This window comes from Melozone crissalis, unplaced genomic scaffold (genome assembly GCF_028551555.1).
Source record: "Melozone crissalis strain CALT ecotype California unplaced genomic scaffold, PUWL_Pcris_2 ptg000029l_1, whole genome shotgun sequence".
In the NCBI taxonomy this organism is placed as follows: domain Eukaryota; kingdom Metazoa; phylum Chordata; class Aves; order Passeriformes; family Passerellidae; genus Melozone; species Melozone crissalis.
Window position 1 is genome coordinate 19,234,114 of NW_026535807.1, and position 142,406 is coordinate 19,376,519.

At 47.9% G+C, this 142,406-nt stretch overlaps 3 protein-coding genes across 4 annotated transcripts; all 3 read right to left on the minus strand.

Annotated features, from left to right (window-relative positions):
• Positions 1–28,758: 28,758 nt before the first annotated feature.
• Positions 28,759–29,355, minus strand: LOC128939980 (platelet glycoprotein IX-like). The gene has a single exon (XM_054281300.1). It carries the CDS (start codon positions 29,353–29,355, stop codon positions 28,759–28,761), a length of 597 nt encoding a protein of 198 aa, XP_054137275.1.
• A 22,953-nt stretch (positions 29,356–52,308) lies between these two features.
• Positions 52,309–90,325, minus strand: LOC128939845 (EF-hand and coiled-coil domain-containing protein 1-like). Of its 2 annotated transcripts, none has more exons than XM_054281054.1 (8): positions 89,658–90,325; positions 87,978–88,384; positions 62,882–63,069; positions 60,610–60,745; positions 58,707–58,866; positions 56,076–56,234; positions 54,586–54,655; positions 52,309–52,509 (listed from the first exon to the last, which is right to left on the minus strand). In XM_054281054.1, the coding sequence occupies exons 1-8, from the start codon at positions 90,291–90,293 to the stop codon at positions 52,376–52,378; spliced, it is 1,890 nt and encodes a 629-aa protein (XP_054137029.1). In that variant the 5' UTR covers positions 90,294–90,325; the 3' UTR covers positions 52,309–52,375. The 2 variants fall into 2 exon arrangements, with proteins under 2 accessions (XP_054137029.1, XP_054137028.1); XM_054281053.1 differs by having other exon boundaries at positions 60,610–60,748.
• A 1,617-nt stretch (positions 90,326–91,942) lies between these two features.
• On the minus strand, positions 91,943–92,952 carry LOC128939965 (uncharacterized). Its single transcript, XM_054281223.1, has 2 exons — positions 92,797–92,952; positions 91,943–92,265 (listed from the first exon to the last, which is right to left on the minus strand). The coding sequence occupies exons 1-2, from the start codon at positions 92,883–92,885 to the stop codon at positions 92,022–92,024; spliced, it is 333 nt and encodes a 110-aa protein (XP_054137198.1). The 5' UTR covers positions 92,886–92,952; the 3' UTR covers positions 91,943–92,021.
• Between the last annotated feature and the right edge of the window lie 49,454 nt (positions 92,953–142,406).

A 142,406-nucleotide genomic window follows, 5' to 3' on the forward strand; every position in this document is an offset into this window, starting at 1 on the left:
TGATTACACTTGAACAATAATTACTCTGTTAGGGAAGGGTTGCTGGTAGCCTACCTTCACCAAGCTCAAACATCCATAACTTGTGCTCTAACAGCGTTTCCAAATGACGCAAGTCAGGATCCCAGTCTAGAAAGGAGCACAGATGGGAACCGTTCCATGCTGTGCTGGGATCCCCTTCTACAGGGAATCCAGCACTGGAAGGGAGTCAGGTAATGCTGCGTGCCAGGAGTGCCAAGCAGCAGAGAGGGCAGCTCAAGCCTCAGCAGGGCTCAGGCCCAGAGGCACAGCAATTACCTCCTGTGCCTGTGCCTGGCATCACCTCCCTTCCTGCAGCAGAGGCTGCCAATGAGCCCCTGCTTCCTCCGGGAAACTGCGCCTTCAGCACAGCCTCTCCTTCCATCTCTGCAGAATGGAAAAGGGACAGCTGGATCAGGTGGTGCTGTTCCACAATGGGAAGGTGACATCTTCAGGAGGCAGTGCTTGTCCACGTAATGGATAAGATTCAGAAGAAAGATCAGGTTACTGGGGCTGCTCCAGGGCCCTCCCTCCTCCAAAGAGCTGCCCCTCCAGATTGCTCAGAGACCGGGAAATCGCAGGGGATCTCAGGCCCGTGGTGCAGTTTGGGCTGCCTGTGAACGGATGCCAAATGCCTTTGTGCAGAGGCTGGGGAGAAGCTGCAGCCAGGCCAGGCTGGCAAACAGCCCTGCAGGGCGTGGAAGCAGCAGCGGGGCAGCGAGGCTGCCATGGATCCCTTCCTGCTGTGCCGGGCACGGCGTGTCCAGATTTGCAGCCAAAGCCCCTGGCTGCTGAGCCCCAGGACAAGGCTGAGGGAATGCACCCACCACGGTGCCTCTCCAGGTCATTCAGGATCCTGGCCAGGTCTTTGGATGCCTCTAGGGTCTTTTTGTCTCCTCCAGGCTTGTGCCTCCCTCTTGGAGCACCTTAAGAGAAGTGTTTGCATGTCAGATGAAATGATTCCACAGATGCAGGGCTCAGCCCGTGGGGTCAGCAGGATCACACTACTCACCCCTGGGATGAGAGCTGGGCTTGTGAGCTGCCACCAGGAAAGGAGCCTGAAAAGTCCTCCCTGCAGACACTCCTGTAACCCAACAGCCACAGAAGCTTCTGTCACCTGGTTCCTGCCAGGTTGTCAATGATTATCCTCTGAGGGGAGCATTGACAACATACCTGCAGCAGGCTTAAGAGGCTGAAAATCCTCCTGGAGCCATGGTGGTGGTGAAGATTTCCTAGCAAGCTCATCTAGAGGGAAACAAACACCCAAAACCATTTCCATGGTGTCCTGGGATCCCCCCTCTGCCTTTGGGACCTGGGCACTGCAAGTTGGTCGGGTAAGGCTGTGGGGGCCAGATGTCAATGGACAAGGCCAAAGCTGCACAGGGGCCTGCGGAGCTCTGGGCTGGCTCCTGGTCACTCTCCACCCTCTTTGCAGGCCCTGTGACACATCCCAGAGAGGAAACTGGGCCAGCCCAGGGCCCTGGGGGCTCTCTCCCTCCCCCAGAGGAAACCCTCCCTAAAGGCCTGGGGAAAACCATCCCCAGCGCTTCCTGGGGAGCAGGGAGCGCTGTCCCGGGAAAGGGGAGCCAGGCTGCCGGCTCACCTGCTCGCCGCGCTTGCAGCGGAGCAGCCTGGGCAGCCCTGGCAGGCAGGGCCACGGCCAGGAGGAGCAGGAGGAAGAGGCGCAGAGCAAGGGCCATGCTGCCTTGCCCTCTGCCAGTCCCACAGCTCTTGCTGCCACCGCTGTCCCAATGTCAGCACCACTGCTGCCACCGCCGCTGCTGCTGCCGCAACAGTTGTGCTCAAGCACTGACTGCTCGCTCCTTGTGCTGCTGTGCAACCACGGGGCTCTGGCACCTCTGTGACCTCAGAGCCTGCTGTGACCTCATGGCTGGGGCAGGATTTTGTTAGAATGGATCTCAAGAGATGCCCTTCCAGCGAGGAGAGGATGTCCCTCCTGGTACCTATTTGCAATGTCATTTTGTTTTTCACAGGAAGTGAGTTATAAATCATTGGACAAGTGAGGCTTTTCATGGTTCTACATACAACAGCAATGCCAAATCCAAAATTCCACTCATGTTAGTGATTCCCACTATTGCAGGCAGCAGCAGCCCTGCCATGCTGACACCAACTCCCTACTGCGTACTGTGCTGCCCTTTGGCCCGTATTTAAAAAGTGAAGAACTTGTTGCCAAAGCTTACAAAAATAATGCAACACAGGACATCATGGTAACTGCATGGTTCAGGGAACACCTAAACCCCATGCACATCTTATGGGTGTCTCAGTCACCCTAAAATCCCCCTGTGTGCCTCACAAGAGACCCCCAAGCCCTGCTCAATTTACAGCTGTCCCTCAGCCCCTGCACACCTTTGGAAACACATTAAATTCCCTGCACAACTTCTTGGTGTCCCCAGTCCCCTGCACAGCACAGAGGTGACCCAAAGCCCCTGCGTGCCTTTAGAGAAACCCAAACATAACACTCAGGGAGCAGCACCAGTGCTGAGCCATCTTCTCTGTGTGTGTGTTCACCATGTGTCCCTGGGTGAACAGATGAGGCCTGGGGGGCAAATCCCCACTCTGCTCATAAGAGATCCGGGGCTGCCACAGGCGCAGTGTCTGTCGGGCTCTGAGCTCATTCCTCAGGCTATGAAGGACTTCCTTCAGAGTCCAGCCTCTTTCCATTGTTCTCAAGGCAAGCACCTCCCGATGGCTTCCCTCTTTCCCTGGGCATGCCACTGGAGGAGGCCCAGGCCCAGCTGATGCCAGGGAAGGAAATGTGCCCTCAGCCCAGGGACGCTCAGCATGGGCTCCCCCAGCCCTGGGGGCCCCGCCGCTGGTCACAGCAGCCCCTGCCTGGCTCCTGCCTGCCTACACCGTGGGCATCCACGGCTGCTCCTGGCCATGGAGCTCAGCCTGTGCTGCTGCCCGGTGGGCTTTGCTGCTGCTGCCACCCGGACACTGGGCTGGCAGCTCCATCTCTTTATTGCAAGAGAAGAGCTCATTTGGGAAGTGCTGCAGTGCCCGATTTCTTCAGCCCGACTAGCTGCCAACACCAACACCCAGAGTGGGCCGCCCCCAGAAAGCTGTCAACTCTGGGGTTTGGCTGTAGGGCACAGCTGCTTTACAGCACAGGTGGACTGCGCTGGGGTAGGGACAAGGAACAGGGAGAGCTCTTCTCTATGTTCCCTGCCAACTCAGCGATAGAAAGACACTGAATTAATGCCATACACCCATTTCCAAACTGGGGAGGTCCCTGGGGAGGATACAGTCTTTAGCCAATTGGGAGAAACTGAGGGTGGAACACAAGGCGGGGAATACATTGTTTAAACCAATAGGGGATTACAGGGGAGGAGGACAACTTAAACAAAGCAATAGGATTTCAAAGGATACCAAATGGATAGGGAAGTTTCTAGAGAAAGGGGCAGGCTTGGGCAGGGATTGACATTGGATGGGAGCAAGAACAGGGAACAAAAGGGCAGGTCTTTGGGAAGATGGACAACTAGGGAAAAACCAACAATACAGGGGGGAATCGAGCAAGTCATTGGCAATAAAATATGGTATAACAATACCAAATAAGGAGGTGTCATAAAACTGACTACTAGGGCCGAATTACAATCAAAAACATGCACCGCAACAGGGAAGCTCTCAGTCAGGGCTCTGTTGAGCGCTTCCAAATCCTTTCCAGCATCAACAGAAGGTCAAACTTGCCCTTATCCCAAGCAAACAGAGTGTTCCCCAACAGCAAGCCATTCTGAGGTCCTCTGAGAAATGTGTATTTTATGATTGGCTTTTTGCAAATATAGCAGCCACAGGACACCGAAATCTTTCACAGAGAAAGAATTTATTGCTCTCCTATCAGAAGAAACTAACTTCTTCCTGCCTCGCTCAGCCCTCAGGAAGCTGGTTAGGATCAAGAGGGAGAAGTTGACGATGACCAGACAGAATCCTGTGTTTGAATGGAATTATATGCATCATGTATGAGATGCATGAATATGCAACAGGTTATTGTTTTTAAGGGTTAATCCTCCGTTCAAGTGTGTCCTTTTTTGGGCTAATGCTGCTCAGAAAATAGGTACCCAGATTTCTGTATCTCTTTTTTTCTATTGTCTCTGATTTTCCCAATCGAAATTGTCCAAAATTTTTATCACTCTAATGATATTGCTATTTTTATAAACATTTTATTATTAATAAAATTTTACAAACAAGCTATTGCCGTTTTTCACACCTCTTCTGAGAATCAGGAACACGTGTGGTGGGGCCAGCTGCACCTGTGGGAGCAATGGGGAGCGTCAGCCCGTGCTGTGCTGCGCTGCTGAGCTGGCAGCACGGTGGATGCGGGCAGGACGTTCTCCGTTTCCCCCAGAGCTGGGGCCTGCGGGCACCTTGCCGCCCCTTGGCACAGGCTGTGCCACCCAACAAAGCCCAGCAGGCCAGGAGGAGAGCCCGGGGCCAGCGCAGCTGCTTGGGCAGTGGCTGCTTGGAGGGACACGGGCCAAAGCCATCCCTGAGCAGCCACTGCCAGCCCTGAAAGCTCAGAAATGCTGTGAGGACACAGTGAATTTACTGCATTCTCTGCAGTAGCAACCATTCATTCCCACTGGGGATGTAGAACAATCACCAAAATTGCTCATGAAAATCAAGTTGACTTGAGTTATGGCTTGGTGGGCACATTGTTCCAAGAGAAATTTTCCAAGATATTTCAACATTTTGTATTTACAATGCAGGCGTGGTGTTTGATGTGGGAGAGTTCCTTTTGTGGTACAGCCTTTCCCTGGTCAGGTTTTGGTTAAGAGAATGTTTAAGCAGTTGGACAAAGCAGTTATGGGAGGCAAAGTGCACAGTTTGTTTCTTTCCCCTTTCACAGAATTCACAGAAGTGTCAGAACAACCTGGTTGGGGGCACCTTCAAGTTCATCGAGTCCAACCCAGCCCCAACACCCCAACTATAGCCTGGCACCCAGTGCCACATCCAGGCTTTGTTAAACACACCCAGGGATGGTGACTCCATCACCTCTCTGGCCATTCCAGAACTTTATCACCTTTCTGTAAAAACTTTTTCCAGATATCCAACCTGTATTTCCCTTGGTGCAGATTGAGGCTGTGTGCTCTGGTTCTGTCAGTGCTGCCTGGAGAAAGAGCCTGTGGAAACCCAGGAAATTCATCTGGTTGTCCTGAAGGACTCAAGACTCTGTCAGGGGGCTCAGAGACCTTGGCACAGAGCCCAAGACCCCTGTGGCTTTGGAAAAAACAATTATCAACCTTGTATGAAGAATTGCAGCCCACAAAAGTTTAAGTAGAAGGATAGTGAATTTATCACAGAGTGGAAAAATAGATTTTTTCTGGTTTTAGAATGGGGATTCTTAAAGGGGGCAAGATGGAGGGATCTGGGCTTGTCCAGCCTTTCTCCTTCTTCTCCTTGGCCTCCATCTTCTGCTGTGATGGTGGCACTTTTGGATTGGTTTAGAGTAGAAGCTCACAGTCTAACATAGGTGATAGGTATTGGGAAGTAACTGTAAGTATTGTATACATAGTTTTTAGAATAAAGACATAATACCATGTTGGGGCAGGCAGAGTGCCTCTGAGTGTCCTGCTGAGCAGACCTCAACAGGTCAGAAGAAAGAATTTTATAGATAAGATAAAATAAACAACCTTGAGACTGACAACTGAAGCGTTCCGACTCCTTCCTTGAGCACCGGGCTGGGAAAAGGGACTTTCTAACACATCTCAGGGTCACTCTGGGCAGCGAGAGCCCCTGAGAAGAGCCCAGCCCCAGCTGAGCACAGGCACCTTTCAGGAGCTGTGCAGCGTGATGAGGGCAGCCCTGAGCATCCTTTTCTCCAGGCTCAGCACCCCCAGCTCCCTCCGGGGTTCCTCACAGGGTTTGTGTTCCCAGCCCCTCTCCAGCCTCGTTGTCCCCTCTGGATGTGCTCAGTGTCCCAAGGTCCTTCCCAAACGGAGGGGCCGGAGCTGGGCACAGCACTCAGGGTGTGCCCTCAGCAGTGCCCAGGGCAGGGGCAGAACGACCTCCCTGCTCCTGCTGGCCTCACCATTCCTGATCCAGGCCAGGAGCCATTGGCCTCCTTGGCCACCAGGGCACTCTGCTGCCTCATGTCCAGCCTGCTGTCACCAGTACCTGCTGGGAAGGATGAAAGTGGGACAAGAAAGTCTCACAGATATGTCTGTGCTTGGCAGGAAGCAAGTTTTGATATAGGAGAAAAGAATTGCTGAGCCAGTCTTACTGGATAGCCAAGGAAGCAAAGGGTGTGTGAGTTAGAAGGGGTTTTAGGACTTAGAGGAAAGGATAAAGCGACCTCAAACAAGAAGATGTTTTTACCAAGCAGGAAGACAGCACAGGCAAACAAGCGTGCCAATGTTACAAATAGAAAAAAGGTCACTGAAATTTCCACTGCAAGAAAACTGGAAAACAACTTCTAACTTAAACTGTAATGTATTAGCTTTTGTTGATCGGAGAATAGTAGCATGATTATGGTAATTTTAGTAGTTATGTCAGGCTAGAGATAAAAGTTATGGTATAGATTGGTTCTGCTGTATGAAGATGCTCAGCAAAGAAAAGTGTGTAATGCATTGTAACCAAAACCAAAGGGTCTCCAGGCCTGGCTGCAGCTGGAGCTGACAGCTGTGGGCACAGCTCTGTCACCCACAACCCTGGACTGCTGTAAACTCTTGGATGGAATAAACTGCATTTTGTATACAAGGAACTGCATTTTGGATGTAATAAACTGCATTTTGGATCTAATAAATGGCAATTTTGTGAGTCCTTGAAGTCCCACATCCCTTTTTTTGGCTCTTAGAAGTATCCCCAAGTTCCTTTTTAGCTCCTGAACACACAGATCAGGCTCATTTCATCATTTCCAGGCATTTTCCCTCTTTACACCTCTGCTATGTTCCTGGGTGTTATGAACAAAAATTCAGTTGATTTTTTTCTGTGAGAAAAAAGTTACCACTACTGCTGGGCTGCTGCCTGTATTATGGTAATTACGGGTCGTTGTTGTTAATGGTTTTTTTTGTTCAGTGAAAGCCCTGGCTGGGGCGAGGTAATGGCCCTTCTCCGAGACAGTAACGGGTTGTGACCTTCCCGAACAGTGAGGAGAAGAGACCTGGAGGGGGGGGTTATGCAAAGTGACTCCAGGACCAGCATGCTGTGGGGCACGACGGCTCCAAACGTACTGGGAAAACCCCAAAAACAACGAGCCAAATAAGAGTTGAGAGACTGGAGTGATGTCTGGACGTGAGGAGGCGAGTGCTGAGCCTGCAGAGATGCTGAACACCCTCGGAGTCCCTCTCGCCCTGACCACGGGAGACGGTGCCGGGAAAAGTAACATCGGATGGGATCACCATGCCCTAAAAGCTCCCACGAGGATGTGATTCCCCAGCTCTGCCTCTAATGGACAGAGCTGTGCTTATCCTCCTCCTCTGAGTTGCCCTGGGAGAGACGACGGGAGATTGCAGCCCCGCCGACCTGCCCAATCCTGAGCTGATCACTTTTAATAAAGGCATTAAAAAGGAGAAGAAGTCTTCTGGCCTTGTTTATTTCACTGGGAATGTCAGAGAGCTGCACACAACAAAAGCTGGTACTTGTTGGCCTTTTTAGCAAATGAAGCCAAGCAGGGATCTGATTACTAAAAATGAGCAGAAAGAAAGGAAAACCTGGGTTGGGTCCCCGGAAAATGCCAGCTATAAGAGATTTATTGCTTTGATGCTTAAAAATATTATGATGTTACTTTGGTTGGTATTATGCTGGCTTGGTGCACATGCGTAACCCAAAAGTGAATCAAAAGACATCGAAGAAGAAGAGAGCCTTCATCCAAAGGCGAACCCCAAAAAGGGGTGCGACCACCAAAACGAGTGGTGGAGCATGCATGGTAAAGGTGGTGATGAGGGCGGAGGTAGAAGTGTGATGAATCGAAAATGGGAGGAGATGGCATTGACATATGGCATAGAAGGGGAGCATCTTCACTTGGTAAGCTTGTTCGTGAGGTGGCAAGGGTCCAAGAAGCATGCACCCCTACCCTGCGGTTATCTTTTGCTTATGCACTATTATTGGAACCAAATGATCCCTCATTTTTAATCAAATTATATTGTCAATATTTCAAGTGTATCCAATTTTATATATTTTCTAAACTATTCAATTAAAATTGCTGCTACTGTTATGAACAAAAATTCTGTTAATTTTTTTGTGAGAAAAGGTTACAAAAATCAGCTGAGATCACTGTTACTGCGGAAGTTCTGCTTGTTTTGTTATTGTAATCACGGGTCATTCTGTCTAATTGCTGCTTTTGTATTAGCAGAGCCTTGCCCTAGGCCAAGTTGTACTTTTCCCCAGAATGGCGAAGAGACCTGAGAGGGTGAGGGGGGCTATGCAAAGTGACTCCAAGGACCAGCATGCTGTGTGTGACCACTGCTCCAAACATACTGAGAAAACCCCAAAAACAACGAGCCACCTAAGAGCTGAGAGATTGCAGTGATGTCTGGACGTGAGGAGCGGAGTGCTGGGCCAGCAGAGATGCGGAACACCTTCGGAGTCCCTCTCACCGTGAGCACGGGAGTCGTCCCTGATGCTGAGTGCCGGCTAAGAGAGCTGGCAGCAGTGACATCGGAAGGGGTCACCATGTCCTTAAAGGTTCCCACGAGGACCGGACCCCCAGCTCTGCCCCTAATGGGCAAAGCTGTGCATATCTTCCTCCTCTGAGTTGCCCTGGGAGAGGCGATGGGAAGCTGCAGACCCGTCCGAGCTGCCCAATCCTGAGCTGCTCACTTATAATAAAGGCATTAAAAAGGAGAATAAGTCTCCTTGCCCTGTTTATTTCAGCTGGGGCACTCGTCCTGGATAGCCACGCCGAAAGAGGGTACCAGGACTGGCCATTTTGGACCTCCAGGACAGCTGGCTACCAGGACCAGAGGGATCGGCTCAGGAGCAGCGATGCAGAGGAGCACCGGAGCACCGGACTGGTGAGAAATCCCGTGGCGGGAGTGGGAGACAAGCGCATGTGTGTATGAGTGAGATGAGGGCTGGCAGCCAGACCCTTGACCTGAGAGTGGACCCCTCAGTACCGCGTTTCCAAACTTTCACGAGAAAGCCGGCCGGGAACAGGGGAAAGCGAGTGGAATTAGTGTGAGTGAGTCGTCTCCTAAGGGGGGAAAAAAAAGGGCCCCCTCTCCCCCCACCCCGGGCGTGCGGAGGGAATAGTTGTATGAGTGCCACGCACCCAAAGTAAGTCCTGACAGAGGGAAGTCAGGCAGATTGTAAGTCCCGAGAAGGATTCGAGTAAGAATTGTAAGTCCCGAGAAGGATTCGGGTAAGATTTTTAAGTCCCGAGAAGGATTCGCGTAAGCTCAAGCCCTGCAGGCAAAGTAAGTCCTGACAAAGGAGTCAGGCACAAACCCTAGCGAAGGAGGTTGCGATTTGCATTTAAGTCCTGATACGGTGAAGCCTAAGAATTGGCAGGTTAGGCAAACTAAAAATCAGGCAGTTGTTTTTCCTGACTGAGGGAGTCAGGCACGACCCGGACTCTTCGGCCGAGGCTTCGTGTGTTCAAGTCCCAATAGATGTAAGACCTGACGTTAGGAAAGGTGGGCAATCAAGAGATCGGGCAGTTGTTTCAGTATAAAGTCCTGAGCATCAGGCAGAAATTTGAAGTTCGGTGGAGGAGACTGAAGCTCCTCAAACAAGGTTTTTTTTGAAATTACTGGTCAGTAGAGGCACCTTTGGCACTTTTTATTATTGAGACATGTAAAATGGGAGGGTGTAATAGTAAAAAGACCGGCAAGAGACTGAGGGATATACATCCCAATAATCCCTTAGGAGAACTGTTAGAGAAATAGGATTCTATAGAGGCCATGGAGGGATTAGATAAAGTGAAAACGATCCATTATTGTGTAGAAGTCTGGCCAGAATTAGAGGTCCAAGGAGGATGGCCTTGGTGTGGGACAAAGGATAAGTGGATGTGCCAACAACTGAGTCATTATCGGATAGCTCAAGGAGATACTGATCCTGAGCAATTATTGTATGTAGCTTGCTGGGTAAAGAGCGCTGTTGAGGATGAAGGGGTGCGAATTTGTAAGGTACAGAGGAAGAAAGGGGGGAATGAAGGAGGGGATGATAGGACTGGTAAAAGATGGGACCCCCTGGATTATTTGCCTCCTTCTGCCCCTCCACCTTATAATCCTCTTCTTCAAGCACCTCAAAGGGCAGGTCCGGTTCTTTCCCCAGCTGCCATCTCATTACCACCTGCTCAAACTCCTCCTTCTACCTCTTCAGCTTCCCCTATGATAAACCCAATATCTCCCCCAGTAACCACTCCCTCACCACCTTCAGCTCCTCCAGTTCTTTCTGCATCACCACAAGTGCCTACTCCACCTGCTGCATTCTCCACCCCTTCTCCAGCTCCACTTAATATCCACTCAGGCTCTTCTCCCCCTACAATTGCTGTCCCTTTACCTCCTCCTAGTTGGGACACAAATGCATCCTTGCACAGTAAACAGCTATCAGCAAATACACCTGCTGATGGGCAGAACGTTCAGGGTAACCCAGATATCCCTTGAAGTAGTTTGGCATCTGAAGATGGGCCGTACTGTAGCACCAGATCCAAGACCTCCAAGGCGGCGAGACTGTTTCCCCTCAGAGAGGTTCCTATGGGAGGAGTAGCGGGAGGTGTTGGCTTTGTGAATGCTCCCCTAACTGCTTCTGAGGTGAGAGGATTCAAGAAAGAGTTGGGGCATTTAGTTGAGGACCCAGTGGGCATAGCCAACCAAGTGGATCAATTTCTAGGTCCAAATATCTACAGCTGGGGGGAGATGAATTCCATCCTGAGTATATTATTTTCCCCAGAAGAGGTCCAGATGATAAGGGCGGCTGGCATAAGAATATGGGAGAAAGATAACAGTCCAGGACCCCAGGTGCCAACAGGTGAACAGAAATTGCCACTAATGGATCCCAGCTGGAACCCTAACCAGGAGGAGGGGAGGAAGACCATGAGGGAATATAGGTCTTTGATAATATGGGGGATGCATGTAAGGAGAGACGAAGAAAAAGCAAAGACCAAGGCTAGGATCATGGTTGCTGTAGCTAGAGAAAGTGCAGGGTGGGCGGGCCCACCACCAGGAGCAGGCAAGGATAGACCCTCTTGTACTGTCAGGTGCAAGAGGGATGGAGAGACCTCAAGTCCCTTTGAGAGAACGACATTGCTCTTACTGTGGAAAGGCAGCACACGTCAGGAGGTTTTGTAGAAAGCTCAGTCTCGATGAGGCAATAGCCAGGGAACAAGATAATTTAGGGAAGATCCTTAAAGGTGACGATTAGAGAGTCAGGGGCTTTACACTTTAGGGGACCCGATGCAACATCTAGAAGAGACCTTGGTAAACTTTGAGGTGGGACCCCTAAATGAAGAATTACAATTTTTGAGTAGATACAGGAGCAGATAAGTCCTGTCTCAACAAAGTACTAAAAAGTATAGTATAGTGAAAAAACATCTGAAGTGAGTCAAAAACAGCTAGGTAGAAAGGATATCCAATAGCACCAAAACTGGCCAGTAAGACTAAATTTGTAATAAGTGATGTGAAAGTAAAAGGTTCCTTATTGTTGTCTTGTTGAGTGTGTGAGAGTGAGTCACAAGCAAAGTCAGCCTCAACTTCCCGGGCAGGTGGGAAGGGGGCAGTGGAAGTGTGTGTGTGTATGACCTGCAATACCAGGATACTATTCCCCGGGCAGGTGGGGGCTGTGACCAAAGTGTGTGTGTGTGTGTGACCTGCAAACGAGACTAGTGCTCCTCAGGTGTGTGAGGGAGCCGTAGCTGTAAGAGCGTGAGTGACACGCAGACAGCCTCACAGGTGAATGTGCACCAGAGGCAACCAGAGTCAGGGCCCTTCCAAGAGGCCCAGGGATACTGAGACCTGTGGGCCAACCCCAAGGTGAGGGGAGCCACAGTGATTTTGTAGCAATAATGATCCAGTTTGTGTCTTGAGGGTGTGAAGGAACGTGTGAAAGTGACTGAGAAATAAAAGAGAGTGAATATAGACAAATTAGAATAGAGGAAATGTAGATTGTGCATTATAAGTTTTACCACATCTCCTTAGAGGGAAGTGTATTGTGTAGAAGAATGGTGTGAGAAAAAAAAATTAAGTGTAAGGGGTTGAAAGAAAAGTAGTATTTAAGCTGTAAGTGAAAGTAAGAAACAGAAGCAAGAGATAAATAGATAAGATCTTGAAAAATAGAACAGAAAACCAGTGAATTAAATACACAGAAAAATAGGAGAATAAAAGCACTCTGGGAGTTAAGTTAGCTAACAGAAATACAACTCCTTGCAAAATGCAGAGTATGTAGAAGTTGATGAGAGAAACATACAAGCTATGGAAAAAGAGAAATTAACCAATAACATTAAGCAGAGAAACAGAGTTTTGATAAAATCATAAAATAGCAGACCATTAATGCCTGTGTTTGAAAGCCCGTTCCAGGTGCTCCTAATCACCAATTCAGCTGTGCGGACCAAAGAAAAAGGTTGGACTCATGTTACAAGAATAAAAGGGCCAGTCTCACCCCCAGGTACGGGACCAGATCCAACATCAGCTTCTCCCTCTGGCATTGGACCAGAGTCTACACCACTCTCACCCCTGGGCACTGGACAAGATTCATCTGCTTCACAAGTTAATTCACTGAGTACACTGTGATAAAAGGACCAAAGGATTTAAAGTTGACTCTCAGAAGGAAGAGTCAAAAAGACTGAACTGTATGGGAAAAATTGGTATCAGAGTTCTAACATTGCTTAAAATGTTTCAAGACTGTTCTGTGTAAAGTATGTTGGTAAAAAGTTTAAGACTGTAAATGATTAATTCTGGTTAAGCTCCCCAATTTAGTTCTAAAGACTCCAGGGTAATTCTCTACAGAGCACTCCCCCGGGGGAAATCAAAATTGGTAGGGAACAGACCAAGAGAGGTTTAACCAGAGAAATCAGGTAGAAGGGACTCTAAAGAGCTTGGAAGCTTCTTCTCAATAAAGTTCCCCAAGAGGCAAGGCCGGGTGGGCAGGCTGTGCAAGATGACCCATACCGGACTCTTGGGAAGGGTAGTACTGATGGCTCTGATGGCTGGTGGTGCTCTGAGAAGCCCAGCTGAGCCATGCTGTGAGTGCTACCGACCCCTCTGAGGAGGAAGTGAGCTCCTTGTCGAGAGTCCACATCAGTTCTGACCCTGATCGTTTTAACCCCTCCCAATTGGTCCTTTATCAGAAAAATAAGAGAGTGTATTGGAGAGCATACAATACTGCCACTTTTAGGCAGCCACTCCTAGGAGAGTGCCCTATAGGGGAAGCCTGGCTGTGCTTTGAATGTGATGCTGCAGAAACAAGCTCAGTAGATCTAGTAAAAAGAAAAGAAATGGTAAAAAGGTAAGAAAAATGGTTTGTAACAAGTATTTAGCAGTAAAATATGCAGCTACCCAGTGCATCCCAAGAGATCCAAACAAATTAGAGTCTGTTGAGAAAAAAGAAAGAGACAAGTGTACTCACCATGAAGTTTATGAATGTGATGAGTGTACTGAAAAAGAGATAAACCCCTTTTGGAAAATGAAAGAACTGTGTAAATGTTGGGAATGCCCAACAGAAGCTGAAAACACATTTCAGGGGAGCTCTAAACCCCTAGGTTTGATCTCTGATACCACAGCACACACCAAACTGTCAGGAGACTGGTCTGGCAGCTGCACCGCTAGAATGATAAAAGCAATTTTCTTCTTGTTGCCCAAAGAAACTGGATCAAGTTTAGGAGTTCCTATATATAATGATTTGGGAGAAATTAAACAGAATAAGCAAAGTGAAATAGAAATTAAGGAGATTCAAAATTATAAAAGACAAGTTCAGACCCCAATATCTACGTTAAACAAAGTCATCAGGCTCCAGGCAGTATTAAAAATAAAGAATGCAATTATTAGGAACATTTCAAATGAAATAAAAAGATTAGCATGTGTAAATAATCAAGAACAAACTCCTACACTTGATTCCAGTTGGTGGGAGAACCTGGAGATTTTCAAAAAGGATGTATGGGAAAAGGCAGTTTTTCTCACTGTGTGTATACTTGGAGGATTGCTATTTTTACTATGCTTATTTATCTGTTTCAGTAAAATAGTATTTGCCATGCAGACCAACCTAAAGAAACCAAGGAAAGTAACAAGGTTAAGTAACAGTGTTACCAAAGTGCTCAAGAAATTTATAGTCTATTGGAAAAATTAAATATGAAATCCATGAGCCCAAAATTGTAAGTTGATGCAAGCTTAAAATTCAAGCTCGATCAAAGAGAGGGGACTGTTAAGAACAAAAATTCTGTTAATTTTTTTGTGTGAAAAGGTTACAAAAATCAGCTGAGATCACTGTTGCTGCGGAAGTTCTGCTTGTTTTGTTATTGTAATCACGGGTCATTCTGTCTAATTGCTGCTTTTGTATTAGCAGAGTCTTGCCCTAGGCCAAGTTGTACTTTTCCCCAGAATGGCGAAGAGACCTGAGAGGGTGAGGGGGGCTATGCAAAGTGACTCCAAGCCCCAGCATGCTGTGTGTGACCACTGCTCCAAACATACTGAGAAAACCCCAAAAACAACGAGCCACCTAAGAGCTGAGAGATTGCAGTGATGTCTGGACGTGAGGAGCGGAGTGCTGGGCCAGCAGAGATGCGGAACACCTTCGGAGTCCCTCTCACCGTGAGCACGGGAGTCGTCCCTGACGCCGAGAGCCGGCTAAGAGAGCTGACAGCAGTGATATTGGAAGGGATCACCACGTCCGTAAGGCTCCCCCGAGGACCGGACCCCCAGCTCTGCCCCTAATGGGCAAAGCTGTGCATATCCTGCTCCTCTGAGTGGCCCTGGGAGAGACGACGGGAAGTGGCAGACCCATTGAGCTGCCCAATCCTGAGCTGCTCACTTATAATAAAGGCGTTAAAAGGAGAGAAAGTCTCCTTGTCCTGTTTATTTCACTACCTCTAATATTGTTTGGTTTTTCTGATGATGGGATAATTGGGCAAACATAACAATGAGCACCAAGCCTTTATTTCTGCCAGCTCAGGGATGCTGGGGGGGGATCTTTGCACCATCAGGCCGAAGTACAAGGCTCTGGATCCTCCAAAGGAACAGAGCCAGCCCCCTTGAGTGGGAGAAGGTGCGGCCTAAGTTGCAGCCCCGGGTGCCTCCTGTGGGCCCGGGCACGGCCCTGGCTGTAAATGTGTTGGGCTGCAGCACAGGGCGAGGGCGGAGCTCAGCAGCCTCATCAGAGCCCACGGCCGCGGCCCTTTCCTGCTGGGGCCTGAACCTGGCCCGGCCTGGCCCGGTCTGAGCAGCCCGGCCTGGCCCCAGGGGATGGGCTCTGCCCGCCCGCTGTGCCTGCAGGCCGGGCCCAAGGCTTTGCAAGAGGCTTTCTCCCAGCTTTGCAAAACCTCGGCCAAATGACCCTTTGCTGTGCTGAGAAGAGTAAAGAACCCCCTGAAATGTAACCCCACTGCACACCTCATGAGGGATGCCTGCACACCTTAGGAGTGGCCATCAATACTCCTTTGTGATTCATGACTGTCCCCAGCATACCTCAGCATGCACCCCAAAATATCCATGTGTGCCTCATGAGGGATCTCTGCACCCCTCAGCAGGGACCCCAAAATATCACTTTGTGTCTCATGGGGTACAGACCCAGATGATGCCAGGGAAGGAAATGTGCCCTCAGCCCAGGGATGCTCAGCATGGGCTCCCCCAGCCTTTGGGGCCCCGCCGCTGGTCACAGCAGCCCCTGCCTGGCTCCTGCCTGCCCACACCATGGGCATCCACGGCTGCTCCTGGCCATTTAGCTCGGCCTGTGCTGCTGCTGGGTGGGCTTTGCACATGCTACCACCTGGACAGAGCTGTGACTACTCAATTATTTATTGAAATATAAAATGCGGGCCAAGCTCTGCCGTGGCAGACAGGGACTGGCCAACTTCAGTTCTGGTTGGGGAACAGGACCAGGGGGCTCGGGGGCAGAGGGTCTCGTTTGGGAGGGGTGGGTTTTGGGTAGGGTTCATGACGGTGCTGGAACCATGGTAGGGCAGATAGGGGCAGACGTACAGATTTGGGATAACAGGTAGCGAGCACTCTGCCTGAGGTTTTAGGCTCCTCTTCTCTAGATGAACAGGAGCACCTGTGGAGAGAGGAGGTGGCTGAGGCCCCAGCTGCCAGTGGCACACAGGGAGCCTCCTGCACAGCAGGGCCCAGAGCTGGCAAGGCTCCCCAGCACGGCTGGAGCTGCTGGCACAGCTTGGCCCAGCTGCACAGCTGCCCCTCAAGGCCCCGGCGAGCAGGGCACGGCTCTGGGCAGGCTCCCTGGCCAGGAGTGGGCCCCAGAGCGCCTCTGCCTTTCAAGGGCAATCTCGTCCCTGCTCTTTCTCCTCCCCACCTTGCTCTGCCTCTGCTCTCTGCCCCAGGGGCTGCTCTTGGCCAGGCAGCCTCAGTGGGAGCCAGCACTGGCTGCAGCCCCAGCGGGCCCACCAGGACAAGGCCCAGCCATTAGGAGGCCAATGAAAGCACTGGGCAGCAGCAGAACCCTCAGCAGAGTTTTTTGGACAACCATGGACTGGCCACAACTCCACTGCAGCCACACTGGGAATGTTCCCTGCCTATGAGCAGCCTTTTAAGGAAGCTATTTGAGGTAGAGAATCACAAAACACTCACGATTTTCTCTTCCAGTAATACCAGATCGCTACACAGCAAATCAACAGGAAAAGTGCTACACCAGCCACAATGGCCATCAACTTGATCAAACAAGGTGTTCCCCAGCAGAAAACACTTCTCCAGGTGTTGTCAGTACGTGTTGAGCTGCTAGCTGCATCTGTGGGAGCAATGGAGAGTGTGAGCCCGTACTGTGCTGCACTGCTGAGCTGGCAGCACAGTGGATACGGCCAGGATGTTCTCACTCCCTGTTTCCCCCTGAGCTGGGGCCTGTAGGCACCTTGCTGCCCCTTGGCACACGACTGCTCAGTACCCGAACCCCTGAGTCTGCATGCCATAATTCCTCTGTTCTGTGCCCTTCTGCTCCAGACAATACTTGCCAAAGACATGGATAAGGACAATGACAATGCCCAGGGTATTGGATCTGCTCCAGGGCCCTCCCTCCTGCAAACAGCTGCCTCTCTGCATCTACCCAGACACCGGGAAATTGCAGGGGATCTATGGCCCGTGGCGCAGTTTGGGCTGCCTGTCAGCTGATGCCCAATGCCTTCCTGCAGAGGCTGGGGAGAAGCTGCAGCCAGGCCAGGATGGCAAACAGCCCTGCAGGGCGTGGAAGCAGCAGCGGGGCAGCGAGGCTGCCATGGTTCCCTTCCCGCTGTGCCGGGCACGGCATGTCCAGATGTGCAGCCAAAGCCTCCGGCTGCTGAGCTGCAGGACAAGGCTGAGGGAATGCACCCACCACGCTGGCTGTGCACATCACTCCGTTTTTGTTCTGGATGTTGAGATTCCGTCAGTGACTCACTCGCTCCTCCAGGTTTGCTCTTCCTTCTCCGGGGATCTTAAGAGAAATGTTTCCATTTCCCATGAATGGATCCCACAGAAGCAGGGCTCAGCCTGTGGGGTCAGCAGGGACACACTACTCACCCCTGCGATGGGAGCTGGGCTTGTGAGCAGCAACCAGGAAAGGAGCCTGAAAAGTCCTCCCTGCAGACACCCCTGTAACACAACAGGCACAGAAGCTTCTGCCATCTCTGCTGATCTGCACGGACATCACTGAGCCGCAGGAGCGGTGAGGGGATCTCGCAGGGCGAGGGCACACACGTGCATGGCTCTGTCCTGGCACCTGCAGCGATGCCACCCTGGCCGAACTTTGGGCTCTGAGCTGGCAGCTCTCCCAGGGGAAAGGCCTTGACCTACCCTCACCATGTCCCTTTGTCCCAGTAATCAGCATGGGTTGGGAATCCAGATCATCGTCATCATCAGGATCATCTTCATCATCAGGTTCATCTACAAAGAAAGGCAGGACAGAACGGCTCCTGTGACACTGCTGAAGATTCTCCTTCAGGCCCGAGTGGCAGTGAGGGCACCTGGGTGATTGGTGCCCACCAAGGCACTCCCTCAGCTCTGCCTTCTACTGAGGAGCAGGGCCAGGGGGACCTCGTGCCTGCAGTGGCCCCACACTGGGATGGAAGGAGCCCCTTGCGGAGCAGTCGGGGCAGAAAGGACTCCCTGGAGCTGCTGCAGCTCCAAACCCAGCCCCAGGCAAGGCCAGGGCTTGGCAGTGGCAGCAGGAGCAGCTCAGGCTCCCTGGGGCCGCCAAAGGAGCTGAGAAAGGCTCAGCCCTGGGGAACAGCCCTGGGCCCGGCCCCTTCCCTCTCTGCTCTTCTCCATGGCTGCACAGAGCACACAGAAGGACACACTGGCATTGCACACGGGAGGGAGATGGACAGATAAATGATCCTTCCTCCCACTGACAGCGATCATGTGGGATCACTGTTGGGAACAATAGCAGCAATTTCAAGGCCAGGATTTCCAGAATCAATCAAACTTCAGAGGATCTTAAGGGAAATGACACAGGAATATTACTCTAGAGAATGATTACACTTGGACAACGATGACTCTGTTAGGGAAGGGTTGCTGGTAGCCTACCTTCACCAAGGTCCAACATTTTTAAGCCATGCTTTACCAGCGTTCCCAAATCATGCAAGTCACGATCCCAGTCTAAAAAGGAGCACAAATGGGAACCATTCCATGCTGTGCTGGGATCCCTTTCTATAGGGAAGCCAGCACTGGAAGGGGGTCAGGTAATGCTGTGTGCCAGGAGTGCCAAGCAGCAGAGAGGGCAGCTCAAGCCTCAGCCCGGCTCAGGCCCAGAGGCACAGCAATTACCTCCTGTGGCTGTGCCTGGCATCGCCTCCCTTCCTGCAGCAGAGGCTGCCAATGAGCCCCTGCTTCCTCCGGGAAACTGCGCCTTCAGCTCAGCCTCTCCTTCCATCTCTGCAGAAAGGAAAAGGGACAACTGGATCAGGTGGGGCTGTTCCACAATGGGAAGGTGACATCTTCAGGAGGCAATGCTTGTCCAAGTAATGGATAAGATGCAGAAGAAAGATCAGTTTATTGGGGCTGCTGCAGGGTCCTCCCTCCTCCAAAGAGCTGCCCCTCCAGATGTGCTAAGAGACTGGGAAATTGCAGGGGATCTATGGCCCATGGTGCAGTTTGGGCTGCCTGTCAGCAGATGCCAAATGCCTTCCTGCAGAGGCTGGGGAGAAGCTGCAGCCAGGCCAGGCTGGCAAACAGCCCTGCAGGGCGTGGAAGCAGCAGCGGGGCAGCGAGGCTGCCATGGATCCCTTCCTGCTGTGCCGGGCACGGCGTGTCCTGATGTGCAGCCAAAGCCCCCGGCTGCTGAGCCCCAGGACAAGGCTGAGGGAATGCACCCACCACGGCGTCTCTCCAGGTCACTCAGGATCCTGGCCAGGTCTTTGGATGCCTCTAGGGTCTTTTTGTCTCCTCCAGGCTTGTGCCTCCCTCTTGGAGGACCTTAAGAGAAGTGTTTGCATGTCAGATGAAATGATTCCACAGATGCAGGGCTCAGCCCGTGGGGTCAGCAGGGACACACTACTCACCCCTGCGATGGGAGCTGGGCTTGTGGGCAGCAACCCGGAAAGGAGCCTGAAAAGTCCTCCCTGCAGAGACTCCTGTAACCCAACAGCCACAGAAGCTTCTGTCACCTGGTTCCTGCCAGGTTGTCAATGATTATCCTCTGAGGGGAACATTGACAACATACCTGCAGCAGGCTTAAGAGGCTGAAAATCCTCATGGAGCCAAGAAGCTGGAGAAACCTTCCTAGCAAGCTCATCTAGAGGGAAGCAAACACCCAAACCCATTTCCATGGTTTCCTGGGATCCCCCTCTACACTTGGGACCTGGGCAGTGCAAGGGGGTTCGGTAAGGCCATGCAAGCCAGATGTGAATGGACAAGGCCAAAGCTGCACAGGGGCCTGGGGAGCTCTGGGCTGGCTCCTGGTCACTCTCCACCCTCTTTGCAGGCCCTGTGACACATCCCTGGAGAGGAAACTGGGCCAGCCCAGGGCCCTGGGGGCTCTCTCCCTCCCCCAGAGGAAACCCTCCCTTAAAGGCCTGGGGAAAACCATCCCCAGCGCTTCCTGGGGAGCCGGGAGCGCTGTCCCAGGAAAGGGGAGCCAGGCTGCCGGCTCACCTGCTCCCCGCGCTTGCAGCGGAGCAGCCTGGGCAGCCCTGGCAGGCAGGGCCACGGCCAGGAGGAGCAGGAGGAAGAGGCGCAGAGCAAGGGCCATGCTGCCTTGCCCTCTGCCAGTCCCGCAGCTCTTGCTGCCACCGCTGTCCTGACACCGCTGTCCCAATGTCAGCACCACTGCTGCCACCGCCGCTGCTGCTGCCGCAACAGTTGTGCTCAAGCACTGACTGCTCGCTCCTTGTGCTGCTGTGCAACCACGGGGCTCTGGCACCTCTGTGACCTCAGAGCCTGCTGTGACCTCATGGCTGGGGCAGGATTTCCTTGGAATGGATCTCCAGCGGTGCCCTTCCAGTGAGGAGAGGATGTCCCTCCTGGTACCTATTTACAATCTAGGTTTTCTTTAAAAGAAGAGTGATATATGATATTGGAGAAGTGAGACTTTTCGTGGTTCTTCATAGAACTGCAACGTCAAGTCCAAAATTCAACTCACGTTTTTATGGCTTGGTTGGCACATTGTTCCGAGAGAAATTTTCCAAGAAATGGCAACATTTTGTTTTTATAATGCAGGCATGGTGTTTGATGTAGGAATGCTCCTTTTGTGGTACAGCCTTTCCCTGGTCAAATTTTGGTTAAGAGAATGTTTAAGCAGTTGGAAAAAGCAGTTATGGGAGGCAAATGCACAGTTTGTGTCTTTCCATTGCCCATTTCACAGAATTCTGAGAATGCTCAGAATGACGAGGTTTGAAGAGACCTTCAAAGTCATCGAGTCCAACCCATCCCCAGCACCCCAACTATAGCCTGGCAACCAGTGCCACATCCAGGCTTTGTTAAACACACCCAGGGATGGGGACTCCACCACCTCTCTGGGCAGCCATTCCAGAACTTTTATCATCTTTCTGTAAAAACTTTTTCCAGATATCCAACCTGTATTTCCCTTGGTGCAGATTGAGGCTGTGTCCTCTGGTTCTGTCAGTGCTGCCTGGAGAAAGAGCCTGTGGAAACCCAGGAAATTCATCTGGTTGCCCTGGAGGACTCAAGACTCTGTCAGGGGGCTCAGAGACCTTGGCACAGAGCCCAAGACCCCTGTGGCTTTGGAAAAAACAATTATCAACCTTGTATGAAGAATTGCAGCCCACAAAAGTTTAAGTAGAAGGATAGTGAATTTATCCCAGAGTGGAAAAATAGATTTTTGCTGGTTTTAGAATGGGGATTCTAAAAGGGGGCAAGATGGAGGAATCTGGGCTTGTCCAGCCTTTCTCCTTCTCCTTGGCCTCCATCTTCTGCTGTGATGGTGGCACTTTTGGATTGGTTTAGAGTAGAAACTCCCTGTCTAACACAGCTGATAGGTATTGAGAACTAATTGTAAATATTGTACACATACTTTTTAGAATAAAGACATAATACCATGTTGGGGCAGGCAGAGTGCCTCTGAGTGTCCTGCTGAGCAGACCTCAGCAGGTCAGAAGAAAGAATTTTATAGATAAGATACAATAAACAACCTTGAGACTGACAACTGAAGCGTTCCGACTCCTTCCTTGAGCACCGGGCTGGGAAAAGGGACTTTCTAACACATCTCAGGGTCACTCTGGGCAGCGAGAGCCCCTGAGAAGAGCCCAGCCCCAGCTGAGCACAGGCACCTTTCAGGAGCTGTGCAGCGTGATGAGGGCAGCCCTGAGCATCCTTTTCTCCAGGCTCAGCACCCCCAGCTCCCTCCGGGGTTCCTCACAGGGTTTGTGTTCCCAGCCCCTCTCCAGCCTCGTTGTCCCCTCTGGATGTGCTCAGTGTCCCAAGGTCCTTCCCAAACGGAGGGGCCGGAGCTGGGCACAGCACTCAGGGTGTGCCCTCAGCAGTGCCCAGGGCAGGGGCAGAACGACCTCCCTGCTCCTGCTGGCCTCACCATTCCTGATCCAGGCCAGGAGCCATTGGCCTCCTTGGCCACCAGGGCACTCTGCTGCCTCATGTCCAGCCTGCTGTCACCAGTACCTGCTGGGAAGGATGAAAGTGGGACAAGAAAGTCTCACAGATATGTCTGTGCTTGGCAGGAAGCAAGTTTTGATATAGGAGAAAAGAATTGCTGAGCCAGTCTTACTGGATAACCAAGGAAGCAAAGGGTGTGTGAGTTAGAAGGGGTTTTTATGGCTTAGACCAAAGGATAAACCAACCTCAAACAAGATATTTTACCAAGCAGAAGGATAGCACAGGCAAACAAGTCAGCAAATATTGCAAGTAGAAAAAAGGTCTCTGAATTTTCCACTGCAAAAAAACTGAAAAACAACTTCTAGCTTAAACTGTAATGTACTGAATTTTAGTGATTGGAGAACATTAACATGAATATGGTAATTATAGTAGTTATGTTAGGCTAGAGATAAAAGTTAAAGTATAGATTGGTTCTTCTGTATGAAGATGCTCAGCAAAGAAAAGTGTGTAATGCATTGTAACCAAAACCAAAGGCTCTCCAGGCCTGGCTGCAGCTGGAGCTGACAGCTGTGGGCACAGCTCTGTCACCCACAACCCTGGAATGCTGTAACCTCTTGGATGGAATAAACTGCATTTTGGATCGAATAAACTGCATTCTGGAGAGCCCCTGGAGTCTCACATCCCTCACTTCAGCTCTTACAAGCACCCCCAGGTCCCTTTGTGCCTGAGCACTGTCCAGCCACACCGTCCCTTCAGGATGTAATTGCTGCTGGTTTAGTTTTTGTCTTTCCCTAATCCAGCTTTTGATAAGTGCACCTGAACATTAAATTACTGGGTTTTGAAGTGTACTTGCAAACTCAAGATAATCAAGAATACCCTCAGTTCTAAATGCTCTGCTGTCGTGGGGGAGCTTTAGGTGTTGTAGCCCATGCCAGACCGTCCTCTGCTTTGCCCTGCTGCTGATGGCAGAAGGCTGTAAAGGTCGATTTTATTTGGATGTTTCAGGTTCCAGAGTCCTTCTCCGTGGCCATAAGAGGGAATCTATAAATCCTTGTCAAAAAATAAATTATTTGTTAGGATGTATAGCCCTTCTGACCCGTAAAGAGGAGACAAGAGAGATGATTCAAGGAGAAAAGCGAGGCTGCAATCCATCCCTCCTGACACTCCCTTCTCTAGGGGTCAAGGTCATTTAAGAAAAGGCCTCATTTGAATTTTTCCCCTTGGACTAAGATGAATGCTCTGTATTTCTGTAGCCCTATTCCTTAATAGTATTCTGAGGGAAGAGGTTTCAGTCCACTTTTCCCAGGCAATGTTCTGATGCAGAACAGCACCGTTCAATTTTAATAACTCTGCATTGCTAGAGAACTGGATGGATGCTGGTCAGACAAGCCAAGCCAAATGAAATCTGAGCAAAATTCTAAACTCTAACATTTCTTTTGGCTGAAATGAAGATGCCAGGTCAGGCAGTGGCTGTGACATCACTGGGATGGACATTGGGGAAGGCACTGGAGAGGCCACATCAGGAGCAAAGTGCCCCTGGGAAAGAGCTCAATATAAATATAAATAACAGCCCTGTGGCCATTATACAACTGGAGCAATTTGTTGTCACACACCCATTATTGAGTGCAATCTGAATTTCAGTGGTCCAATCTAATGGCAAAATATTTACGTGGGTTCCAGCCACAGAGCTGCAGCACTTTGGGAAATGGTTTTGTGCTCTGGATAGAAAAGGCATTAAGATAAATAAACTTAGCATTGCTAAGTATTACAGTAAACTTAGCACCTTCAAAGGAGTCATTAGGTAGGAATTGTTAATATTTCATCTGTTGGCAATGAAACTAAAGTTGTGTAATTCAGGTATAAATCATAACATGCAAGTGTGTGGGCCTTAAGAATCCAGGAAGAATTGAGGTTTTATGAAGCCTCAAATTCTATTTTAATAATTCCCCAAACAGTGCATTTAAACGTAAATCAGCATGAGAATAAATATGTATTGGCTAATTAATTTAGAACACAAGAGTGGCAGCACATACCAGCCAAGAGTCTGTTTCACTGCATTTGGTGTGTGTTTTGTGCATTGAATTAGTGTTTAGTTCTTACAGTTTGTTTTCTAGTTCAAAAATAGAAGAAATTTCCTGCTCACCTGAGGGAATCCCTATTTTTTTCTTGTCCTATTAGGCTAGGAAAAGTCTTGGTTTTCTGCTGTTTGAAACCTTTTCTTGGGTGAGTTTTTCTCTTTTTATTGGACAAGTTATTCTAGTAGTTTTTAATGCTGCCAGTGCAAGCAAAAGGTGTGCAAATAAAATGAAAAATTACTGTCATTATGTGACATCTCTCTTATGGCTTAGCTGGGGTTGAACTGAACAGAAAGAAATATTTTACTTTGAATTACTAATTTTCTGTGTAGGTAAATTCTTTGGAAGGGAGCACTAAATCTGAATCCTTCAATTCCCAGCCACTTAACCAAGTGATAAATACAGAACAAGCTGGTTAACTTTGGAATGCATTTTGTTCCTGAGAGCAGAGCTGTGCTTGGTCTCTCGTCTGAATTTAGTGAGAATTGATTTTACCGAGGTTGCTGAGCAAACCTTAGGACAGGTTTACAGTCAAAATCCTCTCAGGTTAGATGAGTGTGAGCCCATGGAGATGTGTAAATTCAAATCCACTTCCTACACTCACTGACATGTAAGAGGAGAGAGAACAGAAAAATGCCACATATCCACCCGATGGAGCTGCTGGGAAAGGCTGGGCTGATTCTCAAAGCATGGGTGAAACAAAAAGCTGTTTTCAGATTTCTTCCTGAAAAAGAAAAGCTGTTAAGTGCACTTAGATCTCATTAGTCATTTAACCTTCACTTGCAGGAAGTGGGATTTGAAACACATGAGAAATGCGTGTTCTTAAAATACCAACATCCTTAGGGCATGGGACAGGGCAGAAATCATGCAAATTCAGTGACCCCACACCAGTGGCAGGTATGTTATAGTGAAAATATTGCAATTTTACTCTGAATAAGCATCTCTTCTAAAATAACAAGCATGCGCTTTTGCTCCTCTGTGCAAGCAGCTGCTCCTCCTGGGCAGGAGGGCTCGAGCTGGCTGCATTCCCCAAGCCATGGCACCTCCTGCACTGTCCAGGTGCCCAGCCCTCCCTGGCACTGCCACCTCGATTGGAGCTGCTGGCAGTTGCCACTGCCCTGTGCAGGCAGGAGGAAGGTATTTCCTACTAAAAATAAAAATAAAAATAAAAATAAAAATAAAAATAAAAATAAAAATAAAATATATTAGAAAAAAGCAGGCATATCAAGTGTCCATGGCAATGCCACTGTTTTTCCCACTTGCTCAGCTCCACCCTTGGCACCTTTTGGGCTGCTCCTCCCCAGTCTCCCCTGCTCCTGCTGTGCTCTCCCAGGAGCTCCAGTGGCCCCAGCAGCTGCTGCTGCAGCTTTCTTTCTGGATTTGGAAATCTTTCTGTCCCATAAACAAGCAGAAGTGCTTCAATTCTTTCAGTTCTGGTGCAGAAAAGAGTGTTTGTAGAGCTGGGCTGGTTTATTCCATTGGGCAGAGTTGGGATGTTTTAATTTATTGGGCAGAGCTGGGCTGTTTTATTCCATAGAGCAGAGCTGGGCTGGTTTATTTCACTGAATAAACCCAGAGCAGAGCCACTTTTATATCACTGGGCAGAGCTGGGATGTTTTATTCCATGGGGCAGAGCCACTTTTATCCCATTGGGCAGAGCTGGGCTGTTTTATTTAACTGGGCAGAGCTTGGCTGGTTTATTCCATGGGGCAGAGCTGGGATATTTTATTTCATTGGGCAGAGCCACTTTTATTCCATAGAAGTTTTATTATATTGGGCAGAGTTGGGCTCTTTTATTCCATTGGCTGGGCTGTTTTATTTCATGGGGCAGAGCTGGGCTGGTTTATTCCATTAGGCAGAGCCACTTTTATTCCATTGGGCAGAGCTGGGATGTTTTATTCCATTGGCTGGGCTGTTTTATTCCACTGGGCAGAGCTGGGATGTTTTATTTCACTCGGCAGAGCCTCTTTAATTCCATTGTGCAGAGCTGGGGCTGTTTTATTCAGCCTGCTCTGAGCTGAGGCAGGGTGGTTCTTAGGGAATGAGCTACCCTGTGTTCCAGGGAGCTCCAGAGCTGGCTGTTAGCACATTAAAAATCGTATTAATAATAATAACCACGTTCTGTCAGGATGGTGGCCCTGTAGCACAAAGGAGAGCAGTGTTTTGTGATGATGGAGCCTTGCAAACTGCCCTGGTGCATGAGCTCAAACCTGGAATAAGCTCTAACTAAAGCCTGGCAGAAGGCAAGCAAGTTCAGCTTGAGCAATGCTGTTTGCTCCAGTGGTAACAAAATATAGAGAATTTATAGGTAAAAAGGTGATTCACATACTGTGCTATTTAATAAATGAAACCTGCAAATATTCCTCAATTAAATACCTTAATTGAGTTTCAGTCTGCACAGAATTGCTGTTCATCCAGAATTGCTGTTCACACAAACCTTCTCTGTGTGCTACTGTGAGGTTTTGGTCAATAATGCTGACTCTGATGACTTGTCCTGCCCACTGTGGAAGCAAACCTCATTTTATTTTATTTTATTTTATTTTATTTTATTTTATTTTATTTTATTTTATTTTATTTTAATTTATTTTATTTTATTTTATTTTAATCATCCCAGCAGTCACACCTGTGTTCCCAGACTGTGCCAGCAGATACAGCCACCACCAGTTTGCCCCTTGCAGGCAGGATGCAGTGACAGTTTCTGGAGTGTCCCAAACCCATTTTGGGAGTGCTGCCTGCGTGTTTCATTTTGATAGCTGACATTGTTAGCAGCTGTGGTGTTATTTATGCAGTTTGATGGAGTTTGTGGCTAAGCATGACACAGTGGCCCTGCCAGATAAACACTGAATGTTGCTTTTGACCCTCAGTTAGTTCCAGCTGTCCCCTTTGCAGGGGGTTTTTTTCCCAGAAAAACCCCAGATGGATGAAAAGTTATAAATGCAACGCTGTTTTGGTAGAATGTGAACTACTGCCATGGAAGAGATTCCCTCCTCTTTCCTCTTATAAGGACAGAAAACTTCTCTCAATTATTTTTTTCCTGTGCATCCTGTGTATTCTGTGCACCTTATTTGATGTGTTGCTTGGTATAAGCAGAAATGTTAAGGACAGAAAACTTCTCTTAATAATTTTTTTTCCTGTATTCTGTGCATCTTATTTGATGTGTTGGTTGGTGTAAGCAGAAATGTTCACTGATTGCTCATTTTAAAAATATTTGTACTATTGAAGCCATGTGGTAAAGCAGTTAACTATTCCATGCATATCTAGTTTATAGGCACAGTAATAAGAGAGTGATAAGCTTTTAGTGTGAATGATTTATTTCATTTTGGGGAAACAAAAAATGTCATGTAGGAAATTCCATGAGAGATGGCAGAGTGCATTTCTTCTGTAATATTCTGCATTTGTACAGAATGGTGGTTGTCTTTTAAAACACTGAAAAGCTCAGTCCAGGGGAAATATTCTAAAATTATGTCCAAAGGACAAGTTCTGGAAATATCTTAGAAATTTAATCAGAAATATTTAAAAAGAAATTTGATCTCATGAAAGAGATCAAATTTGGGTCAATATGAATGTTCAATAAGCATCCATTATTTCAGTTTCACACAGAATACTTTATCATTGTTCACACTCCAGGAAATGCCATAAGATTTAAAATTATTTTGCTGATTATATTGTCATTCCCAGTCCATCGTTAACTGTATTCAATCAGGGATGCATTCAGTGTCTGCTCTGTGTAATCTGGGTGCTTTTGAAGCTCCTGAACCTGAGGAAGAGGGGTGAGTTTTTCTGCACACAGGAATGGTCCTGCCAAGCCCCCTGGGACACCGAGAGATGCTGATGGGCTGTAAACTCCCAGTGGGAAAAGATTGTTAAAATAGTACAATTGGTGTTCATCTCCATTTATTAACAAGTGCAGGGGTGCAAATCTTTTTTCTATAAGAACTGAGAATTCAGTGGGAAAATGGAAAGTTAAATGATTTTTAAAACTGTGGAATCTGCACATGAGCAGATGGCGGCAGGGTGGAAGTTTGTGACGGTGTTCACAGGGATTCTTGGATGAGGGAAGAGATGAGGATCTGACTCCATGTTTCAGAAGGCTGATTTATTATTTTATGATATATATTACATTGAAACTATACTAAAAGAATAGAAGAAAAGGTTTCATCAGAAGGCTAGCTAAGCTAAGAATAGAAAGGAATGATAACAAAGGTTTGTGGCTCAGACAAAGAGCCCGACCCAGCTGACTGTGATTGGCCATTAATTAGAAACAACCACATGAGACCAATCACAGATGCACCTGTTGCATGCCACAGCAGCAGATAACCATTGTTTACATTTTGTTCCTGAGGCCTCCCAGCTTCTCAGGAGGAAAAATCCTAAGGAAAGGATTTTTCCTGAAAGATGTCTGCAACAGAAGTTGTCTGTCCAAACTTCACCAAGCTTCTTTTTGGACAAAAATTAAATCCAGCTCTCCTGAGAACCCAAACTTTGGGCTTTCTTAGCACTGACTATTCAAACCAGTGCTGCCAGTGCACATTTGTTGTGGAGGAGTTTGGAGTTTCTTTCCCAGGGCAGGGAAGAGCTCACAGTAGCTTGTGGGTTTTGGGGATGCTCCTCCTCAGCCGCCGGCTCCCGAGGCGGAGCTGGCACACCAGCTTTTTGGAGAACTTCAGAGCCCACGCCACTAGAAGGAGGGTAATTACTGCCCCAGCAATTAAAATGAGGTCTCTCCAGAAGAACTGGAGACACTTGGTCGGGAGAAGCCTGGTGCAGACACCCAGGTCATTCCCAGTCAGCTGCCCCAGGGGCTTCATCCTGAGCGGAGCGGGGCTGGCGCAGCGCAGCCGGGCGAGCACGGGCGCGGAGAAATCCTGCAGCCACAGCTTCGGGTACAGGATGTGACAGTCACAGTGCCAGGGGTTGTCCCACAGCCGCAGCTCCTGCAGGTGGCCCAGGCTGTCCAGGGCCCCGGCGGGGATGGAGGCCAGGCTGTTGTTGTGCAGGTGCAGGATGCGGGTCAGGCGGGGCAGGGCGGGCAGGGCGCGCAGCCCCCGAGAGCTGCAGTCCACCCCTGTCCCCCAGGGCTCCCCCAGGGACCAGCAGCTGCACTGGGATGGACAATCCTCCCCCAGCACCGTGGGGAGCAGCAGGGCACAGCCCAGCACGGACAGCAGCTCCATCTCCAGCTGCACAAACAACAAGAAGTGAGGTTTATTAGTGCGGTTCCACAGCGGTTATTGCTCGCCCAGGTTTAGGTTTCTGGAATAAAATCTTTGTGGAAGAGGTTTTACAGTGACGTCTGTGAGTCATCGAGAAAAGTTTGACAAGAGGATCCATGTTTACCCCTGAAAGAATTCCCTACCAAGGTTGGTGACATAGAAACCAAGAAAGAAAGAAGGGTAAATAAGTGAAATCTGCAACTGCTTATTCCAAGAAGCACTTTGCTTGTCTCTCCTGACCAGTGAGTGAAGTGTGAACTTATGAGCTTTGTAAGAATGTAGAACAAGCATGCATGCTAGAATAAAAACAGTGTTTGAAGCCTTCTGGAAACAGAGTGTGTTGCTTTGTATTCTCTCTGTCTCAACTATGACAAATGTTTAGCTTTCTGTATGTCCCACAGAATCACTCTCCCCAACTTCAGCACAAACACTGAAGACAGAGCACAGTTCTTCCCTTTCCTCTCTGGTTCATTGTTTTCCCTTCATAATTGTACAAAAAATATTATTGATCGAAATTCTGGGCCAGAACGTCACCAGGAGTTGACGGGGAAAACCAGTTTAGTTTTAGGCAAAGGTTTCTATTCTGCTTTTATATTATCATAGATCTAGAGTTAAAATTGTGTGTTTAAACCAGTTTTCAAACTGAAACTTAAGGGATTGAATAATTGTAAATGTCTGAAAATCTTCTTTCTTTCTGAAGCTGAAATACTCATCTTACCCATCTCCTGTGTATTTGTCAGTGAGTTGACAAATACTCTGTGGTTCCTCTTTGTGTCCTGTGCCACCTATTGCTTATTTTTTTCTCCCACATGTTCCTCTGTAACTGCCCAGACTTAACTCTGCTCTTGACAGTCATCATTTACCTTCTGTATTGTGCTTCTACCCACCTCCCCACCCCCAGTTTTTTTTTGCTAGGATGGTTCATTAACCAATTTTTGACATTGGTACATACACTACATTTTGTTTTGTTCACCCTTAAAGCCTACTGCAGCTGTTAAGATAAACTGAAATCTAGGACTGGGTATTCTGAGTATCTTTGCTCTGAACCCAGATACTCATCTGTGATTTTTCAAGAAATCTACCAGAGCTCTTTTTCCCAAAGTAAAAGGACAGACTATGACAGCTGGCTAAAAGAAGTTAATTGTTATTTATGGAAAAGATGCTCTCTTCTGATTAAATATAGAAGCAGCAAGAAACCCAAACTCAAAGAGAAACCAGAACTGGGTCAGAAATGCAGAAGGGAGAGCTGGGGAGGTGCTGGCTGACACTTACCCTGTCTGGCCCCTGTCCCTGTGCTGCAGTGGGGCTGGCAGGGCAGGCTGAGTGCTCAGAGTCCCAGGGAAGTGTGGCAGGGCAGCTTTTCCTGTGCAGGATGGGGCAGCAGCCCAGAGCTGCTATTTATGGTTGTGTTGTGGCATCAAGTGCTTGGGGTGGGTCTGGTGCTTGCTGCAGGCAAGAGGAAATGCTTTGGGATTCTTTTTTGTTCCTAATGTATTTTTCCTACTGCATCTGACAGGATCTGGAAAAACTCATCTGAAATTTGTGGGTTTTTTTTATCTCCAGAAAATCTCCAGGTATAAAAGTAATTTTGGGCCTGAGCTGCTGAGACACACAAGCCCCAGCAGATGAGGGGGGTGAAGTTTGCCTGTGAAATTGAGTTTTTCTGTATTAGTCAGCCAGGTTTGTTTAATATCTGCCTTTTCACCATTTAATAAAACTTATAAAAGGACACCATAACATCAAAATAACCATGGTAGGCAGGTGACATCATTAAGGGATAGAGAAAGACAGGAACAGAGAAAGGAAATATTAATGACATGGAATTGAAAGAGATGAAATTGTGTTGAAGTCACCCAAAATATAGTGTTTATTTTGGTAACTCATGTTCAAAAATGATAACTCAAACTACTGAAAGGAAGGTTTCTGAAATAGCTGTGTGTATTTCCCTGCAAAGCCAGTAAATTAGGGTCATACAAGTTTGTAATATGCATGTATCTGTTCATCTGAACACAGAATGCCATGTCTGTGTGAAAGGAAAGAAAACACAGGATTTACTTTTCAATTTCATTGTGTGTGCAAAGTTTTGGATGTGAGTTTTCCTTTGCTTTAGGTACCAGCCATGAGCACACAAGAATTCTGATGGCAGCTGGCACTTGGAAACCCAGCTGGTTGTGGGTCTGCTGTTCCAGTCAGGCCAGTTCTGGGCAGTGTTGGTTTGGGGACAGGCTTGGAGCTCTGTTCTGCTTTTGGAAACGAGGCCCAGGTGAGGTTTTCATGCTGCAGATGTGCAGCAGACCTGTGGTTTTGAGCTGTCCTTTCTTTATAACTGGCTGCTCCTGGGAGGAAAGGTAATTTCTGGTGTATAAATTATCCTGGCAGCAATTCTTCATGTCTAATTTTTACTTATTTTTAAAGGACTTTTCTTCATTAGGTCTAATGAGTTACCAGGAGCTGGAACTTCGTTAAGAACTTCCTTAAGAAAATGCTTTACTGTGTATCTCTGCTCTTTGGCATTTGAAAAGACAATTCAGACAGTGCCAGGGGGAAAAGACAAAAACACTTCAAAGCCTGTTAGAATTTTGATCTTTTCAATGAGATGAGGAGATGATTCCTCCTGTGCTGAGGTGAGCAGTTCATCACTCCTGTCAGGTGGGGATGGCCGTGGGTGCACTGCTCATGGTGCTTCCATCCTCAGGTGCTTCCCCTGCCTCTGGGGAGCACATCCATGGATGTCTGTGTGCCCTGTGCCTGCACAGCCTGTGCCTCTGTGCTTCCCCTGCCTCTGGGGAGCACATCCATGATTCCATGAATGTCTGTGTGCTCCCTGCCTCTGGGGAGCACATCCATGATTCCATGGATGTCTGTGTGCCCTGTGCCTGCACAGCCTGTGCCTCTGTGCTTCCCCTGCCTCTGGGGAGCACATCTATGATTCCATGAATGTCTGTGCTTCCCCTGCCTCTGGGGAGCACATCCATGATTCCATGGATGTCTGTGTGCCCTGTGCCTGCACAGCCTGTGCCTCTGTGCTTCCCCTGCCTCTGGGGAGCACATCCATGATTCCATGAATGTCTGTGTGCTCCCTGCCTCTGGGGAGCACATCCATGATTCCATGGATGTCTGTGTGCCCTATGCCTGCTCAGCCTGTGCCTCTGCACCTTCAGGAGTGCTGCCACAGGATCAAAACCTTCCTGTCTCACAGTGAAATCAAATGCTGTGTTCTTCTGCACAGACAGCATCTAGATGCCTGGACTCCACACTCCCATTCTGTGCTGTCCTGTCCTGGATTGTCAAGCAAATTGTATTTTATTTACCACCTGTAAGGCAGTTGTCTTGTGTTCAGTGGGCAGTTTCCCTTATCTCTCCCACAACTGGGGAGACACCTGCTGATAACAGCTACTGAATGTCACTGCATGGCTGATAAGAACTACAGCATCCCATGGGGATATGTGAGCCCAGAGGGAGGAGCCAAGCATTGCTACCTGGATATAATCTGGAGATTCTGCAACACCAGCACAGCTTCCCCACTGGATTTCCCAGAGGAACAGCAGCTGCCTCTGCCCCTGGATCTTCAGAGGAAGAGACTGCACCTTTCTACAGGATTCCTGCTCCAACAGAACCACACCTGACACTGCAGGAGGACTGCAGCCAAATTTCCAATTGGACTGCTACCAACACCCTGACGCACAGGATGTCAGGTTGTGTTCTGACTCTGTCAGTGTTGTTTTAGTTTACTGCATTGCTTATCCTTTTATTTTCTTCCCTATTAAAGAACTGCTATTTCCTGCTCCCATATTTTTGCCTGAGAGCCCCTTAATTTAAAATTTATAACAATTATAACAATTCTGAAGGTGGGGGGTTACATTTCAGGGGAGGCTCCTGCCTTCCTTAGCAGACTCCTGTCTTTCCAAACCAAGATATATTCTCAGTTAGTCCTGTGTTCCTCCAGGTGTCCTGGGGGTGGCAGAGGTGCCCAGATGTGCCCAGCTGTTCCTGCTGAGTCCCCAGCCCTGTCTCCTGGCTAGTGCTCCAGCTCCCTGAGGAGCTCAGGGTGTGCAGGGAGTGGCTGCCAGAAGCACCAGGCATTTGCATTTCTGATTTTAGGGCTTTTTGTAGGCCGAATGAGGATTCTTCATTTAAGAGGATTTATTAAGAGCCAATTTGGAAAAAAAAAAAAGTTATAATCTGCTATAATCTTGTTAGGGTATGAAAGTAAATTTTTTTTCCACAGAGAGAATCCATGTGAAGTTTTTGTGAGCGAGAGAGGCTCTGTCTCCTCTCAGTGGAGAGGGATTTCTGGACACCCTCATGTCCCAGACAACCCCTCTCTCCTCACCGCTCCCTTGAAGCCCTTTTCTCTGGATCAGCTCTCCCTGGAGGCCTTGGCTCCTGCAGTGAGCTCTGTGGGGCTGTGTGTGATCATCCAGGGAGTAAAAGGGCTGAGGGAGATTACTGCTCTCCTCCTGCTTCAGAATAAAAGCTGCAAGCTGGAGATAAATGAGCAGATCAAACGTGTGACCTGCTGGGAGCAAACTCAGCCACAAGATGCCATTATCTTTTCTAGTCCCTTTTAAGGAGTTCCAGGTGTTTATTGCTGACAGTGACCTCTTCTTGACCAAGGAAGGCAGAAGTTTTCTCAAGCACTGTTTCCATTCCCAGAGCTGAAAAAAGTGCCCACCTCACACTGCTAATGCACAGCTTCTCATTTAAAATCCCTCACCTTGATTAATTCTGCTCTTCTGTACTTTCAAATAGGTTTTGGTGAGAGCAGACAAACCAAAATAGATTTTTGTAATTGGATGTGAGTCACTGGTAATTAATGAATTCTACAAATAAGCAAGAAGGATTAAAAAAAAATCAATCACAAAATTCATTCTCACATCAAGGAATATTGCTGGCAGAAATGAATTAAAGAAAAACTGTGGTTTCTCTCAATGCAGGAGCTATTATTGCCTGAAGGCCAAAATATTCCTCCTACCTCCTTCACTCTGCAGAACTGGCTGCCAAAGCCTTCTGAATGTTTCCATATAGGAGGGCTCAGAGTTTCCTCCTGTCCACATTTTTTTCCTGCTGCACATTTATTGTGGTTTTGCTGATGGGTTTTGCCTTGTCAGATCCAAAATCTCATTTCCTCAGATTATTCCACAGGCAGATAAAGTCTTGTCATTTAGGAAATTCTTCTCCTAAATGGTACTCCCCCCATTTTATCAAGAAATTCTCTCTCCTCCCGCCGGTTCTCATCGAGAACCTCCCTCTTTGCTGTTTTCCTCATTCACAATTTCACCGGTAATTTCTTATTTTCCCACTAGATGTCGTCCAAGTTATTTTGTTCTCAAATTCTGAGCATCCCCCCCAGTCGGCCCTTTAGCTATAATTTCTCAGTTCAAAAGAATTGCCTGAAAGAACGAAATATTGTGTTCTTTTTAGGATATTCTTTTCCATTATCTCCAAGATACAAATAAATCCAAGGTACAAAATGCGTGTATTAAGTGATTTGTCTACATCAGAGGGCTAAAAGCACATGTTTGTGTTTTGTGGAACTCGGGGGGTTTTGAGCCTGTTAATGAAAATATTCATGGTCAATTTGAATTTGCACAGCCCTGGGCTGGGCAAGCTGGAGGCTCTGTGCCCCTCTCTGCCTTGCTTGCTTGGCTCTAATGAAAAGCAGATCTTTCTCTAGCTCTTTATGCACAGTCACTGTCATTAAAAATACAATGCAGTGTTCCAGGCAGGCACAACACCACACTGCATTTATGGGAATGTTTTATTTAGGATTGGGATTGGGCTGTCAGAGCAGATCTCCGGCTCTCTATTTTCCGTGTGTGCCTTTATATTAAATTAAATGGCAATATTCCCTCTGGAAATCCCTGGGTTTTGTGCGAATGGAGGTTCAGTGCTTGGACCAGACTAAAGAGAGTCCAAAGCAACCCCTCCTGTCCTGGAATAAATGGTTGCATGTGGTGTCCTCAGTTCCAGATGATTTCACTGCTCTGTTCCAGCTGTTTGGGCCATTGGTTGCTGAATTCCCAGTGTGACAGAGAGCTATCCATTAATGTGCCTTGTTCCAGCACTCTGCTAGCTCTTCAGGCAAGCCTGATAAAGGTGTTTAAGCACCTTTACCAATTTATTGCATAACAGCTGGAGTAGGGCTGGGAAATGCATGAGATTGTTCAGCACTCTGAGTGTTGTGGTGTGTCCTTGTTTGAGGAGAGTGGTGACACAATCAGCTCAGTCATCAGCTAAACTGTCCTGGTTTGAAAGGACAGGTGTCTGCTAAGGAAGGCAGGAACCTCCCTTGGAATGGAAAATGTAAACCCCCTCCCTCTGAATTATTATAATTTTGAAATTAAAAGGCTTTCAGGTAAAAATATGGGAATAGGAATAACAGTTCTTTACTAGGAAAACTAAAAATTCAAATGTAATAGTACATTAAAAAAACCCAAAACCCACTGCCAGAGTCAGACCGTGCCCTGTCCCCTGTGTGTCAGGGCGGTGTCCCAGCCCCATCCCAGGGGGGCTCAGCCCTCCTGCAGTGCCAGCTGTGGCTCTGCTGCAGCAGGGATCCTGCACAAGGGGGGAGTTTTCCTCTGCAGCTCCAGGGCTGCTGCAGATGGGCCTGGGCTCCCTCTGGCAATGCAGGGCAGCAGAAAGCTGCTCCTCTGGGAATGCAGGGGGCAAAGGCTGCTGGGGTGCTCCTAATCTCTGATTCCATCTGGTTTGGAATGCTTGGCTCCTCCCCTGGGCGGAGCTTCTCCCCATGGGATGATGGAATTTCATCAGCCCCGCAGGGACACTCACTGGCCCATTAACAGAAAATGTCTCCTGGAAGGAGGATGGGTTTGTGGGAGAGATAAAGAAAACTGCCCAATGAACAGAAGATGCCTGCCCCACCTCTGACAGATGGCAATAGAATAAACACCCCCAGCCATATCTTGGAAACGTTTTCCAACCTAAGACACTAAACCCTGTTATTTTCTACTTGTAGAAGGCAGGGCATTGAACTCTATGGCCACACTGAGCAGTTGTTCTTGGTGAGATCAATTAGATATTAATTAGTGTATGATATAAAACACTGCATTGGGAAGGTCCCGGTCATGAGTTTGCCGTGGCAACTCACTGTGGAATTTCACTCACTGTCCATAACTGATAAAATGGTTATTTTTATTATGTCCTTTACAAAGCTATGGCTTCCTGGGTTTTGAAATAAACCAGTCAGCTCTTGGTACATATCCAGTCATGAATTACTTTTCCCCAGTGAGAGCAGCTCTAGTCCCAGTGTTGCTGCCCCACTCTGACTGTGGGCTCACCCCTGCAGATGTGCCCAGCTGTTTGCTGTGCAAGGAACTGCAGGGGAGTTTGCCCAGACTCCTGAGCACTCGTGGAGAGCCCCAGAAAGTCACTGCAGACAGATCTGACCCGGTTCTGCTGAATTCCTGCTGCCAGCAGCTGGGTTGGTGGGAATGTTTCACCCAGGAGGAGATGTCAGAGTGCAGAGCTGTCCTGGGCTTGGGAGCCCTGAGCAATCCCCAGCTCTGCAACCACAGTGTTTGCTGCAGGATGTGAGATAATTTTATTGCCAACCCCCATTTCCAGTTCTAGCATTGCATCCCTAAACCCTGATATTTGCATTTCAAAGCCATGTAGAATATTTAATTTATTTTTTTTAATGGGCTTGATCTTTTGAGCCATAAGAGTCCACATTTTGCAAGTCCTGCTCCTTCAGGTCCTTCAGGCTGTAGGTTGCTAATGAAAGCTGATCAAGTGCCTTGGGTTCTGAAAGAAATCCTTTATATAGTGTGACCTGTGATAAAATCTCAAGAGCTGAAAATGCTGCTGTGCTAATCCTATTATTTCCTATCACGGAATGCTGATACACAAACAATTTGGAGAGTCAGTTTGATCAAGCTGGCAGCTGAATTAATCACATGGTCACTTATAGCAGGGTATAAATAAGCAGCAGTTCCTCTGAGGAGAGCTGTACATTCATTAAAAGATGCTGCAAGCCTCTTCCTGCAGTATGTAATTATCTCTTTGCCCTCATTTGGTGTCTCCAGCCCAGTGTTGATGATGCATCCAGTGAAACTTCCTACAGTTAATGGAGCAGGTTGGAGGTTATTTACAATTTATTTCCTCATCAGTTTTGATAAATCCTGGTGGTTTGATGCTGTCCTGCAGTACCACTGGTGGTGCCATCCCCCCCATGCTGACAGGCACAGCTCAGCCACAGCTCCTCTGCCTCTCATGGGGAAACAGAGCCTGGAATGGTGTGGAGAGCCTGGTTCAAACATGCTTAAAGAAAGAGGCCATGAAAGTATACAGCTGATGGAAAAGTAAAAGGCAGCTGTAAAGCAGCAGTTCCCAGGCTTGATTTTGTAAATAACTAGGTTCTCAGGCACATTTTTTATAAACAACAGGATTCTCAGACAGTTTTCTCATAACAGATAAACATTCTGTCCTTGGCTGCTCTGGGAACAGATATGAAGGTTTTGAGAACTTTTCATATCACGGTGAGAACACAAATCTTGGTTTCAATAAACAAACCACAGGTATTGTAAACAAAAGGAGGGGTTAGAGTTTTCTCTGTAACCTATCGTGAGCTCGGATTTTGCAATATGCATGAAGTTAATTAACACTGTTATAAAAAGTGATTGATTGGTTCAATAAATTGGAGTCGATGCTCATCAATCGGATGGTTGTCTCCCTTCACTTCAATAGAATGGGAGCAGAGCTCCCTGTGCTCTCTCAGCAGCACCTCTGAAATCCCTCAGGGTTTGCCTTGTGCCTTGGCTGTTTGTGCACCTGCATCTGCTCCAGCTAAAGAGCACTGCTCAGGTTCTGTGGCTACAGAGGATCTGCCTGCTTTACTCTATTTTTTTCTTCCTTTTTGTTTGTTTGTTTGTTTGTTTGTTTGTTTTGTGGGGGTTTTTGTTTGTTTGTTTGTTTTGGGTGGTTTTTTTTTAATGAGGAGTCATCCCATGAACTGCTCTGAATTATGAGGTGTCCTCAGCTGAAAGGATGAGGCAAGAGAAATCCCTGGGATTCCCATAAGTGCTGCTCACTGCCCCCTTCAGTGGCACTGGATGCTGTTTTAAGGCCCTTTCATTGTGATCTAAGCATGTTTGTGAGAGCAGAGTGCTTGGCCTGAGGTTTGGGTTCCATGCTTTGCTTTTTGCCTTTACTCACCATCTCCATTCTTTGGGATGTTCCAGTTTGTTTCCTAGTGAACACAATTCTTTTTCCCTTTCCTGCCCTTCAAACTCTGCAGCATTCCTGATGAATCTCTGTGAATAAAGCTCAGTTTAGAGCAGAGTATTCCCAGAGCACAGAGCCAGTTCCCTGTGCTGCCTCCATTTCCAGCACTGCGCAGCTGAACAGAGCTTTTAGAAACCTCAGCTTCTGCTCAGTTTGCAGGTCTGGCACATGGGAAAAACACACCCAAATCCCATCAATTCTTCCTTAAGCTTGCTCTGAAATTCAGCAGGATGAAAAAGAGTGTTCCACTGTGAATGGAGCTGTGCTGGGGGGTTTCACTGGCACAGGGGCTGTTTGAGGTGCTCATTTTGGGGATGTTTCTGCCATTAAACTGAGCACAGCTCTCTGAGCACGAGTGTGTTTGGCACTGCACTTTTGAAGTAGGTATAAATCTTGTGGTCTCTGGTATTTCACCCACCAGACTGCTGAAATAAGTGCACAGAATATGAGCAGCAAGAACATGATCTGTCTGAAAAGCAAACAAATTTAACTCTCCCCAACACTTTGATTTTGGCAATACCTCTGCCAAAAAAAAAACACCCAAAAACCAACCTAAGTTTATCACCCATCTCTTCAGGCAAAAAATCTGTGTCAAGGGCTTATTCCCTTTTTCTGTTTTAAACCATTGGTGCTGATGTTCCAAGTCTCAAACAAGTTCCTTTCAACTCCTTAAATATCTCACATAATATTGGTTTCAGGCTAGAGGTGGTTCTTCTTTATGTGTAAGCAGCCAGGTAAAAAACAAAGGAAATAAAGATAAAAATAATTTCCAGGTCCTGGGGTAAAACTGGAGAAAGGAGGAGGAAAATTCGGCCTGGAAGAGAATAATACCAAATTATTCTGACACAATAACCCTGCAATGCAGACGGTGGGCAAAGAAGGAAAACTCTGATCAGATTGTGCTAGCAGGGGAAATAGAAGTGTGTGCTTACTTCTGTCATCTAAATATTCTCAGGGATCTTTTGTGGATCTGTAGTTCTGTGTTATTTTTTCATTGCAAACCAGATCATTTGGGTGAGAAATACAAGACCCTTCCCCTGCACCTCTTTTTTCCCCCATTACTTTCTTAGTGACCAAAGACTTTGACAATTTTGGTGTTTCTTGGTGCCTTACATTGTGCCTGGCTGAGTTTACTTGGCTTTTCCTTTTTGTTCAAGGCACTTAAGAACCACATTCCCAAAGAACACCCACATTGTTGATGCTTTTTTCCAAAGCCATTTTCAGTAAAGTAGCAGAGAAAGTGGGGGGGTTTAGTCCCTTTTGCTGCTTTGGAGGTGTAGAATATAAATTCTCAAATGTTTCAGCATAGGGATGCTTGTACTGGCATTGGATGACATCTCTCTCAAAAATTATTCAGAACACTCTTTACAAAAAGAAAAACTTTCATGTTTAAAATGAGAAATTCCTACCAGCCTTAATTTGCAGGAAATTCTGCCTGACCTCCCTTTCAACTCAAGGTCAGCTTAAGCTCTCTCTGGGTGAGAATATAATAGAAAAAAAATTATATATACAAGTATATGTAAGTATATATAACACTGACTGTGCTTCCTTTGGTTAGAAAGCCAAACTAAAGATTTTGAATCTTTCAGTAACCCTGTGGAAAGTTTCTTAGGTTGATTTTAAATTACAGCTTGTCTGCTACTTTTTTTTTTTTACTATATATATGTTAATATATAAGAATCTATCCAACTTTCTTTGGATCAGAACTGCTGGAGATTTGCATTTATTAAATGAGGTCAAGGTCACTGTTGTTACTGGGAAAGTGCATTTAAAGCAAAAAGGAAATACTAAACATTAGCAATTTTTAAATGATTGTAGCATTTATTATAATTCTGTAGGTATGGAGTTTTTGATGAGAAGGAAAAACCTGTGTAAATAAATTGCATTTCTTTATGGATAGCTACTTTAAGGATGTTTACTGTGCTTTAACCCTGAAGCACCCCATGTAAACCATAGGTAAAAGGAAATCTAAACCAGATTGGCAGTGATGAGTGACAGGTGGAAGCATCTAAAATATCTGAAATAATAGGGGGATCATTTTTACCATCTGATTATTTCAGATTTGAGTTGTTTGATCTGATATAGATCACTTATTCTTTATTCCAAAGCAGCTTTAAAGCTGAGGTGGCCCCATAGGTCAGGGTTTCACCCAGGATGTGGCAGCACTGGCTTTAATTCCATCCAATGCAGTTACTGATGCAGAGTGGAGCAGCTGCAGTGGGGAAGGCTGAAGAGAGCCAGGATGTGAGCAGGGCAGGGCAGGGAATTTGGGATGGGATGGGAGGCCAGAGTCCCTCCTCAGTGCTGCCCAATGTTCCCCTCTGTTGGGTAAGATGAAACAGGAAAGCCTTACAAATACGATTGTCTGGCAAAAGATTTTGAGACTATAGAAACTATAAGCGAGATTGAAATGAAAGCAAGCTTCCCTTAGTTACTGAACAACTGAAAAACAATGGGGTGGCCAGCTGAAGGTGATCCCCTTTTGATGGAACAACACCCTCTGCCTGCAGGCAGGCCCAAGGGTCAGAGCAGACCCTACAGCTTGGCAGAAGGGCCCAAAGAGGAGTTTTAGGGTTTAAAATGTAACACAGTATGGTAATGTAATGATTCTTATAGGCTGTATGGAAATGCTATAGGATTTGTATCTTGTACTAGATTGGTAAGTGAGAATTAGAAAATTCAACACAGAAGATGATTTATGGTATTGGAACGGGAACTTCGCACTTCTTACCTCTTGTCTCTTAGCTCTTGCCTTTTACGCTCTTACCCCTTTTACTCTCTTACCCTCTTACTCTCTCACCCTCTCATCCTCTCTCCCCCTCCCTTCTCTCGGGCCTGCTCTGAGCTGTGGCTGCAGCTCCCAGCAGGGCCCTGCACCCAGGCCCTTTGCAATAAACCCCAAATCCCAGCAGGGCCCTGCACCCAGGCCCTTTGCAATGAACCCCAAATCCCAGCAGGGCCCTGCACCCAGGCCCTTTGCAATGAACCCCAGATCCCAGCAGGGCCCTGCACCCAGGCCCTTTGCAATGAACCCCAGATCCCAGCAGGGCCCTGCACCCAGGCCCTTTGCAATGAACCCCAAATCCCAGCAGGGCCCTGCACCCAGGCCCTTTGCAATGAACCCCAAATCCCAGCAGGGCCCTGCACCCAGGCCCTTTGCAATGAACCCCAAATCCCAGCAGGGCCCTGCACCCAGGCCCTTTGCAATAAACCCCAAATCCCAGCAGGGCCCTGCACCCAGGCCCTTTGCAATGAACCCCAAATCCCAGCAGGGCCCTGCACCCAGGCCCTTTGCAATAAACCACAGATTCCATGACCTGGCTGCAGAGATCTCTGCTCTCCGTCCATGGACTGTCCTACCCCCCGACACTCCTACACCCCTCCTGGGTGAGCCCCAGGCCCTGGGCTGCAGAGCTCCTGGAGCAATTTACAGCAACAAAACAAACTCCACTTTGATTAATTGCACTTTTTTCTGGCCAAAGGGTTTCACTGCAGGAAAATTCCTGTTCTGCTTGCCAAGTTTGTCCCTGCTCCAGCTGTGAGGGGGGATTGATGCATCTCTGCTCTCCTGTGCCCCCAGGACCTGCCCTGCCAGGTCCTTGGCACTGTCCAGAGCCACAGCCCAGGCTCTTACAAACCCAGCACTGCTCTTCTTCTCTCTGCTGCTGCTGCTTTCCTTGGTCTCCATTTCTCCTCTCAAATCAACAAAAATAGCTTCAATAGCAAAAAAAAAAAAAAAAAAAAAAAAAAAAAAAAAAAAAAAAATATATATATATATATATATATATATATATATTTACCTGTGTTAGTGCACCTCCAACACAGGTAAATAACTCTTGCTTTTATCCCTCAGAACCACAGCCAGGCTGCATTTTGGGGGTGCCAGGTGCAAGGGACAGTGTGGCTGGGCTGCCCTGCTCCCACCCTGTCCCTGGTGCCCCCTGTGCCCCCCAGGTGTCCCCACCCATCCCCTGTTCAAGGTTGCTCTGCTGGGATCATTCCTCACCCCAGATTGCACTGATTTCACTGATTTCCCACCCTTCCCAGATTCTCAGTGTCCATCATGATGTGCTTAGCAATGGTTCCATGTGCAGGACTCATTTCACACTTTGGGAAGGGCACACTCCCCTGCCAGACTAGATTCCTGTTGGTGTCAGCTCTGTTGGAATGGTGACATCATTTTCTCCTCTATTGTCTGGAAACTTTGATTTTTTTTCCTCTTCTTGATTTGTTTCTTTCTTTTTTTTTTTTGTTTTCTTTAAACTTTCTGAACAGAAATAAAATTTTCCCTCCTTATTATTCAAGCCAGATTTTTTTTTTTTTGCAAACAAATCATATTTTTCTTCACACAAGCTGAGGCAACTTTTAGGGTGCCCTGGCTTTCTGCCGGCCCTGGTTTGGGGTGCCCCCAAAGCCCCTGGCCATGTACACACTGTGCACTCACAACCTCACTGCTCTGAGGTGGGCAGGAATTAATCCCTCTGCACTGAGGTAATTTCTCTTCTCATAATTGTGTAAAATACTTCCAAGCTTTTTTTGGGGGGTTTATTTGGCACCCTTGCACTGTAACATGGTCAAAGAGGAGCCATAATGTGACTAATCAGCATTTCTGTGTCCCAACCTGCTGTAACTTCTGTGGAAATTTTTATTTGGCAGTGGCTGGATAAGGAGTGATGGGGAAGAAAGAAAAATGTGATTTATATTTGCTGTTTGCTTGTGTGACAATTTATGAGTCAGCCATGGCCTAAACTCCAATTCCACTGTCCTTCAGAGATCTCCAACTGTTTATTTTCAGCAGGAGTAAGGACCAGGTCTCCAAAATGTTATCATTCAACAGCAGATGCAGCTTTAAAACTATTTCTGGTGTTTATTCATCTGTGCAGGAATGAAGTGAATCTGCAATGAGGAATTTCCAGAGATTTCATCCACATTGCTGGAATTAGTTCTTTCCACTTTTAGTCCCAGTAGTTCCGGACCTATGTGCTGATTTTTGTCATTAAGTCTGTTTCTTATTATAAGGCAATGTCAAATGTCCTGTAGGATTTGAAAAGCCTTCCTACTTTATAGTCTTAGGTTCCCTTTTGCTTTAAAAATAGGAGCAGATTGGCAAGTTTGCAGTTGCTGTTTTCTTGCATGAGCAAAGGAATAAAGAAAACCAAGGTTTTAAAGGCCTCTGCATTATAAACCAGGTTAGATTGTCATGACAATGGGTTTTTTCCATCACACAATGGGATTCAATGGAAGTGGAAGAGTTTAAGTCAACTAAAAGAGATGTTTTGTCCAGGGTGGAGTTACTGGTGATGCAGGGATGCAGATTTCTCCTACTCATTCTGGAGAGTTTTTCCTGTTACAGTTCTTGTCAGTAGAATCTCCTTTCCTGTAGACTCTGAATTGCCAAGTATTATTTATTTTAGTCTCAGCCCTGCTGTTTTCTTCTCTCCTGTCCTTTTCAATGGTTTGTGATCTCGGCCATGCCCAGCTCTCAGGAGATTGGGAATCACTTGTGCAGTCCATGAAATAATGGCACCATAATGGTAATGGTCTCAATGAATGAGACTCACTCCTTAAATGACATTATTTCCCAAAATGTTTCCATTTTCCTGAACTGGAACCATTTCAGACTCTGTCTGGAGAATTGCCTGCTCCTAGACTTGATCCCCCACCCATTTCCAGACTGTAGAACAAAAGAAGAGAAAGAAAAGGCTTAGACAAATTCTAAAATCCCCAAATTGGCACTTTAGACCCAGTCACCAGCTGGACAGCAAATTCAATTCATGGCCATTTTTACTCCTGCCAATACAACTGTAGTTTTGTCTCATGAAACTCCCAAAACTCACTCCAACAGCAGTGTCAGAATCAGGAAGAAAAGGTCTCCTTAAATGACTTGCAACAATTTCCTGTGATGAAATGGGGGTTACTGGGTGCACTATTTATTCCTGGTTGGGGGAGAAGCACACAGCAAACTGTAGAGTTGCAAAAAAGAAAACAAAGGACAGCAATAAAAAATGACACTTGTGGCTGCTGGGATGGAGGACTCTGCCCTGCTCACAAACTACAAGACCTGCAGTATAATTCAGACTTTAGCTCTTGAGAGCAACTCATTGTGGTTCAAATTATCACCACAGAATGAAAATTTCCAGGTTTATCAACGCAATATTAAAAGTTTATCTTTCTTCCCTATCCAGAAAGTATCTTGTTAAGACATTTCCTTTGCAGATATGAACATCCTGATTTCATACTAAAGGTTAGTGTTCACTAACAGTTCCTGTGAAAATTAGATTTCTTCTCCCTGCATCAGTTATCCTTTGGTGTTTTCTGAGCACAGAAGAGCCACCCTTGTAGTTATTTACCTCTTATGTCCTGAAATATTTCCCTTTTTCAGGATTTGAAATCCTTCCTGTCCCTTTTCTCTCTCCCCTCAATACACTCCTGTTCAGTTCAATATCTCCATACATCTGAGTTGGTGGCTTGAATTAGAGGTTCTGTCAGTTTTATTTCTGTGTGGCTCCAGTCAGAGTTGTGAAGGCAGCTCCAGCTGCATTTGGTAGCTGCTCTCCAGAGCTGCTGAACTTCTCTAGACAATTAGCCTTCTCCTCATGCAGAGCTAATTCTGGTTTATTTCCTATTATTTATTTCCTATTTTCCTATTATTTATTTATTATTTAACTTAAACCCAAACAGCTGTCTGTGTTCTGTGCTGCAGGTTTTGGCAGAGATGGAAATTTAAGGAGACCTTTTCCTCCTGATTCTGACACTCTGCTATTGGAGTTTTGGGAGCTTCATGAAACAAAAATACAGTTGTATTGGCAGGAGTAAAAACGGCCATGAACTGGATTTTCTGTCCAGCTGGTGACTGGGTCTAAAATGCCAGTTTGGGAATTTTAGAATTCCTCTGAGCCTTTTCTTTCTCTTCTTTTGTTCTACAGTCTGGAAATGGGTGGGGGATCATCACCAATTCCAAACTGTTGATTTCCATTGCAATTGGCTGCAGAGGAGCATGTAGTAGCTGCTCCAGGTGGGAGAGCAGAGTCTGAGCCTGACTGGGCTGCTTCACCCCATCCCCACCTGGGCAGAGGCTCCTGCTCTGTCTGTGCCACCTGAGTGACAGAATGAGTGACAGAATGAGTGACATGCCATTTCTGAGTGACAGAAACGTGGAGTTGTTGGTGCAGTCCTCATGCAGGGCTGGGTGAGGGGCTGCTTTCCCTGCTCTGGGATGTGAAGGTGACCTGGAAATGGTTTCCATGGCAGTGGGATGTGCTCTGTGCTGACCATGGCAGGGCAGAAGAAAATGACGCTGAAAACCTGAGCCCATCTGTGAGTGACTTTCAAATGCTCTGCAAAGCTGGGTGTGGGAACCCAGGACATTCCTCTGGCTGCCCTGGGGGACTCGAGACCCTGGCAGGGGGCTCAGAGACCTTGGCACGGAGTCAAAGACACCTGTGCCTTCGATCTTAGCCCATGGAAACAATTATCAACTATGTGTGAGGATTTACAAGCCACAAGGGTTTGAGTAGAATGATAGTGAATTTGTCACAGACTGAAAATGTAGAATTGTGGGGATTTAGAATGGGGGTTCAAGAGGCAAGATGGAGGAATCTGGGCATGGCATGTCTTCTCCTTCTCCTTCTTTCTCCTTCTCCTTCTCCTTCTCCTTCTCCTTCTCCTCCATCTTCATCTTCATCTTCATCTTCATCTTCTGCTGTGATGGTGGCATTCTGGATTGGTTTAGAGTAGAGACAAACTGTCTAACAGAGGCGATAGGTATTGGAAAATTATTGTAAATAAAATACACATAGTTTTTAGTATAAAAAGATAGCACCACCCCAAGGGTGGTCAGTGTGCCTCAGCTTGACCTGCTGGACAGATCTCAGCAGGTGAGAAAAAGAATGGAATGGATAAGAGAAAATTAACAACCTTGAGAACCAGAGCTGAGGAATCTCAACTTCTTCTTCAGTTGCTGGGCTAAGAAATTTTTTTTTAATAATACAATTTTTTGTAATAAATTTTTTTTATTCTTTAATACCTCGGGAGCCATTTCAGCAACAACAAACCTGAGAGCTGGGGACGTTTTTGGGGCCCATCAGTCCCTGGGTGGATGAGTCCTGGTGTGTCTGAGCCCTGGGCATGACAGATGTTGGCTCAGAAGCAATCAGAGCCTGTTGTGGCTCCTGCTGTCCCCTGTGCTGCTGGAGCTGCAGAGCCTGACAGGACAGCAGCTCCTGCTGCTGTGTGCTGGACTGGCACTGCCTGGGCAATGGATTTAACTCCCACAGTCAGCCCAGAAACAAAAAAATCCTCCCATGGGAATTGCAGGTTCTTTATTTCAAAATAACATTTTTTATCTAAATGGTATTTTAAGTCAAATTGTATCAGCCTCCACATATTTTCTCTCTTTTTTCCTTGATCTGTTTTTGGAAACCTTAAGAGGTAGAAAATTCCTCACAAAAGACTGGACCTTGCCTTTGTTAGAGACCATTTTTCCACTTGTCATTGTGAAAAAAACTCACCAATGAGAAGCAATCAGCAAAACCAAGGTTATCAAACAATAAAACCTCGAAGTACAGCAATTATCTCAAACTCTACCACCCAAACCCTCAGCTCTCATGACCTTCCAGCTTTGCAGGGTGCACGTGGGTGAAACCACTTGAATACTGATAATTTTTCAATGTCATCCCACAGCCCTTGTTTACTCCCTGACAGAGATAAGTTACCTCACAGCTCTCTGAGGCAGAATCAGTAATTACGAATGTAATTTGCTTTGGGCACCCCAGGGAACACAGGGAGCTCCCTGGGGCTTGACTCCTGCCCACTGTGAGCCAGGGGAAGCTGCCTGGAGAGAGGAACTTGGGCTGCCCATCCCTGCACTGAGGATGAGGAGGAGTTACAGCATGAGTAAAAGCAGTGAGGATGAGGAGGAGTCACACCCCAAGTAGGAGCACTGAGGGTGAGGAGGAGTCAGACCCTGAGGAGGAGCAGGGAGGATGAGGAGGAGCAGTGAGGATGAGGAGGAGTTACGCCCTGAGGAGGAGCAGTGTGAGGATGAGGTGGAGTTATACCCTGAGTAAAAGCAGTGAGGGTGTGGTGGAGCAGTGAGGATGAGGAGGAGTCAGACCCTGAGGAGGAGCAGTGAGGATGAGGAGGAGTTACACCCCAAGTAGGAGCACTGAGGGTGAGGAGGAGCCACACCCTGAGGAGGAGCAGGGAGGATGAGGAGGAGCAGTGTGAGGATGAGGAAGAGTCATACCTTGAGGAGAGCAGTGAGGGTGAGGAGGAGCAGGGAGGATGAGGAGGAGTTACACCCCAAACAGAAACACTGAGGGTGAGGAGGAGTCACACCCTGAGGAGGAGCAGAGCTCACAGGAGCAGTGAGGATAAGGAGGAGTCACACCCTGAGGAGGAGCAGGGAGGATGAGATGGAGTTACACCCTGAGTAAAAGGAGTGAGGCTAAGGAGGAGCAGGGAGGCTGAGGAGGAGTAGGGAGGATGAGGAGGAGCAGGGAGGATGAGGAGGAGGAGCGAGGATGAGGAGAAGTCACACCCTGAGGAGGAGCAGAGCTCACAGGAGCAGTGAGGATGAGGAGGAGTCACCGTGAGGAGGAGCAGAGCTCACAGGAGCAGTTCAGGACACTTTGTGGGACATTCATGGCATCCCAGGCTGGTTTGGGTTAAGGGCCCTCACAGCTCTCCTCATTCACTCCAGGCCCTGCCATGGCTGGAGCACCTTCCACTAGGCCAGGCTGCTGTAAGCCCGGCCTGGAACATTCCCAGGGGAATCCACAGCCTGTCCCACGGCCCCACCACCCTCGGAGTGAAGGATTTCCTCCCATGGTCCCATCCAACCCCACTCTCAGCTTAAAGCCACCCCCTTGCCTCTGAGCCCAAACCTTCATGGAAAGCCTATCCAGCCTCCCTGTGAGCTCTCAGCTCTCCCCAGACCCTTCTCCTCATGCAGAGTTAATTCTGGTTTATTTCCTATTATTTATTTCCTATTTTCATATTATTTATTTATTACTGAACTTAAACCAAACAGCTGTCGTGCAATACCACACTGTCTGTGTTCTGTGCTGCAGGTTTTGGCAGAGGTGGGAATTTTAAGGAGACCTTTTCCTCCTGATTCTGACACACTGCTGTTGGATGGAGTTTTGGGAGTTTCATGAGACAAAACTACCGTTGTATTGGCAGGAGTAAAAATGGCCATGAATTGGATTTGCTGTCCAGCTGGTGACTGGGTCTAAAATGCCAGTTTGGGAATTTTAAAATTCCTTTGAGCCTTTTCTTTCTCTTCTTTTGTTCTACAGTCTGGAAATGGGTGGGGATCAAGTCTAGGAGCAGGCAGTTCTCCAGAGAGAGTCTGAAATGGTTCCAGTTCAGAAAAATAGAAACATTTTAGGGAATAATTTCATTTAAGGAATGAGTCTCATTTCAGAGAACTTTGCTGTAATTCAGACACCCCTTCTAAGTGAAGAAATGAGTGAGCTGCATAAAACAAGGAAGTTTTGTTCTGCTAAGCTGAGCTATTCTGTGGGTACCTCAGTCCAGGTTTGGGCTGTGATGATTTCAGCCTCGAGGTAATTTGAAAGAAGTTGGGGAGGCAAAATGCAGTTGAGTTATTTTGGCATGTTGAGGCAAAAAGAAGAGACAGAAAAGCAGAATAGAAACCCAAGACCTTTGAAAATCCCAGTCTTTTGAAAGTAAAGTGTAATTAAGGACATAAGGATGATTTTAATTTAATTTCACACCAGGAAACACACTCTATAGCTCTTGTATTTTGGGGAATTATACATAAAATTATTAAGAAAATAAGACAGTGTAAATACCAAAGTATTGTGTCTTTAACTCCATGAAATTATAAATCTGAGAGAGGCCCTGTGGCTGGTAATGCCACATGTCACATGCACCCTGTAAAGGTTTAGTGTCACTCTCACACTGAGCAATTCCATTTTATTCCATTTTTATGTTAAAAGTGCTCCTTTCCTCCTAATCCCAGCTTCTCCCATCCCCATGTACAGATTAAGGACAGCATCATGGAAGGGAGGAGTTTGAATTGCAGGGTTTTTTCCTCCCAAAGTGAGCACAGATGCACTGAACCCCTTGGAACAGCTCTGGCTGGATAAGGCCACTCTGATCTGCTGCAGAAATTCTGTGACTCAGAGTAACATCTGGGATGAGTCCTCACTGCCAAATACTCCAGAGAGAGCATAAAAAATAAATAGGACAACTATTAAACAATTTTACAGATCAGGTGGGCTTTAATTTACTAATAGTTAATGCCTCTATAAATAAAAAAATCATGGGAGGAGGAAACTCTTCTTGAAAAATGCCATTTGTGCTAGAAGTGTGAACCCCTCAGAGGTTACCCCAGGGAGAAATTAGCCAAATGGGAAGTGAGGAGGGCATTGGGAGGGGAAGGGACATTGAGGATGAAGTCAAACCATTTGTGGAAAAAACCCAAAAACTTCATGGTGGAGATCAGGGGAGAAAATACCCAAGCTTCCTTTTAGGGCCAGTTTGCAGGTTTAATAGAAAATTAATAAACTAATTGTTTAGTGGGAATCTAAGGAAATGCAAAGTCTGTGAGAAACAGACTGCCAGGTTTGGGGACATGGGAACAGGAGAAAGCGTGCAGATGGTGACAAACCCAAATGTGCAAGAACCCTGCAGTAAGTGGGGACCCAGAGCCAGGTGTGTGTCTGCATCAGAATCCTGCTCCTGAACACACAGACCAGGTTCATTTCATCATTTCCAGGCATTTTCCCTCTTTACACCTCTGCCATGTTCCTGGGAAAGTCAGAAAGCTGCACACAACAAAAGCTGATACTTGTTGGGATTTTTAGCAAATGAAGCCAAGCAGGGATCTGATTTCTGCTCATTTAAACTTTTGCCTGTGGCACAGCTAGAGGCTATTTCTGTAGGACATAATCCTAGCATGTGCCTCAGTATATACTCACTAACAGTATATTATGCTCTGGTATTTTGTTAGTAATATATTTAGCATTAAGAGATAGTTTTCTTTCTTAGAGAATTAATATTTTTCCATTTATATATGTCCTCTCTAATGTATCTTTAAGAAAAATGTACATTACCAGTATATATCTATTCTTACAATTTTCCTCTGCTAAACCACAAAAAAACCCCAAAATACAAAAAAACAACGACGTAAAACACCACTGAACAGAGTTTGTTTCATTGTTTGCATAAAACCTTTTGTTCTCTCCTTTAAAATGAAATTAAAATAATACAAATTTTTGTTCCCAATGTGGCTTAAAGGTGCCACAGTTTTCAGTGGAGTTGTGTGTGAGCCACACAGTGTGGAAAGGAATGGAAATTTTATTCCCCAGCTTGCATTGTGGACCTTATTCCTGTATGAAAACCTTTTTCCTGGGAAAAATTAATACACATACAGTTGAATGATCTTATTTCATCTCAGGCAAATCACATTCTTCAAAGATCCACAGTGCATCTTCCCAGTAACAAAAATTCAGCTGGCTCTTTTAGGAACCCTGCCCCTCTTTGGCAGGTAAATGACACAGCAAAACACCTTGGAAGAAATCTATTTTTTTTTTTACTTTTGCCCCAGGAATTATTTTATTGCTGATTAAAACATTCCATGGCATCATGATTAGACCCAGCTCTTTACATTAATTGGCCTCCATGTGGGGCCTGATTTTGTGTCTCTGCAGCTGCACTGAGGGAAATTAAAATTTAGAACTCACTTGTGCACTGCACGAGTTGTTTGCTAACACAGAATGACAGCAAAGTGAATTTTTCAGCCCTTCCTTTCCCTGAGAGCCTGGGAACAAGATTGCTTTGGACCTCCTTCAAGCACTTAAATTTAACTTCTTACGTAAAATCTGACTGTTGTGAGGAAAGGCTGTTGCATATTCCTAAGGCATCTCTATAATTGCAAATATAAAATTAATCAGAGTAATAAAAAAAATCTAGCTTCAGGGTTAAATAAGGTGAATAATTGAGTGAGAAACACAGAGCCCTTAAAGCCTGCACTGCTGGCACACACTCCTGGGTGCGTTTATCATTCAGTTTGTCACCTGTAGGGGAAGGGATAACAAATCCAGGGAAAACACAGTCTTGGCTTTGGAGTGGGGCTTCCACAAAGGCTGCAAACTGTGCCTAGCACCTGCACAGCCAGGGCTGTAAATCCATGTGGGTCAGGTGAGGGTGGTGGGCACATCTGGGTGCCAGTCCAGTCTGAGTTTTGCAGAGCTGTAAATCCCTGTGGGCACAGAGTGGTGGGCACAGTTTGGTGCCAGTGCAGTTCCAGTTTTGCAGAGCTGTAAATCCCTTTGGATCAGATGAGTGTGGTGGGCACAGTTTGGTGCCAGTCCAGTCCCTGCATAGCCAGGGATGTAAATCCCTGTGGGTCAGGTGAGGGTGGTGGGCACATTTTGGTTTGGTGCCAGTCCAGTCCCATTTTTGCAGAGCTGTAAATCCCTGTGGGTCAGGTGAAGGTGGTGGGCACAGTCTGGTGCCAGTCCAGTGCCAGGGGCACCCCAGGGCTGGGCTCTGCAGCCCAGGTAAGGCAGGGCTGTGCCCAGCCAGGGCTGCTGCTCCTCCCTTGGGTCACTGCTCGCTCCTGGCCAGTGCAGGCGTGGCTGAGCTGGACAAATGTCCCTCCTTCCTCCTTCCAGCTGGACAAATGTCCCTCATTCCTCCTTCCAGCTGGACAAATGTCCCTCCTTCCTCCTTCCAGCTGTCCTGGGGCTGCCTGGGCTCAGCAGGAGATCACCAGGGGGTTGGACAGGGACCGTGGGCTCTGTGCCTGCTCCAAGGGCTGCTTGTGCAAGAGTTCACAGGCTGCCAGCTCCTGCTGAAGGGTGTCCAGCACTTCCAACAGCTGGGCTTTGCCTTGGGAAAGCAAGTGGCAAACATGAGCATTTGAACAAAGTCAGCAAGTTGCAGTTTCACAATCATAACAGGCTCTTTTCTTCATAGGTGCCCTTTCAAGTGGTTATCATTAAATGTCTAAATTTTGTGAACAAATAATGAATTCCTGTCCAAAAAAACTGTGAGTAAATCTGGGTTCAGCTGTCTTCTCTGGTTTCCTCTTGCTTCATCCCCTGCCCACTGAGGTCTCATGTACTTGTGTGAACAAAGACTATTTCATATCACCATTGCCAACCCAACCACCCACTTTGGCTTGTCAGAGAAAAATGTTTCATTACAAAGACTTGGGAAAGAAAAATGTTTGATTACAAAGACTTGGAAAAGCTGCTGAAGCCTCCCCAGGTGCACAGGCAGACAGTGGGAAGCAGAGAAGGTGAGCTGTGCATGGCAGTGGTGATGCAGAATGCACAGAGAGCAGCACTTGGAGTTAAGGGGAGCTGAGCTGTGCTGCTCATACAAAGGGAGGAGCTTTGAGCAGCATCCCTTGGTATTATTGTCACTGCTAGTAATGAAGGGATGGGTCTTCTTTCAGGCTAGAAATGATTTATAGCTCAGACAAACATCAGTCTCAGGGGCTGTGAGATTTTAGAGGAGCAAGCATTCAGCCATAGCTCAAGAGCAGTCACAAGTTCTTTGTTCCAAGGCAATACAGGACTTTCTAACCCAATGACAGCTGCCACAGGGTTTATTTTGCTTTTCTAACCATCACCTTTACTCACTTCTGCTGCACTCTGGATACTTTTGTCCAATGGCTTCTGTCTCACATGCACACAAATGCTTCTGTTATAATGCTGAACTCTCAGCTCACTCCAGACAACCCCAGCCCTACACTACAAACCCTTCACCATCTCAGCAGTACAGCTGCTCACTTACTTAAGGCATATTCTTACAACTATAGAACCATAAGTTTATGATTTTTCTGCTTAATATCTGTGTATTGAATTTGACATCAATCCAAGCTTCTTCCAAGGCTGCAGCTCAAACCCTTCAGTATCTGTGGAAGTTTCCATTTTTCCAATTCCCACACCTTGGAGTCCCTGTTCCTGTGCAGGATAATTGACAGATAATTCTGGACACTGTGCTGTGGATCCAAAAAGTCTCTTCTTCTGTTCTCCCAGGAGAACATCACACCCATGGCTCAGCTGTGGTTTTCTCTCTGTATTGGTGTACTGGAGCCTACAAAAGTCTGTCTTTGCCCTCTTTTCTCTGCTTCCTCTGCAGCTGAAGAGCACAGCTTGGCTCTGGGCTGCCTGTGCCCTGGATTGCTGGGCACAAGGAAAAACAGCCTTTGAAACTGCAAACCCCAAAGGGTTCCCATGCTGTTCTCCCTAAATCCCTGTAAATAATAGTCTCCAAAACCCAGCCCCCAGGCCACATCTGGTCTTTTCTAATCGAGTCTTTGCTGCCTGCCTATTAAAGCCCCTCCAAGCCATGTTCGTGGGATAGGATGTTCATTCCTTGGAGGGAAGTACAAATGCTCTGCTAATAGGAACAAAGTAATCAAAGCAAAGCCCTGGGGCCGTGATCCCTGCACGGCTCCTGCAAAGGCAGCTCCACACCACAGGCAAGGACAGGAGCTTGCGAGTTTAATTTTCACACCAGGATCATGAAGTGCTGTTATTAGAGGAGTGCAGGTTTGAGCTGGTTTCTGCACAGAACTGCTCTGGTGGGTCAATCTTGTGTTGCAGCAGAGGAACCCAACACACTGGCGTAGCAAAGCTGAAAACAGCTGCATTACATACTTGGTCATTTCTCCACTTTCTCGTATCAATGAAACCCTAAAAATATTTGTAGGACACTGAATTATCCCCCTAAGGCCAAATTTTAATTAAATTTTCACTAAAAAAGCACCCTGGGTGTGGTTTTGATGCATCGCAGACTAGAAAGCATCACTTTCTACAGGTATTCTTCTTGCAAGCTACCTCCTTCTCCCCACCCTGTACCTGAGGATTTGAAATATCCTTTTCCTACCCAGTGTTTGTCCCCAAAGGACTCTTTTCATGCTTCTTGGTCTTTAGATGTGATTTCTTTTCTTACCAGGCTGGGGGTCACAACAGGATTCCAAAGTGCTCAGCAGGATTTTCCCCAGGGCTCGCTTTGATATGTTCTGTAAAAAACAAAACAAAATTATGGCACCAATGTGTCCTTCACCAGCTCACAGATATGCAACAGAACCTGTGTGCAGAGTATTTGCATTTGGAAACGAAACCAAAATGCCACAGAATCCTGATTAACACAAGATTTGATATTTGCTTTATTTTCAAGCATTTGATCTTTGACCCTGCTGAGACAGTTTGTAGGGGATTGTAATTCCTTAATATGGCTGTGGAAAGAGAAATAACAATTATTCAGCAGGAAATACAGAATTTTCTAGAGCTTGTGCTTAAACAACTGTAGGTGGCAAGGAGGGTAAGCAGAGCAAAAGCTCTTTGAGTCCTCTGCCAGGTCTGTGGGAAGGTGAGCTGGACCTGGTGGTGTTATTTTAGGAAGGGTCTTCTCAGGCCCAGCTGAAGGACAGAACAAATGTCCTGTGGCAGGGCTGGATCTGAGATGTAGTAAACATTACCCAAAGTGAGAGCACTGTAAATACTACTCAGGATCTGGATGGGCTCTCTCAGTGGTGGTTTTACATATGAAATCTGGTGGGACATTACATAATGAGCCTGGGAAAGCAAACTGTCCTCATTTACTGTGAAGACACTGGTGTGCTTTCTGGGAGATGGTCTTGCAATCAGTTTAATTAGCACTTAGACAGCCCTGAGTCTCTGCAGGGACAGGTGGTTCTTGCTAAAACTTCAAGAAGTGCAAGTGGAAGGGAGCAATTCTGGGAGAAAGATGCTGCTACCTCCAGGCACAGCTGGCCCTGCTCCCTGCCTGGAGCCCCCAGTGGGGACTGGGGCAGAGTGGGAAGCAGTGTGAGGATTTCACATGGCCTCAGCAGCACTGTGTGAGGTTTTATTAGCCCTGTCAAGATGTGTATGTGCCTTTGGGCAGTCACTGTTTGGTGGCAGGTTCTTTTGGGAATGAGATTTCAGACATGAAGGTGAATGTGCTGGGGAAGTGACACCTAAACCCACAGGTTCTGATGGGTCTCTTTTGTTTTGGGTATATCCCATCAGGGATTATGGGGATTCTTGTAAATTCCCCTGGCAGTTTTATCTCTTTAATGCTGACTCAGAGTTACATTAGCATGCAATTAAACAAAGGTCCTGTTCTAGAAGGAAAAATACATATTCCGGAATCTTCCTGATTGCTTACTCCTCTGTTTTCCTTGTTTGCCCTCAATTTTGGTTTAGAGGGTAATGAGCTTGAAGATTCAGCTCCAAGGAGACCTCTAGGCTTTTAGAAAGCAAGCAAAGGGGTCTGAAAGCTTTCTGCAGCCACCAGGCAGCTCCCAGGGCACACACCTGTAGAATCCTGTCCTGCTGTAAAGGATTCTGTACTTCCTAGAAGGGATGAACATATTCTCAGTTTGGAAGGGACTCCAAAGCCCAGTTTTCAGTCCCAGCACTGCTTTCTCACCATACCAAGCCTCGGAGCTGTTGGAGAAGCTGCAGAACATCCAGGAGCTTCTCTTCCACCAGGGACAGCCGAACCCTCTCTGTCTCCAGCATCTGCAGCTCCATCTTCAGCACTTCTGTCTCCTCCACCTTCTGCTGCAGCTCCCCGAGCCAGGGGCCCTTCATCTGCACAAAACACAGCAAACTGAAGGCACTGGAGCTTCTCCTCTCTTGCCCAAGGATTGCAAAGCTGAGTTTTCCCCCTTTTGTGGTAAATGGGGCTCACTCCAGAAGATTCCCTTGAAGGGAAGTCCATTTCTTTAATGTGCTACATGAAGTGAGGTATCAGGGGTTGTTAGGAAATCAGAGCTTTGCTCTTGTGCACAGTGGGAGTTCATTCATCACTGGGTGCAAGCAGCTCATTCAGGAATTTTAAATATTACATTTATTAAATATTTTATACTTAAATACTAACATTGCTATGTCAGCCTTCTCTCCTTTTGCATTCCCATTGTCCTCTATAGAGCAAAACTAATTTGTGTGCCCTCAGCACAATCATTCTTTGTCTTGCAGCTCCTTCCTAGCAACCATCTGTACACTCAGTGAGACAGGAAGATGTCTCTGTCCCTGGTGAAGTGGGGACCAGGTGAGGAACACCAAGAGCAACCACCTCTCCCCTGTTTCTCCTTGCTTTTCTCCAGATGTTGGGATGAACTTCTGCTTTGACCCCGCATGGCAGTTCATAAACTAATTGCCTTTTTAATTAAGCTGGCAGCTTGCATGTGAGCTCATATAGAAAATAATTGGCATTTCTTTGTAACACTACACTTGGCAGCATAACTCTTTATTTTTAGACTTTAGAACTCATGTTCTCCTCATCTATCATCCCCAGGTCACCACCCTGTCTTCATGAGGAGCTATTTATAAGATTTTGCCTCTTGGAAAGTAGAACTTTCTAGACATGACAAATCTCAGAACTCTCTCAAACTCTGGTTTTACAAGCCTCAGGTGGAGCAATTATTAATCACTATTTGAGAGTGCTGCCCTTCACTTGCCTGCTGAGGCTCTTGCTTGTTAGCCATGTTGTTATTTTCTGATTTTCCACACTGAGCAGGTACAAACAGAAGCAAATACAGCCATGTGTAAGGCACTTCTGCCAGCCTCAGAGGTGTTGGTGGTTTATTTATTACGCCAATATATTTATTTGCAAGATGCTTGAGAGAGAGAGCATTTCTCAGTCTTCCTATTTGCTTTCTGTTGATTGCAAGGAGAGTCACATTTTTCAAAGGAATTTTTTTTTACTTGTCTGTTTTGTAGCAGCAAATTCCTCCCCTATAACTGCTGGCTAATATAAAAGGGCTTAAGAATAAATTTCCTAACAGGCTCAACATGATTCATCCTACTGCAATTTAATTCATGTCACATTGAGTTGGCACTGTGTCTTCTTCACCTCCCTGCTTGCCTCTAAATCAAGAACAACAGATTCCATTTTTCTTCTGGAATTTTGTATTAATCTGTTGATAATGGTGCTTTTCCAGACAAGCTGCACAGAACTAAAATCCATCAGCAGAGATGAAAAAGAGGGCAGTATCATGCTGCAGAAGAAGATGAGCACCTCAGAATGGGGAAAAAGGAGAAGAAAACTGGCACTACCTGCAGGTATTTTTTTTCCTGTGGACTGATGCTAAGCAGTAGAGAAGGAACTTTTGTGTTTCTCTAAAGAATATTGCAAGGATAAATTGCCATTGAATACTGCAAATTGTGTAAGGCTGAAACAGGATTTTATTCTGGCTTTAATTTTTTTTTCCCTAACAAGTAAGTTAGTCAAGGCAGAAAATGATATGAAACACTGTTAAAACACAAAGGATGGCAACATGTATAGAAGCTGAGTACTTTACTGTCACTTTAAATATTTCACTGATTCACAAAATCCTTCCAGAACTACTGGAAGCTTTCTGCTTTGTTAAGGATGGGGTATAAAATACTGAACAAGCACAGAAGAAAGACCAGGGCAATGCACTATTTTTGTTCCACAGAAAGATTGCTGGCACTTCTGTGCCCATCAGGGGCTGAAGTCTGCAGAATTTAAATAGTGAGCTCACACAGGACTGCTGGGACACAGCACTTTAAATAATGTGGTTATAACCTCTGCTCAAGGGGAGCTGGACATGCTGCAGAACTAATTTTATTCATATTTTATTATATTATATTTATATATTATATTTATGACGTAAGTATGTCAATCTAAGCCCAATAAAAAGACAGAGAGTAAATGGGACAATTTACTCCAAAACAAGGAGTCACAGCCAGCCTGAGGGATTTATTGAAAAGTTATCCATCTCCCAGAGGCGTTGGATGCCTGAGGATATGGGGAGTGCTTCATCCACAGCTGGAGAAGCTCAGTAAATCAAGGACAGTATTTGAAGGGCCTGGGGTACCTCTCATCCTCTAAAGGCTCTAAAGGCAATTTTAGGTAGGAACCAGAGTAGAAATGCAGGTGTTGGAGGAGGGCAGGAGATGTCTGAGCTGACAAACTACAGCACAACGAGAAACATCAGGAACAGAGGGCAGAATGGCCAGAATAAAACACAAACACACACAGATGCAGCTCCCCAAAGATGCATCAACAGCTCTTTCACACTGCTTGGCACCTGTTACCTCTTCCATGCTTGTTTCCAGTTTTCTCTCTTGGTGGCCCTTGAGTTCTGGCTGCTCTGTGAGGGGGGAGATTGTCCCCAAGAGCTCCACAGGGTCCTTTCCCTCAGTGCTGCTGGTCTCCAGGTAGGAGAGCAATTTTCTCCACGTCTTTTCATCACATCTACACTCATCATTAAGAGACAAGAGTTAGTGAGACCTCACAATAGAGGCCTGTGTTTGTTAAAACCAGTTTTCCTGTGGCATTCTTGGCAGCACAGGTCACAAACGAGTGTCTGACACTGGCCGAATACCATCTGTTTAGGAGATAACGTTTGGGTTTTTGATGGAGAGGCATAGCGTATGATGTGGACTATCCTACATTTCATGGACTGTCTGATGGGGCAGAGAGTGTGATGCATTACTATATACACCCTAAAAGCATGAAGAAAACATGCTGGGGGGGGAAGGGTAGAGTTAAGTGTTGCTGTAGTTAAATTTTGTAACAATAGTTTTTCAGGCCATAGATCTTGGAGAGAGGCCAAGTAGGAATTTATGATAGAATTTGTTTTATTTTTAGGGTTATGTTTTGTTTTAGGGGGTTGGCAGTTGCGTCTAACCCCTCCCCTTATTATGGGGTGTTGGGCCTGGTTGTAGGGGCAGTTGCAGGGTGTGGCTGGCTGGTAAGCTTGGGGGTTTCCTTTGTGTCTTTGGTGCTTGTTGTGGTTTATTTAGGGGGGATGTTGGTAGTGTTTGTTTATTCAGTGTCGTTGGTGGCGGATCATTACCCAGAAGCCTGGGCCAATTGGGGTGTTGTTGGTAATGGCCTTGGGATGGGGGTGGTGGTGGTGGGGCTTGCTATGGGGGGTGTGTTGGGGTTATTAGCAGACGAGGGGACAGTGAATAGTGGGGGTCTGTTGTCGGTCCGATCAGATTTTAGTGGGGTGGCTATGCTTTATTCAGAGGGGGTGGGATTGCTTTTGACTGGAGGGTGAGGATTGTTGTTGACTTTGTTTGTGGTGTTGGAGCTCATGCAGGGGCTGTCTCAGGGGGCGATTCGGGCTGTTTAGTCAAAGGGTCAGGGAGTAGTTTAGTTAAAAATGCCAGCTTTGGGAGTTGGAGATGAGGGTTTGAATCCTTTCTTCCTGAGACAGGGTGGTGGGGTAACTCTAAGAAAGGATTTAGTCTTCAATCTTTGGCTTACAAGACCAATGTTTTTATAAACTATTATAATTAAAGTTTGAGTAGTTTATTTCTAGGGCGGCTGCAAGGGGGAATAAAACCAGGATGATTGTGAAATAAGTGAATGAGGCTAGTTGGCCAGTGATGGTGAACGGGTGTTCTGCTGGTTGGCTGCCTACTCAGGTTAGAATGAGGACATTAGCAACCAGGGTTCAGAAGAAGATTTGTGATAGAGGGCAGAAGGTTATCGATCACAGTTTTGATGTGTGCAGTAATGGAATGAGGAATAGGACAAGGATTGAGGCAGCTAGGGCTAGTACGCCTCCTGGTTTGTTTGGGATGGATTGGAGAATGGCGTAGGTGAATTGGAAGTATCATTTGGGTCTGATGTGGGGAGGGGGGACTAGTGGGTTCCCCAGTGTAAAGTTTTCTGGGTCTCCTAGGAGGCTGGGGGAGAATAGGGCCAGGGAGACGAGTAGGGAAAGTATTAGTACAAATCCTAGAATGTTTTTGATAGTGTGGTATGGGTAGAAGGGGATTTTGTCGCAGTCTGAGGGGATGCCTAGTGGGTTATTTGATCCTGTTTCATTGAGGAAGGGGGCTAATTAGGGCTTGGGGGCAATCTCTAGCCAGCTGCTCCCCATGTGCCACACAGGATGGGCACAAGGCTCCTGACTGCAGCCACAGGCTGTGAAATGACCTTTGCAAAGGGCTCAAATGGCATTAATTAAGGAATTAAACTTACCCACTGCCACAGCAAGGGAGCTTGGCCAGGATCCTCCTCCTGTGGCCCAGCTGGGGAGCGTGGTGCCCTGGCCACTGCTCCTCCTCCTCCTCGTCCGAGGCGGCCTGGCCCTCCACAGAGCGACAGAGCTGCTCCTCTGCTGGGAGACAGGCAGCCCTCAGCAGCACCCCAACAACCCAGTGTGATCTCATGGTTTGCCTCAGATACCTCAGGTTTCTCTCTGTAGATTTCCCCAGGTGTGCCAATCACCTCTCCTTTCCCCACCCTGACCTCTGCTGAGTGCTGTCTGTCAGTCCTGGCATTCCAGAAAGGGCATCGAGTGATTGGCAGAGTTCAAAAGAAGCCTTTCAGCCCTGGGGGACATTGGCCCATCCAAGTGTCATTTGTCCCCTGACACTCCCCCTCCTGTACCTGGCTGGTGGGATCCCTATCCCTTCCCTCTCCCCAGGGTTAAAAGGAACAGCAACCACTCTTCTCACTGGTTACAGCTGTGGCCTCTTAAAGTCAGGCCTGTTCCCAATCTTGGGTAATTGGCCCAGCTGCAACTTCTTAGGGGTGAGATTATTTTTTACACTATCTTTATTTTCATGGTTGGAGGAGTTCAGTGGCCTGTGTGCCAGGAATAAAGCTCTGGATCAAAACCATCTATCGGAACCGACTCCTTTCCTTCACCTCGCCTAAAGCCTCTCTGCCAGAGGTAAACCTGAGCTCCTGCAAGCCTGGACTTGCCTCCAAGCACCCAGCTGCAATATCCAGCTAGCCAGAGGTGTCTCTGAGGTGAAACCACCGCACATCCAGTCACCCAAAGGTGTCTCTGAGGTGAAACCACCGCACATCCAGCCAGCCAAAGGTGTCTCTGAGGTGAAACCACCACACATCCAGCCACCCAAAGGTGTCTCTGAGGGGAAGCCACCACAGCTTCTGCCTTTGGCCAAGCAGCAAGGGCCGGACAAGCACAGGCACAACCCATCTGGCTATATTGGTATATAATTCCATTACCCAGCTACACCCCCAGCCTGAGCCAGAACAAAGTGAGGGCCTGAAACCCCAGAGAAACCCCTGGGCAGGTGCCCAGCAGCCTGGGAAGGGGCTGAGGCAGTGTACAGTGTACTGGCTCTGCATGGGAGGCGTTTACAGAAGTGACACAAAACCACCACCGGCAGCTGCAGCCAAGATCCTTATTTTAAGAGTCTTGAACATTTCAGTGCTCTCTTGTGGGTAACTTGGAGCTGTTTACCTCAATTCTCTTTTTTCCTTGAGGTAAGGTAAGGATAAGTGGAAGGATCGGTTGTTGTGGGGACAATTACTGTTCAGAACATAGATTTTTTACTTGTTTATCTCTCTGAGTTAGTTTTTCTGCCTAACGAATCGTATTCTACTTGATGGAACATTTTCCCCTGTTTTAGAATCTATGACCCCATGATTTATTTGTATGAAAACATTTTGCTAAAAAGCTGCTTGTTCTTGAAATACAGGTAGTGTAATTTTATGTGGAAACTCTGAGCTGGCAAAGTGTGTGATTTGATAAAAACATTTGTAAAAGCAGGTTTGGTTTCTAAGTCTAGCCAGGTGAAGAACATGCTACAATGTTAATTGTATTCACTTGTCACTGTTTTAACATTCCCAAGCAGCTGCTTGCCAGCTGCACTTAACACACACCTAAAATCCAATTTTTTGTCACAACAAACAGCTCTCCGGCCTGCACTAAAGGTGCCTTGTAATTCAGAATTATTGTCAGACAAGTGCTTTTGTGGTCTTTGAACTGGATGTGCCCAAAAAAATCAATCACTGCAGGGAAGCCAAAGTGTGCAGTGTTATGGCAGCTGTTGGGGCTACATGTGCTAAACAGTTTGGGCTTGTCCAGAGTCACTGGAGCAGCCAGGATGTTTCCAAGGAACGTGGCTGTACAGAATATTAACTGCAAATTGTTTCCTTGGAAATTATTTTCGCTGAGGTTCTGCATTTTTATTTACAAAGAAATGAAATCTTTATACTTTTTAAGCCAGGAAAAAAAGTTTTGGTGGGATGACTCATGTGGAAAAAAGCAGTTTTAAATCATAGCTCTAAGTGATAAGTTCAGTCTTTCATTAAACACAGAATTATGTGGGGAGCGAGGAGCGGAAATCTGGGCTATGAGGTTTTGCCTAGGTCTGGGATTTCAAGACTCTCTAGGACTGGTTAGTGGTGTGGTACCTTGACCTCTCTGGTGGTTTTGCTGCTGCTGCACCAGAGATGAGAGAGGCCAGGCAGTGTTTGGGGCTGGGGTGGGTACCGTGGTCGGTGGTGCCCGGCGGTGCCACGGACGCTCCGCGGGCGCCCCTGGGCACGGCTGCTGCCTCCTGCTCCTGATGCTGCTCCTGCTCCTGATGCTTCTGCTGCTGCTCAGGGCTGCTCTGCTGCTCCTGCTGCTGCTGCTGGGGGCTGCTCTGCTGGGCCAGCTGGCATCGCTCCAGTTCCGACCTGCAAAAGAGGCCAGAGGGTCAAAGCTGAGACGGAGACAGTATAAAGCAACACACTCCGTTTCCAGAAGGCTTCAAACCCTGTGTTTATTCTAGCATGCATGCCTATTCTACATTCTTACAAAGCTCATAACTTTACACTTGGCTCATTGGTCACAAGAGAGAAGCAAAGTGCTTCTTGGAATAGGCAGTTAATAGGCAGTCTATTGGAATAGGCAGTTGCAAGTTCCACTTATTTATCCTTCTTTCTTACTTGGTTTCTATGTCAACAACCTGGGTAGGGAATTCTTTCAGGGGTAAACATGGATCCTCTTAGCAAACTCCTCAATGGCTCACAGAAGTTGCTGTAAAACCTCTTCCACACCAGAGTGAGGTTGGTGTGCAGGAAATTTGGAAAACCAAGATGTGCCCAGCATGGCTTTGGTGGGATGCAGCTGCTGGGACTGGATGAAGAACAGGGCCATCGACCCCAAGGGCTGCCTGAGATGACTTCCCTGACAGCCAAAGGAAGGTGGGTTTCAGCTGTCCTGTGATAAGAAGAGCTGAACAGTGCCTGTAACTTTTAGGTCAGGTCCAAGACCTCTAGGGAACATCTGTGGAGTGGTCACTGTGGCCACAGGGACCTGCACCCAATCCCATGGGCTCAGACATGGCAGGGAGTTGGATCCAGGTCTTGTGAGTGATGGGATGAAGCAGAGTCAGAGCCTGAGCAGTCAAAAGGAATGATCCAGGAATGGTGGCACACCTGGAAGCCAGGGGCTTGCAGGTGAGGAGTGTCTCAGAATGGGTGTCATTGCTGACAGCCTCCTTTGGGATTGTCTTTGTCTGAGGTCAATGGCAGGACATCACACTTATGTGTTTCAAGGGAATGGCTTCCAAGGGATGGGACACAGATCAAATAATGTCACTGAGGAAAAGGAGTCCTCAAAGGTGCCAAATTCCCTCCAAATTCTTCTGTAGGTTAGTTTTGGTCTGGTAAATATTGAGTATTTCCTTTATTTAACACATTAAATAGCAAAAATGAGAGCTAAACCGCTTAGCAGGTGGGCTCTGCTGATACAAGTTGTATCATGTAAGCTTTCTGTGCAAATCCTGTGCTTCCTGCCAGGAGCTCCAGCTGCAGCTGGGAGGGGACTTTGGCTGCAGGGACAGAGCAGCCGAGGCCATGACCAGAACTGCAGAGCTTTTGTTTAACTCAGCTGCTCCTGAGGAGCCACACCAATGGTAGCTCCCTTATTGCCTGTGAAACCGTAAGGAGTAAACAAGATGATGAATTTAACCACAGTAGTCACTATTTGAAAACATCTGTAGGGGAGAAGCTGAGCTCAGCCTTGCTGAGAAACCAGCACTTGCTTTACCCCCTTGAGTAGGGCTGACTGCATTAAAAACTAATGACTTACTTCATTTGCAATTTATGGTGCTGTTCAGCTCAGCAACAACTGGATTTCCTGAAAGCCAAGGGAAACAGCAATCCCCACCATCAGTTCTGGAAAAAATAATTCTGGAGTGCACAAATAAAATGCACTGTAAAGCCTGAACATTCAGAGTGGGGGCTCTGAGAAGCATCACAGAGCTTCAGAGTTCTGGAGAGCAGCTGGGGGATATTCCCCTGCACAGGGATACTGCATTTTACCTTCCTGCAATGTGCTGATTTTCTGGTACTCTACAGGAATCCTTTACAATTTCTTGAGCACCACAGTTGGTGTCTGAGCAGATTGCTCTCAGTTTTGAGCTGCAGTATAATTCAGATTGTTTGGGTTTCAGATTCTAGAGTTAGTTCACATAACACAGATCTTGATATTTCAGTGAATATTTATTGCAATGGTTAAGATTTAACATATAAAACATGGAGAATTTTCAAGTATCATGGAAATCTTTTCCAGCAGGTGTAGAGGAGGAGCTGGAAGCAGGGATCCTCACTGCTTCTCAAACACAGGTTTAATTCTCTCCTCATTGCTATTCATACAGCATCAAATGGGTCTCCATAAATGAGAAGCAGAGTGAATAAACAGCACATTTGTTTGGGGCAAGGATCAGAGGGGGAAGGTTTGTGTGGGGTGAGCGTGGCAAGGCTTCCATGGAGACAGGGAAACAGCCCCCATTCATGGCAGAGCCTTTGTCCCCAGCACAATGGGCAGCAGCACTGCCGTGGGGAGAGTTTGCAAAGCACTGGACCTCAAAGTAATGTCCATGACTAATTGGCTTTTAATTGGCTCTGCTGTATTGTTATGGAAACACGGAGCTGCAGGAAAACCCACCTGCTTCTGGTGCTGAGCAAATCTTGGGCTTGAATAATTCCTGACTGGTCAGAAAATAACTCTGAGGAATTATTAACTTGTCATTCACAGACCTTTAACTGGTCTCTTTTAGAGACTTCCTTGGAGCAGATCAAACAGCTGTGTGTGTACATTGCCCTGAGTGTAGTTATACTCAGAGCTATGCTTTATTTTCAAAGTGTAGGATTTGTGGTTTTTAACCAAAATGAGCTGTGATTTTTATTTTTGTACTATTTTACCTAAGCTGTCAGAGTTCAGGGAACTCAGAATGGTTTCAGATTTGGCTTACTCCCTGTGGGAATTAGAGACTTCAGGTGTGCACATTTTGGAATTATTTATGACTATTCATTTGCAGCTGAGATTTTGTTTTCATGCTGGAGCTGAGTGTCTGTGTGGGTTTTCTGAATTCATCCCTCTCTGGCTGTAGCTGTGAGCTCCTCCCCAACAGAAATCCAATGAATGAACCTTCTGTGATCAATCCAGATGCTTCATCTCAGCTTTTAAATAGCTTTAAATATCTGTCAGGTATTAAAGATAAATGTTTAAAAACATTAATTTTTAGTGGCTATAATAAAGATCACTAAATATCCTGGCTTTATATGGGCAGTTCTAAAGCACAGTTATAACTTCAGCTCTAATGGTTACAGTTCTGGGAGGTTTCCAGTTTCTTGGCTGACGATTTTCATTTTCTTGCCAAAATCACCAGCCTCTAGAAAAAAATCACTGATGTTTTCTTGCAAACCTTTCCATCTCCCTGCATGTTGGGATGGTGCTGTCACACACAGCAGGGCTGTGCCTTGCTGTCCCTCCTGGGGTGGCTTTGAGCACTCTGGAGGCAGCCCCAACCTTTGTGCACCCATGATGGAACTGAGGGTGCACAATGATTGCTTGAGGTGTGCTTTGAGCCCACCCACAAGGAACAGCAACAGAGGCATGTGGGAGCAAACACAGCCTCACCCCAAATGCCCGTGCCAGAATTGCCTGGATACATTCTGTTTGTCCTTCCTGCTTTTCAAACTCACATTTCGAGAATTCCGTCTTTCCTGACTTGGATTTTACAGAAAGATGCTTGAAAGCCTACAATGAAAAAATGAATAACTAAAATCCTGTGGTGTTCTGAGCACTGACAGCCCTAACCAAGGCACTTGACATAAATCACTGAGGCCAGGGAAAGCAGAGCTGTGCTCCTGTGATCATTTCCTTGTGTAACAGCCCTCACCTCGTGTGTTCCTTCACGTAGACCTGTGCTGTTTAATCCCCAGGAATCCTTCCCTTATCTCCTGGGTGCTGCAGTGGATGGCAGTAAAAATCAAATGTCCAGGGAGCCTTTTAATGTCTTCAGAAGTGTTCTTCCTAACAGACTATTTAACAGCTGGGTGAAGATCCTGCAGAATTCCACTCAGAGCTCTTTCTGATGTCTGTAAAACTGCAGCTATCCCTGAGTGTGGCACAGACTGAGAGCTCCTGCTTACTGGCACGTAAATTCCTTCAGGATTTATTTCAGCACCTCCCAGATTTAGAGCCTCGTGGAACTGGAGTGACAGGAGAGAAGATGGCTCATTTAACAGCAAACACTGTGCCCTCAGCTGGCTGTGAGTTATTTCTGACAGGGTCTTCCTGAGTTTGGGAAAACCCGACAGGAATGTGTGAGGGAGGGGCTGTGAGCAGCTCTGCATCCGAGCTGGGTGTTTCTTAGGAGCTGTGCAAAGGGGTTTTGGTGCCTGCAGGTTCCCCAGGAGAGCTGAGCTGAGGTGTCAGAGCCAGCAGCTTCCACTCCTCAGATCCTGCATCAGGAAGCAACAGCAATTACCTCACCCTGTTTGCTGCTCTGCAAAAACATCCTCAGAGCTTCAGAGAGCTGCTCTCCACCAGAGACTCTGGAATTCTGCATGTTCCTTCAATCCCACCTCTGTGCCTGCTAGCTTGATGCCTTTAGAAAGTTTTAAAGTTTTCTGAGAGCAGCCTGTCCCTTGCCTTCTTGAAATATTGTTCTGGTAGGTGACTGAAAATTAACTCCTGAATTGATTCACAGAACTCAGAATGTTCTGAACTCCCAAGGCTCAATCTTAAGTGAATGGCCCATGGTTGGATCAAATCCACAATCTTGGCATTATTAACACCACGCTCTGAGCAACTGAGCCAATCTCAGGGTCAATTATGTTCCTTTGCAAATATTTATAAGTTATTTGCCAGTTCCTAAAGACCAGAAAATGCTGCCCAGTGATTCTGCATTTATTAGGATTCTGCAATTATTAGGATCCCATGCTTTGGCAGCAGTTATAGCAGCTTCTATTTTGTCTTTTGTTGCTGATATGGTTGAATAAGAAACATTATTGGGAGGTCAAAAGCCACTGGCAGGAGTGTAATGTGACCATTTTAGCTGCTCCCTGGGTGTAAGAACTGATTTCTGCCAGTGTTCAGCACTCTGGCTCATTTCCCTTCTCCATGCTGCACCTCTGCCTGTCTCAGCAGCACCTCCCATTTCTCCGATGAGCCCCAGCCCAAGCAGGTTTGCACTGCATTAATCAACAAAGTCACTTAAACGTAGATCTGAGTTTAAATTTACATAGACTCTTTCCTAGCAGAACACTTAGGTGCATCATTTTAGCCAATTATGACACCTTATTGACATAAACTCAGTTTAATTAGAGTTTAGCTCTAATTATGTGGCTGCACTGCAGAGCTACTAAATGAGGTGAAGGAGAGAGTTGGTCATAGTACAGGAAAATTCCTCATGGGGAAGTTGGGCAAACAGGATTCCTGTTTTCAAAGTCAATAGTATTTTAACAAAAGGCTTTGGTTCTTTGCTTCTCCTTCTTAAAAAGAAAACTAAAAATTAATTGCAATCCAATGCTTAATTGCAGTTTTCCCCTCGTTATTGGAGCCTCTCCAGGGGGGATCCCATCTGTGTGTGAGGGGTTGGAGCTTTTTTGGGGGGACACATCGTGCTCCCCATCACGAGCAGCCCCAGGAGCCCCACAGGGGGCAAAGACCCTTCCCTTGGACACTCTCACAGGTATTTAGAAACAGATACTTCCTCTTGTTTTCAGAGAGCTTCCTCAATAGATTTCCACAGGAAGAGAGGGAAATCTGTATGAAAAACAGGAAGCAGTCCTCAGAGGCTGTCTGTGAGGAGGAAGACTTAAAATAAATGTGGTTGTTTGAAGCAGTAGGTGATACCAGTGGTGCTATCTTATGTAAAACCAGTGATTAATAACATCACAGGGCTGCAACAGGATTAAAAACCTCAGGTGTTTATATATTTAACTTTTCATTGTAATTGACAGTAGGTGACCAGCACTGAAACTTCTGTAACCTGGTTTTTATACCATATTTTCTATTTTCTATTACACCATATTTTCTATTTTCACTTTACTGCCCTGGGCAACCCTTTTGGAAAACTTCCCATCTCTCTCACTCTTGGATGGGATCCCAAACTTTCTCATGCTGATTCTGTTCCTCTTGCCCGCAGTATGAGACTTCATCTTTTCCCTTGGCTTTTTGACCTTCTATAATTCAGTTTCAAATCCTGAGATTTATGCATTAGAAGGGAAGACGGGTCGGGATAAAATCTGACAAAATCTGACATACAGAAATAGTTGTTAATTAAAAGCTTCTAGAGGTTTTGCAATGATCCTTTCTGATCCATCTTCAAACTCCCACAAAGTTCTAGATGTGATGGAGTTGTTACAGACTTTACTGTGGGCACTGAAAAGGGCGGGGGAATTTGTAACTCTCCGCCTTAAAAGCAAGTCTAGTCACACGAGGAAAATGTTCCAGTTTTCTCCCAAATTTGCCCTAAAGCATAACATGTCTGCATTGAGAATCTTGGGCTGTGGAGTTTAAGGCAGATGACACAGGCCCATCAAAAATGGGGATATAGCATGTGCAATGACAATTCTGAGGGGAGAAACTCTTACATTTGTAAATCCTTCAAAGGAAATTTGACTTGCTTTTACTGTCACTTGCTTCATTTCATAAAGCCAAACATTAGAAAGGAGAAGATGGATTTGGCCTTCACAGTGTGTTGTTTGCATTTGAGAACTTAGGGATAATACATTCTGTGCTCATTTCTGATACAGAAAATGGCAAAAAATGAAAGCAGAGGATGTTTCTGAGTTCCACAGCTAGGCTTTAGTAATTAGACACATTGTATTTCAAGAGATACATGAAATAAAAGCTCAAAATCCTCACAATGCAAAAGCATCTGAAACAAAATCTGTTTTATCCACTCCACTCAGCTGGCAAATGCTGCTGGTTGGATTTTTAAAGGCAACACCTCAGAACAGGGGAACAATTCATATGGTACTTTTTGAAGTTTGCATCAGAGCGAGCACAGAAGGCTTTGGAGATGTGAGAGGGTCTCTTTGAGGCCAGAGCACAACCAGCAGGGATGTGCTGCTCAGTTCTGGGCTCCTTTCAGCTCAGTGCCACAAGAAAGCCCTGCTGGCTTTGCTCTGCTGCTCCAGCTAGAACTGCTGGAAGCACTGGTGTTTGCCAAGAGACTGTTTCGTATGAGAGAGACTTAAAAAAACAGCAGCAGGGCTTTGGAATGTAGATATTTCTTGGTTTTGGTTTCTGTAGATGCCCCTAAATGGGGAAAAAAACCCAACAGAGTCCGTGCAAAATGCAATATTGTTCAGCCTGAGATTTATCAGCAGAGCACCCTTCTCCTTCCAAACCATCACTGATGGTTCTTCAAAGTGCTCCTGATTGCTGTGGGTGCGCTCAGTGCAGTCTTTCACTGCAGGAATGAATGGCTGCTCCCTGGGATGTGCCCTGGGGCTCAGGAACTGAGAGGGGCCCTGGGAGAGCATTTTCAGAGCTGCATTTTCAGACCAGCCTGGCAAGAACAGCTGAAGGTGGCACTGACCATGCCCTGCCTGCCTTTTGGGGTGGACATTCCTCCAGCAGGGCAGAGTACATGAAACTTGGTATTTCTGGAGGGTTGTTAAGGAAAGCTGCTGGCAGTAAAGGCAGCCAGCTGTAGGTTTGTGTCCTCCAAGGATTAATGACAGCATCCCTGGAGCATGCACGAGGCTGCTTTGCATTAGCAAAGGCTCACTGAACTGCATTGATCCTGCCCAGAGCTGGGGGAGTCAGGACAAATCCTGCTTGTTTTCAGGGCTCTCATCACTCTGGGAGCAGAAAGAGCCTTACTTTCAGATGTGAGGGCCACTATTAACGCTGCTTTGAGAAGTAACAGGCTCCAGATCTGATGAAGGGCCAAAGCCAAGGAAAAAACCCAACTGGTGCATAAATTTGATTTTCTAGCAGAAACATTTGTTTAAAATGTGAAATCAGTCCCAGATCTCCAGTTAAAACCCAAACACATCATTAGGAACAGAAATCAAGGCTATTCCACATGCAGCCTGTTTGAGATGACTTTTCACCACTTGTGCCCCAGTGCCTCAGGCAGCCTCCAGATGTGAGCACCTCGTGGTGACAGTGCTGGCACCTGCTTCAGGAATTGTCATTCAAATACATTTATCAGAATCAGGGGAATTCAGCCCTTGGATCCACGGCAGAGCAGGAGAGACACGATGTATGTTCCCAATATTCCAAAATAGTTCCCTTCAACCCCCTGTTTATTCAGTTCCTGGAAAGGCCATGCAGGATCAAAGGTGGCTCTGGAGTGTATCACTGATGTTTGGGAGAGGGTTGAACAAAACCCTGGCCTGCTGCAGAGCTTCCAGGCCTGCCTTTATTCCAAAGGAGCTCCTTGTATCCAGCCCTTTGTCAGCCCCAGACAATGGGATTCTGTGGAGATCTTTCAGTGGCTGTGCTTTCCCACCAAGACTGAGCAAGACTCTAGGAAATTTTTTTTTTCTGGCTGTGTGCAATTTGCCACGGACAGTCTGCTCTTATTCAGTTGAATATTCTGAATTTCCTGATGCAATTGCTGTTAAACAAGAGCTGCTTCTCTCCTGTGTCTGCTCTGTGCTGCTAACCCTTGGCTGCAGATGGAGACAATTGCAGGATTGTTCCCTGAGCCTTCCCTCCCTTGGTACCCCAGCAGAGCAGTCTCATCTGGGGCCTGTTACTTCTGCAAGAATTGCATTTGTTTCCAAAACCAGGGAAGAGAGTCCACAGTGCTGGTGCTGCTCTCGTTGACTCCTCATGTCACTACATTACTGCAGAAGAAAATGTAGAAAAATCTCAACATCCCTGAGATGCCAGCTCCAAAGACATTTACTAAGTAATCACTGCAAGCTTTCCAAGGGTCTGCAACTCTTCACAGTTGTTAGGTTTTGCCTGTTTAGTTTTAAATAATAATTGCAATTATTGTAATCATTGTAATTATTATTTAATTGCCTCTGGCAGGTGCACCTTCCATGGACCCTCTGGATTTCCTCACCTTCCAAGGCTGATGCAGATCTGAGACCTCCTTGTTTGTGCGCCCGAGGCTGCAAGAGCCAGCAGGACCTGGTGTGGTGGACACCTCTCCAAACTACCCCTGATGCTCCCCAGAGATTCCCTCAACTCTATAAAAGCTGCTGAAATCAGAGTAACATCATTTCGAGGCAACACATTTGACTTTCCCTCTACAAGATGAATAAAACCCAAATGAAATGTTGCAGTGCAGATCTCAGCCTGCCTTCAGACCCATCTCAGCGGGTGCAGGGGGTCATTTCCTGAGCAATCACTCTGGAATCCACATTTAGGCTGCCTTAATCAAATTCTTTTTTATTCCCTGTGGGTCTGTGACCACTTGGAAAGTGCTCTAAGGATTGATACAAAAAACCACATAAATTTTACAAGGGCAGCATGTGCAGTTATGTATTTGTACTTATTAGCCAGCATGGCATCAATAACAATGGAAAAAAGTTCCTTGAATTAAAATCTCAAAACAGCCCATAAAGAAAAAATTTTTCCTGTCCCCTGGTAAGGATTAGACCTGCAACTTTGAAATCTGATAGAACGTGGTTTATTTTTATAAAATGAATTTCCTGAAGAGGAAAACTACAATGCCATGTTTAAAAACCTGATGAATTCTTCTTGTAGAATGGAACAGTTCAGTGGGAAGGGACTGACAGCCATCAGCTAGTCCAAGTGTAGCTCTTCTAAATCAGTGTTTGCTTTTTAAATTATCTCTATTTGATATTCATGGTGGAGTTCTCTAGAATTCATAGCACTCAGCCTTCCCCAAGTCATGCATTGATGCAAAGAGATTTTAAATGAGATTTTCCTGAATAATCTAACCAGATAATTTCATCATGCTCCTTTATCATATAGGCATTTCTCTAGCACTAAAATATTCAGGATACAGCCTGTATTTTATATCTCTGGTTCTGGCAAGGACAGTGCAACCTCTACAAAAACAGATTTCTGAAATAACAAATGTGAATGTCAGATTCAAAATATTCCTAAATCCCTGGTCAGGGTAGGACAGTACAAAGTAATAAGATCTATTACACATACAAAGTAATAAGATCTATTACACAAAGTTACTTTCTCATTTTGCCACTTAAACCAGCAGTTATTTTTCTGGTGACATGAGCTGTTACAATAACTGAAATAATCTGATAGTGTAGTTTGAGTGGTGATCAATATGTATCAATAAAAGCCATGCTGCTGAAAATCCAGCTCCTTGTTTTCCTCAGCAGTGCTGGTGGGGGAAGTTTGGGATGAGTTTGGGATGATTTGCTCCTGTTGAAGTGAATAATGCAGAGTGTGCCCTGCAGTGATAACTCCTTCTGTGCCATCTGCTTAAGCTTTGTGTTTTACAGCACAGCTGCCCTGTCTGTTCTTCCCCATTTGTGGAGTCAGGTTATTCTTATTTCCTCAGAGGGGTTTTAAAGGAAGAGAGGGCTCACCGTTAATCCTTCACTCCTTTTTCCAATGAGATAAAATGTTGTATTTCTATCTCAGGACTACCTGGACTGGAAATAAGAAAAATCCCTCTTTTCAGGGTTATAAAACACCATTTTCTCTCCCTTACAGTCCCAACAGGGTGTGAGAAATCAAGTTAGAGCTGCCTTTATGGGCAGAGAGAGGTGAGGCACTTGGATGTGAATGATATCACACAGAATATTGAACAGAAGCTTTAATATTGGTTATACATGCACATACCAAGCAGCTTGGAGTGAAGTGAGCAAATGTGCACAGAGAAATACCAGTGCATGTCTGTGCCAGCCAGCTGCAAACAGCACTAAGGCCAAGTGAATGGAAATATTAGAAATATTATAAGATAGCAATAAATATATTGATTAATATATTTATTGTAAATATATATTTATTATAAATATATAATATAAATATTAATATAGTTATAGTATAATTACAATATAACTATTATATAAGAGTTATAAATTAATAATTATAATATATAATATAGTTAATATAAAATAGTTATTATAAATTATTAATGCATTTATTATTAATATATAATACGAATATATTATTAATATATTTATTCTATTTTATAATACATAAAAATATATTTAAATATAAAATTATAATATATATATTTAAATATAAAATTTAAAAATATTTTTATTTAAATTTATTTAATTTTCTTACATTGTAGAATTTTTATTTAAAATGAAATATAAAATTTTAATATTATCTATTTCTGATAAACACAGAGTATTCTGAGAATGCTCTGCTTGCCCCCAGATCCCAGCCTGTGTTGAGAACCCCTGGGCCAACACTCTTACAAATGATGTTTTTCAATTATGTGGGGAAATATTTGCTGTGCCAGCATGTCAGAAACACTAAGCCTGGCTTTTCAGATGAGATTTTGCTGTTGGCACGAAGGGCTGAAAAGGCTCCTTGCAATATTGGTGTGGCTGTCTGTCACACAAAGGCTGACATCTCCATTGAAGGGCCCGTGCTGGTTCCCAGCCCAGCAGGAGCTCCTGGGCTCTGAAAGGAGATTAAACCAGTGATTGCAGCCAGGACAATGCCAGAAAGGGAAAGCCTGACCTAAAGGCAGGGACTTGTGCAGGGTTTTGTCACACCAGATTTGGGCTGGGCTCTTCAGCCACCTAATCCTGTATCCTACTCATTATGTCCCACAAGGAGAAGCTTGGGAGGGGTGTGCAAGAAATCTGACAGAGATTGCTAACGGGGAAGTTTGGGCTAAAGCTGCGAGTCAGAGATTTTCCCAAACTGGAGCTAATATTAATCACTGTAGCTCAGAAATTCTCCTCGCCAGAGGAACAGTTAATCCATTTTAAATCCTGCTAATCTCCTGCTATCAGAGATATTTGTGCACCTGAATGAGAGGGGGGTGTCACAGAAGAATGAAACAGCATCTCTAAGCTGGAGGTCATCTTAAAGGTGATGGTGGGAGCAGGGGCTGCTGTGGGTAATAGCTGCCTTTTCCTGTGGATTAAAATCACTTTTTAGAAGGGGAAATTGATGTGAAGGGACAACATCCAAAGCTGTGGTCTGGGGTGAGTCAGGGCTCAGAGCACGGGAGCTCTGAGGTGACAGATGGAGATGAGCTTCACTCCCAGAGCTGTGACCTTGGACTCCTGCAGATGAAGCCAAGGTGATGTCAGAAACCCAAACTCTTCTTTTGTCATTTCATGTGCATTAAAGGCTCAACGACAATACTAGAGATGCACTTCCCCTGCTCTTCATGGATCTGGGGCATCCTTAGTCCTCCCCTGGCCTTCCACTGCAGTATTTCAGTCATTCCCACAGTGACTCAGGTGCAGTCATCTTTCTATTTAACACCTGCTAAGTAGTTGGGGTTTTTTTAATTGATATTTTAGTTGCTTGTTTAATCTGTGTAACATTTCCTCAAGCTCAGCACTGTGCAGGAAGGTGCTCCAAGCTTGTGGCACCCACTGGGTGAGAAGAATTTTGTTTTCTGTCTGCTTTGAACCTTCCTCTGCTTTCATGAGCTGACTCACAGCTCCTGTGCTGAGAGACTGAACAATTCTCCCTATTCATCTTCTGGATGAAAATCTCCAAAGCTATCTCTCTTCCACATCTGCACGTGGCTAAAATAATTTCCATGCCTTTTTTTCACACTCTTTGCCTTTTCTAGGCCTCTTCCAGTTTAATTGGTTTTGGTGGAAGATCATGAATTTCCTTGTTCTGATACAGGTGTTCTGTGAATGTGCATAATTATTTTCTTTGTACTGTTCTCTGTTCCCTTTGTAATACATTTTAATATCTTATTTGCTTCCCTTCCTGCAGCTTAATAACTGAACAGATAGATTCCTAGAGTTATAAAGCTCTGTAGTTTTTCAGCATCTGTAATAAGCTGAGTTCATTACTGTGTGTGTTTCACTAAAGCTGAAAGTGTTGTTTGGGGTTGGTTTTGGTTTTTCACCCCCCAAATGAATCTGATTTCATTTATTTGGTGCCTGCCACCATCCCTCACTCAGTGTCCTAGGATCATCCTGCAATTCTTCACAGTGGATCCTGGTTTTTCATATCTTGACTAACTGAGCAATTTAAAAATCTTTATTTCCAGTATTATTTCACTTAAAAATCAAACGATAATCACAATATTGTAGCTTTCCTTGGCATGGGATGTAAAGCAGATTTTTCCAACTAAAATACAGAAATCTCCAAACTAAACACATTTCCAGACTGCCAGCTGTGGTTGAAATTAGGATAAAGCCAAAGTTAGGTATCCATCTCCCTCCCACTGGATATTCTGATCTGAATCCAAGCTTTGTCATTCAAATGCACTTTTAGTGAAGACTTGAATCAAATTACTGAGCTGGAACTTCCCTGCTTTTAGCTGCAGAGATTGGTTCAGACTAATTTCTGAAGGATGCTCTCTTCTGCAAGGTTTGAGAAGAGAAGCAATCTGAAATATCCTGGGGTTTAACATCAGACAGGATACAGCTTTTCAAGCACAAAATAATCTTCTAAAATATAAAACACAGAATGCATTTACAATGCACAACTTCATCCACTAAATGCATTACCAGTGTGTGCAGATGAATTTGTTTAGTCAAGGAAGGAGGGGAAGTCCTTTAAATTTAAGGATACACAATCTAAGCCACATAAGCTTTTTTACACCTGTTTTATAGCACTCACCTCTGACCTGGCACTTTATATATTATATTCTGGGCCAGATCATGGGTTTACAGTTTCACTTATAAAGTAATGGAAAAAATAAAGCATTTTTGTAAAGCTTGGCATGGCAGCATATATTCCCAGAGTCCTGGGAGCACTTTTGTCACTGAAAAGTTCCTTCATTCTAAGCTTGGTTAAAATGCAAACCAAAATCCAAAAGCATTGGATTGCTTAACTTCACTAAAAATAATAAACCACTGAAAGTGAACTCGGGTCTCTGCATGTTGAGCTGATGGATGGTTCATAAACCTGCCTTAAAAACAATGCAGTTCCTGGTTTTCTTCTGTACTTCAGCAGCTCTCCCAGCCCACATTCATCTTGCCCATTGTGAGCTGTTATAACACAGAACTCAATTCAAACGAGCCATTTAAATTTTATTTTGAGCCTTTCTGCAGGCTGCCTGAGGAGATTCAGGTGCCCATGACAAGGACAGCTGGAGCACAGGTGACATGCACACCTGGCTGGTGGTGCTCTCCATGCAGGAGCCTCCCCTCCTGGAAAAAGGGGATTTTTCCCCCCTGGAAAAAGGGGATTTCTCTGCCCACCGTGCAGCAGCCTGTGCCCCATGAAGTGGAGGAGCCCAGAGAGGAGCTGTGCTGCCTGCCCTGCCCATCCCTACTTGTGGGAATTGGAAAAACAGAAACTTCCACAGACACTGAAGGGTTTGAGCTGCAGCCTTGGGAGAAGCTTGGATTGATGTAAAAATACAATATACAGATATTAGACAGAAAAATCGTAAACTTATGGTTCTATACTTGTAAGACTATAAGTGAGTGAGCAGCTGTACTGCTGAGATGGTGAAGGGTTTGTAATGTAGGGCTGGGGTTGTGTGGAGTGAGCTGAGAGTTCAGAATTATAACAGAAGCATTTGTGTGCATGTGAGACAGAAGCCATTGGACAAAAGTACCCACAGTGCAGCAGAAGTGAGTAAAGGTGATGGGTTAGAAAAGCAAAATAAACCCTGTGGCAGCTGTCATTGGGTTAGAAAGTTCTGTATTGCCTTGGAACAAAGAACTTGTGACTGCTCTTGAGCTATGGCCCAGTGCTTGCTCCTCTCCTGGCCTCTGAGACTGATGTTTGTCTGAGCAATAAATCCTTCTTAGCTTGAAAACAGTCCCACCCCTTCACATCTAAGGGTGCCAATGACACCCCAGCCCACTGTGTCCCTGCAGCTCAGTCCCTCACCCCAGGCTCTGATTCCAGCTCCATTCGGGTCAGAAAAAGGCTGTGGAGGGAGGGAGGATGAAAGAAGGAGATGCTTTGACAGCTCCTTTCTCATGGTAATGAGCAGAGCTGCTCCTTCTCCCCCCTGTGCTCTCTTTTCTTTCTTTAGAGAAGGAAGAATCCAGCTCTGCCTTCCAGGCACTGGGCAGACAAACTGGAGGGCTCAGGATGCTTTGTGGGCTCTGCCCATGGAGTCACTGCTCTGTTTAGGGGTTATTTGCTGCTTGTTTCATGCATATAATGACAGGTAAATGTGGATTAATAGAATTAAAGGCTTGGCTGGAGGACATGAGGTAGCAAAGCATCAATTACTCCCTGGTGATTTCTGCTCTGTGAGTCACGTTCCCTCAGGAAACAGAGATCCATTAATTTAGCTGCTCCATGGGAACCTGCCACAGGAAAGCTCCCTCTGCTTGGAAGGGGAAGCAATGAATGCTGCCTTTCCAGCATTAATAATTTTCTGCTCTAAAAACAACATCATTTGATACAGAGGTAATTTGGATTATAAACAAGGACTATAAGCAAGCACTGGATATTAAGCAGAGCCATGTACATTCACTAATGGAAACACAGACCTTTCAAACTAAGGACCAGCTTCTCTCCCAACTTTTCCTTGTAACAGTTTGAATATTTTTCTTTATTTTTTTGTTTGGTTAGATTAGAAATCTGAGGAAAAAATATTTTGCAACTAACGAAACTGCCTCTTCAACATGAAACCAAAGTGAAGTAGTCAAGCAAGGCGCACCCTATCTAGGAGAAAACACTTGTTTGATCCAAGATATTTCTGCTTGCAGAAGCAAGGCCTTAACTGGTAAGGCTGGAGAACTGCAATTTAAGCATAAATGACTTTGAGTACTTCAAAACAAGTGCCAAGCCTTAGGGATTGACAGTTCCTCAATTTTATAAACAGTACAGGTCTAAACTGTAAGGATCTTAGATCCTTAATGATGGGGTTTTGATGTGAAATCAAAGCTTAGATCATTCACATCCTGCACAGCATTTACCTCAAAAGCTTTATACTTATTTAATTTTCAAGTTTCCTATTTTTAAATGCATTTGAAGCATCCTTTGGAAACTGTAAATCATGATGAACAAAAACCCCCAAGCCAAAGAGAGCAAAGCAGGCAGGAACAAGGGGAGAGGGAGGAAAGCAGCACAGTGTAAGACTGACAGCACAGGAATAAACCTGGTGTATAATTCTGCTGTAGAGAGATTAATCACAGCTTTTCTGAGAGATCCCACCCCCTGGCTACACTGAAAGGTCTTTTGTTCCAAGTCAGTGCATTTACCCAGGAACATCCTGCCAGTGGTGGGAATATTTCACAGCTGGAAGGCTTCTGAAAAACCTGTCACATCCCAGCCAGGGCTCCAGAAGCACAGACACAGTTTTACTGACAAAACAAACAGACAACATCCCTATTCTTGGTTTTCTTGTTCTTTTTTCCCTGCTGAAGGAATTGTCCCTGGGGAGCAGCACTGGAAGTTAAGCAGACCCATGTACATTCATTAATGGAAACACACACCTATCAGACTGAGGACAAGCTTCTCTCACAACTTTTGCTTACAACAGTTTGAATATTTTCTTTTTATTTTTTTTTTTAATTTGGCTGAGTTAGAAGTCTGAGCAAAAAGTATTTTGCAGCTAAGGAAATTATCTCTTCAACATGAAACCAAAGTGAAGTATTTAATTTTATTCCTTCTTTGTATCCTAAAGTGGTACTTTGAAATTTGATTTATTAATGTCATTCACATAGTGACAGGGCTGCTCATGGGTGACAACAGTGGTGCCCCACAAACCACAGGTGTACCCTGGTTGGAAATGCCACCCTTGCCTGTTTGCTGGCACAGAAATGGGTAGCAAACCGACCTCCTCTGCAGTTTTCACAAGCATTGGCTTTGCTCTGACTGCTCCTATTTCTGCCTTGTGTAATTCTGTGCCAAGCAGTGCTCCTTAGGTCTAGCAGCTCCAGCAGAGTGCAAATGCTGCACTCAGAGCTTGGCTTAAGCCTGCCAAAGCTGTGCTTTAATCTTGGCTGAGCTGAGCCTGTGCAGCCCCAGGTGCTTTGGTGCTGGGTGAGCTCACACCAGGGACAGGGATGGGGTCAGGACAGGGAGTGAAAGCAGAGCAGACGTGCAGGGAGCACCACATCTGTCAGTGCTGTGATTAATGGGACACCATGAACCCTCCCTGAAACGTTCTGCACAGAACAAAGCACAGGCCCTGATTTTGAATCTGGACATTTACTGAAAGGTTTGGGGTCTTTCCCCTGAAATGTGACTCCCAACACTCTGCTCCTGCAGGGGGTGATGGCTGCTGCGATGGCAATTAGCACTCCAGGCTCAGGCAGCCTTCAGGGAATAGTCTTCTCCTCAAACAAGGAGGGACTGCAACCCACAGTCAGTCACAGCCTCTGCAGCTCCTTTTTCAAGTGGTTTAGGAACAATGCTGTGAAGCTACTTGTTCCACAGAAGTAATCTCCTAATGTATCACTGTGATATTTTCTGAAAAATCCCTTCACCAGGATTTCTTCTCCTGGCAAGATGAGAAGCCTCAGCTTCTCCATGTTCTGTTGCTTTGGAATGTGATTTGCAGAATTGTTTACCCAGCATGTGAATTGTTTTTAATTAATGGCCAATCACAGCCAGCTGTGTTGGACTCTCTGAGTCTATAATGGGTTTTTATTATTCATTCTTTCCCAGCCTTCTGTCTGTATCCTTTCTTTTTCTTTAGTATAGTTTTAGTATATATAATATAATATAATGTAATATAATATAATATAATATAATATAATATAATATAATAATAAATCAACCTTCTAAAAACCTTGAGTCAAATTCTCATCTCTCACCTTGTCCTGGGGACCCCCCAACAACCCCACAACACTAATGCTCAAAGATTACATCTGGCATTTATTGGCCAACCATTTCTTTTTTTATGAAGTACATTCCTCTGTGGAATGGTACAGAGAACACAGGCAAATCCTGGATTACAGATATCTGCAATAATGCTTGAGCTTCAGCCCATGCTTTATGTTTTCAGTCTCTGACGTTGAGCGTTATCTTTGTGATCCCTTAAGGCCACACATACCTATTCATTTTTATCAGAATTTGCCAAATTTTCAGATGGGTATTATAAAAAGCTATAAAAATATATAAAAATTCCCTTTTTCAGAGACCAGGAATGCTCTCTGAGCTAAAGCCAGCCTCTTGATGCATTTTACAACTTTAAGGTTGCTTGACTTGAGCACACAGATCAGGTTTCACATCTGGAATTGTGAAAATAGCATAGAATTAGAGAGTGGTTTGGGTTGGAAGGGACCTTAAAGTTAATCTTTAGATCTTTAGGTGGTCTTAAAGATTCCCTGCCAGAGGGGAGGTGGAATTAGGTATACCTGGATATCTCTTTTCTGTAATAAAGGACTGAAGCAGATACACTGACCAGCTCCTTCTCCCCACCACAACCTCAGTCTTTGAATTTCCAGTCTGAGATTATCTCAGGACACGAATCTGTAAGATCCATTTAACCCAAGTTTTACTTATAATGCAGGACATCCTTTTCTATCTTTTTTTTTTCTGGTTTGGTTTTTTTTTTCACTTTCCTTGGGATGCAACTGCAGTTTTCCCTAGGTTTTTTCATGGGCTGCAGTTCTGAATAGCTGAGGTTCAGATTCTCAGGCAGGTCCAGGGAAACGTGCTGAGTATCACAAAGAGGATAACCCCAGCGAGGCATGAGAGAGGCAAATATCAGTCTGGATTTTAATCATGCTGCTAAGCAGGCAGATGAGACACTGACAAAGTTGAAAGGATACCCAGGAGGGTGAAGGGAAGGGGACAGCACAGCAAACACGGGCAGTGATTGAGCAGGAGTCCCAAACAGAACAAATATTTGCAGGGCTGCTGAGTAACTGCTTTGTGCCACTGGAGTGCAGGAGCTGCCTGCCCTGTATTTCCTCACATCAGTGACATTTATTAGCTCAGCCCCAGCCTCCTGGGAGTCCAGGCAGGTTTAAATGCTGCTTGACAGGCCACCCCTGGGTGCCTCTGCTCCTGGCAGTGTGCTGAGGAACACGAGGGGATTTACAGGGGGGCTGGGGGCTGGTTAGGATCCAGGACATGGCTGGTGCTGGTTCTTGCTGTAACCCCAAACCAGTGACTCTGGACTGGGAGCTCTGCTTCCTGAGGGTCACAGCCTCTCATGGGGACTCCAGGGGTTGGGTTTGAAAGGGGTAGGGGAGGAAGGTTTTTGTTTAAAGTGATGATTCTGTGTGAAATCAGTCCTTTTTTTGGGAGGGGATAGGACAAAATGGATAATCTGTTGATCACCTAGAAAGTTGGTGCTGTGAGCGGAGCACTGGGGGGACTGGACAAAGTCAGGGTGGCAGATGAAGGAGGGATATGCACACCTGTCACCAAACTCTGCCTGAACTTCCAGGCACTAATTCAGGGAAGAAAAGCTGCAGAAACAGTGACTGCTCATCCCCTTGGCAAAAACAAATTCCTCTGGTGTGGGAGGGGTGAGCACGATGCAAATCACGCACAGAAGGGTGGGCGGGGGAGGCAGCTGTGCAAGGCAGCTGGGGACAGGTGACAAAACCAGCTGGGCTGTGGCTCTGTCCCTGTGCTGCAGCAGGGCTGGCAGGGCACTGCCACCCCTCCATCCCCAGGAAGGGATGAGCTGGGGGACAGCTCCAGCTCCAGCAGGGCCAGCAAACAGAGCCAGGAGGGCATGTTGCAGACATCTTTTATGAAAAATCCTTTCCTTAGGATTTTTTTTTTTTCTGAGAAGCTGGGAGGCCTCAGGAACAAAATGTAAGCAATGGTTATCTGCTGCTGTGGAATGCAACAGGTGCATCTGTGATTGGTCTCATGTGGTTGTTTCTAATTAATGGCCAATCACAGTCAGCTGGCTTGGACAGAGAGTCTGAGGCAGAAGCCTTTGTTATCATTCTTTTTCTATTCTTAGCCAGCCTTCTGATGAAATCCTTTCTTCTATTCTTTTAGTATAGTTTTAATATAATATATATCATAAAATAATAAATCGGCCTTCTGAAACATGGAGTCAGATGCTCATCTCTTCCCTCATCCTGGGACCCTGTGAACAGCGTCACAAGGGGACAGGCGGGTGTCCCTGTGTGTGGGGCACTGCCACTGAGCCGCCACCCATTCACTGCCACACAGAAACACGGCCAGGCAGATAAAAGGAGGATTTAGGGAGAAGCCAGGGAAAGCCTCCCCAGAATAAACACTGTAAGCAAGAACCCAGCATGGAAAAAGGCAGGGAAGTGGCTGCACTTCCAGTGTTGCAGCACACTGGGGGTAAATGTTGCAGCTCCTTCAGGATAAATCAACTTGCAATTATGTGACTGGATCTGAAGTCAAGGCTTTGCTATTATTAATGTGGAAGCTTTGAAAGACTCTTGCATTTGAAATAAAAGTAGCCCTTCCACAGAAAGAGATGTTATACGTTTTCACTCTGCCAAATTAATCTATTTAAATTGCTCTGCACAGTTCTCTCTACCATAAATAACAATACCTTCTATTATCCTCTTTTGTGAAATCAAAATGCTGCTTTAAAGTGTTCCCAATGAGAGTAATCTGGTTTGCTTACTTAGCTTAGGATTCTTTGATGACAAGTAGTCCAAGCTTTGTGTGATGGGAATATATTCACCTGCTACAGCTAACTTCTTCCAAACCTTGAAGCTCTGTGGTTTTTGGCAGACTTCTCTGAAATACAAAACTTCTTACACTCTTCAGTAGAAAACAATATCAGCTCAAGGCAAAGTTAGAAAATAAAATGACATCAGTTCGTCCAGAAGAATCTGAGTGTTTTCACAGATGAGGCTCTGCAAATTTAACATTTCATTTCACCCTCTGAGCTCAGTTCCTGAGTGCCATCAGTCCCTGCTCCCTGCTCCTGTCCAAGGATTTCTTTCTCACCTGCACATCTGTCCAGCACATGCACACCACAGCCTCCTCTCAAATTTGGTGCCACCTGGAACAAATTGCCAAGATGTCCCTCACCTGCCAACAGCAAGGAGCTGGTATTGATTGGTATTGATGACAATAGTCAATCAAAAATTGTCCTAATTTTCTTTACTGTCTATTTTTTTAACTAGAAGAACAGTTCTAGGCTGCTTAAATAGAAACCATTATCATTCTGACTGGAAATAACCTACTATAGACACCTTTTATTGTGTATGAATGTTTCCTTCCTATGGCTTTTTTTTTCCCTACACTTAATTGAGCTGATCCTGTATGGAATATTTCCCTATTTCTCTCCTGTTCTTGGATTATTGATTTGGACTTGTTTGGTCCATCTTGTTATATTTTACAGAGTGAATGATAACCTGAGAAATTATTGAAAAGATCAGGGCACTGCCTCTTGAAAGAGAACAAAAACTGAACTGCTTCCAGTATAAAATAACCTAAAGCATAACTTTTTTGAAAAATTGACACTGATGAAATAAATAGAGAAAATTATACTAGAGGCCTCAATCATCAAATTTACAGGAAAATATGAGAGGCTGAAACAAACTTCTCTGCATTCCATGCCAAAAGGATTCCTACTCATTAACACATAGAAATGCTGATGGATAATTAAGTAATTTGGGAGACAGACCATGCATATGGGAAGCATTTTTGGTATTTTATGACCTCTTTCACTGACCTATGTAATTACTGTGCTGCTGACGAATGCAGCAACATAAACCAACTGTCAACATCTATATTATGAAGTTTATTTCAATTCTAAATGACCTTTCCTTTTATTCCTTACACTGGGATCAAAACCATGTTTGTTAAATCATTTTATTCCCTCCAGTGTGGCTAAAGAGAAAAAAGAATATGGACACTTTATTAGGTAATCAATTTCTAAGCCACCTCCAATCTAGTATAGAAAACAAAGCCAACTCATATTTGGCAAGAACAATTCATGTCAAACCAATCCAATTTCCTTTTCTGACAGGGCAAATGGCTCAATGAGTGAAAGAAGCAGCAGATGTGATTTTTTTACTGTAGTAATATTTTAATGTGTGGTATTTTTAGAAATAATGCTTAGAAATAATGAGATTTTATTACAATACATGGATGGTGTCACCTTGTGCTGCAGCAGAACTTAGTGGGGGACAAAAAGGGAGTTTAGGGAATAGTGGTTAATGATTTGTCCTCTGGGAATAACTCCCTGGGCACTGCATAAAAATGGGACTTGCCTGACTTCCTAAACTCTCCTGTCATCAGGCACTGGCAATTACACCCTTTTGATACAATACCCATGGTAAGTATACAATTTCTTGTGATGTCTTTTTCCTCTGAAATGAACTCAACTCAAGCTCTTCAGGAAGGAATTTATTGAGATCTACCTTTAAAGCTGAGCTGACTCACTAACTTGACAGGGATTTGAAAAGAAAAGCGGAAAGATAGTCCAGACAGAAACCTGAGACATTCATCAGAGTAGGAAGATCAGGATGGGCACCTGAAGAAAAGAATTTGGCCAACTAGGCTGGTTTAGGAAGGCAGTGATCTGACAGGGGCAGTTCAAACCCTGGCACAGGAACCTGTGCACTCAGAAAAAGTTCATGTTTAAGTCATACAGATTGCAGGAATATGAATCTGGAATGTGAAATCAAGAATAGGTGATTATAATTACACACTCCAGTTTAGGACAACATTTAATCACTCGCAGGTACTTAAACACTTTCTTGACTAAATGCAAACTGTGGTTTCCTGCATTAGGGATTATAACTTAAGGTGATGGTTGGGATTTCAGATCTAAGTGATTGCAAGTAGGTCTCAGATGACGGTCTAGAAGAGGGATTTAGATGCTAAAAGAGCTTTTAAAATCTGAACCTAAAAGAAGAAAGCATTTCCTTGATCAATATGAATCTATAAACAGGAGCAGTGTGTAAAGCTCATAGATTGGACTCATTCTTGAATATGATCCTCTCTGGAAGAAATTGGACTTGAGCTGGAGGAAACCTGTGGCTCAGCAAGCCAGTAAGGGTGAATTCTCAGGAGAGATATCTGCAATTGCCAGTGCCTTCTGCAGAACACCCTAATCCCCCCCATTCCTCTCCAGCCCTACCTTGTAGCATTAGCTCTTGCCAAATCCAGACCCTGCTCACAAACTCTGTGTGGCAGCTGGCAGGGGAGAAAACTGCTCACTGGAAAGGTGACTGAAACACAGGCAGACTTCAACAGTACAGGTAACAGCAACTGAAACACAACCTGACTTAACCAACAGGACAAGTGACACAAACTGAAACACAACCTGACTTAAACCAACAGGACAAGTGACACTCTTGCCAAGTGACAGACAGAACCCTGTGGATTCCCAGCTGTCCCTCCCTCTCCACGCCTCAGCCAACCCATCTCTTCCCCTCACCAAGCACTCCCAGCAGCTCACCCGAGCCACACCCATGGATGTGGGCTCCTGCACGTCAGGAGAAGGTGATTCTCTCGGAGCAGGAGGTGTTTGGGCTGCCTGAGCACCAGTGAGAGCGAGCAGAGGGAGTGGGACAAGCTGGGACAGCCAAGGCTGTGTGGGGCAGAGCTGCTGCTGAACCCTTTCCCCAGCCTAACACACAGCTCTGCACTGCTTATTCACCACCTCTGTGCCACTCTGGGAACACGTGGAGTGATGGGATTCCATGGGTTATGGAATATGAGCCCAGGCATGCAAGTCCCTGGGCAATTATCATGATGCACCTCTAAGTTAAACTGTTTACACCGAGAGCTGTTCCACTGGATGGGGAGGTGCAGGTGCTTTGTGGCCAACAGAGAATCTCAAAGGGGGGAAGCTGGCCTGGGCCTCTGCTAGATGTGCTACAGGGCTAAAAAAGGGGTGTAGTTCCCAAATGGTCAGTCCAGCACCATTCCTGAGCTTGATACTCACTTTAAATTAACATGCAATTTAAAAATAAGTATTACAAATGAAGGTTATCTTACAAGGAACATATAATTTACATTTCTAAACTCACAGTCTTTGTTTTGATGTAAGCCATGCAGTTCCTGCTCTGCAAGGCCAGTGGACATTGTTTATTGCCTTTCATCTGTTTCAAGGTGATCTTTTTTATCCTTCATTGTACTTTGGAAAAGCAATTCCACAGGACAAGAACCCATCTTAAATCTTTGGTGCTCATGCCAAGGAGAAGGTGAGAGCCCTGACAAGCTGTGTGATCCCTTTTAGCACCAGGAGTTGTGTCATTCATCCAGAGACCCCTGACAGTCACCTTGAACGTTACGTGCCCTCGCAGTGGTTTTTAAATCCTTTAGATGTTTAAAGAAATGCTTCTATTTTCTTTGATCTTCTGCAACCATGCCTGTATTACTATACACAATGCTGACAGAAAGACACTGGGTAAAAATGGTTATTTTTAGAATTTCCTCACTTCATAAAACACTACAACATCTAGGATGCCACAAATAACTCACGATGAATTCTTCTTATAAGCAAACAGAGGAAGTGTGAGTTTAGGAAGAGGCAAGGACTTCAGAAGATGCAATTTATTAAAATACTAGATTTAGTAGTGTAAGCAAAAATATGTCTAGAAATACTGGTTTTGCTTTGAGTCAGTGAAAATATAAACTAGATTTTATTCCATAGGTCAGTCTAAAACTTGGGCAGAAATGACTAACACTTAATACCCACCGGTGAGTCCAAGTTTGGTCTGAGATAAAAAGCAACAGAAGCAGTGTACTATTAAATTTGTGACCAACTTTCTGACTTCTGGAAGGGTTTGTTTATGCTATTACAAAACTGGGGTTCAGTTGGCTGGTGTTTTTTGTTTGAGTCTCCCACTCTGTTATTTTGTGGGTTTAGGAACGTTTCAGCTTCTCTCCTCTATTACCTGTTCTCTCAGTGGAGAAGCAATGAAGTCACAGCAAGTTTCAAACCACTGGCCAGAAGTTGTCCTGGTGTGCTTTTCCCCAGTTCCTAGGACAGGCTGAAGAGCTTTTATACAGAATGGAGAGTCAGCCATCTGATTACAGCTGGCTTGGGATGGCACCTAAGGACCAGGAAAGGCAGCAAGAAAAGTAAGTGTGTTGGAAATGGTTTCTGAAGGACTGTCAGCAGTTTGTGTTGGGGCTTTCCTGAAGCACTACCATGCTGAGTTCTGTTGTTGTGTGTCTGAGGAGTAACTTCAGCTCTCTGTAGATCCGCACCCTGACTTTGGCCTGGAAGACTCCCAGATCTCCTAAAGACCCCCATAAGGAAAATGGATGAGCAGCTTTTAATTTCCCTCTGGCCAGATTTTACAAGGTGTTTTGGAGACGTCTAATAAGCCCCCACCCGAGATTCTCCAACTCACTTGTGCCCCAACACTGTGATTTTATAGGCACTTTTTGTCAGACTCCAACCTACCTGTAGTGCTGCAGTTGTGATTCCAGCTGCTGGATGTGTATTTGCAGATGTGGCACCTCCTTAGCTCTCGCTTCCAGCTCCTTCACTTTGCCAAGACTGTTGAGGACAGCGTGTCTGGCCTCTCCCACCTTCCTCCTCATCTCTGCCTGCTCCCTCCTCAGGTTATGGTTGCAATCTTCCAGGCTGACCAGAGCTTCCTGAGAGCTCTTCAGCTCCTTCTCCAGCTCCTGACTGAACCTGATGGCTTCTTCAATCTGCCCATCCCTGGAGCTCTGCATGAGCTCCATTTCCTCCAGGACATTTTGGAGGCACTTGGTCTGGGAGTGCTTCTGTGTTAATGGTCTCTTCCTCCCTATGAAGCAGGGTCCTTCTCCTGTATGGCTGGCATGGCTCTTCCGCAGTCCCACCTGTAATGACCAGGAGCACAAAGCAGGGAGAAACTGATGTGTTTTAATGAAGACTGAAAATGGCTGGATTGTGCTTTGTTGCTTTGGTTTTTTTCAATCACACAGAGTCGATCAGCAACTAAAGCTACTTGACCTTTGCCAAATACAGAGACAAGGAAACAATCTCTGGAAAGTAATTTTTAATACCTAGCTATGCATTTAATTTTCAAACTACACACTTATCATGTTATTGCACGAGTTTCTGTGTAGCTTTCATGTCGTTACTATGTCTATACTCAGGAGTGAGGCAGTCTGCTGAAAAAGATATTTCCAATCAAGTTTTGTGCAGAAGAAGAGAGCAGGGAGCAGCTAGGGGTGTTCTGGAGCTCTCCTCTTTGTCATTTTCATTCTTCCTGGGACTACTGACTGGTGACTTCGTGTTTGCTGCTGATTTCCTTTCCCTTTTTTAGATGAAAATGGTAAAAGTGTCTCTGACCTGCCTTGCTGGACATTGTGAAGACAACAGTCATCTACTGCAAGTGGAAGTGTCACAGGTGGAGCAGAGTTCTGGGAGGGCTGTGTTAGTATCAAATCACACCTGGTGAGACCTGCCAGAACAATGGGTCCCTGCTGCCCTTCCCTGCTCTGCCTGTTCCAAGCTATTTCATGCCAGAGGAATTTAACTGCTGTTAAGCATGTATGTGTGTCACTCAAGCCAGTCCAGCAGAACCAGCAGAATCCAGCCCTGGAATTAATGGGGCTGTGCAGAGGAGCCCCAGACTATTCATCAGCCTGCCTGCAGCACTGGCTCAAACTCTGAACCCTCGTGACCACGCTCTGAGGAAAACATCCTTCTAATATTTCTTACAGGCACTTCTGACCAAGGCACTGCTTGTGCAAGGGGGAATCCAAAAGTTCTTTCTCCCTTCAGGAAAGACCCTGCACTAGTGCACATCCAGCATATGGTACCAGCACATCCTGACTGCACGTGCAGTAGAAGAAGCAGCAGCATTGTACGCGTGGGTTTGTCAAGCTGAACTCCGCTACACTTTTAACAAGAGTGCTCCTCACAGCTATATTGAATGGTACACCGGTGCCATGTATTTCTCCTTAAGGCCTCTCTGTAACTGAACTTTGCTAAAAAGGTAATGCCGAGGACGAAGGAGCAGCTTCGGTCTCAGTGCGGCAGTGGAGGGGTTATAAACTGACTCTCCGGGAGCGGCATCTCTCCTGAAGCACTCGGGGCAGCCGAGCCGCCCCCGGGAGGCCGGTGCAGAGGCCGGCCCGGACTCACCTGCAGCGCCAGGCACCGCGCATCGCTGCTCTGCAGGGCGGCGCGCATGTCCTCCACCAGCTCCCGCAGGCTGCCGTTCTCCTCCTCCAGCCTGGCGATGCGGTCCTCGGCCTGCTCCAGCGCCGCGATCTCCTCGCAGCACTCTCGGGAGCGGGGCCCCGGCGGCCGCCGCTCGGCGCTGCCCGCGGCTCCGCGCCCGGCGGGGTCGGTGCGGCGGCGGCGGCGGGGGCTGCGCAGGCGGATCTGGGTCTCGATGTGCTCGCTCTCCCGGCCCAGCGGCAGCCGCGGCCCCGCGCGGGTGCTGAAGTGGCCGCAGAGCCGCGCGTGGAACTGGCGGAAGGTGAGCTCGGCCGAGAGCCCGTCCCACAGCCCCGCGCACTCCTCGGGCTCCGCCGCCTCCTCCAGCCCCAGCACCTGGCACAGCGTGCGGAAGTCCTCGCCGGGGATGCGGCCCGAACCGTCGCAGTCCAAGTGGTGGAAAATCTCCTGCAGGTACTGGTCCAGGCCGGTGGCCAGCACGACGATCTCGTTCTCCACGCCGCGGTCCAGCCCGTAGTGGTAGGCGAGGGCGCTGACCAGCCACTGCGTGCGCCGGGCCGGCCGCCCGTAGGGGTCCCAGCCCTCAGGCGGCTCCATCGCGCCCGCCCGGCCCGCGGCGCTGCCCGAGCATCCTGAGCTCCCGCCCGGCCGAGCGCTCGGCCCCGGCCCGCGGCGGGGCGGGGCGGGCGGGGCGGGGCCGCCGCCGCTCCAGCGCCGCTCGCCGAGCGCCCGGCTCGCCCCGCAGCGGAGCCGCGTCCGCCTTTGTCCCGCACGAACAGGGATTCCGGCAAAGCGGCCGGGTGCTACCCTGCTCCGTTTATCTGCCAAGCCTGCGCCCCAAGAGTGTTTCTCATTTCATAATTCATTTCTCCCTTCGGGTTTCTCTTTAACACAAGCAACACAATAGCATCGCACAATCCGCTTTGACAAGTCAGGCTTGTGAACTGAGTGAGTGCTTCCACTAAATTAAAAGCCCAATGTGCGTGAAAGCCGACCTTCCGTTCGCTCAGACCTGCTCATCTCTGTAGATGAGGTGACTTTATGATCTTGCTGGGTGGGTTTTAAGAGGTCTGGGATAGAGGTGAGTAAGTGTTAAACTCGTTCACACGAGCTGCCCAAAGCAGTGACTTTAGTCTGTCTTTGGCTGGGGGGTAGGACCGGCGTTGTTGAACGCAGGCAGCAGCACCAGCAGGGCTCCTCCAGCAGCAGGGACATGCCATGAGCCAGGAGGGGACCGTGGCACCAGCCGTGCCCAAGGGCTCAACAGGGTGGCAAAGTCAGGTGCTGCTAACAGGCTGCATTAAGAGCCCAGGCAAGGCGTGGTGAGCAGTCACCAGTGTGGGAGCCATACAAGGAGTCCTGTCAAGAGCAAATTGTTCTAATGTTCTCTCTAGCACAAAAAAGGAGCAAACCAATCCAGCTGATAGGTGAATAAAGAGAATTCAAGTTCATTTAAATCACTGCTCAATTCAGGGTTGGCTTTCTTTTGAGTGAATTGATGCTAAGAACTATTTTCTCACATATGGTGGCATTTCTCTGCAAACAGGCTTTGATGCAAAATTTCTGACCACATTTGCTTTTGCTCTTTAAGATAAGTCAAGAACATGAGTAGCTTTGTTGAGGAATGGAGAATTGTTTGTAGCTCAGGAGGAACCTTACATTTTAGCACAGGAGGAAGGTAAGGCACAGGTTTAAATGCTTTCTCCTCCTGGAGTGACACACTTTCAGAGGAGTCTGTGATGAGAAGTCCCCTCAACCACTGCCAGGGCTGTCTACCTCCTCTGCAGGCTCAGTATTCTGGGAGTTCCACGAGCCTCAGCTGCCAGTGAATATTCTTCTGAATATTTCTTGTTGTGCAGTACACAGGGAGAATATTTGGTGCTAGATTCCCTATCTGGGCTTTGAGGTAAATCTCAGTAATGCTGGTGATTTTTATGTCCAGATGAACTTTTTATGGATACTAAGGAAAAAGGGAAGAAGTACCATGAGAAATTAAATGCTCAAAATGTGAATGGCCCAATCACACTTAAAATGAAATCCAAACTGAAGAATATTTTTATTTTTTTTCCCTTGACTGGTAAGGCAAAACATGCAGTGCTAATAAAGTCTTTAAGAGATGCAACCAGCTCCCAACTGTCTGAAAATCAAAGAGGTAAAAGATGAGAAAGGGCATGGAAAGAATCTTCCCCCCTTCCTGTTGAAGGTCCAAGAGTATGAAAACGGACTCTGGCTGTTGCCTGTAGGTAACACATGCTCATTGTAGAGGAGGGCAGGTGGCCAAGCTGTTGGTGGCCCAAGCCCTGCGTGGCTGGCCCAGTTGCAGTCCTAGTTGGACCAGGGCGGCGGGCTCGGGAGGGGAGGAGGTGGGGGGATCTCGGGAGGCTTCCGCTTCAAGGCCGGGCTGGGGGGCCGTGGGGGAGGCACGGAGGGCTGGTGCTCTGCTTTCTTGGGCAACTGCTGCTGCCGAGGCCTCGTGTGAGAGCTGTCAAAGGCGACGGTCTCTGGGCTCTCTGGGGGCGAGGGAGAGGCACGCCTTCTCGGCCGGGATGCTGGAGCGGCGGCAGCGCGACTGTGGAGAGAGGAGGCGGCTGAGGCCCCAGGTGCCAGTGGCACACAGGGAGCCTCCTGCACAGCAGGGCCCAGAGCTGGCAAGGCTCCCCAGCACGGCTGGAGCTGCTGGCACAGCTTGGCCCAGCTGCACAGCTGCCCCTCAAGGCCCCGGCGAGCAGGGCCTGGCTCTGGGCAGGCTCCCTGGCCAGGAGCGGGCCCCAGAGCGCCTCTGCCTTTCAAGGGCAATCTCGTCCCTGCTCTTTCTCCTCCCCACCTTGCTCTGCCTCTGCCCTGAGCCCCTGGGGCTGCTCTTGGCCAGGCAGCCTCAGTGGGAGCCAGCACTGGCTGCAGCCCCAGCGGGCCCCCCAGGACAAGGCCCAGCAATTAGGAGGCCAATGAAAGCTCTGGGCAGCAGCAGAACCCTCAGCAGAGTTCTTTGGACAGCCATGGACTGGCCACACCTGCACTGCCGCCTCTCTGTTCCCTGAATGTTCCGTGACTGTGTGCAGCCTTTAAAGAAGCTGGTGGGTAGAGATGGGCAAACACTTACCGTTTCTTTCCCTTCCACCACCGGAACCCAACATAGCACAGCACCATGGAAATTGGCACAGTGAACAGTGTCACTACCGTGCCTATCATGCAGGACCTGCGCACATCCTGGGGGCAGATAATTCTTGGGGTTTTCCGTGGATTCTGGGCGTCAGTGTCTGACTTGCCAAGCACTTCTGTAGGAGCAATGGGGAGCGTCAGCCAGTGCGGTGCTCCACTGCTGAGCTGGCAGCACTGTGGATGCAGGCAGGACATTTTCCTTTTCCCCCAGAGCTGGGGCCTGCAGGCACCTTGCCGCCCCTTGGCACAGGCTGTGCCACCCAACAAAGCCCAGCAGGCCGGGAGGAGAGCCCGGGGCCAGCGCAGCTGCTTGGGCAGTGGCTGCTTGGAGGGACACGGGCCAATACCATCCCTGAGCAGCCACTGCCAGCCCTGGCCCTCCCTGCCCCGTGACAGCTCCCCCAGCCCCAGGGCACAGACTCAGGCCCTGTCAGGACCCAGTGCAGCCCCTGCCCAGTCGGGAGCCAAGGCTGCCTCTGGCCCTGGGCTCACGGCAGGGCTCCCGCTCGGGGCTGCTCCTGTGCCTTGGGCCTCTGGGCACTCAGGGCCAGCTCCGGAGCAGCTGCAGCGGGAGGGACGTTGGTGCACGGGTCCCCTTTCCCTGGGGCTGTGAATGAGCTCCAGAGGCCTCCAAGCCTCCAGAGGCTCCTCCAGCTTTGGCTGCTGCCGGGCCGGGCAAGGGCAGGCCCTGGGGGAAGAGCCGCTGCCACACAGCCCCTCCAAGGGCTGAGCCTGGTGGAGCAATTATCTCCTGTACCTGTGCCCATATCTGGCATCTCCTCCTTTCCTGCATCAGTGGCTGGCACAAAGCCATTGCTTCCTACAGGATATGGCCCCATCTGCATGGACTTTTGCTCCATTGCTTGAGAAAGGAAAAAGCACAGCTGGATCCAATAGAACCATTGCAGGAGGTGGCAACTTCAGGAGACAATACTTGTCAAGTCATGGATAAGGATCAGGAAAACAGCCAGGTTATTGGGGCTGGGCCAGGGCCCTCCCTGACCAAAAAAGCCCCTACACCTGATCTGACTGGAGATTAGGAAATTGCAGCGGATCTCAGGGCATGTATGGCCCGTGGTGCAGTTTGGGCTGCCTGTGAACTGATGCCAAATGCCTTCCTGCAGAGGCTGGGGAGAAGCTGCAGCCAGGCCAGGCTGGCAAACAGCCCTGCAGGGCGTGGAAGCAGCAGCGGGGCAGCCAGGCTGCCATGGATCCCTTCCCGCTGTGCTGGGCACGGCGTGTCCAGTTATGCAGCCAAAGCCCCCGGCTGCTGAGCCCCAGGATAAGACTGAGGGAATGCACCCACCACGGCGTCTCTCCAGGTCATTCAGCATCTGGTCCAGATGTTTGGCTGCCTCCAAGGATTTTGTGTCTCCTATGTCTTGGTTCTTCCATTTAGGAGGACCTTAACAGAAAGTTCCTTTTCTCCTTCAGGCCCGAGTGGCAGTGAGGGCACCTGGGTGATTGGTGCCCTCCAAGGCACTCCCTCAGCTCTGCCTTCCCCTCAGGAGCAGGGCCAGGGGCACCTCGTGCCTGCAGTGGCCCCACACTGGGATGGAAGGAGCCCCTTGCGGGGCAGTCGGGGCAGAAAGGACTCCCTGGAGCTGCTGCAGCTCCAAACCCAGCCCCAGGCAAGGCCAGGGCTTGGCAGTGGCAGCAGGAGCAGCTCAGGCTCCCTGGGGCCAGCAAAGGAGCTGAGAAAGGCTCAGCCCTGGGGAACAGCCCTGGGCCCGGCCCCTTCCCTCTCTGCTCTTCTCCGTGGCTGCACAGAGCACACAGAAGGACACAGTGGCATTGCACATGGGAGGGAGATGGACAGATAAATAATCCTTCTTCCCACTGACAGCGATCCTGTGGGACCACAGAAGGGAGCAGGGCAAGATTTCCAGCTTCTTTAAGCCCTGAGATTATGTTCAGGGACAGGGCTCATGACTGAGCCGTTGCCACATGGATACTGATTATTTTTCAGGTAAGGAACACCGAGAACTTGCCTGCACCATGCCCTAGAATCTTCATACTGTCGTTCACCAGCTTTTCCATATAAGCCATCTTATCGTTCCAGTCTAGAAGAGAGCAAAGACCAGAACATTTCCGTGGTGTGCTGGGATCCCCCACTGCCTATAGTAAATGGCTACTGGAAGGGGGTCATGTAAGGCTGTGGGAGCCAGATGTGAATGCACAAGGCCAGAGCTGCACAGGGGCCTGGGGAGCTCTGGGCTGGCTCCTGGTCCCTCTCCACCCTCTTTGCAGGCCCTGTGACACATCCCGGGAGAGGAAACCAAGCCAGCCCAGGGCCCTGGGGGCTCTCTCCCTCCCCCAGAGGAAACCCTCCCTAAAGGCCTGGGGAAAACCATCCCCAGCGCTTCCCGGGGAGCAGGGAGCGCTGTCCCGGGAAAGGGGAGACAGGCTGCTGGCTCACCTGCTCCCCGCGCTTGCAGTGGAGCAGCCTGGGCAGCCCTGGCAGGCAGGACCACGGCCAGGAGGAGCAGGAGGAAGAGGCGCAGAGCAAGGGCCATGCTGCCTTGCCCTCTGCCAGTCCCGCAGCTCTTGCTGCCACCGCTGTCCTGACACCGCTGTCCCAATGTCAGCACCACTGCTGCCACCGCCGCTGCTGCTGCCGCAACAGTTGTGCTCAAGCACTGACTGCTCGCTCCTTGTGCTGCTGTGCAACCACGGGGCTCTGGCACCTCTGTGACCTCAGAGCCTGCTGTGACCTCATGGCCAGGGTGGAGTTGTCTGGGGAGTGGGATCTGCCTTCTTTGGCAGGGAGCTCATCCTGCCCAGCTGCTCTGTCCAAGGGCTGTGACACTGTCCCAGCCCAGCTGATCTCCCAGGCTGGGCCATGAAGGGATGGAGAGCAGCCCTGCCAAGAAGGACTTGGAGGTGCTGCTAGATGAGAGGCTGCACATGAGCCAGCCATGTGCATCCAAAGGAGAGTGCCCAGCAGCTTGAAGGTGGTGATTCCACCCCTCTGCTCTGGTGAGACCCCACCTGGAGTACTGTGGAAGAGGTTTTACAGTGACCTCTGTGAGCCACTGAGAACTTTGATAAGAGGATCCATGTTTACCCCTGAAAGAATTTCCTACGAAGGTTGTTGACACAGAAACCAAGAAAGGAAGAAGGATAAATAAGATAAATCTGCAACTGCCTACTCCAAGAAGTATTTTGCTTTTCTCTCGTGACCAGTGAGTAAAATGTAAATTATGAGCTTTGTAAGAATGTAGAACAAGCATGCATGCTAGAATAAAAACAGGGTTTGAAGCCTTCTGGAAACGGAGCCTGTTGCTTTGTGCTGTCTCTGTCTGTACCACAACAGAGTACTGCATCCAGCTCTGGGCTCCCCACACAGGAAGGCCATGGTCCTGTTGGGTCTAGTCTAGAGGAGGGACAAAATGCTCTGAGGGCTGGAGCCCTTCTGCTTTGGAGACAGGCTGGGAGAGCTGGTGGCGTTCAGCCTGCAAGGGAGCAGACTCCAGGGAGACTTCATTGCTGCCTTTCAGTACCTTAAGGGGGCTTGTAAAAGAGATGGGACAGAACTTTTACTAGAGCCTTTTGTGAGCCGACCTAGGGGGAATGCTTTTAATCTAAAAGATGGTCGATCCAGACTGGACAAAAGAAACCCATTTTTTACACTAGGTCTGGAAGGCCTGGCACAGGTTGCCCAGAGAGGGGGACATCCATCCCTGCAGACATTCAAACTCATGCTCTCAGCAACCTGACCTACTTAAAGGTGTCCCTGCTCACTGCAGGGCATTGGACTAGATGGCCTTTCAATGTCCCTTCCAAGCCAAGCCATTCTGTGCTCCTGGGCAACATCAAAGCAGTGCTGGATTAGTGCTGGGGTGATTATGTGGTGCCTGCATTTTGCTAGCCCTGTCATTTAGCAATTGGCCCTGAGAGGATTCATGGGCTGGGCAGTGAAGTCTGCAAACAACAGACAGTGTGCTCAAGGAGAAACAGGGGAGGAACACTGCTTCCATTTCAGATAAATGCCAGCGTTTTGCTGCCCATTCCTAGTTAAGAAATAAAGGAATGTCCTGAAGATCCCCTCATGTAGGCGCATTTTTGGCTGCGTCAGTATTTATGTTCTGTAAAACAGGTAAGTTGTTAATGCTTCTTGCCCCATTTATCACTGCATGAAACACAAATACTGCATTGCTCCTTGTCTACTTGCTTCCAAGTCAAGGCAAATTTTGGTCATGATTGAGTGGGACATATTCATCTGTTCACAAACAAATTCTTCTTGCCATTCACACAGTGGCAAGATTGCTTTGTGGATTTGCTAATTGGACTGGAATTAAGGCCTACCGCTCACTAGAATTAAAGCTGATGCATTAGGATCTAAAGTTTTGGGTAATTTGTCCTGGTGTCTGGCACTGGAGAGAGTTGTTCTGGAATTAAATGACACTTGAAGACACGTGTAGTCTACCATACTTCTGGCATACTAGAAGTGAAAAAACAGCCTTTGAAACACCATTTTATCCTTTCTTCCTCCTCCTTCTCGTCCCAGGAATTTCAATGTCTGAGGTCTAAGCTCTTCAGCTGCCTCACAAACATTGTTTTAATTCAGACAGGCATCCATGCCTTGAGCCACAAATCTGGCCTGTGGCTGTGAAGCTTGAAGCAATGTAGGTTTATAGCACTAAAAGTAATAATCCATTCCCAGGTTAAGCCAAGCATTTCCCAAGTAAGCCTACCTATGATCAGGGATGTTTAAAAAAGGATCATTGTAAAAGCTAGGAATGGGGAGAAAGTGTGTCATCAAAATTAAAAAGACAGCTTTCTGAGATTTTTATATTCCGATAGAAAGAGATTCAAAATTGTTCATATACGGAGCATTGACTAAGAAGTGAATGACAGGTAGTCAAAGTAATTGGGGAACAATATACCATAAATAATAATAAGTTTACATGTAGATAATAAGTAAACCACCTTGCTAAGAAAAAAACCAGACCTGCCAATACTAAAACCAATAAGGCTATTTCATCTGTCTCAATACAAAAAAAAAAAAAAAACACTGAAAAGAATCAGAGGTCATTAAGACAATTAGAATATACAGGAAATTCCAGGTATTGGGAAAAATTAAGAAGATTTTAGTATGCAACTCACAGAGGTAGCCTGGAATTTATTGGTGGGTTTGTTGCAATATTTCAGAGAGCAGACTGGAAAAGCATAGGGGCTGGTCAGGCCATGTGTGGGCATTTAGAGCAGTGTGAGGGATGTTTCTGGGACCAAGTGCAGGGAAGAAGAGCAGCAGACAATTACTGGGGCAATCTCTTTGCTGGCTGTGGAGTTTGTGTCAGTCAGTTCCCTGGGGCTGGGGGAGCTGTCACGGGGCAGGGAGGGCCAGGGCTGGCAGTGGCTGCTCAGGGATGGCTTTGGCCCGTGTCCCTCCAAGCAGCCACTGCCCAAGCAGCTGCGCTGGCCCCGGGCTCTCCTCCCGGCCTGCTGGGCTTTGTTGGGTGGCACAGCCTGTGCCAAGGGGCGGCAAGGTGCCCGCAGGCCCCAGCTCTGGGGCAAACGGAGAACGTCCTGCCCGCATCCACCGTGCTGCCAGCTCAGCAGCGCAGCACAGCACGGGCTGACGCTGCCCATTGCTCCCACAGGTGCAGCCAGCCCCACCACACATGTTCCGGATTCCCAGAAGAGGTGTGAAAAATGGCAATCACTTGTTTTTAAAATTTTAAGATTTTATTAATAATAAAATGTTTATAAAAATAGCAATATCATTAGAGTGATAAAAATTTTGGACAATCTGGATTAGGAGAATAGGAGACAATAGAATGATAGAGTTACAGACATCTGGGAACCTATTTTCTGGGCAGCATAAGCCCGAAAAAGGACAGACTTGAACGGAGGATTAACCCTTGGAAACAATAACCTGTTGCATAGTCATGCATCTCATACATGATGCATATAATTCCATTCAAACACAGGATTCTGTTTGGTCATCGTCAACTTCTCCCTCTTAGTCCTAACCGGCTTCTTGAGGGCTGAGCGAGGCAGGAAGAAGTTAGTTTCTTCTGATAGGAGAGCAATAAATTCTTTCTCTGTGAAAGATTTCGGTGTCCTGTGGCTGCTATATTTGCAAAAAGCCAATCATAAAATACACATTTCTCAGACAACCTCAGAATGGCTTGCTGTTGGGGAACACTCTGTTTGCTTGGGATAAGGGCAAGTTTGACCTTCTGTTGATGCTGGAAAGGATTTGGAAGCGCTCAACAGAGCCCTGACTGAGAGCTTCCCTGTTGCGGTGCATGTTTTTGATTGTAATTCGGCCCTAGTAGTCAATTTTATGACACCCCCTTATTTGGTATTGTTATACTATATTTTATTGCCAATGAGTTGCTCGATTCCCCCCTGTATTGTTGGTTTTTCCCTAGTTGTCCATCTCCCCAAAGTCCTGCCCTTTTGTTCCCTGCTCTTGCTCCCATCCAATGTCAATCCCTCCCCAAGCCTAGAAACTTCCCTATCCATTTGGTATCCTTTGAAACCCTATTGGTTTGTTTAAGTTGTCCTCCTCCCCTGTAATCCCCTATTGGTTTAAACAATGTATTCCCCGCCTTGTGTTCCACCCTCAGTTTCTCCCAATTGGACTGTATCCGCCCCAGGGACCGCCCCAGTTTAGAAATCGGTGTATGGCAGTAATTCAGTGTCTTTCTATCGCTGATTCGGCAGGGAACAAACATAGAGAAGAGCTCTCCCTGTTCCTTGTCCCTACCCCAGCGCAGTCCACCTGTGCTGTAAAGCAGCTGTGCCCTACAGCCAAACCCCAGAGTTGACAGCTTTCTGGGGGCGGCCCACTCTGGGTGTTGGTGTTGGCAGCAAGTCGGGCTGAAGAAATCGGGCACTGCAGCACTTCCCAAATGAGCTCTTCTCTTGCAATAAAGAGATGGAGCTGGCAGCCCAGTGTCCGGGTGGCAGCAGCAGCAAAGCCCACCGGGCAGCAGCACAGGCTGGGCTCCATGGCCAGGAGCAGCCGTGGATGCCCACGGTGTGGGCAGGCAGGAGCCAGGCAGGGGCTGCTGTGACCAGCGGCGGGGCCCCCAGGGCTGGGGGAGCCCATGCTGAGCGTCCCTGGGCTGAGGGCACATTGCCTTCCCTGGCATCAGCTGGGCCTGGGCCTCCTCCAGTGGCATGCCCAGGGAAAGAGGGAAGCCATCGGGGAGGTGCTTGCCTTGAGAACAATGGAAAGAGGCTGGACTCTGAAGGAAGTCCTTCATAGCCTGAGGGATGAGCTCAGAGCCCGACAGACACTGGGCCTGTGGCAGCCCCAGATCTCTTGTGAGCAGAGTGGGGATTTGCCCCCCAGGCCTCATCTGTTCCCCCAGGGACACATGGTGAACACACACACAGAGAAGATGGCTCAGCACTGGTGTTGCTCCCTGAGTGTTATGTTTGGGTCCCTCTAAAGGCATGCAGGGGCTTTGGGTCACCTCTGTGCTGTGCAGGGGACTGGGGACACCAAGAAGTTGTGTACGGAATTTAATGAATGTCCCAAATTGTGCAGGGGCATCTGTAAAATTGAGCAGCACTTGGGGGTCTCCTGTGAGGCACACAAGGGGAGTTTAGGGTGGCTGAGGACACCTATAAGTTGTGCTGTGGGTTTGGGTGTCCCCTGAAGTGTGCAACTACCATAATGTCCTGTGTTGCATTATTTTTGTAAGCTTTCACATCAAGTTCTTCACTTTTAAAATATGGGACATAGGGCTGCAGAGCGCACAGCAGGGAGTCGGTGTTAGCATGGCAGGGCTGCTGCTGCCTGCAATAGTGGGAATCACCAACATGAGTGGAATTTTGGACTTGGCGTTGCTGTTGTATGTAGAGCCACGAAATGTTCCACTTTTCCAATATCATATATCTCACTTCTTTTAAAGAGAATCTAGATTGCAAATAGACACAAGGCGGGACAGGCTCTCCTCGCTGGAAGGGTACCTCTTGAGATCAATTCCAATGCAATCCTGCCCCAGCCATGAGGTCACAGCAGGCTCTGAGGTCACAGAGGTGCCAGAGCCCCGTGGTTGCACAGCAGCACAAGGAGCGAGCAGTCAGTGCTTGAGCACAACTGTTGCGGCAGCAGCAGCGGCGGTGGCAGCAGTGGTGCTGACATTGGGACAGCGGTGTCAGGACAGCGGTGGCAGCAAGAGCTGCGGGACTGGCAGAGGGCAAGGCAGCATGGCCCTTGCTCTGCGCCTCTTCCTCCTGCTCCTCCTGGCCCTGGCCCTGCCTGCCAGGGCTGCCCAGGCTGCTCCGCTGCAAGCGTGGCGAGCAGGTGAGCCGGCAGCCTGGCTCCCCTTTCCCGGGACAGCGCTCCCTGCTCCCCGGGAAGCGCTGGGGATGGTTTTCCCCAGGCCTTTAGGGAGGGTTTCCTCTGGGGGAGGGAGAGAGCCCCCAGGGCCCTGGGCTGGCCCGGTTTCCTCTCCAGGGATGTGTCACAGGGCCTGCAAAGAGGGTGGAGAGTGACCAGGAGCCAGCCCAGAGCTCCCCAGGCTCCTGTGCAGCTCTGGCCTTGTCCATTCATATCTGGCTCTCACAGCCTTACCCTCTGAAAAGCAGAGGGGGGATCCCAGGACACCATGGAAATGGGTTTGGGTTATTGCTTCCCTCTAGATGAGCTTGCTAGGCAGGTTTCTGCAGCAGCTTTGCTCCATGAGGATTTCCAACCTCATAAGCCTCCTGCAGGTATGTTGTCAATGTTCCCCTCAGAGGATAATCATTTAATCATTGACAACCTGGCTGGAACCAGGAGACAGAAGCTTCTGTGGCTCTTGTGTTACAGGAGTCTCTGCAGAGAGGACTTATCAGGCTCCTTTCCGGGTTGCTGCTCACAAGCCCAGCTCCCATCGCAGGGGTGAGTAGTGTGTCCCTGCTGACCCCACGGGCTGAGCCCATCTTCTGTGGGATCCACTCTTCTGACATGCAAACACTTCTCTTAAGGTCCTCTGGGAGGGAGGAACAAGCCTGGAGGAGACAGAAAGTCTCTAGAGGTGTCCAGACCCATGGCAAGGACCCTGAGTGACCTGGAGAGACGCCGTGGAGGGTGCATTTCCCTCAGCCTTGTCCTGGGTCTCAGCAGCCGGGGGCTTTGGCTGCACATCTGGCATCTGGACACGCCATTCCTGGCACAGCGGGAAGGGATCCATGGCAGCCTCGCTGCCCCGCTGCTGCTTCCACGTCCTGCAGGGCTGTTTGGCATCCTGGCCTGGCTGCAGCTTCTCCCCAGCCTCTGCAGGAAGGCATTGGGCATCTACTGACAGAGACCCCAAAATGCATCACAGGCCTGAGATCCCCTGCAATTTCCCAGTCTCTTGGTAGATGCAGAGAGGCAGCTGTTTGCAGGAGGGAGGGCCCTGGTGCAGCTCCAAAACCCTGGGCATTTTTCTTGTCTTTTCCATTTTCCATGCCTTTGACAAGTATTGCCTGGGGCAGAAGGGCACAGCACAGAGGAATTATGGCATGCAGGCACAGGGGGTTCGGGTACTGAGCAGTCATGTGCCAAGGGGCAGCAAGGTGCCTACAGGCCCCAGCTCAGGGGGAAAAAGGGAGTGAGAACGTCCTAGCTGTATCCACGGTGCTGCCAGCTCAGCAGTGCAGCACAGCACTGGCTCACACTCCCCATTGCTCCCACAGATGCAACTGGCATCTCAACATGTGCTGACAACATCTGGAGAAGAGTTTTCTGCTGGGAAAAAACCTTGTTTGGTGAAGTTGATGGCCATTGTGTCTGGTGCAGCACTTTTCCTGTTGATTTGCTGTGCAGCAATCTGGTATTGCTGGAAGAGAAAATCGTGAGTGTTTTGTGATTTCTCTACCTCAAACAGCTTCCTTTAAAGGCTGCTCATAGGCAGGGAACATTCCCAGTGAGGCTACTGTGGAGTTGTGGCCAGTCCATGGTTGTCCAAAGAACTCTGCTGAGGGTTCTGCTGCTGCCCAGAGCTTTCATTGGCCTCCAAATTGCTGGGCCTTGTCCTGGGGGGCCCGCTGGGGCTGCAGCCAGTGCTGGCTCCCACTGAGGCTGCCTGGCCAAGAGCAGCCCCAGGGGCTCACGGCAGAGGCAGAGCAAGGTGGGGAGGAGAAAGAGCAGGGACGAGATTGCCCTTGAAAGGCAGAGGCGCTCTGGGGCCCGCTCCTGGCCAGGGAGCCTGCCCAGAGCCGTGCCCTGCTTGCCGGGGTCTTGAGGGGCAGCTGTGCAGCTGGGCCAAGCTGTGCCAGCAGCTCCAGCCGTGCTGGGGAGCCTTGCCAGCTCTGGGCATGGCTGTGCAGGAGTCACCCTGTGTGCCACTGGCAGCTGGGGCCTCAGCCGCCTCCTCTCTCCACAGGTGCTCCTGTTCATCTAGAGAAGAGGAGCCTAACAACTCAGGCAAAGTTCTTCCGACCTCTTATCCCAATTCTCCACGTCTGCCCCTATGTGCTCTTCCGTGGCTGCAGCACCGTCATGAACCCTTCCGAAAACCCACCCCTCCCAAACGAGACCCTCTTCCCCTGAGCCCCCTGGTCCTGTTCCCCGGCCAGCACTGAAGTTGGCCAGCCCCTGTCTGCCAGGGCAGGGCTTGGCCCACATTTGATGTTTTAATAAAGAAATGGAGTTGTCACAGCTCTGTCCAGGTGGTAGCATGTGCAAAGCCCACCCAGCAGAAGCACAGGCTGAGCTCCATGGCCAGGAGCAGCCGCGGATGCCCACGGTGGGGGCAGGCAGGAGTCCGGCAGGGGCTGCTGTGACCAGCAGCGGGGCCCCGAGGGCTGGGGGAGCCCATGCTGAGTGTTCCTGGGCTGATGGCACATTGCCTTCTGGGGGATGATCTGGGCCTGAACCTCATGAGACACAATGTGGTATTTTGGGGTTTGTGCTCAGAGGTGAAGGGGTCCCTCATGAGGCACACAGTGATATTTTGGGGTCCCTGCTGAGGGGTGAAGGGATCCCTCATGAGACACACAGTGATATTTTCAGGTCCCTACCTAGGGGTGCAGGGATCCCTCATGAATCCCAAAGGAGTATTGATGGCCGCTCCTAAGGTGTGCTGGGATCCCTCATGAGGTGTGCAGCGAGGTTACATTTGAGGGGTTTTTTTACTCTTCTCAGCACAGCAAAGGGTCACTTGGTTGAGGTTTTGCAACGCTGGGAGAAAGCCTCTTGCAAAGCCTTGGGCCCGGCCTGCAGGCACAGCGGGCGGGCAGAGCCCATCCCCTGGGGCCAGGCCGGGCTGCTCAGGCCGGGCCGGGCCCGGCCAGGTTCAGGCCCCGGCAGGGAAGGGCCGCGGCCCTGGGCTCTGATGAGGCTGCTGAGCTCCGCCCTGGCCCTGTGCTGCAGCCCAACACATTTACAGCCAGGGCCGTGCCCGGGCCCACAGGAGGCACCCGGGGCTGCAACTGAGGCCGCACCTTCTCCCACTCAAGGGGGCTGGCTCTGTTCCTTTGGAGGCTCCAGAGCCTTGTACTTCGGCCTGATGGTGCAAAGATCCCCCCAGCATCCCTGAGCTTGCAGAAATAAAGGCTCTGTGCTCATTGTTATGTTTGCCCAATTATCCCATCATCAGAAAAACCAAACAATATTAGAGGTATTAGCAAATCTAATTGAATAGTTTAGAAAATATATAAAATTGGATACACTTGAAATATTGACAATATAATTTGATTAAAAATAAGGGATCATTTGGTTCCAATAATAGTGCATAAGCAAAAGATAACCGTGGGGGTACGAGGTGCATGCTTCTTGGACCCTTGCCACCTCACCAACAAGCTTACCAAGTGAAGATTCTCCCCTTCTATGCCATATGTCAATGCCATCTCCTCCCATTTTCGATTCATCACACTTCTACCTCCGCCCTCATCACCACCTTTACCACGCATGCTCCACCATTCTTTTGGTGGTCGCACCCCTTTTTGGGGGTCATCTTTGGATGAAGGCTGTCCTCTTCTTCGATGTCTTTTGATTCACTTTTGGGTTACGCATGTGCACTAAGCTAGCATAATGCAAGCCAAAACGAACATAATATTATATTTAAGCTTCAAAGCAAAAAAATCTCTTATAGCTGGCATTTTCCTTGGACCCAACCAGATTTTCCTTTCTTTCTCTTAATTTTTAGTACCTGATATCTCTTGCTTTTTCCTGCTTTGAACATCTGCAGGAAAGAGGGGGGTCAAACCCCTCCTCTCCCTTTCTTTCTTGGCATGACACGTTTTAACTGTGTTCTTATTTCCAAATATTAATTACTGTATGAATATTGATTACTGTTTTAATTTTGTCAGCACGAATCATACCTATTTACCACAAATCCCCCATTTCTCTTCTTCATCATTGATTTGTGCTTTATTAAAAAACTGTGCCCTGATATCCTTTATATTCTTCAGAATTTGGATTTTCTTCTTGTCTCATTTCAACTTCAAACTTTTCTAGCATTTCTCTTGCTGCCTCTAGTTTTTCACACTCTTTTTCAAATTTGGTTAGCATTTCCTGGGTTATTTCAATCTCTCCAGGTCCTGCCCACAGTTAATTGGTTCCTTGTTCTTTAAGACAGGTCGATTTAGCTCTTACTACCATTATAGATCTTGGTTTTCCTTTTCACAGCTGATTCTGGATCTAGAGGCATTGTTGTAATCTGCATCCCTTGAATCACTGAGTAAATTAGCCTACTAAAACACAGAATCATACAAGGCAGAAACAAAAGTCTCAAACCTGAACATAACAACATGAATCCTAACTTTTTCCACCAAACACCTCCAAAGAGGTTATCTCACCAATCTGCTTTCAAGATTGAATTCTACTTTTGTACTGGCACATGGGCCACCCTTTTAATTTCCTCCGCATGTTCGGTGATAGCTTCTCCATAATCATCAATTTCTATGCAGCACTCAGATTCATTAAATCTGCCAGAAACGCTTCCTTCTTCTGCTAACAGATAGTCTAGGGCAATCCTGTTTTTGTACACAAACGCCCGCATTTGTGAATATTGCCTGGCCAGCAATTTTAGGGCACCGGAGGTGTGATTTGACACCACCTCCACTACTGCTTGGAGCCTTATGAATCAATTCAACAGGTAAATTGGGGTCCTATATGCCTATGGCCCTTCCTGAGCCCATGTTGCTGGGTCATAATATGCTATAATTCTTTCTGCAGGCCATTTGTCCTCTCCCCATTTTTGGTTCCCTCCTGCTGTTGGAAAATTAAAATTCAAATCTCTTTTATTCCGCTGCAGGGTTTCATACAATGGAGTTCCTAACATATTGCTCCTAGACCTTGGTAGAACAAAGAAGGAGGATTGTATTACTCCTAAGGTAGAGGTTCCTCCCCATTTTTGAGGTAACTCACTGTATGCTCGTTGCCCACAAATCTAATATATCCCCTATGGGGCTTTCCATTTCTTATCAGTTTTCTCTGGCTGTTCCCAATAAGACCTCAGGCTGTTGATGGATTGGTAGGGGTTAGCTCCAGGACTTCTGTACCAGCATAAATCAATTTGATCATCCCACTCACAGTTTATTTCTTTTATTGGTCCCCCATATCCATCAGGAATTTCAGGTGGCCAAATTTTTGAACCATTATCCATATTGACTACTAATGTGGACTTAACAGGAGTATGCTGCACTATTTTATTACATTTCTTTCCTTCTCGGGTTATACAAATGGTTCCAATTCCTCGATGGCTTAAAATCTATCCTTCAGGTCTCTTCAATGTTCCAGAAATTTGGGTGTGGTTCCATTTAAAAAATTGCTCTGGAGCTAAGCTCTCGCCTTTCCACGGCCATGTTTCAGCCATTTTTAGACCCCCATAAATCCAACATTTGGATAATCCCAATTCTGTGGCAATCTCTTGCATCAATCCCACAAACGGATTCTTTTTGAGGCTGGCAGGTCCCAATCTTTGTAGTGCTGTTTTAGTTGCTTATACAATTCAGCCAGTTCTTTTGACTCTTTTTTCTCCTGTTCTTTCCTCTATTCCCCTTTGGTTCCTTTTCTTCTTTCCTGTTATCTAAGACCTGACGTGCCACTGGCTTTGGCATCGTCATCCTGCCATCAGGAAGAACCCACTTTCCCTCCTTCAATGTTGCTCCTAATTTCCTTATAGCTGCCAGTTCTGCTAGTGAAAGGGAAGGTGTCTCCTGCTGAATGTCTGTTTCTTGTAAGGTCATGATTTCAGTATCTCTTTTCCTTAAGGCTGCTCTTCTTGCTTCTTCATTGGCCAGATTATATCCTCTGACTCTAATATCCCTCCCTCTCTGGTGCCCCTTTACATGAACCACTGCTATTCTCTTTGGGCCCTTTAAAGCTTCAAGTATCTGAATTATCAATCTCTCGTGTACTAACCCTTTTCCTTGAGTGCTTATAAGTCTCCTTTCCTTCCAAATTTTTCCAGAAGTATGTACTACACTGAAAGCATATCTGGAGTCCATATAAATAGTCCCTTCTAGCCCTTTTAGTATTAATGATGCACGGAGTAATGCATTAAGTTCACAAGCTTGTGCTGACCAGGATGGACTAAGGGGACCAGACTCCTTCACCTCAAGCTGTCCCCCACTGATTATAGCATAACCTGATTTTCTTTCCCCACTCACTACCTGAGATGACCCATCTGTAACTAACTTTTCTCCCCTTTGTAATTCTTGGTCTCCCAAATCTGGACATATTTTTGTTTGTAATTCTGTAACCTCTATGTAATCATGTACCAGCTGTTCCCCTGGATTCCCATAAAGAAACTGAGCAGGGCTCTGTACTTGTGTCACCTTCAAGTCTAATTCAGGGGAGGTAATCAAGACAGCCTCGTACTTCAGTATATCTCTTAACCATTTTTCAGCTTTTTGTGCCAGAATTCCCCCAATATTGTGAGGGGTGTATACTTCCAAAGGTGCACCAAAGGTTACTTTTTGGGCCTCTTCCACTAGCAACGCAGGCACTACCAAAGCCTGTAAACATGTTGGCCAGCCTTTACTAACTGGATCTAATAGTTTTGAACAATAGCCCACTGGTTTCAAGCTTCCTGCCCAGTCTTGAGTCAGTACCCCATAGGCTGTCTGATGAGTTGTACTTACAAATAACTGAAAGGGTTTTCCCAAATCAGGAAGACTTAGTACAGGAGCCTGCAACAAAACTTCTTCAACCTCTTCAAATTTTTTCTAATCCTCCCTAGTCCTCTTAAAATGGTTTGTAGGCAATTTTTCATACAAAACTTTCACTTTTCCACTAAGTCCTTCAATCCACTGTCTGCAATAACCCAAAAGACCTAAAAACTGTCTTATTTCTCTTTTTTATTTCAGGGGTCCCATGTTTCATTTTCCTCAAACTCTCTCAGGGTCCAGCTTTTTCTTTCCCTTACTGATCCAATGACCTAAGTACCTGACTTCTGACTCCACAAACTGTAATTTGGATCTGAATATTTTCAGACCATTTTCACCTAAAAAATTCAGCAAATGAATAGTGCTCCTCCTAGTTTTCTCCTCCCTTTCCTCTGCTAATAACAAATCATCCACATACTGTAACAACTTGATTCCTTCAGGCAACTCAAAAGTTTTTAAGAGATTTTCTAATGCTCTCCCAAAAAGATTAGGTGACTTGGTGAAACCCTGCGGTAGTACCCTCCACCTGAGCTGTTCTCTTCTACCTGTCTCCCAATCTTCCCACTCAAAAGCAAAATAATCTCTACTGCCCTCATCCAAAGGGCAAGTCCAAAAGGCATCTTTTAAATCCACCACACTATACCACATGTAATTAGGAGGCAATTGACTCAACAAAGTATATGGGTTAGCCACTATTGGAAAATGTGTAATAGTCCTTTGTTTTATTGCCCTTAAATCTTGAACCAGCCTGTAACTCCCATCAGGTTTCTTTACCCGTAAGATGGGAGTATTAGGGGGTGACGTGCAAGGTTCTAATATTCCTTGCTGTGTTAAATTTTCAATCACTGGTTTTAATCCCTTCCACCCCTCTAGTGATATTGAATATTGCTTCACTCAGATTTATACTTCTCGATTCTGTATTTCAATTTTAATAGGCAGAATGTGGAGGTTCCCCCCTTCACCCGAATGCCAAACCGTATCATTAAGTTCCAGATTATCCTCTTCAGTTAAAGAATAACTTTTAAGTTTTTCTTCACAGGGTTTTATCTGTAAATACAAGGCTGTTATTAGATCTCTGCCTAATAAATTATTCTCGGCCTCCAGTATCAACAATAAATCATTTACTCCAAATTTGTCATCTGTTTCAATTTGCACCACTTTAATTACAGGAACGGGAAAAGCCTCTCCCTTAACTCCAATTACTGGAACTCGCTCATGACTTATCTTACATCCCTGGGGTAATTTTCTAACTGTTGCCCGAGAAGCTCCAGTATCCACTAAAAATACAACTTCTTTACTATGGGGACCTATCTTGAACTTTATCAAGGGCTCTTCTGGTGGTGTTTTGGTCCCCTTCATTAACTAGAGCCCCTGACCTCCCTAATCCTCCTGAAAATTTTTCTCCTCTTGCTGTTTCTTCCTAAAACTTTTTTGTAGGTGCCCCTTTTTATGACAGTAAAAACAGGTGGGTCCTGCACCCCTCAAGGTAGGGCAAGAATTTTTAAATGCCCCTTCTTGTGGCAAGAAAAACACATGGGTCCTGTGTTCCTAAAAATAGATCCTGACATCTGCTCTGTTCTTTCCTGCAGGTTTTTCTGTAATCAAAGCTGCCTGCATTTCTTTAACTGCCGCCACCAAAATTCATGCATCTGCCTTCTGCTTTTCCTCATCTCTATTTACATACACCTTTTGTGCTTCTCTCAGTAACTCCTGAAGTCCTCTGTCCTGCCAATCTTCTAATTTTTCCAGCTTCTTCCTGATGTCTCCCCAGGATTTTGCTACAAACTGAGTTTTTAAAGAACCTGCCCCGCTGCAGTATCAGTATCTATACCTGAATATAATTGCAAGTCTTTCTTTAATCTCTCTAACCATTCTGCCGGGGACTCATTCTTTCTCTGCTGCTCACTCAAAGCTTTTCCTATATTATGCCCCCTAGGCACTGCCCCACAAATTCCTTGAACAATTATCCACCGGAGATCACTCCTATTCTACCTATGCTCTGCATTCTGATGATTCCAATTTGGATCCTGCATAGGCCATTTCTGATCACTCCGCCCTTCTCCCTCACGTTCTCTGTCCCAAATCCACATTCCTGCCTGTCTGATCACCTCTCTCTCTTCTCTTGTAAACAAAATTCCTAGCATAGACTGCATCTGCACCCAGGTATATGTGTTTGGTCCCAAAAACTGATCTAACTTTGTTGCCAACTCCGACGGGGTCCTCTATCAGTGTACCAATCTCCTTCTTAAACTCCCTGACATCCCCGGTCTTTAGGGGAACACTCACATAACCAATAGGTGGCCTCTGTCCTGGATTTGCCACGGTGATAGTGGAACCCTGGAAAAACTTAAAGATATAATCTAAAATGTTAGGCTTTGTGCTTTCCCAGATCAACTGCACCTGCGTAAGCAGTATGATAAATTATATAATTCTTAGATGTGATGATTGTTTAGTAATTAAATGTAATTATTATATAACCATAAGAAGAATAGTGAGAAACTATGTTGGAAATTCAGACGGGGGCTAAATTTATGTATACAATAGAACAACATAAGTTTAATAATAAACATGAAAGTTATGTAACGATACAGTATAAAACATGATCATTTCGGATGTATGGTCGGAGTCAGATTTGGGTTGAATATACCCCGATTCCCAGAGCTCTTAATAAAAAGCACCGCATATAATCGCTCCGTGATTATGTGTTTTTGAACGCTAACAATGGGAACCTCTCTAAGTGGGTACAATTGATTCTCCCTTTCTTCCCCCTCATCTCCATCATTTTCCTTCCCTTGTCTCCCTCTGCCTCTGGTTCTGTGTTCCACCAGCTCCTCTTGAATAGGAGGTGCATTTGGATTTACGGGGGGACTCTCAGGGGCCTGTGGCTGAGCTAGCTGGTTGGGTTGTCCATAAGGGGGTGGGAGTTGATTTAGTGGGTCCCACGGCTCCTGCCTGTTCCTTTTAACCACCTGCCCTTTGGTTAATAAAGGATACCTCGGGAACCCCCAGCTTCCTGCCTCTGAACAACAAACCTACTTCTCCCTCAGGACTCCATAAGGCAGCATACTCACTCGCCTCCCGATTAACAGGGTTTTTCGAATTCACATAAATATTTAGAGCCTGGCAAATCCAATCCTCAAATGATCCAAACTTAGGCCAATATATCTTTCAGGATCATTTCCTTTGTCCATTCAAACATGCAACACTTAATCATTTTCGTTTACTTTTTCCCCTTCAGGATTCCCATTCCATCCCAAAACCGTATCATCATTGCCAGTGGGCTGTCCTGAGGAATGCTCCCTTCCTGAGAACCCCCCTCAAAGTTCCCAGATACCCTAAACTCCTGTGACTTTTTCACTCAATCTGCAGCCCCTGGGTCTAAGGACTTACTTTTCCCCTGACCCATCTCTGGCAGCAACAAACTAAGAGATCCCCGGTACGAGGAGAGTCTTGGTTTTCCACATTCACCTCATGATTCAACTTCCTCACTTACTACTCTGTCTCACTGCCTTTTCAATCTACTTGTTCCACTCCTATTTCTCACACTTTCTCAATCTATTAGCCACGTCCTCTCACCATCTAATCTCATTCTAAATTGCCAGCTACCAACCCCTCCAAGGAAATGGAACCTATTCAATCACTCTCCTTCTCATTCTCCCTACTGAGTCAATCCCTCCTGCTCAAGGACCTTTTCACAGGTGCTTGGACCAGGGACGCCCTCCTTCCCCCTGGGTCAAACCCTCCTGGGGTCCCCACTCATTCACTTTTCTTTCACTTCCCTCCTTTACTGGCCGGTCTCCTTGCGGATATCTTGGAAACGCGGTACCGGGAGGCCTCACCCGCTTCAGGGGTCCAGGACTGCCCAGCCTCTGTCTCAGATACTCCACACACACTCACACATGCATACAGCCGCCCCCCAGACCCAAAACCTGGTGATACTCACAGCCTCCTTTTCTCTTTGGGGGTCATTTTTGATGAAGGCCTCTCCTCTTCTTCGATGTCCTTAACTCACCCTTGGGTTACACATGCGCATCAAGCCAGTAGAATGTAATGCAAAACTAACATATTACCACATTTAAGCATCAAAGCAACAAATCTTTTATAGCTGGCATTTTCCTGGGACCCAACCAGATTTTCCTTTCTTTCTATTAATATTTAGAAACTGTTATCTCTTGCTTTTTCGTGTCCTTGAACATCTGCAGGAAAGGAAAGGAAAGGGGGGGTTGGAAACCCTCCTCTCCCTTTCTTTCTTGGCATGACACGTTTTAACTGTTTTCTTATTTCCCAATATTAATTACTGTATCAATATTAATTGCTGTATAAATTTTGGCAGCAAAATTCATACCTATTTACCGCAAAACCAATCCGGCTGATAGGTGAGGAAAGAGAATTCAAGTTCATTTAAAGCACTGCTCAAATGTTGGCTTTCTTTTGACTGAGCTGATGCTAAGAACTATTTTCTCACATATGGCGGCGTTTCTCGGCAAAGAGGCTTTGATGAGAAATTTCTGACCACATTTGCTATTGCTCTTTAAGATAAGTCAAGAACATGAGCAGCTTTGTTGAGGAATGGGGAATTGTTTGTAGCTCAGGAGGAACCTTACATTTTAGCACAGGAGGAAGGTAAGGCACAGGTTTAAATGCTTTCTCCTCCTGGAGTGACACACTTTCAGAGGAGTCTGTGACGAGAAGTCCCCTCAGCCACTGCCAGGGCTGTCTGCCTCCTCTGCAGGCTCAGTATTCTGGGAGTTCCACGAGCCTCAGCTGCCAGTGGATATTCTTCTGAATATCTCTTGTTGTGCAGTACACAGAGAGAATATTTGGTGCTAGATTCCCTATCTGGGCTTGGAGGTAAATCTCAGTAATGCTGGTGATTTTTATGTCCAGATGAACTTTTTATGGATAGTAAAGAAAAAGGAAGCAGTACCATGGAAAATTAATTGCTGAAAATGTGAGCAGCCCAACCACACTAAAAATGAAATCAAAACTGAAGAAATTTTTAATTTTTTTTCCCTTGACTGGTAAGGTAAAAGATGCAGTGCTAATAAAGCTTTAGAAGATGCAACTAGCTCCCAACTGTATGAAAAGCAAAGAGGTAAAGGATGAGAAAGGGCATGGGAAGAATCTTCAGACCTTCCTGAAGGTCCAAAAGTATGAAAACGGACTCTGGCTGTTGCCTGTAGGTAACACATGCTCAATGTAGAGGAGGGCAGGTGGCCAAGCTGTTGGTGGCCCAAGCCCTGCGTGGCTGGCCCAGTTGCAGTCCTAGTTGGACCAGGGCGGCGGGCTCGGGAGGGGAGGAGGTGGGGGGATCTCGGGAGGCTTCCGCTTCAAGGCCGGGCTGGGGGGCCGTGGGGGAGGCATGGAGGGCTGGTGCTCTGCTTTCTTGGGCAACTGCTGCTGCCGAGGCCTCGTGTGAGAGCTGTCAAAGGCGACGGTCTCTGGGCTCTCTGGGGGCGAGGGAGAGGCACGCCTTCTCGGCCGGGATGCTGGAGCGGCGGCAGCGCGACTGTGGAGAGAGGAGGTGGCTGAGGTCCCAGCTTCCAGTAGCACACAGGGAGCCGCCTGCACAGCAGGGCCCAGAGCTGGCAAGGCTCCCCAGCACGGCTGGAGCTGCTGGCACAGCTTGGCCCAGCTGCACAGCTGTCCCTCAAGGCCCCGGCGAGCAGGGCACGGCTCTGGGCAGGCTCCCTGGCCAGGAGCGGGCCCCAGAGCGCCTCTGCCTTTCAGGGGCAATCTCGTCCCTGCTCTTCCTCCTCCCCACCTTGCTCTGCCTCTGCCCTGTGCCCCTGGGGCTGCTCTTGGCCAGGCAGCCTCAGTGGGAGCCAGCACTGGCTGCAGCCCCAGTGGGACCCCCAGGACAAGGCCCAGCAATTAGGAGGCCAAGGAAAGCACTGGGCAGCAGCAGAACCCTCAGCAGAGTTCTTTGGACAGCCGTGGACTGGCCACACCTGCACTGCCGCCTCTCTGATCCCTGAATGTTCCCTGACTGTGTGCAGCCTTTAAAGAAGCTGGTGGGTAGAGATGGGCAAACACTTACCGTTTCTTTCCCTTCCACCACCGGAACCCAACATAGCACAGCACCATGGAAGTTGGCACAGTGAACAGTGTCACTACCGTGCCTATCATGCAGGACCTGCGCACGTCCTGGGGGCAGATAATTCTTGGGTTTTTCCGTGGATTCTGGGCGTCAGTGTCTGACTTGCCAAGCACTTCTGTGGGAGCAATGGGGAGCGTCAGCCAGTGCGGTGCTGCACTGCTGAGCTGGCAGCACTGTGGATGCAGGCAGGACACTTTCCTTTTCCCCCAGAGCTGGGGCCTGCAGGCACCTTGCCGCCCCTTGGCACAGGCTGTGCCACCCAACAAAGCCCAGCAGGCCGGGAGGAGAGCCCGGGGCCAGCGCAGCTGTTTGGGCAGTGGCTGCTTGGAGGGACACGGGCCAAAGCCATCCCTGAGCAGCCACTGCCAGCCCTGGCCCTCCCTGCCCCGTGACAGCTCCCCCAGCGCCAGGGCACAGAGTCAGGCCCTGTCAGGACCCAGTGCAGCCCCTGCCCAGTCGGGAGCCAAGGCTGCCTCTGGCCCTGGGCTCACGGCAGGGCTCCCGCTCGGGGCTGCTCCTGTGCCTTGGGCCTCTGGGCACTCAGGGCCAGCTCCGGAGCAGCTGCAGCGGGAGGGACGTTGGTGCACGGGTCCCCTTTCCCTGGGGCTGTGAATGAGCTCCAGAGGCCTCCAAGGCTCCAGAGGCTCCTCCAGCTTTGGCTGCTGCCAGGCTGGGAAAGGGCAGGCCCTGGGGGAAGAGCCGCTGCCACACAGCCCCTCCAAGGGCTGAGCCTGGTGGAGCAATTATCTCCTGTACCTGTGCCCATGTCTGGCATCTCCTCCTTTCCTGCATCAGTGGCTGGCACAAAGCCATTGCTTCCTACAGGATATGGCCCCATCTGCATGGACTTTTGCTCCATTGCTTGAGAAAGGAAAAAGCACAGCTGGATCCAATAGAACCATTGCAGGAGGTGGCAACTTCAGGAGACAATACTTGTCAAGTCATGGATAAGGATCAGGAAAACAGCCAGGTTATTGGGGCTGGGCCAGGGCCCTCCCTGACCGAAAAAGCCCCTACACCTGATCTGACTGGAGATTAGGAAATTGCAGGGGATCTCAGGGCATGTATGGCCTGTGGTGCAGTTTGGGCTGCCTGTGAACTGATGCCAAATGCCTTCCTGCAGAGGCTGGGGAGAAGCTGCAGCCAGGCCAGGCTGGCAAACAGCCCTGCAGGGCGTGGAAGCAGCAGCGGGCCAGCGAGGCTGCCATGGATCCCTTCCCGCTGTGCTGGGCACGGCGTGTCCAGTTATGCAGCCAAAGCCCCCGGCTGCTGAGCCCCAGGACAAGACTGAGGGAATGCACCCACCACGGCGTCTCTCCAGGTCATTCAGCATCTGGTCCAGATGTTTGGCTGCCTCCAAGGATTTCGTGTCTCCTATGTCTTGGTTCTTCCATTTAGGAGGACCTTAACGGAAAGTTCCATTTCTCCTTCAGGCTCGAGTGGCAGTGAGGGCACCTGGGTGATTGGTGCCCTCCAAGGCACTCCCTCAGCTCTGCCTTCCACTGAGGAGCAGGGCCAGGGGCACCTCGTGCCTGCAGTGGCCCCACACTGGGATGGAAGGAGCCCCTTGCGGGGCAGTCGGGGCAGAAAGGACTCCCTGGAGCTGCTGCAGCTCCAAACCCAGCCCCAGGCAAGGCCAGGGCTTGGCAGTGGCAGCAGGAGCAGCTCAGGCTCCCTGGGGCTGCCAAAGGAGCTGAGAAAGGCTCAGCCCTGGGGAACAGCCCTGGGCCCAGCCCCTTCCCTCTGTGCTCTTCTCTATGGCTGCACAGAGCACACAGAAGGACACAGTGGCATTGCACATGGGAGGAGGATGGACAGATAAATAATCCTTCCTCCCACTGACAGCGATCCTGTGGGACCACAGAAGGGAGCAGGGCAAGATTTCCAGCTTCTTTAAACCCTGAGATTATGTTCAGGGACAGGGCTCATGACTGAGCCGTTGCCACATGGATACTGATTATTTTTCAGGAAAGGCACACAGAGAACTTGCCTGCACCATGCCCTAGAGTCTTCATACTGTCGTTCACCAGCTTTTCCATATAAGCCATCTTATCGTTCCAGTCTAGAAGAGAGCAAAGACCAGAACATTTCCATGGTGTGCTGGGATCCCCCACTGCCTATAGTAAATGGCTACTGGAAGGGGGTCATGTAAGGCTGTGGGAGCCAGATGTGAATGCACAAGGCCAGAGCTGCACAGGGGCCTGGGGAGCTCTGGGCTGGCTCCTGGTCACTCTCCACCCTCTTTGCAGGCCCTGTGACACATCCCTGGAGAGGAAACCGGGCCAGCCCAGGGCCCATGGGGGCTCTCTCCCTCCCCCAGAGGAAACCCTCCCTAAAGGCCTGCAGAAAACCATCCCCAGCGCTTCCCAGGGAGCAGGGAGCGCTGTCCCGGGAAAGGGGAGCCAGGCTGCCGGCTCACCTGCTCGCCACGCTTGCATCGGAGCAGCCTGGGCAGCCCTGGCAGGCAGGGCCACGGCCAGGAGGAGCAGGAGGAAGAGGCGCAGAGCAAGGGCCATGCTGCCTTGCCCTCTGCCAGTCCCGCAGCTCTTGCTGCCACCGCTGTCCTGACACCCCTGTCCCAATGTATGCAAGAATTGCTAAGGACTGAGGGGCTGGTCATTGTGATGCTGTGAGCCCAGAGTCCGTTTGGACCTCAGCCTGCCGTGACCTCACAATCCTGTTGTGACCTCATGGCCTGCTTGGGGATGGACCTCATGGCTGGAATTTTCCTTCTCTGGGAGGGAGCTCCTCCTGCCTGGCAGTTGTGTCCAACGGCTGGACTTGCCCCACCAAGTTGAGTTCACTGCTCTGTGTTCTGGGCACTGGCACAGGAGATCACATCCAAGGATTTCTGAGCTCCTCAGGCACTGTCAGCCACAGCCCAGCATGCTGAGGAGTGAGTGATCTCTGGCTGGAGACAAGTGCCACATTCCCTCCTGTCAGCAGCTTCCCAGCTGGAAATTTGGCACCATGGCGAGGCCATGGCTAACACAGTCCTTTGGCTTCATAGGAAAGGTGAACCTTTTACTTCACCATTTGCTCTTCATGTGCAATTTAAGGCACTGCTTCCTCTTGTGGTCCTCAAAGGACACAGCCAATAAAACAGGGGGACAAACCACCCAAACTCTTCAATGCTTGGATATGCCAAAGGAAACCTTTAGGAGCACAAGGTGGGTCTGTGCTGCCTGACCAAGCCAGAGCCCTTCCATGATGGAGTGGCTGCCTCAGTGACGTGGTGCCCGAGTTCTTCAGCCTGGGCTGCTCCCAGCACTGTCACCAGGAGGGGGCTGCCCCCAAAAAGCCACACAATTTGGGGTGCGGCTGTAGGGCACAACTGCTGTATGGCACAGGGGGAATGCTTCAAGGGCAGGGACAAGGAACAAGGAGAGGTCTTCTGTATGACTCCCAAAGGTGTTTATGTCCAGGAAGGTCAGGCACAGAAAGACACAAGTCCAGGCTCTAGAAGGGGTTTTTCAACAAGGGGAGGTTCAAGAGGAGAGTACAAAACTTTAACCAAGTGGGAGAAACCTGGGGAGAAGCATAAGGCAGGGAATACAGTGTTTAAACCAATTGGGAATTACAGGGGAGGGGAAGAGTTTAAACAAACCAATGAGACCTCAAGGGATACAAAAATGACAAGGAAGTTTCTGGAGAAAGGGGCAGGTATGAGGAGGGATTGACATTGCTCCCCCTAGGAGAAGGAACAGGGAACATTCAGGAACAAAGGGCAGGTCTTGGGGAAGATGGAAACCCAGGGCAAAACCAACAAGAGAGGTGCAAAGGAACAATCCATTAAGGATAAAATATGCTATACCAATACAAAAGACTGCAGGGGATTATAGAACCGACTGTTAAAACTGAATTGCAGTTGAATATACAATAGAGAGACACCACAACACCCCAGGGCACAAGGGAAGAGCTAGAGATGCCACCACTCTGGACTTCTGCCATGCCCTGGACACATCAGCCCTGCCCAGCATCCTTGTCCCTCCTTTGGTGAGCTATGGATCTGATGGAGGCACAGTTTGGAGAATGAGCAATTGCCTGGCTGGTCACATCCAGGGGGTTGTGGTCAATGGCTCAGAGGCCCAATGGACGTCAGTGACCAGTGGTGTCCCTCAGGGTGACAGCAGAAGCTCCCTGGACACTGGGGACTCAGTGTCCTGGTGGTGCTGCTGGACAAGAGAGCTGGAGGGGCCTCCAAAAGAGAACTGTTGTGATTGCCCAAGTCTTTCAGACTTGCTCAGGGAATGAGCAGCTGATTGAAGTTAAAGGATACTGAGAAACCAAAGAGTCCCTTCCCTGGGAAGAAACATCTCCCCATCCAAACCTCCCCTGTCTTTATCCAGCTCCAAGAGGAAGAGACATATATATGTATATCTATTCCACTTTAAATAAAATCTGTTTATTTTTCCTTATTCTATGAAGTAGTCTTTACGAAGAAGTTTTATTTTATGCCGTTACATGTATTAAAGACATTAAATAACAGATGCTTTTAAGGTGTCAAATTCTGGAACTGCAGCAAATCCCCCCCTGACTGACATTCATGAGTGCCTGCTGTCAGGGAGGGATCAGAAGGTCCTGTCCAGAGGGTGGGAGCAGATGTATGCCCTCTTCTTCAGGATCTGCTTTGCAGCTTTTTTAATGGAACCATCCTGATTGTCATTGGCATCTCTGGAGAAACAGAGGAAAGTCAACTAAGGGAGCATAAAAAGCTGTTGTAAATTTCTTTCAAGAAGTGGTTCTGAGTACAAATGCAAGATTGAGTGCCAGGAAGAAAGTGAACATTGTCTTCTGAAAAAGATTGATTATTACAGACTGAGCTTCGGAGAGCCAATGCACCGCTGGTCAGTACATCCCAAAGAGTCCAAATCCCTCATTTCTATCAGTGACTTGTCAGGAGTATTGTCCCAGATTGTATCTTCATTTAAGTGGGCAGTTTTCCTTATCTCTTTCACAACCACTCCTCATTTGGGGGGTGGGGTGGGGGGGGAAGGGTGGGTGGGCGGAGGGGGATTGGTTGGGGGGGATTGGGGGCGGGACTGGGACATTCAGGAACAGGACACAAACATCTGCTGATAACAGGCTATTGAATGAATGATAAGAACTACAGCATCCCAGGTTGAGATGCTCTGCCCAGAGGGAATTCCTGCCAGAGATATAATGTAGAGATTCTGGAACACCAAGACAGCTTCTCCACTGGCTCTCCCAGAGGAACAGCAGCTGCCTCTTCTTCCCCTGGATCTTCAGAGGAAGACTACACCCTTTTCTACAGGATTCCTGCTCCAGCAGAACAACACCTGACACTCCAGGAAGACTGCAGCCATAATTCCACTTGGACTGCTACCAACACCCTGACCCACTGGGTGTCAGGTTGTGTTCTTAGTTTACTGCATTGTTTATTTTATACTTTTATTTTCTTCCCTATTTATGAACTGTTATCTCCTGCTCCCATATTTTTGTTCCTAAGAGGCCCTTAATTTAAAATTTATAACAATTGTGAGGTTGGGGGGGGGGGGGGGGGCACTTACATTCTCCTTTTCAGGGGACGCTACTGCCTTCCTTAGCAGACTCCTGTCTTTTCCAAACCAAGACAGATTTTGGTGCCCAACGTGAGGCTCGAGGGCACAGAAACAAAAAGGGAATAAAAGTTCTTGAGTAATCAATTTTTCTGTGTACGACTATAGAAACCTTGTTAAGCGACCCCATGTGGTCCAGCTTGCCCTGGTTTGGGTGGCACGTGGTACTGGCTGTATTCCTCCCATGTGCAAGCCCTTATCTAAACATGGATCCTATAACCAAAGCTACTGTGTCTGTTATCCGGTTTGTTTTATGGGTGAATAAGGTGAGGAATTAATGGATTTCTAACTTGCTCTGGAAAGCAGGCACATGGATTCACAGCTATCGCACACTAACTGTATGTTTTTGGGGTTACTTTATTAATGGCAGCTGGTGTAAGGAAATGACACAGGAGGAAATTTTCTCCTAACCCTTTAATCATCTCTTTGGGTCTGCCCCACGAGTTTTTGAAGAGTTCAGATCCACTCTCAATACTAACAATATCATGCAGTGGCTGGTGTTGCTGATAGGCCTGTTCTATTGAGCATTTAGAGAGAAGGGAAGATTAACCTGGATAACTACCCTGACACCTACCCCAGAACCTGACATGGCACCAGAGCCTTGGGATGCTGCTGCCCCAGAGCCTGACCCTGCCCCACAGCCCATCCCAGATGTGAACTACCCAGATTGGGTGGGGGATCTGGTGAAGGAGATGCATGATATGGGCCAGATGCTGAAGGAATACACTTCCCCACCTGGTGAGAAGCCCTCCCCCTGCCTTGAAGAGAGAGAGTCTAATAGTGCAGCAGCAGAATGCACAGATGTTACAACTGTCCAGGTTCCAGGTGAACTGCAAAGGCAGACACAGCCAGCAGCAGTCACCCCTGTGGAAACAAGGAGATCTAAGATGAAAGCAGAGCACCCAGATAGGGGAGGGCCCTCACAACCCACAGGGGAGCCAGGGGTTGCGATCATCACCAAGTCCCTGACGTACAAAAGCCTCCGTAATCTGCACAAAGACATTGTATGATGGGGATGTGAGGCTTATACAACCTGGCTACTCCGGGTCTGGGACCTTATGGGTACAGGTGTCCAGCTGGATGGTGGTGAGGCAAGGAATCTGGGAGCCTTGACCCAGGACTCCGGTATGAATCAGATTTTTATAAGGGAGCCAGGGTCCCTTTCCCTCTGAGAGCGGCTTTTAGTAAGTGTCAGAGAGAGGTTTGTGTGGGGGTCCCAGTCATTGGTTTTTCTGGGTCTGGATTGAAGGCACTTGAGACAGTAATTTCTGTTCAGACTCAAGTGTTTATTATTTCTTATCAGTAAAAACAGTCTCATTACGGTGAGTTGGGCAGCTTTTCATTAGAAGGCACAAAATGGCCAACAAGCTCTTGTTCCAAGGTCTTTAAGACTAAACTATCCAATTAAGAACTGACACCTAGATTACTTTCCCTTTTAACCCAATAACTGATCCCAAAGAGCCTGCAATGTGGACTTTTCTGCCCAATTACAAAATGCCACCCAAACCCATGAAGAAGGAGGAAGAAGAAGCATGGAGAAGAAACCCAGGATGACACCCTGTGCCCTCCATCTTGCTTTCATCCACAGCATACTAAAAATCCTAAAACTAAATTTCTCACCAAGTGATATAACTACACTACTCTCTATAATCTATTTCACACTTTTGTGGATTCTAGTTTATCTTGAAGTGTAGGAAACTTTCTCCATGAATGAGGGTCAAAGTCAGAGCTTCCCTGGGGGTCAGGGCACTCCAGAGCAGACAGAGAAATATTCCTGGTGCCCTGGGATTCCACAAGTTTGTCCACAGGGAGACAGTGCAGGAGCACCACCATAGAATGTGCTGGAAGACCCTTGAGGGGGGGATCCAACAGCTGAGAGAAGTGGCAGTATTGGAGGTACTCTTTGGGAGGGATGGACAGCATGAAAATGACCCCGACAAGGTCAGGTGCGCAGGCCAAGTGTTGTGGAGTCTGGCAAATCTGGGGCCATCTCAATACACCACCTTCATTGCAACAATTAATGCCGACACCAACCGAGAGACAGTGGGTTCTGTGGCCACCAAGCTTAGAAATTGTGTGAGTCTGATCAATGGCCCAATGCAGGCTCATGTCTCTGCCGTTGTCCAAGAACTCAGAGAGGAGATGAGGGAGGAGGTGAGGAGGAACAGTTCCCACATGGCACCAGTGCGAGTCACAGGCCCCAGAGTCAGAGCCCAACATTCCCCAGCTAGATAGAGAGGGTACACCCCACGGGCTGACCTGTGGTTCCTTCTGTGTAACCATGGGAGAGATATGGGAAGGTGGGATGGGAAACCCACTTCTGTCCTGGCAGTACGGGTGATTCAACTCAAGGAGGGAAACACTAACTGAGGGAATTCCAGTAAAGGTAGCCTCAACCTCCCATGACCGAGCTGCTGAGTATGATCTGTCAGATCCTCTTGAAGGTACCTCTACCATTTATACCCAGGGTTAGAGGGGCCCTGCCTCTAGCCAGGGAATAGCATGGGAAAACAGGATCTTCTGGATGTTGTGGATCCAATGGCCTGGCACATCAGAGCCACAAAAATACGATGCCTTAGTTGATACTGGTGCACAGTGTGCCCTGATACCATCAGGACATGTGGGGGGCAGAACCTGTTTCCATTGCCGGGGTGACAGGGGGATCATAGCAATTGATCCTGCTGGGACCCGAGGTGAGCCTGACTGGGAAAGAGTGGAAAAAACATCGTATTGTGACTGGCCCAGAGGCCCCCTGTGTTCTGGGCATAGACTTTCTCCAGAATGGCTATTACAAAGACCCAGAGGGACTCAGATGGGCATTTGGAATAGCTGCTGTAGAGGCAGAGAACATTAAGCAGTTGAACACCTTGCCCTGACTATCAGAAAGCCCATCTGCAGTAGGACTCCTGAAGGTAGAAGAGCAACGAGTGCCAATTGCCACCTCGACAGTGCACTGCCGGCTGTATCGGACGAATCGAGATGCTGTGATCCCCATCCAGAAAATGATCCGTGAGCTGGAGAGCCAGGGGGTGGTCAGCAAAACCCACTCACCCTTCGACAGTCTCATCTGGCCTGTGTGCAAGTCTGACAGAGAATGGAGATTGACTGTGGAATATTGTGCCTTGAATGAAGGGACTCCACGGCTGAGCGCTGCTGGGCTGGACATGCTGGAGTTCCAGTACGAGCTGGAGTCCGAGGCAGCGAAGTGGTGCGCCACCATAGACATTGCTAACGCCTTTCTCTCCATTCCTCTGGCAGCAGAATGCAGGCCTCAGTTGGCTTTCACCTGGAGGGGCGTGCGGTACACCTGGAACCGACTGCCCCAGGGGTGGAAGCACAGCCCCACCATCTGCCATGGACTGATCCAGGCTGCACTGGAAAAGGGTGAGGCTCCAGAACATCTGCAGTACATCGATGACATCATTTTGTGGGGGAACACAGCAATGGAAGTATTTGAGAAAGGAGAGAGGATCCTCTAGATTCCCCTGGAAGCCAGCTTCACCATCAAGAAGAGTAAAGTCAAGGGACATGCCCGAGAGATCCAGTTCCTGAGAGTAAAGTTGCAAGATGGACAGTGTCAGATTCCCACTGAGGTCATCAGTAAGATCACAGCAATGTCTCCACCAACCAGCAAGAAAGAAACACAAGCTTTCTAGGCGCCATCGGTTTTTGGAGAATGCCAATTCCTGAGTACAGTTCAGATTGTGAGCCCTCTTTACCTTGTCACCTGCAAGAGAATGATTTCCACTGCGGCCCTGAGCAGCAACAAGCTTCTGCCCAGATTAAGCAGGAAATCGCTCATGCAGTAGCCTTTGGCCCAGTCAGGAAGAATGTGCTCTACTCTGCAGCCAGGAACCATGGCTTGTCCTGGAGCCTTTGGCAGAAAGTGCCTGGGGAGACTCGGGGTCGACCACTGGGATTTTGGAGTTGAAGCTACAGAGGGTCTGAAGCCAACTATACTCCAACAGAAGAAATCTTGGCTGCCTATGAAGGAGTCCAGGCTGCCTCAGAGGTGATTGGCACGGAAGCACAACTCCTCCTGGCACCCTGACTACCGGTGCTGGGGTGGATGTTCAAAGCAAAGGTTCCCACTACCCACCATGCCACTGACACCACATGGAGCAAATGGATTGCTGTTATCACACAGCACGCCCATACTGGAAACCTGAATTGCTGTGGGATTTTGGAGATAATTACAAACTGGCCGGAAGGTGAAAACTTTGGTCTCACTGGTGAACAAGAGCAAGTGAGACGTGCTGAAGAAGCTCCACCATACAACCATCTACCAGCACAGGAAAGGCGCTACGCTCTTTTCACTGACAGTTCCTGTCGCATGGTAGGGATGAACTGGAAGTGGAAAGCAGCCGTATGGAGCCCCCCACAACAGGTTGCACAAACTACTAAAGGAGAAGGTGGTTCAAGGAACTTACTGAACTCAAAGCTGTTCAGCTGGCCCTGGCCATTGCTGAGAGAGAGAAGTGGCCAAAGCTCTGCCTTTATACTGATTTGTGGATGGTAGCCAATGCTCTGTGGAGCTGGCTGGAAAGGTGGAAAAAGGTCAGCTGGCAGCGTAGGGGAAAACCAGTCTGGGCTGCTGATGAATTGCTGCTCGGTTAGAGAAGCTACCTGTGAAAGTCCATCATGTAGATGCCCATGTCCCCAAGAGTCGGGCTAATGAGGAACACTGAAACAATGAACAGGTAGATCAGGCAGCAAAAATAGAGGTGTTGAAGACAGACTTAGATTGGCAGCATAAGGGGGAGTTGTTCCTAGCTTGATGGGGCCATGATGCCTAAGGCCATCAGGGCAGAGATGCCACCTCTAAGTGGGCACAAGACCAAGGGGTGGAGTTAACCATGGACAGTATTTCTAGGGTTATCCATGACTGTAAGACGTGTGCTGCCATCAAGCAGGCCAAGCAGGTGAAGCCCCTATGGTACGGTGGGTGGTGGTCCAAGTCTTGGTTTTCCACACTCATCTCATGATTCAACTTCCTCACTTACTACTCTGTCTCACTGCCTTTTCAATCTACTTGTTGCACTCCTTTTTCTCACACTTTCTCAATCTATTAGCCACGTCCTCTCACCATCTAATCTCATTCTAAATTGCCAGCTACCAACCCCTCCAAGGAAATGGAACCTATTCAATCACTCTCCTTCTCATTCTCCCTACTGAGTCAATCCCTCCTGCTCAAGGACCTTTTCACAGGTGCTTGGACCAGGGACGCCCTCCTTCCCCCTGGGTCAAACCCTCCTGGGGTCCCCACTCATTCACTTTTCTTTCACTTCCCTCCTTTACTGGCCGGTCTCCTTGCGGATATCTTGGAAACGCGGTACCGGGAGGCCTCACCCGCTTCAGGGGTCCAGGACTGCCCAGCCTCTGTCTCAGATACTCCACACACACTCACACATGCATACAGCCGCCCCCCAGACCCAAAACCTGGTGATACTCACAGCCTCCTTTTCTCTTTGGGGATCATTTTTGATGAAGGCCTCTCCTCTTCTTCGATGTCCTTAACTCACCCTTGGGTTACACATGCGCATCAAGCCAGTAGAATGTAATGCAAAACTAACATATTACCACATTTAAGCATCAAAGCAACAAATCTTTTATAGCTGGCATTTTCCTGGGACCCAACCAGATTTTCCCTTCTTTCTATTAATATTTAGTAACTGTTATCTCTTGCTTTTTCGTGTCCTTGAACATGTGCAGGAAAGGAAAGGGGGGGGGAGTGGAAACCCTCCTCTCCCTTTCTTTCTTGGCATGACACGTTTTAACTGTTTTCTTATTTCCCAATATTAATTACTGTATCAATATTAATTGCTGTATAAATTTTGGCAGCAAAATTCATACATATTTACCACAAAACCAATCCGGCTGATAGGTGAGGAAAGAGAATTCAAGTTCATTTAAAGCACTGCTCAAATGTTGGCTTTCTTTTGACTGAGCTGATGCTAAGAACTATTTTCTCACATATGGCGGCGTTTCTCTGCAAAGAGGCTTTGATGAGAAATTTCTGACCACATTTGCTATTGCTCTTTAAGATAAGTCAAGAACATGAGCAGCTTTGTTGAGGAATGGAGAATTGTTTGTAGCTCAGGAGGAACCGTACATTTTAGCACAGGAGGAAGGTAAGGCACAGGTTTAAATGCTTTCTCCTCCTGGAGTGACACACTTTCAGAGGAGTCTGTGACGAGAAGTCCCCTCAGCCACTGCCAGGGCTGTCTGCCTCCTCTGCAGGCTCAGTATTCTGGGAGTTCCACGAGCCTTAGCTGCCAGTGAATATTCATCTGAATATTTCTTGTTGTGCAGTACACAGAGAGAATATTTGGTGCTAGATTCCCTATCTGGGCTTTGAGGTAAATCTCAGTAATGCTGGTGATTTTTATGTCCAGATGAACTTTTTATGGATAGTAAAGAAAAAGGAAGCAGTACCGTGGAAAATTAATTGCTGAAAATGTGAGCAGCCCAACCACACTAAAAATGAAATCAAAACTGAAGAATTTTTTTATTTTTTTTCCCTTGAAAGGTAAGGTAAAAGATGCAGTGCTAATAAAGCTTTAAGAGATGCAACTAGCTCCCAACTGTCTGAAAATCAAAGAGGTAAAGGATGAGAAAGGGCATGGGAAGAATCTTCCCCCCTTCCTGTTGAAGGTCCAAGAGTATGAAAACGGACTCTGGCTGTTGCCTGTAGGTAACACATGCTCATTGTAGAGGAGGGCAGGTGGCCAAGCTGTTGGTGGCCCAAGCCCTGCGTGGCTGGCCCAGTTGCAGTCCTAGTTGGACCAGGGCGGCGGGCTCGGGAGGGGAGGAGGTGGGGGGATCTCGGGAGGCTTCCGCTTCAAGACCGGGCTGGGGGGCCGTGGGGGAGGCACAGAGGGCTGGTGCTCTGCTTTCTTGGGCAACTGCTGCTGCCGAGGCCTCGTGTGAGAGCTGTCAAAGGCGATGGTCTCTGGGCTCTCTGGGGGCGAGGGAGAGGCACGCCTTCTCGGCCGGGATGCTGGAGCGGCGGCAGCGCGACTGTGGAGAGAGGAGGCGGCTGAGGCCCCAGGTGCCAGTGGCACACAGGGAGCCTCCTGCACAGCAGGGCCCAGAGCTGGCAAGGCTCCCCAGCACGGCTGGAGCTGCTGGCACAGCTTGGCCCAGCTGCACAGCTGTCCCTCAAGGCCCCGGCGAGCAGGGCACGGCTCTGGGCAGGCTCCCTGGCCAGGAGCGGGCCCCAGAGCGCCTCTGCCTTTCAAGGGCAATCTCGTCCCTGCTCTTTCTCCTCCCCACCTTGCTCTGCCTCTGCCTTGAGCGCCTGGGGCTGCTCTTGGCCAGGCAGCCTCAGTGGCTGCCAGCACTGGCTGCAGCCCAAGCGGGCCCCCCAGGACAAGGCTCAAAAATTAAGAGGCCAATTAAAGCACTGGGCAGCAGCAGAACCCTCAGCAGAGTTCTTTGGACAGCCATGGACTGGCCACACCTACACTGCAGCCTCTCTGTTCCCTGAATGTTCCCTGACTGTGTGCAGCCTTTAAAGAAGCTGGTGGGTAGAGATGGGCAAACACTTACCGTTTCTTTCCCTTCCACCACCGGAACCCAACATAGCACAGCACCATGGAAGTTGGCACAGTGAACAGTGTCACTACCGTGCCTATCATGCAGGACCTGCGCACGTCCTGGGGGCAGATAATTCTTGGGTTTTTCCGTGGATTCTGGGCGTCAGTGTCTGACTTGCCAAGCACTTCTGTGGGAGCAATGGGGAGCGTGAGCCCGTGCTGTGCTCCACTGCTGAGCTGGCAGCACGGTGGATGCGGGCAGGACATTCTCCATTTCCCCCAGAGCTGGGGCCTGCAGGCACCTTGCCGCCCCTTGGCACAGGCTGTGCCACCCAACAAAGCCCAGCAGGCCGGGAGGAGAGCCCGGGGCCAGCGCAGCTGCTTGGGCAGTGGCTGCTTGGAGGGACACGGGCCAAAGCCATCCCTGAGCAGCCACTGCCAGCCCTGGCCCTCCCTGCCCCGTGACAGCTCCCCCAGCCCCAGGGCACAGAGTCAGGCCCTGTCAGGACCCACTGCAGCCCCTGCCCAGTCGGGAGCCAAGGCTGGCTCTGGCCCTGGGCTCGCAGCAGGGCCCCAGGTCGGGGCTGCTCCTGTGCCTTGGGCCTCTGGGCACTGAGGGCCAGCTCCGGAGCAGCTGCAGCGGGAGGGACGTTGGTGCATGGGTCCCCTTTCCCCGGGGCTGTGAACGAGCTCCAGAGGCCTCCAAGGCTCCAGAGGCTCCTCCAGCTTTGGCTGCTGCCGGGCTGGGAAAGGGCAGGCCCTGGGGGAAGAGCCGCTGCCACACAGCCCCTCCAAGGGCTGAGCCTGGTGGAACAATTATCTCCTGTACCTGTGCCCATGTCTGGCATCTCCTCCTTTCCTGCATCAGTGGCTGGCACAAAGCCATTGTTTCCTACAGGATATGGCCCCATCTGCATGGACTTTTGCTCCATTGCTTGAGAAAGGAAAAAGCACAGCTGGATCCAATAGAACCATTGCAGGAGGTGGCAACTTCAGGAGACAATACTTGTCAAGTCATGGATAAGGATCAGGAAAACAGCCAGGTTATTGGGGCTGGGCCAGGGCCCTCCCTGACCGAAAAAGCCCCTACACCTGATCTGACTGGAGATTAGGAAATTGCAGGGGATCTCAGGGCATGTATGGCCTGTGGTGCAGTTTGGGCTGCCTGTGAACTGATGCCAAATGCCTTCCTGCAGAGGCTGGGGAGAAGCTGCAGCCAGGCCAGGCTGGCAAACAGCCCTGCAGGGCGTGGAAGCAGCAGCGGGGCAGCGAGGCTGCCATGGATCCCTTCCTGCTGTGCCGGGCACGGCGTGTCCAGATGTGCAGCCAAAGCCCCCGGCTGCTGAGCCCCAGGACAAGGGGCTGAGGGAAATGCACCCACCACGGCGTCTCTCCAGGTCATTCAGCATCTGGTCCAGATGTTTGGCTGCCTCCAAGGATTTTGTGTCTCCTATGTCTTGGTTCTTCCATTTAGGAGGACCTTAACAGAAAGTTCCATTTCTCCTTCAGGCTCGAGTGGCAGTGAGGGCACCTGGGTGATTGGTGCCCTCCAAGGCACTCCCTCAGCTCTGCCTTCCTCTGAGGAGCAGGGCCAGGGGGACCTCCTGCCTGCAGTGGCCCCACACTGGGATGGAAGGAGCAATTTGCGGGGCAGTCGGGGCAGAAAGGACTCCCTGGAGCTGCTGCAGCTCCAAACCCAGCCCCAGGCAAGGCCAGGGCTTGGCAGCAGCAGCAGGAGCAGCTCAGGCTCCCTGGGGCCGGCAAAGGAGCTGAGAAAGGCTCAGCCCTGGGGAACAGCCCTGGGCCCAGCCCCTTCCATCTCTGCTCTTTTCTGTGGCTGCACAGAGCACACAGAAGGACACACTGGCATTGCACATGGGAGGGAGATGGACAGATAAATAATCCTTCCTCCCACTGACAGCGATCCTGTGGGACCACAGAAGGGAGCAGGGCAAGATTTCCAGCTTCTTTAAACCCTGAGATTATGTTCAGGGACAGGGCTCATGACTGAGCCGTTGCCACATGGATACTGATTATTTTTCAGGAAAGGCACACAGAGAACTTGCCTGCACCATGCCCTAGAGTCTTCATACTGTCGTTCACCAGCTTTTCCATATATACCATCTTATCGTTCCAGTCTAGAAGAGAGCAAAGACCAGAACATTTCCATGGTGTGCTGGGATCCCCCACTGCCTATAGTAAATGGCTACTGGAAGGGGGTCATGTAAGGCTGTGAGAACCAGATGTGAATGCACAAGGCCAGAGCTGCACACGGGCCTGGGGAGCTCTGGGCTGGCTCCTGGTCACTCTCCACCCTCTTTGCAGGCCCTGTGACACATCCCTGGAGAGGAAACCGGGCCAGCCCAGGGCCCATGGGGGCTCTCTCCCTCCCCCAGAGGAAACCCTCCCTAAAGGCCTGCAGAAAACCATCCCCAGCGCTTCCCAGGGAGCAGGGAGTGCTGTCCCGGGAAAGGGGAGCCAGGCTGCCGGCTCACCTGCTCGCCACGCTTGCATCGGAGCAGCCTGGGCAGCCCTGGCAGGCAGGGCCACGGCCAGGAGGAGCAGGAGGAAGAGGCGCAGAGCAAGGGCCATGCTGCCTTGCCCTCTGCCAGTCCCGCAGCTCTTGCTGCCACCGCTGTCCTGGCACCGCTGTCCCAATGTCAGCACCACTGCTGCCACCGCCGCTGCTGCTGCCGCAACAGTTGTGCTCAAGCACTGACTGCTCGCTCCTTGTGCTGCTGTGCAACCACGGGGCTCTGGCACCTCTGTGACCTCAGAGCCTGCTGTGACCTCATGGCCAGGGTGGAGTTGTGTGGGGAGTGGGATCTGCCTTCTTTGGCAGGGAGCTCATCCTGCCCAGCTGCTCTGTCCAAGGGCTGTGACACAGTCCCAGCCCAGCTGATCTCCCAGGCTGGGCCATGAAGGGATGGAGAGTAGCCCTGCCAAGAAGGACTTGGAGGTGCTGCAAGATGAGAGGCTGCACATGAGCCAGCCATGTGCATCCAAAGGAGAGTGCCCAGCAGCTTGAAGGAGGTGATTCCACCCCTCTGCTCTGGTGAGACCCCACCGGGAGTACTGTGGAAGAGGTTTTACAGTGACCTCTGTGAGCCATTGAGAACTGTGACAAGAGGATCCAGGTTTACCCCTGAAAGAATTTATTATCAAGGGTTTTTACAGTGAAAGCAAGAATGAAAGTGGGATAAGTAAGGAAAACTTGTAACTGCTTATTTCAAGAAGCACTTTGCTTGTCTCTCGTGACCAGTGAGTAAAGTGTAAACTTACGAGTTTTTAAGAATGTAGAACAAGCATGCATGCTAGAATAAAAACAGTGTTTGAAGCTTTCTTGAAACGGAGTCTGTTGCTTTGTGCTGTCTTTGTCTGTACCACAACAGAGTACTGCATCCAGCTCTGGGCTCCCCACACAGGAAGGCCATGGTCCTGTTGGGTCTAGTCCAGAGGAGGGACAAAATGCTCTGAGGGCTGGAGCCCGTCTGCTTTGGAGACAGGCTGGGAGAGCTGGTGGCGTTCAGCCTGGAAGAGAGCAGACTCCAGGGAGACTTGATTGCTGCCTTTCAGTACCTTAAGGGGGCTTGTCAAAGAGATGGGACAGAACTTTTACTAGAGCCTTTTGTCAGCCAACCTAGGTGGAATGCTTTTAATCTAAAAGATGGTCGATTCAGACTGGACAAAAGAAACCCATTTTTTACACTAGGTCTGGAAGGCCTGGCACAGGTTGCCCAGAGAGGTGGACATCCATCCCTGCAGATATTCAAACTCATGCTCTCAGCAACCTGACCTACTTAAAGGTGTCCCTGCTCACTGCAGGGCATTGGACTAGATGGCCTTTAAATGTCCCTTCCAAGCCAAGCCATTCTGTGCTCCTGGGCACCATCAAAGCAGAGCTGGATTAGTGCTGGGGTGATTATGTGGTGCCTGCATTTTGGTAGTTGTGTCCTTTAGCAATTGGCCCTGAGAGGATTCATGGTCTGGGCAGTGAAGTCTGCAAATAACAGACAGTGTGCTCCAGGAGTGTTGCAGTGTGATTTCATGGTTTACCCCAGAACCCCGGGTATCTCCCCTGAAGATTCCCTCCCAGGTGTGTCCATCACCCCTCCTTTCCCCAGTCTTACCCCTGCCGAGCACTGTCTGCCAATCCTGGAATTCCAGAAGGGCATTGAGTGATTGGCAGATTCAAAAGATGCCCTCTACCCGGGGTGGGGGGGGCATTGGGCCATCCATGTGTCATTTGTCCCTGGAGACCCCCTCTCCTGTCCCAGGTTGGTGGGCTCCCTATCCCTTCCCTCCTGCCCTCCCTCGGGTAAAAGGGCAAGCAACCATGCGGTCCAGGAGTTCCATTGGAGCAGTTGCTGGATTCAGTGGCCTGTGGGCCAGAATAAAGCTCTGGATTAAAACCCTCCATCAGAACCGACTCCTTTCCTTCACTACCGCCTTAAAGCATCTCTGGCAGAGGGAAGCCTGAGGAGCAGACCCTCCACGGGAGGAAGCTCCATCCCGCTGGCACCGGAGTCCCGGCATGACTGGACTTGTCCCCACGCGCCCAGCTGCAACATCCAGCTGGCCAAAAGTGTCTCTGGGGTGGAACACCACAGTTGCCGCTATTTGCTTCAGCTGCAGGGGCCAGACAAGTCAAGGCATGTCCCATCAGCAATATTGGAGTAATATATGGTAGGGATAATTCATGCTGTTAATGAATGGTATAAAATATTGCAAAATCCAAAATCATATCTTTGGCCATCCCGGCTGGGAGCAGCTCTCTATTTAGATTCAACTAGCTCCTGGACACAAGTTAAGATAACAATCAACACCTTAACATAAGAAGAGAAGCTTCCATGGCGATGATCACCGGTTCCTTGAGTCATGTGGAGCCACCTAAGAGTGATTATCACCTTGCTAGCTGCATCTATCAAGATAGTCAGCGGTGCCAAACTGATGCAGCTGAATACACGGCATCTCTGGAACCGATTGACACCAATGGCACACCTGGACTTGGCCTTTGTCCAGCTCTGCACATGGAAATAAACAGCAATGCACGTGAAGAGATACAAAGGAAATTTGGTCATCTTTGCCTCGAGCAGAATAAACTGCATAAAACCTCGTTGCAAGAAGCAGCGTGCATGAACAGGGGAGACTCTGACACTCGGGAGGTCAGATACAGGTTCACCCAGCGGCGATCCCGGGCTCTACGTTGTCTCTTTGGCTGTGGTGGTTTCAAGGACCAAAATTCGGTGTCACAGACAAATTAATAAACCTTTGCTAAATTTTTGACAATTTTGGCTCATGATTTGATCATTTATAACATTGGTTGTTGTGGTGTGTTGGTTTGTTCCGTTTCTCCCCCATTTGTTATGATGGTTCTGTCCTCCCTGTTTTCCCCTCCCTAGTCTCTGTCTATTATTTCGTTACCATGGTTGCCCCCTGTCATGTAACTTCCCCCGCCCCATATTCCCAAATATGTATAATTTTCTCTCCTCCCTGGGCCCAGTCAATCACTCCCCACCACTCCCTGTCTTCTAGAAGGTTCCCTACAATGGGAGTAGTGTTTGGCTGAGGTCCCGGGGCCCCTCCTTTACACTGTATCCATTGGTTCTTTTCACCAGTCTGTTGCGTTAAACCCTTCCCCTGACCTCCCCAGATTGGTTCACCCCCAGTTACCACCCCCCTTTATAATCTCATGTTCTGCTCATTTTCTTTGGCACTCCCTGCTGGTCCTCCCCAGTTCGTCATCCCTGCTGGTCGTCCCTCGGGACATTAAACCAGTTTCTACCCCAGAGAGTGTCCGGCTCTTGCTTACTCCGCCCTGCCTCGCAGCTATCCTCCGAGACCTCGTCCTGCAGGCACAGCCCGAGGCTTTCACCGCTGAGGGGTGCCTGAAGCTGCCAGTCCTGGGGCCTTGCCACCGGGACTGACACCCCCCGCTGTAGTGGGGCTGTTGGCCGCCCGCTCAGCTAGCCAGGCACAGGATTAGCGGCCGCGGAACCGCTGCAGATTTGGCGCCCACCGCGAGGCCGGAGTCGTCGCTCGGACCCCGCGGAAGAGGTCATCGGACCCTTGGACGTCGACCTACCACCGGTTGTAGCAGGCTCCGTTTTAGGAGCGGCGCTCCCGGTGGATCCGGAGCTGCAACTCCTCGCACCCAGGGAGAGCTCCGAGGGCGGAGACCTGCCTTTTCCGGATTTCTTTTCGCCGCTCGTCCGATTGGTAAGCCCCTGCCTTGGGGGTCTTCCCTCCCGCCTTTTTAACCCCTCCCGGGAACTGAGCCCTGCTTTGGGGACCGTTCCCAATCCCTCTTTCCCCTTCACCCCTTCCTTTGTTGTTTTTTCTTTCCTGTGGGTGCGGTGCTCATGCCCGCCCTGGGACCGGCAGCCTAGTGGTTATGCCCGACGGGGACCGCTGCTAGGAGAAGGCTCTCACTTTCCCTAATCCTTTTTACTGTTTGGCCTCTGGGGGGTTCATGCCTGCCTTGGGACCGATCCCCTAAGCCAGCAGTAGCGTGGAGCAGGCGAGTGGTTGATTCTTGTTTTAGTTTGCCTTTGATTCCGGTTCGGTGGGTTTTTTTTGTCACCGTAGGGGACTCTTTTCTTTGATTTTCTCCTTGTTTTTCTTTGCTTTCCGCGATGGGTGCGCGGCAGAGTTCCCCTCAAAAAAGAGCCTATCACCAGGTTCGAAGTTTGTTGATTGAGGGAGGGTTGGATCCCCCGAAAGTTGATTTGAAAAAATTAATGCGGTGGACTTTTTCTCAGTTCCCTAACACCACCCCAGAGCAACTTAAGGACCCGCGTTATTGGAAAGCCAAATTAGATCAAGAGGTCAGCTCTGGGGAAGCGAAACTCTACCCGGCCGCTTATTGGGCGGGTAAAGTTTTGCACCAGTTGAATCCACAGGGGGAGCTGCGGAAAAATCCACCTTCTTCAGGTTCTCACCCCAGTTCTCCCAGTTCTGCTGTCCCTACCCCGTCTACCTCGCCCCGTGTTCCTCGGTCGGAGCCCTTGAGAGGAATCCTTAAGGCCAACACGCAGCAGAGGCTCCATCCTCCCTCTGCCCCCTCTCGAGCAGCCCGACCTGGCCCTCCTAAAGGAGGACTCCGAGGAGATCCTGGCCAGACTCCTCGGAGCAGGTTTTCCTATCCCTTTTCCCATTCCCCCCAGTTCCCAGTTGAGGATCCTAAACATGTTCGGTTTAATGTCCCCCCTGTTAATGCCCCACCGCCTCCACAAGATGGCTCCTATGGAGCCCAAGATGGAGGCGGCCACGTTCCTTTTCCCGCCAGTTTCTCTTCTCCTTCCCACAATCCTTTCGTTCCTCAACCCAACCCCTTCCTACCCTCAGATCCACCCCTTTCTCCTCCCTTTTCTCCTCTGCCCCCACCCTCTGCTCCCCCCTGCGCTCCTCCCCTCAGGGGTTCCACCTTCTCCCCGCCTCCTCACTCCGCCCTGCCTCCAGACTCCACCTTGGAGGCGGGGAAGGTCCAGCTGCCACCTCCTGTTCCACCACGCCCATCAGCCTGCCCCTCCCAAATGTTGGGCCCCGCCTCTGCCTCCCCCCTTTCCGGTTCCCACGTCTTCCCTTCCGGTTCCCACGCTCCGTGTTCCGGTGGGGGGGGGGGTGGGTAACCGGAAGCCAGGGCGAGCCCCGGTTTTTGAAGCCGCCCGGTTAGCTACCTCCTAAGCGGGGAGGGGAGCTCCCAGGCCCAGTGGGTTCCAATAACACAAGATCGGATCAAGGATCTGTGCAAGGCCCAGAGAGAGTATTCCCGGGAATCAGAGTATTTCCGGGGACTCCTCTGCTCGGCCCTTGCACCGGGAGATCTGGTCCCCGCTGACCTGAGGGCTCTCTTCTCTAGCCTTTTAGGTCCTATGGAGTTTAGGGCCTGGGCGGTAGAGTGGGGGAGAGAGGTCACGGAAGTTCTCCCAATCCTCTGGGAGAACCAAGCGACCGCTCATGACGCAGAGGGCCAATTAATATCCACGAATCATTTGGTGGGCACAGGGGCATGGGCCGGTGGGGCGACTCAGGCGCGAGTGCTCTTCCCCGACCACATCACAGAATCCTGTCGGGCTGCGGAGAGAGCTTTCTTTAAACTCCCTGCAGTCTTCTCGCAGGAGGATGAGGAAGAGCCTCAGCAAGGGTCCCAAGAACCTTACTTTGTGGAGGATTTTATTGAGTTGGTTAGCTGAGAAAGGCCATACTGACTTAATGCCGCTGGTTAAGCTTGAAAGGGAGGTCAGCAGTCTCTGATTCAGTGACTGCTGACAGGCAAGAATGCCGGATGGCCTTGCTGCAACATGAGGAAAGGGAGGTGAGATTAGTCCTGAATATCTGCAGAATGTAACAGAAGAATAAGCACAAGAATGTAAAAGTAGGTGTAGTTGCTGATATGTAACTAACCAATCCTGAGCTCAACTTTTGCAATATGTATGAAGCTTATTAAGAACTATATTTAACCCGCCGTATTCGATCAATAAATGGGACTTGGATGAACCAATTGGTGTCTGGGTCTCCTTCCTCCGTCAAATGGTGGAGAATGCGGGCAAAGGCAGCATTCTGAACGTTCGCTCTTTTGGATTATAAATTCGCCACGGTCGAGGAAGTTGGGTGAGAGTCCTTGCAGCCGGGACGGTGCCGGATTTTAAAAGCACCCTTGAGGATTACAAAAGGTATCTCAAGTCTCTACGTGTCGCAGGAAGCCTGGAAGGGCTGCAACAGCGCGCGCTGATATATAGGTATGGATAGGCAAGCGACATACGATTCCTTCTCCTCATATTTAGAAAGGCGAGGAGTAAAAGGGATAGATTTAAAAAAGGAATTACCAGGGTTATTAGCTTATGGTTATTCTAAAGCAATTTTTGCTAATTCATATACAGTTCATGAGATAGTAGAGTGGAAAAAGTTTGGGGATGTCCTGTGGGATACAGTGTTAGATGATGATAAGTCAGCAAAGAAATTTGGCAAGTTATGGTGGGTGGTGTATAATACGTTGCTTCAGCAGGTCTCTGAGAGAAAGGCAGCAGAAAGGGCGACAGAAGCTCATAAGAGGAATATAAGGTATGGTCGTGAGGAAGATCCCTTAGCACCTTCTGTAACTCAGATACTTATGCCTAAGGGTCCCCAGCAAAATGGTGTGGAAAATTTTCCCTTAGATACAGTGGAACCATCTGCACCCTTCCTGTCAGAGGGGGAGGGCGAGTCGGATGGTGGAGGTAAGAGCAAGCCAGCTTTGCCTCCGCCGCCAGCTTCAGGCGAGTTGGATGGTGGAGGTAAGAGCAAGCCAGCTTTGCCTCCGCCGCCAGCTTCAGGCGGGTCGGATGGTGGGGGTGGGAGCAAGCCGGCTTTGCCTCCGCCGCCAGCTTCAGGCGGGTCGGATGGTGGGGGTGGGAGCAAGCCAGCTGCGCCTCCGCCGCCACCTTTGCCTCCGCCGCTTCCCCCGAGCGGGCCGCCTCCGGTGGGGGGGCCACTTCCCCCGCGCGAGTCGGCTCCTGCTCCACCGCCTTCCCCGTGCGAGAACTCGGTCTCGGTACCGAAGTGCCAGCAGCATAGCACCCTTAAAAAGTCAGATCCCATCCCGGGGGCACACAGTGACCTATGGGGGGAGATGGCTAAACAGAGGAGGGAAGCTTGGGCTGCTGTGGCAAAAGAAGTAATGCAGATGGGGGATGGCGAGGCGGTGGAAGTAGCTTCTAATCTCGCATGTCCGGTTACATACACACCACAGTATGATGCACAGGGGAACCTTACACATAATATAGCGGAATATACTCCCTTAGATTGGAAGATGTTAGCTCAATTACGTTCTATGGTTAGTTTGGAGTAAAAAGTGAACCTGTTAGGCAAATGCAAGAGTGTTAGCTACTTTAGGGGCAAATTGGACTATTGAGGAAGCTTTAGAGCGAATGGCATTAATGCCAACAGCTTCACAGGCATTTATAGTAGAAACTTTAAAGGAATTAGGATTAGGGTTACAAAGGCAAGCAGAGTCTACTCAAAATCAGGTGTTAGCTGCTCAGAATCAGGTGTTAGCTGCTCTTGCTCCTCTCCGAAGCGGCTCACTGGCGGACACGCAGAGCTCGAGACCATTCATCAAGTGTTACTGATGCGGCAATGAGGGACATACGCGTCCAGACACAAGTTGCCGCCGTGACATCGGAGACATCAGCTGCCGTAACATCACTGTCACCTCCTGTCTGCAACCGCAACAGCAGGGAGCCTCGATTTGGATTTATCAGCAGCAGTAGACGTCACACTAATGACGAACCGGCCTGAGAGGATACAAACTGGAGTAAAGGGTCCTCTTATATTAAATGGATAAAGATGTGGAGCATTGTTATTAGGACGTTCTTCAATAACTATGCTGGGATTATTTGTATTGCCTGGTGTTATCGATGCGGATTATACAGGGGAAATACAAATCATGGTTTACACCCTTTATCCTCCTATTAAAATAACAAAAGGACAACGCATTGCACAATTAATACCACTATCACAAATGACATCTGGTATACCATCATTTACTGGGCAAATACGGAATGAGAAGGGTTTTGGCTCTACTGATGTTACACTTTTAACTGTGGATTTACAAAATAGACCAAAACAAAAAGTGGAAATTACCCATGGGCATCAAAGCATAACCCTTTATGGATTATTGGATACAGGAGCTATTACAGCTTTTACAGATGCAGGAAAGAAATCAAGGCGTGCTGCTGTCACCTGGCAAGAAAAAGGACAATGGAAGCATCAACTTCTTACAGCAGATCCTGCAGATAGTTTACAAACTTTGGAATTGTTGGCAGTAGTATGGGCAGTGTCTAATTTACAGGAGCCTTTAAATGTGGTCACAGACTCTATGTATGTTGCCGGAGTAGCCAGACGAATAGAGGAAGCAGCAATTAAGGGAGTGAATAATAAACGATTGTATGAGTTATTGATACAATTAAGGAAAGCTTTACGAGAGAGAAATGCAGTGTATTCTGTGATTCATATTGGGAGTCATAAATGGTCTGAAGGTTTAGGAGAAGGGAATGAACGTGCAGACAAATTGGTTACTTTACCCATTGATAACTCTTGTCCTATTGACAAGCATACATTGGCCAGAGAAGCACATAGCAGATATCATCAAAATGCAAGAGGGCTTGCAAAACATTTTGAGCTGAGTTTATCAGAAGCTAAAGCCATTGTTAGAGCATGTCCAATATGTAGTTATCATAATGAGGGAATAGGTTTAGGCATGGGAGTTAATCCTCGAGGTTTGGAAATAAATGAAAAATGGCAAATGGATGTTACCCAGGTACCTAGATTTGGTAAAGTTAAGTGTGTGCATGTCACTATAGATACATATAGTCACTACATATGGGCTACGGCTCAGGCAGGAGAAAAAGCTACACATGTTATCAGGCACCTGTTAAGTTGTTTTGCTGTTATGGGAGTTCCAAGAAGCATCAAAACAGATAATGGTCGAGCTTATGTGTGTGCTAGGGTCCAGAAATTCTTGAATCAGTGGTCTGTTAGGCATGTGACAGGTATTCCACACTCTCCTACTGGATAGGCAATAGTGGAAAGAGCAAATGGTACCCTTAAGCAGTATATTGAAAAGCATCAAGATATAAAGGACCCACAATCATGTTTAGCTAAGGTTCTGTATGTGATCAATCATTTATGTATTTTTGGGGAAGACGATATCCCTCCTGCAATTAAACATCATCCGAGGTCAGGTCAGGAAATTAAAACCCGACTACAGGATTATGGGAAAAACCTGCAAAAGTATTATACTGGGGTCGGGGATATCTTTGTGTTTCCTCACCTACAGGACCTTTGTGGGTGCCTGCTAAGTGGACTAAACCTGTTTTTGATACAGCCTCTGGTGGACCACCTCACGGAAGAGGACAGGGAGTGACTGGGGAAGAAACTGTTTCTAGTCCTACGACCACTACTGTTACAGTTGAAGGGACACTTGAAAGTGTTGGACAGAGCACTGACATGTCACTATCGGACGGCCCAGGAGCCGATTGGTTTTATTGACTCATTATCAACTTTTCGTTTAACAAATCCAGCAAAGGAACATTGCCTTGACTGTTATGATCCACATTGTGCTGCCTGGATTGCTCTACGTTGTGGGGGTTGTGATAATACTTTTTGGATAGAACAATCATTATTATGGGATTTGTGGTGCCACATTTGTAAGCACGAGCACACGTGGGGTAAAAGCTGGCAAGATGAATTAAGGAGACAAACAGGGCTAAATGCATATGTAGCTTTAAATCTTTATGAGTCTCCTGAACAAAAAATTCTTGCTTATTATCAATGGGAAGTACAATGTGTTGTAAATAGAATTGAGGTTCAAAGTAAAGTCACGTATAGTCTCTGTAAGGTGTAGAAAATTAGTACCTTTAACACAATGTTCGATTGTAGGGTCCTTCAGAGGGAATCCTGAAAGAGCACTAGACTGCTGCATTGAAAAGTTGCAAAAATTAAGTTTGCAAGTAACAGTACCAGTAAAGTTAGGAGCAGCAAAACTGAAAGCAGATAAGAAAAAGAAGGTAAGATGGGGAACAACCTCATCTAAATAAGGCTATTAGTGATTGCTAATTAGCTTTCTATGATTAGGGCAATTTCACATCTATGGGACTCTGCCTTGTGGGATGATGTAGCTCCATGGGACCCTGCTTCGTGGCATGCTATAGGTGTTGAAGAACAAGAACAGCGATTACGAGATAAGATACATTTTGTATTAAAGAAGGAGCTTGAATTGGTAGCTGTATATAGTAAGAAAGCTGAAGAGGCTTTGCAATCACCGCCATTGAACTGGTTGGATTGGATCACACAGATAAATTTTAATACTGATCCTTTCCTATATACACTTCCTTGTTATGTTTGCAAAAAGGATAATAATAAGTGCTATGCTTGGGTAGCTTTGCATTGTGCTGATTGCAATAAGGTTTGCTGGTATTCACAGAGGACAGTAGGAATTTTATGGTGTCACCCTTGTTTCGGGAAGTGGATTCAAGATTTTGTCTGGGTTAGAGCTCTTGAACAAAATACTGGCCTGCCCGGAAGGGCAGGATTGGAGCTTTTTGAGAGTGCAGAACAAGTGGTTATAGCATATATTAGATGGAAATTACAGCAAGTACTTAGAGAGCTTGAAATTACTACATCCTCACGCATCATAGCAGCTCGCTGTAAAGCTGATTTGCTTTTAAACCTACCTGATGCTATACCTGTAAGCAAGGATGCTGATTTGGAATTAGATCAGTGTATTCAGAAATTGACTCAGCCTTACAATAGACATTCTAACAAACCAGGGAAAAGACAACGAAGAAAGGAAAAACAGAGAAAGCAGAAAGAAGAATGAAGTTTGTTTTTATACTGCTCAATGCTGTAGTAAGTGAAGCGATAGGAATAACACGTTTCAGTCAGCCAAGAGAAAATCTATGGGTAACACTTGCTAAACAAATTAACCAATCATCGCTTTGTCTTAGTCTTGGAGGGGTTACTAACCCATTTCGAACATGCTTGGTAGGACTTCCAGTGTGGTCTCCTGGAGAATTTTGCAGTTTAATAAGTAATCGAACTTTATGCATGCGTAACATGTCTAACATCACATTGCCAGCACAGCAAGGATATACTGCAGGTCAGAGTGATGGCTATCGCCAATGCTTACTAATCCAATCACTTAACACCTCTTTGCATTCTCCTCCTGAGGAATTGGATCTTTTTGGAAGTGCAAATGCCAGTATGCCTAACACTACAGCTGGAGGATAGTTTAGTTTCAAACCCTTGGATGTTCAAAATTTAAATCAACCTAAAGACACATGGGCCACCTTGGATTCATCCCTGAATTTGAGTGAATTCTCTCCACAGCATTACAGTCAATGTAACGGCACAAACATCACGGCACCAAGAAATTACCTACAGGAATATTTTTAATTTGTGGAGACAGGGCGTGGAATGGTATACCAGCTAAGCCACAGGGTGGACCCTGTTATTTGGGAAAATTGTCCTTGTTTCACCCTAATGTGTCCTTGCTAATGCAGCTCAGTCAAACATCAAACAGGAAAAGGCATAGTATACATGACTTGGACTGCAGCCAGATAAGAGATCCAAAGTTTTGGGGTACATTCAGACAAGTAGTAGTTTCAACTATCTTACCAGGAGGATCTGCCAATAAGGCTATGAATTTAGCAAAACAATTAGGGTGCTGGACAAGAAATGAGCTGAACCAGACATCCCAAATTCTGGACATGATGACTGCAGATGTGCAAAGTGTTAACCATGCTGTTTTACAAAATAGAGCTGCTGTAGACTTTTTGCTCTTAGCACAAGGGCATGGATGTGAAGAATTTGAGGGAATGTGTTGTATGAATTTGTCTGATCATTCGGTGTCCATTCATACTAAGATAAAAGAACTACAACAGGGACTTCACAATCTCAAAGAAGAAGAAGGTTTAGGAATTGACGAATGGCTTAAAGGCTTAGGGCTTGGACCATGGCTAAGGAACATTGTGACATATGCTATCGGCTTACTGGGTGTGATCTTAATGTTTTTGCTTATTTTGCCTTGTATTTTTACTTGTATTCAAAACATGGTTAGCCGTATGATAGCAAAAACCTGGCAAACTAATCTCCTTGCTTAAGAAGAAAACGGGGGAAATGTGGAGGATTTTATTGAGTTGGTTAGCTGAGAAAGGCCATACTGACTTAATGCCGCTGGTTAAGCTTGAAAGGGAGGTCAGCAGTCTCTGATTCAGTGACTGCTGACAGGCAAGAATGCCGGATGGCCTTGCTGCAACATGAGGAAAGGGAGGTGAGATTAGTCCTGAATATCTGCAGAATGTAACAGAAGAATAAGCACAAGAATGTAAAAGTAGGTGTAGTTGCTGATATGTAACTAACCAATCCTGAGCTCAACTTTTGCAATATGTATGAAGCTTATTAAGAACTATATTTAACCCGCCGTATTCGATCAATAAATGGGACTTGGATGAACCAATTGGTGTCTGGGTCTCCTTCCTCCGACATTACTTACATTTCTTGGAGAGACTTTATAGGTACGTGGAGACCCAGGCTTCGGAAGAAAGCGAGAGGGAAAACTTATTAAGAAGGATGGCGTTTAAAAACGCAAACTCGGACTGCCGGAGAGCCATCCGATCCCTCCCCCGTAGCCCGCGGCCTTCCATTGAAATGATGATGGAGGTCGTGGCACGGAAGGTCCCACTGCCAGGAGCGCCTGATCCAAAGAGTAAGAACAGACGGACCTCGGTGGCGTTCGCGTCGACCT

Bases quoted from the DNA above. Each gene is read 5' to 3' on its own strand.
- LOC128939965 (XM_054281223.1), bottom strand. From the start codon at position 92,885: ATGATAGGCACGGTAGTGACACTGTTCACTGTGCCAATTTCCATGGTG. The intron at 92,266-92,796 runs GTAAGTGTTTGC...CTCTCTCCACAG, and splicing joins TGGTGGAAGGGAAAGAAACG to TCGCGCTGCCGCCGCTCCAG.
- LOC128939845 (XM_054281053.1), bottom strand. From the start codon at position 90,293: ATGGAGCCGCCTGAGGGCTGGGACCCCTACGGGCGGCCGGCCCGGCGC. The intron at 56,235-58,706 runs GTAACAGGTGCC...TGTTTTGTGCAG, and splicing joins TGGAAACAAGCATGGAAGAG to ATGAAGGGCCCCTGGCTCGG. The intron at 52,510-54,585 runs GTAAGAAAAGAA...TGCTTTCCCAAG, and splicing joins CTGTTGTGACCCCCAGCCTG to GCAAAGCCCAGCTGTTGGAA.
- LOC128939980 (XM_054281300.1), bottom strand. From the start codon at position 29,355: ATGGAGCTGCTGTCCGTGCTGGGCTGTGCCCTGCTGCTCCCCACGGTG.